The sequence below is a fragment of the Corvus hawaiiensis genome, chromosome 15 (assembly GCF_020740725.1).
Source record: "Corvus hawaiiensis isolate bCorHaw1 chromosome 15, bCorHaw1.pri.cur, whole genome shotgun sequence".
Taxonomy (NCBI): Eukaryota; Metazoa; Chordata; class Aves; order Passeriformes; family Corvidae; genus Corvus; species Corvus hawaiiensis.
Window position 1 is genome coordinate 4,902,714 of NC_063227.1, and position 140,587 is coordinate 5,043,300.

At 46.2% G+C, this 140,587-nt stretch overlaps 7 protein-coding genes across 15 annotated transcripts in view; 4 read left to right on the forward strand and 3 right to left on the reverse strand.

The window, feature by feature from the left end:
- NIPAL4 (NIPA like domain containing 4) overlaps positions 1-2,040 on the reverse strand; it is an 8,301-nt gene extending 6,261 nt beyond the window's left edge. For both annotated transcript variants that reach the window (XM_048319975.1, XM_048319974.1), the window contains exons 1-2: positions 1,934-2,040; positions 1-157 (exon numbers count right to left, since the gene is read on the reverse strand). The exon at positions 1-157 is cut by the window's left edge and continues 92 nt beyond it. In XM_048319975.1, coding sequence (XP_048175932.1) covers positions 1-157; positions 1,934-1,970 — 194 coding nt within the window. In that variant the 5' untranslated portion in view covers positions 1,971-2,040. The remainder of the gene's footprint in view (positions 158-1,933) is intronic.
- A 4,829-nt stretch (positions 2,041-6,869) lies between these two features.
- CYFIP2 (cytoplasmic FMR1 interacting protein 2) lies at positions 6,870-56,884 on the reverse strand. 4 transcript variants are annotated; one of them, XM_048319558.1, is made up of 31 exons: positions 56,707-56,884; positions 50,101-50,241; positions 48,000-48,089; positions 47,843-47,920; positions 46,617-46,718; positions 45,750-45,931; positions 45,342-45,438; positions 44,604-44,732; positions 43,157-43,261; positions 40,149-40,237; positions 37,180-37,297; positions 36,213-36,332; positions 35,747-35,872; positions 34,701-34,867; positions 34,271-34,418; positions 33,795-33,948; positions 33,106-33,262; positions 32,272-32,368; positions 31,659-31,735; positions 30,694-30,802; positions 30,267-30,386; positions 29,417-29,616; positions 28,852-28,939; positions 21,856-21,999; positions 20,914-21,004; positions 20,128-20,258; positions 16,996-17,068; positions 16,387-16,481; positions 12,225-12,463; positions 11,585-11,732; positions 6,870-11,022 (listed from the first exon to the last, which is right to left on the reverse strand). In XM_048319558.1, the coding sequence occupies exons 2-31, from the start codon at positions 50,215-50,217 to the stop codon at positions 10,855-10,857; spliced, it is 3,759 nt and encodes a 1,252-aa protein (XP_048175515.1). In that variant the 5' UTR covers positions 50,218-50,241; positions 56,707-56,884; the 3' UTR covers positions 6,870-10,854. The 4 variants fall into 4 exon arrangements, with proteins under 4 accessions (XP_048175515.1, XP_048175512.1, XP_048175514.1 ...); XM_048319555.1 differs by having other exon boundaries at positions 40,149-40,240; positions 56,707-56,883; XM_048319557.1 differs by lacking the exon at positions 56,707-56,884 and adding an exon at positions 56,144-56,222 and having other exon boundaries at positions 40,149-40,240.
- On the forward strand, positions 26,165-28,819 carry FNDC9 (fibronectin type III domain containing 9). Its single transcript, XM_048319560.1, has 2 exons — positions 26,165-26,304; positions 27,350-28,819. Exon 2 carries the CDS (start codon positions 27,357-27,359, stop codon positions 28,017-28,019), a length of 663 nt encoding a protein of 220 aa, XP_048175517.1. The 5' UTR covers positions 26,165-26,304; positions 27,350-27,356; the 3' UTR covers positions 28,020-28,819.
- Positions 56,885-59,740: 2,856 nt separating the features above from the next.
- ITK (IL2 inducible T cell kinase) lies at positions 59,741-85,246 on the reverse strand. The gene is made up of 17 exons (XM_048320241.1): positions 84,939-85,246; positions 74,317-74,421; positions 73,914-73,995; positions 72,150-72,278; positions 71,467-71,507; positions 70,966-71,117; positions 70,453-70,518; positions 70,223-70,277; positions 67,959-68,038; positions 67,180-67,316; positions 66,431-66,505; positions 65,568-65,739; positions 64,682-64,898; positions 63,889-63,953; positions 63,683-63,801; positions 62,380-62,537; positions 59,741-61,864 (listed from the first exon to the last, which is right to left on the reverse strand). Exons 1-17 carry the CDS (start codon positions 85,107-85,109, stop codon positions 61,793-61,795), a joined length of 1,896 nt encoding a protein of 631 aa, XP_048176198.1. The 5' UTR covers positions 85,110-85,246; the 3' UTR covers positions 59,741-61,792.
- An 8,475-nt stretch (positions 85,247-93,721) lies between these two features.
- Positions 93,722-95,635, forward strand: MED7 (mediator complex subunit 7). Of its 2 annotated transcripts, none has more exons than XM_048320173.1 (2): positions 93,722-93,771; positions 94,664-95,635. In XM_048320173.1, exon 2 carries the CDS (start codon positions 94,682-94,684, stop codon positions 95,372-95,374), a length of 693 nt encoding a protein of 230 aa, XP_048176130.1. In that variant the 5' UTR covers positions 93,722-93,771; positions 94,664-94,681; the 3' UTR covers positions 95,375-95,635. The 2 variants fall into 2 exon arrangements, with proteins under 2 accessions (XP_048176130.1, XP_048176131.1); XM_048320174.1 differs by lacking the exon at positions 93,722-93,771 and adding an exon at positions 93,774-93,806.
- Positions 95,636-96,948: 1,313 nt separating this feature from the next.
- Positions 96,949-103,632, forward strand: LOC125333879 (hepatitis A virus cellular receptor 1 homolog). Of its 2 annotated transcripts, XM_048320171.1 has the most exons (8): positions 96,954-97,350; positions 98,836-99,180; positions 99,750-99,800; positions 101,720-101,799; positions 102,053-102,109; positions 102,538-102,652; positions 102,954-102,993; positions 103,387-103,632. In XM_048320171.1, exons 1-8 carry the CDS (start codon positions 97,302-97,304, stop codon positions 103,478-103,480), a joined length of 831 nt encoding a protein of 276 aa, XP_048176128.1. In that variant the 5' UTR covers positions 96,954-97,301; the 3' UTR covers positions 103,481-103,632. The 2 variants fall into 2 exon arrangements, with proteins under 2 accessions (XP_048176129.1, XP_048176128.1); XM_048320172.1 differs by lacking the exon at positions 99,750-99,800 and having other exon boundaries at positions 96,949-97,350.
- Positions 103,633-107,818: 4,186 nt separating this feature from the next.
- LOC125333877 (T-cell immunoglobulin and mucin domain-containing protein 4-like) lies at positions 107,819-118,576 on the forward strand. Of its 3 annotated transcripts, none has more exons than XM_048320169.1 (8): positions 107,819-107,956; positions 111,017-111,361; positions 112,487-112,837; positions 113,470-113,550; positions 115,937-115,992; positions 116,606-116,687; positions 117,157-117,187; positions 117,875-118,576. In XM_048320169.1, the coding sequence occupies exons 1-8, from the start codon at positions 107,908-107,910 to the stop codon at positions 117,876-117,878; spliced, it is 999 nt and encodes a 332-aa protein (XP_048176126.1). In that variant the 5' UTR covers positions 107,819-107,907; the 3' UTR covers positions 117,879-118,576. The 3 variants fall into 3 exon arrangements, with proteins under 3 accessions (XP_048176126.1, XP_048176124.1, XP_048176127.1); XM_048320167.1 differs by having other exon boundaries at positions 117,946-118,576; XM_048320170.1 differs by having other exon boundaries at positions 107,880-107,956; positions 111,088-111,361; positions 117,946-118,576.
- The last annotated feature ends 22,011 nt before the right edge of the window (positions 118,577-140,587 follow it).

A 140,587-nucleotide genomic window follows, 5' to 3' on the forward strand; every position in this document is an offset into this window, starting at 1 on the left:
AAGCCCAGGCCAATGTAGAATCCATAATTATTTTCCAGCCGAGTTATCCAGGAACTATCTGAAGTCCCATTGTCCTGGACAGAGTCAGCTGGGACAGCACTGCTGATCACTTGGCACACAACCCGGTGGGAAAGGCACGAAAGGGTGATCAGAGACCCTGTGAAACCACCGTGGAGATAAAACAGCAAATTACTGACATGACTGTCAACAGTGTCCCTATTCCCTTAGGCTCATTCAGGTGTCCCGCTGCACAGCCACCCGTGCTGTCACCCTAGCAGCAATACCCAAAGATCTCCAAAGCTCAGGACACCTCTTTACCCACATGTGGAAATGGCAGGGTTTTGTCTGACAAATTCGTGGCCTGCAGTTCAAGCACCTCTTTGACATTGAATGTGTCTACATACTGGGCTGGAAGGCCACAAGGACCTCTAAAAAATAATTTGAATTTCCAAATATATATATACCAGGGTATCTCCACCAAACTGCAGTGTTATGGGGTTGAACTAGGCCTTATCAACACTTAACCCTGTTGATCCAAAGGCTTTGGTGCTTTCCAGACAACTAATCCTCACACCTGCCAGCTCATCTGCAGTTGTAACTTTGGGTTTAATGTGGAGCAATGCCAACACTTTGTAACTGTCCATCTGTTCCTGCTCTGTGTGTTGAGCTGTGTCATAAAACTACAACAGATTTGTCTCGGACAATACATTTCCTCTACTGTTTCAAGGTTTTGTTCTACCTGTTTGCAGAGTGCCTGAGTGCTCCTAAAGCAAAGCCAGCCCTGCCTGAGAGCAGGCACAGCGTTCTGCTGTTAACACCAACAGCGCTGCAGCCCTGTGGCTCTGGCCAAGGTGTGTGGCTGTGTGGGGGTGGGAAAATTGCTGAGCTTCTTCCTCCCCTGACACTCCTACCACACCCAGAACATCTTTCTATCTGCAATCCTTACTCCAAGTGTAGTAAAGACGGTGTGACTGTGGCCATGGGGAACAGAGCAGCCAGGTGGAGTACAAAAGTCTCATTGTAAAGGACTTCAATTTTTTGCCTGAACTCACATAGGAATTATAGAGCAAGTATTTGTGTCTCTGCAGGCAGGAGTATGGAATGGCTAAACTGCTCCCAGCAGTGCCAGGAGCCTGGGCATGGGCCCCATATTCTTCCTGAACTAGGAGCCTGATTTAGATCTTCTGCAGCTGCAATCTCTGGTCCTGGCACACACAGCTGAGGTTTTGGATCTGGACTGGCTATAAACGTTTTTCTAAAGGAAAAAATACCAGTGACTTTCTAGATGAAATTCCAAGGGTTCCCTAATAACTTTTTTTTTTTCCCCTACTAGGAAAACATTCTTGATCGCGGAAATATTTCCTGGGGAATAAGGGGGGAACTTGCCTCCTCGGCTGGGTGAAAATCTCCACAAGGTACTACCGGGCACAAGGATCAGGCAGAGTGATGGGGTGATTACCAAGTGGATTAAGTAATCCTTAAAGGAAAAAACCCAACTCCTGGCTTCTCTGTGCGCTCTGAGGCTGGCAGAGCGTGGTGCCGGCTGCTCGCAGCGCAGGCTGCGTGCCTCAAGCCTCCATTCCTATAGAGACCTCAAAAAAAGGAGAAGAAACCCCAAAGCCAGGAAAAAGCCCAAAGCAGAGTAGTGACAGAGGACAGCCCCAAAGCCGGGGGGGATAAGGCCGAGGGGTGCGGCGGGCTCAGCCCCGCCGTCGGAGCCGGAGCGGCCGCCCCGTCCCGGAGCTGTCCCGGTCCTGTCCCGGCCCGGTCCCGGCGCTCGCGGGGCAGCTGGGCCGGGCCGGGCCGGGCCGGGCCGAGCCGAGCCGAGCCGAGCCGGGCCGAGCCGAGCCGAGCCGGGCCGGGCCGGGCCCAGCCGAGCGGGGCCGAGCCGAGCCGAGCCGGGCCCAGCCGGGCCGAGCTAAGCTGCACCCACCGTTGCTGCAGCTGCTGTTCGTCTCCAGCGGATCCATTGCCTTCGCTCTCCGGCCGCTCAGCGCATCCCGGGCCGAGGGCAGGGCCGGGCACACCTGAGCCCGCCCCGCTCCTCCCCCGGGCCGGCCCCTCGCTGGCCTGGGAGCGCTGGTAATGCCCGGGTGAGCCTTGCACGGTCCCCTGGGCCAGCCCCGCACCCCCAGCCCTTGGTGCCATCCCCGTTCCCGGTCGGTGCGGCGGCATCTCCGGGGCGTTCTGTCCCTCCGCACAGAGCCGGGACGGGGCTCCTGCCGCAGGGGTTTCTCCTCTGGAGGGTGCTTTCCTTGTTGCAGAGGCTGGAGAAGGCGCTGGGGCAGCAGGAGGGTGGCTCGGAGGTGTGTGAGCCCAGGTGCGGGGTGGGGGAGCCTGGTGCACGCTGCAAAGCCTTCGCACGTGGGCCGAGTGTGGTGGGACGGAAATTAAAAGTGAACAGGAGAAATATTAGTGGCAGTGGCAGGTTAATGGTTGGACTCGATGGGCTTAGAGGTCTTTTCCAACCTAAAAGTTTTGGGCTGCTCAATATATGAAGGATATGAAGTTGTTAGGGAATATCCAAAAGAGGGCTACGAAGATTGTGAAGGGTCTGGAGGAGAAGCCGTGTGAAGAGCGACGTGAGGTCACTTGGTTTGCTCGGACTCGAGAAGAGGAATCTTCTTCAACTCCCCCTCCCAGGGCAGGCGAAACCTCCATTGCTGATACTGCTGTGTGAACGTTTTGGAGTGTGTGGCACATCAGTTTTGCCTGCATCCCCAATCTCTGCTGACCTCCCTTGTTTTGTCTTCACCCCCACCCTCCTCTGCCGACCTCCCTTCCTGCATTTGTGCTCAGTAGCTGTGTGTATCCAGAAACCTATTATAATAGAAAAGTCCTTTCGTTGCCATTAGCCAGGTTCTGCTGTAGGTCAACAGAGATAAGTAAAACCAATACTGAAACAAGAGCTTTGCTTCAGCAAGCCCACATTTATAGGTAGAAAGGGTCCCTGTCATAAGGCAATATATAGATACAAGATTTGCAGGATCTGAACATATCTGAAAAATTGCTTTGTTTTTTTTCCCCCCCATAAAATGAATTGCCTGTTACTACAGAGACTGCCCTTAGGCTATCAGGCTGCAGCATTGCTAACACCTCATGGCTCCTTCACTCAATGCCTGCTCCTATCTCTGAGCAACTGTTTTCTCCAGTAAATGTAATGCTCAAGTGCTTCGTGAGTCATTTGATTTTAATCAAGTCTGTTCATCCATCACAGTCCTGCGGGTCACTGGCTGGGAGAGACTGTGCCAGTTAAATCCCACGTCCTCCCCTTTATCACAGGGCACTTGATAATCAATCCAAATCATATAGCAGCAAGTTTTGAAGTAGGAAATGAAACATGTGCTAATTTATCAGTGTTCTGGGAGCAACTTCTGCTGCTGTTGTTTATTATGCAACCAAAAGGGACAAGACCCTGGGCAAGATTATAATGGTGGGATCTGGCCTCTGTTTAGTAAATTTACTGGTTATGAGCTACTCATGCAATGTGTGACTACAGGGCTGGTTGCAGAAACCGATGTGATGGTGGAGTGGGACAAGTATTTGCTGTGTTTGCAGTGCTGACTGCCTGTGCTGGTGGGGGGAATTTGTGTCCCCTGTCCCTTCACAGGCTGCTCTGCCTGTTCACTCTGGTGCTTGGGGCACTGTGGGGCTCTCCCCTTTGCTGGACCCTTACCAACACCCTGAGGTCTTGCTCATAGCTGAGGAGGCCTAATTGGGGTGTGGTTATTGGCAGTTAAACTGTGTCCGAAATAATTTCCAAGCTTTTTCACTAGTGTTGTTGACATCTGTGCTCAATGTGCGCAGAGAGGTGTGAAGGAGGCAGCAATTTTTTGTGGAAGAGATCTGAGGTTAAAATAATCGTTTTGGTCATGGTGCAGCCTCGTGCATTACTGCCACAGCATGGTGCAGGCAAAAGAAAAAGGCACTTTGGGCCACAGCTTTACCTTCCCCTGTCAGCTTGATTTCCTAAAGGAAAAGGCTAATGTGACCATGTACAGGTGTGTTTATGTACTCTTTTTCATCCCCAAAGATAAATTTGAGTCTGTGGGCCACTTCTGCCAGATTTGACAAGGGGTGAGACCTCCAAAAGAAGCCAGTCTAAGTCCTGGGAAGAGAGGCATGACAGGGAAAATGTCCCCAAAAGGAGGGGACACTGCAGTGTGAGCTGGCTCTATCAGACACTGGGGAAGGAGCGTGCCTGGGTGACACCACTGTGGGAAAAGCTTCAGTCAGATCTTGCAATCAGCCATGGACACAAGTGTGTCACGTATTCCCTTCTCTCTGGCACAGGGACTGCTGGAGGTGCAGTCTATAAAATAACGAAGTCACAGGAGTTGCATTTGATGGATTTAGCAAGGCCATGTCTGGCAATGTGGGAGTTAAGAGCCAGGTGGGATAGGCACAGAGCCTTCTGTGCTTAGTCAAGGGCAAGTTGAGACTGATAGCAATAAAGCAGGGATGCAGCCACTGCCTCTTTTATTGCTTCATATCCTCATTTTAACGGGAAGGCTGTAATTAAGGGAATTTAGCTCCAAGCTATGACCTCACGGGTTGATACACACATCAGATGCTGCCTTAAAAATAACTCACCAGAAATCAGGGAGTCTTCCTTCGAAGCTCATCTTTTAACAATGCAGTTCCTCCTGAAATACTGGTTTCCAGGCCAAAACCTTGACTGGAATCCAGGGGATAGAAACAAGGCAGCTTTGCATGCAAAGAACCTCTCTAGCAACATCAAAAGGCTGTTCTTTGCCCTGCTCTTGTCTGCTCATCTTTTCTGTTCTGGAAAAAATGATGGAGAACTATTGAGTATCAATTGTCCTCTGTTAAAAATAATGGTGGAAGTATCCTGCTAACAGGTGATGGAAACTTTTGCCCTTGGATGTCTGCTAGGCGTGGTTTCTGTGGAAACTTTCTGGACACCTTTGTAATATTCTCCTCTGGCTTTGTATAGTTTTAGGGCTCCAAGGAGGTCTTTGCTGCTTCAAAGAGAGGGTGAATCCTTTTTCTGGCAATGATTTGATAGGGTGAGGGTTAAGGGAATTGCCTGGTGTTGGATGATTGCAGCACTACATGAAAGGAAGCCCAAAGCTTCAAAGATTGAACTTTGTTGAGCAGACAGCTTTTAACTCAGGCCTGTCTCAGGGTAACCGTGTCTGCAGTGGCAGAGGCTGTCATTTGGTGCTCCCACAGTTTAGGCAACACCAACAGGGACAGCTCCCAAGCCTGTCACACCCATGGTGGGTTCCAACCCTTGCAGTCCTGCCCTCCCATGCCAGTGCACACACCTGTGGGTCTGTGCCGAGCTGCTGAGTGATCCAGGGGCACGAGACCATAGAACACATCCTGGCTCCTTTCTCCCAGGGTTGCTAAATACTTTATCGAGGTCACTGTGGCCCCACAAAGCCACATGTTGGCAGAGCAGGAGTGGTGGGCTGGTGATGGACAGCAGTGGGTGAAGTGACACGTAATCAGCAGATCGTTTGTTTGCAGACTTCTTATCTGGAGGCGTTTGCATCAGAACTCTAAATCAAGCAAAGCTACATGTGAAAGGCACTCCTGACTTACAGAGGGGGTCACAGAAAGGGTAATTTTGTTAAGCTTTTGAAAGAATAAAACAACCATTAATGAACTGTTCTCTGTATTGGTGAAGTGACTTTCATCTGGAGATATAAACGTATTTAGGAGCATTAGAAGAAAGATAGGGGCCTGTATCTTTGATTCTGCTCCCTTAGGGTTGGTTGGTCAAAATAAGACACTCAAAGCAAGAATTGCTTCTGGCTCCAGGTGAGACCATGTGAGCTCTCAGCACTTCTTAGGGCTGGTGTGGGAACTGCGGGGTCCATGACGCAGCAGCTAGAATTAGTTAAAAAAAAAAAAAAAAAAGAAAGGAGGAAGAAAAAAAAAGGAGAAATCTAAATGGGAGAAAGGCTAAAACCCAAACAACCTGCCCAGTATCAGTGGCTGAGGCAGGAAGAAAGCCCTGCTCTCCTCTCTGCCATTCCCTGTAGCAGAACCATGTTGAAATCAGTAAACATTGGGCAACTTTCAACCACCAGGCAAACAGTCCAGCACAGCAGGATGTCACCCCCAGAGCTGCAGCACAGCCTCAGAGCACGTTGGAAAGATCAAGAGAGCTGCCTGGTCATGGTGTAAAGTTCATTTCCAATTTTATGTAAAGGGTCATTGCATTTCTATTCCTCTTAAGCTAGGAAGCTGTTCCCATAAGGAAACCTTGGGAAGAAGCTATGAAAGGGAACACCAGTTACAGTGTTTGGTCTGGAGCTGATGAGCACAGGAGTCCATCTCCCATAGATCCATGTCAGTTGTTTCTCCCTAATTCCTCAGCTCCCAGAAGATCTTTTCCCCTTGGTTCCCACTGCTCCTTCTGCAGCCAACAACCACTGCTGCTCCTTGGATGCTTTCAACACAAAACTAAGAACGGTTTCAAATGGAAATTTGGGAAAATAATAGCAAGGAGAATCTCCTGGAATAAAAAAGGCCCCTGTGGAGTTGACAAGGCTGCAGTAATGAGAGGAAATTAGTTCCTCAGTTTAGCTTTGGGTAAGAGCCTGTCAAAATCTATAAAAAATGATTATATGATTTTCAATTCCCTGACCCTCTTGCACTAAAACAAGTCTTAAAATGAAAAATGTGTTGTGTTAGAAAGTTTTTCCCAAAAATCATTAACTTTTTGATTGGAAAATATGTCTGTTTTGGTGTTGGCCACAGAGCCTTTTTCTTTTTTTCCTTTGGTTTTTACAAAAGCTCGACATTTTAATCAACTTAGCTTTTTTTTTGGTGCCAGGTACTACTGAAACCTCTCCCCAGGTAATAGTTACCACAGTGATGATGACACCACAAGGTAAATTCTGCTCATTTCATGAATGAGCCCAATTTTTATTTCTCTTCATCACAAAAGTCATCCCACATTTGTTGTATACACACTGTTGGTTGCTGTGTTACGGGACATATCACCAGGTATCAGATGCTTTACTCTTGCAGAAACACTTCTAATGGAGATGGAAGCTTCTGTTGGCTGAATTTTAGAACAACAGCAAAAAATAATAATACAAAACCAAAATATCATCTTCAGCTGCATAGCAAATATGGATCAAAAATTTAACACTGTATCAGATCACAAGCGTAAATATACCTCACCATAAATAAAATTCATTGTACAAAATAACTCAAGCAGCTTTTCATACAAATATGGTACATTTGACAACAGTTTTTGAGAATATTTTCTTGGTTTTTTACACCTTCAATTCTTTTCTCTTTCGTTCTCCAATATACATGAACCTACTGGACTGGAGTAATGCAGGAGGAAAAGGACTAATGTTGTTCAATGCTACTAAGTGCTGTCAGAGTTTAAATGGAAAACCACTGAAGTGCTGAATTTGAACTAGTTTGCTTCCCCTTTCCATTGTAGCACTGAAAGTCAAGTGCAGCATCATCCCAGAAAAGCATGTGCACTGCCAACAGCCACGTTTTATACCGGCAAAGCCGGAGGGAACATTAAAATAACCCAGTCTGACTTCATTCAGAACACAGGCCATCCTTTCTCCCCGCTGTAATTCCTGTATGGAGCCAACAACTTGTCTTTGGAGTAGACATTCCAAGTGGTGGCTGGTGACTGCTGGGGAGTTTGCAGACTACTTCAGCATAAGCAGGAAAATACAGGTAAAAAGCAAGTCCATTGTCAGTGGACCTGGGAGTATTCAGACAGGGGTCAACATTTCCCTAGGAAAAGAACATTAGAAGTCTGCAGATCATAAAAGACTGAAAAATATAGACTGAAGCACATCTGCAAGGAACACTCCCAAACTTGGCAGAAAGTCTGCAGGTGTGGGGAATATGCCTGACCCCCTGGCAATCTGTTACTATTTAGCCCTACTCTTACAAATGTGCTCCCTATTTCCATTAACAATTATGACATTTAAAAAAGCACGGGAGGAAAAAAAATCCATTTTCATGGAGTTGTTTAAAGACCTAAGCCTGGACCTTTCTCATACACAGACAAGGAGGGTGAGAAAACTGAAGCTAAGGAGTATCTGAATCCTTGAGATAATCGAAGGACAGTAACATCAAATCTCAGAAATTCAGACTGTGATTATTACTAACTGGCATCTCGTGTGACTTGAGCAGCAAGGCAGAAGACCTGCATACACTCTACAGTCAAAACAGTTTACATTTTGTTCATGCACTTTGACATTTTGCTCAAAACATTTAATCCCTTGGAATCTGGAGGGGTTTTACATTTTTGCTAGCAAATCCGAGGGCAACAATAGATTTCAACTACCTGTTCTTTCAAGTACAGCCTGTACAACAACTTTCCAGTGCAACTGTGTTTTGCAGGGTTTCAGGGAATTGTGGCAAAACTACAGGAAAAGAATGCAAAGAGATTTACAGGTTTAGGTGAAGTATCTGATGACTCATTCCAGGCCCAAACTGATGAAACCAGGGATTTAAATTCACCTTACTTTATCCCATTTTGTCTAGGTAGCTGAGACTGGGCCATGTGGTAGAGTTCATCCTTTTGTAGCAACTTCTTGTTCATGCTGGTTTCCAAGAAGACTCCAGCATTCCATAGCTTGTCAGATGTACTAGGACATTTAATTTGTGCTGTGCCTAGAGGTGGCTCTGAAAGCCAGACAGGGACTTGTGCTAACTTTTCAGCAAGACTTTCATACCAAAATAACAAGCACTTGCTATTTAGGTAAGGAAAAATAGGATCTTGGTTGGATCTATCTTCCTTGCATCTTGTTTTCCACAAAAAATAAAGTGCTTGATTCTTCTCTTCCTTTTAAAAATAGATATCTTTAGATACCCTCACTCCAGTAGTGTAGAAGTGTTGGAACATGATGGAATACCAGAACTGACATCCTTAATGGAAGAGTAAATAGAGAGCAAGCCTCAGATGCTCTTCTTCTGCTCTTCCTCACGACACAGAGGAAAGAACTTGCCGTGTTGGGCTGGGTCCTTCCCTGCCACTCCAAGATTTCAGCCAGACTTCCTGAGATTTCATTTTACTTTCAGATTACTGTGCTGCACAATTTCCTCCCTGCAGCTGAAAATGTCTGTCTCAGTAATTAAAGGAAACTCAAGGTGTGAAAATGTCCAGCACTTGTCACATGTGGGGTATTTATTGATTATCAAGGGAGTAGGTGATGAGAGCCTGGGAGCACAAATTCATGTCACCCGTCAAGATCTCCTCTTGCCAGCATTAGTTTGCTGGCTGTTGTTTCCTAAGACAAAAACACCAGCTGGGACATTTCTACTAATAAATTACATGTTTCCTCTGAGAGAATAAATGCCCAGGCTCTGGCTTTTTAACATCTGTAACAGCATGCAATTTACAAGGCATGATGAAAGGCATGAAACAAATACGTATTATCACATCTGGACTCAGCAATTATCTGCTGTGGCCAGGCTAAAGCTGAGGAAACACTGCCAGTGGTGAGGCTGGCATCATTTTCTCTTGGAGCACGTGATTCGATCTCCTTTCACATCAAGCACAAGCTTTTGTATCACTCCAATGACAGTACTGAGGGGAAGCAGGTTAGACCAGGAGTTATGAAATCCTCCTTGAAGTTCCACCTCAATTTGTTCTCACTATCCAGGGATCTTAGATTAGCTGAGTGGGAAAAGGAAACAGACTCCAGTGTTCTCTCTGAGCAGCTTTGAATTTGGAAAATTCTGGGTATTTTTTAAAGCTTATCCTGTATTTCACCTTTTCTAACCAACCACGTAATTTCTGACTGATGGGATGTTTCCTAAGCCCTGCTGGTAGTCACCATTCTCTGGAGAAAGGTATTTGGTCGCTGTGCCACCAGGAGTCTGTCTAAACCAAGGGAAAATCACATCCCAGAACACACAATGATTACATACCCTGGCTCTCATCCTTGGCTGAAGAACAAAGATCCTGTGTGTTCAAGGTAACTACACCTGCATCCTGTCAGCACCAGTGATTATTTCCACCCAAATTAGTATGTTTGAGAGCACATTCACATGAATGCAGCCTCTTCTGTAGTCCACAGGAAATCTGGTTTAGTCCATGGAAGATGTATCTTCAGGGGAGAACCTCTGCATTAAAATAAGTGGATGTCCCAATAGCATGGAAAAAGCCAGGCAGTTTTCTCTTTCCCCAGCTCTCTGAAGTGCTGAGGAGTTATCTGGTGACTGCATCACTGCTGTTCTCAAGCCCACATGCCAAAGCTCCCCCTACAACTGCTGGAAAGGCCAAGGACACAGCAGGGAGCACAAAGCTCACCCCAGCCTGGGCCAGGCAGCCATCCACGACCAGCCTGGCAGGGCTCCTCTGCGCCCAGCACTCGGTCCTCAGGGCACTGCCATGGGTAACATCCTGCCTTCATCCCTTCTTCCCCTCAAAGAGTGGATCAGGAACTTGTCTTCAGCCCCTCCTGCTCTGTGGCTGGTGGCACATGTCACGGGGGTGTTGACTTGTCCCACTGCTTCTGCAGTGGGAGCGGGTTCCTGGTGCCGTGGGAGCATGGAACTCTCCCACCTGAGGCTGCAGTATGGCTTCAGAGTGATGTGTGGACTGGGTGAATCACAGGGAAAACCGGACCACTTCATGGAAGAAAAGCACATTTTGCCTGCCCACCCCCACCCCCCCTCAAGTCCGAAAGCTACGAGTAAAACCGATCACAGGGATGGTACAGAGGAACATGCACTCAAACGGGGCTGAGGGGAAGATGTGTCCTCGTGTGGAGAGGCAGACCCAGCCTCACTTCCTTGTCAGGCCTCACACCATCAAGTTTACCCCTCCCAGCTGGTTTGGGTTCAGTCCCTGCTCCCTTCCCAACCCATGCGGGGTCCGTGTCCACACTAGCAGGTGGTGGCCAGCGACTGGTGGATGGGGGGCTGGAAGCAGCGCACGTGCTCCACCGTGGAACTGTCTGTTTCCACCGACTTCATGTACTTGTTCAGGATGGCAAAAATCTCGTTGTTCAGGATCTGATACTTCCTGATCCTGTCGGCCATCTTCTTCAAGGGCTGGAGAGATGGTGAGGGAGAGAAACAGAACATGAAAGGTCTTATGTCATCTGAGCAGCTAGGAAGCAGCAGAACCTGTGCCCTGCTGCTGGAAAGCTCTGCTAAGGCAAAGCAGCTCTAACACATGTTCCTGTTCCACTTAGCACCTTGCAGGGACCGGTGACTCGCTTCATTATTGGGTTTGATGAGTCAAGACAGAGCATTAACAAGATCAGTGAGTGGTCCTAAGTTAACTGTTCCTAAGTCTAGGCTCCCAACTGCTTATTGATAAAGCCACCGAAACCACAGGATGGTTGCTGGAAATACCAGCTCCTCAGGTCCAGCTTCCCAACCCCAGGAAGAAGGGAAAAGCTTTGGGAGAAAAAAGATTTGATTTTCAAGGCAATTAAAACCTTGGCCTGTCTGCTGAGACTGCAGATGGAAACCTTACAGCAAGGGCGTCCAGTAAGAATAAGATTAACACCAGGCTTTGTTGTAATTGATGAGTTTGGACAAAGCAGGATAGAAAACAGAAAGAAGTGTGCTGAGTTTGGGTCCTTTGGGACCCCACCCTTCAACTTACCACGTTTTTTATGATTTCATCCTTCCCATCCTGCCTCTGCACCTTCAGCAGGTGGTAGCAGAAGTCAAAGAGGTCAAAGCGCCGTTGCTGTCCAAGGAGAACAATGATAGAGCAACCTGCCCAGTTCAGACCATCTCCAAAGCACTGCCTGGAGGGAGGAACAGGGTGATGGGTGGGGAGACACGACAGGATACAGTTAGGCAAGAGAAGTACCATGACACCAGGAACTTTCTTTGGTGAATTCCTAGGGAAAACGGGTTCAGTCCTGCTCCTAGAAAGTGAGTGTACACCTAGAGAAAATGAACTCAGAAGGAGATGTGCATAATTACACCCAGGCCAGGCTGTGCAGGGTGAATCACAGGGTAAGACGGATGAGGACCTACTGCTGGGTTGTTGGTCCATCTACCCATCTCCTGCCTGTCACCTTGGGCACGTCCCTTTACCTTGCTCTTTTCTCCAGCTGTTCCAATACAAAGCTGAACATCTTTTTGCATCCATGCACAACAAAGTCCTTTCACCAAACACCCACATTCCCCTCTACCTCCACAGTGGCTCTCACAGCAGCTGACGGCACTCTGGGGGCTGGCCAGCCCCGTCCACCCATGAGCTGCAGTGACAGGAGCTGTCTGGGGACACTCACTCTGCCGTGAACTCGTTGGTGCCCACGGGGATGCAGTACACGAACTGCATGGCGCTCCAGAGCCGGTGGAACTCCACGCACTCGTCCACGTGCATGACCCCGTTGGTGGGGGGCGGCCCGCGCCAGATGGGGTCCTGCAGGTAGCTCCGGATCCGTGTCAGGATCACCTCGAACATGGAGAGCCCGCAGCACAGCCGCTCCTTGGTCAGCAGGTCCCCCTCCCGGGCGATGGCTATTTGCTGAGGAGAGGGACAACCAGAGGGACACAAGTGAGGATGTGACCCAGACCCGCTGGATTTAACGCTGCCTGGTCTCTCTCCGGCTCCTTCACCTCCAAGCTTACCTCTGATGGCTGCTCCCATGGCGCTTCCCACCAGAGAATACTCATCCCTCAAGCAGGAGACTTAATATTGTGCTCCACTGTATTTCACCGACCTCAGTATCTTTTGGAGTAACCACGTACATCAGAACACCAGAGCTGAAGGCAAAGCTCTGACCAGAAATACTGATCCTTAATTCTGCTAGCATGCTGTTCTGCTCTGTTAGTGCTACTCAGCATTTCATTTCCTGATTTTCATTTCATGATTCATTTAATGGGTTTTGTCTCATGATTTCTGCAGATTATGAAGATAAAACAGGAGAGAACAGGGACATTTTGCTTCCCAGGACATTGCCAGCATCTCTTCAAAATGCAGATAGCCTATGGCTTTCTTGATTTCTTTTGTAGTTAGGGTTAAAAAGCTCTGAGGAAGATGAGAAGCACTGCTAACTTGACACTGGAAAACCTGTAGTTTATAAGAAAGCCAAATAATTTTTTCCCACATGTGGAAGCTTTACAGGTGTGGATAATTTCTGTGACACCCCCGCTCAGATTTAGATATACCATTCTGGAATAGCTCCACTGGATGAAGTTATTTTGGTTTTTACACTAGAGGAAAACTAAAAGAGAATTAATTTCATTTCAGCCTTATTGCTCCCCAAGAGAAAAAAAAAGGGGATTTAAAATAAGCAAGTAGGGCCTTCCCCCAAGCTCACTGAGTGGTGCAAGTGTGGGGGTCTCTCACTGCCCTATCCTCTCAGCTGCCCCATTTCCTGCTGTTCCAGTAGCAGGACTGACTTCTCTTTGCAGTGCTGCCAAAAATAACTTGGGAAATGGGAGCTGAGTGCTGTCAGAGTTGTGCCCATGGCTGTGGGAGGCTCTGGCTCTTTGTGCTCACCTCAGCAGAGGAGTGGCTGCACAGGCAGAGCCTTTACCCCTCCCACCTCTCTGGAACAGCCACACAGAACAAGCATTACATTGACTGAGACCCTGCCTGTCCCAGAGGACTTCCTGGAGCTTTAAGCAGTTTTTTAAGCATTTGCTCCATTTCCAGATGTCCCTGCAATGCCTATAAAAATGTTATCCAAGTCAGTCACGATGGGGACTCAGAGCAGCTGGGACAAAGGGCAGGCACATGTCCTGGCCAGACATTAAGAACATGAATTTTGCTCAGTTTAGCTGGGTCATCTTCATTCCACTCTGAAAAATGCATGAATGTGCCTGCACATCCCCGTCCCTGATTTTCAATTTATGCTGGCAGTAACCTCAAGCATTTTTAGTTTGGTTGCTCTTGAAATTAGAAGCATTTCAATTCTTGCTTGTGTCACAGTTTCAAGGATGGTCTGGGGACCTCAGCTCAATTAGTGTTCAACTAATAGCAAATATCAAGGGAAAGCTGTAATGATGTGCAGAGGCCACACTGGCTCTGGGATCCCTCGATGTGTTAAAAGCAGGAATGGTATCACTGGTTCCACGGCACACACTGCATGTGTTTGCTTGGCAAGTAAAGGTTTATTTTATCCAGCTTTTTAGCTAAAGGCTGTGTACTGTCCCTCTCCTCACCTGCTCCAAGCTCTTATGGGCACAGATCTGCACACACTGCTCTATCATGGCAAAATGAGGGCACAGCAGAAGCAGAGCCATTTCAAATATAAATTAGGTGTTAGCATTAGTGTTTGCTAAAATATAGTGAAAAAAGGGATACTTTTGAGAACAAACTTCTCCAGTGATCTTAGTACACGATTTCTGAAGAAATCTTAATTTAGAAGGGGATGCATCCGGCTTTCAGTGTAGGCTGTGCCACTCAGTTATGCACATTCACAGACAGAATTTGGTTCCAAAATTCATCACAGTAAGACCAGTCTTTGATACAGGACTACCATCCTAGGGTAGATATCTTAACATGGGCAAAGCAGCTGGGGAGCTGTTGGTCTTGTGGCCAGAGCTGCCTCACAGTCTTGGGTCCCACTGATTTCTAAGATCAGGAGAGGAAGGATGCTCTCAAGGTGAATTGTGAAAGGATGCCACTGTGCTGGCTCAATTATTCCTTCTGTCTTCAGAAGCAAAGGCTCTGATTATTTCCAGTGAAGAAACCAGACTGACCAAGCACTTTTGAAAACCCCTTACTAAATACCTTTATGGTCAGCATTAAATGGGAGAGGATTCCTTTAACGAACCACTTTGACCCCCCTGGTTCTTTATGAATGATCCACCAAACAGCTGCTTCTGGATTTCCAATGCAAAGTAATTATTTACAACAATCATTGGCAGTTTTCGTGCCACTGCACAAATCCAGATTTGATTTTCCAGATTTTGAACCTCTTGTACAGCCTGTTTACTGGTGAACTTGCCAGAACCCTACCCAAAAGCTGCAAAAATCAATAGATCCCCACTAACTCTGGCTCAGCCCCTTCACAGCATGGAATTCTGTAACATGCATGGGGCCACCTTTTGGGAGAGGCATCGAACTTCTGCTTAGATTCTGGACAATTGTTACAAGGCATTTATGCATTCTGCAGGAAAAAACCCTGTATGGCCTGTGTCCAAAACTGCATTTCCAAAATGCATGTCCAAAACTGCATAAAAGGAGCAAGCTTAGAAGCTATGGAGGCACCTATAGAAAGCAATTCTTGTGTTCATTTACATTTGAGCTAAAAAAAAAAAAAAAATCTGGTACCCAACTGTACCTGTGTGATGAATATGGGAACAGTTTACAGAAAAATAACTTTTTAGTGGGACATGAAATACCTTTTGTTTTCATCACCATTATAACTACAGCAGAGATAAGCAACGAGTGGACTCTAATAGCAGAATTCAATGATGATTTTGCATGGAAAGAAGGAGAGATAGAAAGACCAACACAAAGACACAAAAACACAGAGGTGAATTCTTTTTCTCGAGTGTCTCCTTTAAAAGGAAGTGTCTACAGAGTAAGACAAAGTCCTCAGTTATCCAGCCAATTTCTCTGTTTCAGATGATTTCCAATGATGCAAAGTTCAAAATGTCCTTGATCCATGAGAAAAAAATACAAGAAAAAATATCAACCACTTTCTGCCTGCCACAGTTCTGTCACCTCCTACACCAGCTGAGTGTTTGTTCCATTCCCTCATCAGTACATTACAGGAAAAGGGTGTTGATTCATTTGATACTTTGAAAGATTTTTATCCCATCAACCCCAACAAATGGGCACTTGAAGTTTGATTATTACTATCAATGGAGCTCAGATTTTGCCCATTACACTGATCAGTCTATGGAGATATTTTTAACAGTACTGAGTTTCTGCACAAGAGATTTTTCCCAAGCTGAGACCCACATCAAGAAGACACTTAAATGGAGCCGTAATTTTAAGCATGTGCTGAAGCTCTAAGCATGTGCTAAGAGGGAAACCATTCTCAGATGTATTCCTTGACAGGGATGAGCTTAAACGGACCACACTGCAGTCCTAAAATGGGATCCCCAAAAGTGATGGCAATTGATTGTTAGGACAGCCCTGCAAAGTTTCCCCTCAAGCCACTCCAGCAATTCTCCATCTTTTTAAAGTGGAGAAGAAGAGGTTTTTGGAGTTGTTCTGATTCAGAACTGGCTTCTAGCACACTTGCCTTACAGCTCCCTGCCAGCTCTCCTGACTGGAGGCAGCAACACATCTCTGGACCCACTCACAGATTTCCCTTCAGAGTGTTTGCTCGGGCAAGGATTCAGATTTGCTCGTCCAATTGATGTTTTGGGGGAAAAGAAATCAATCAATCAAAAGAAAAAATAAGGATCACTTTTCCCAAGGCCAAACAGGCCACGTGGGGACTGCTACGAGTTTCCAACAGCCATCCCTTCCAATGCAATCCTTACCTGCGGAGTGCCCAGCCTCTCTATTAGGGGAACCAGGTGAAGTGGGGCATACTTGGCTTCGAGACGCTTCATGCGCACCTCCAAGCGTTCTCCTTCTGTCAAGCGAGCAGCAAACAGTGAAATGAGAGGAGGAAGTGGAGACCCGCAACTTTCCGCCGAGTTTGCTCAGAGCTGCCCCCCAGCAACCATCCAAGGAGACTGTGGGATCAGGGAGCCAAACCGACAGCAATGAGGGGCCAGTGATGCGGAGAAGGGAGGGATGGGCGAGTGCAGTCTCAGCAGCAGCTTTATCACACATGTCCAAAAGCATGTCCCTGTTACCGAGCACTCCTGGTGAGATGGACATTTCATGCTGTCATTCTCCAAAGAGGCTGTGAAATGGCTCCCAAACCTTAAGGGAACCCCCAAACTGACTGAGGTTTTAGGCCATAACTAGGCTACAGGAAATGCACCCTTGGCTTTTGTTTGCACCTGACGTTTGGCTGTATGCACTTATCTATTTGGAGGGGGAAGCAGGGTCAGAGCTAATCCTCAGCAGAGATGGGAGAGAAAACAGCCTCTGGGCAGAGACCTCTGAGTCTGCCCACTGCTTCCCTCTCAGCTTCTTACCTTTGATGTAGACCCTGGGCAAAATATTTTGGAAGGGAGCAGCATGCAGCAAATCACAAACTTCTTCCTGGGACTGAGGCAGGAAGAAAGAAAGATAAAGTAAGTTAAAAAATACCTATGGGGGAGAGTGAATGGCTCAGGGGCCTGGGCAACACTACAACAGTTCATGCCTACAGCACCTATTCAGATCCAACCCAGCTCAGTAGTAACTCCAGTGGTTTGAACCTAAATGATCTGAAACTGGGAGAAGTACTTCAGCTTCAGTCAGGAAGTTTCCCTAACTCAAGTAAGTTACTTCCTGCCTGTACAAGGCCAGACCTTTATACTGATCTTCTGTCTTACTAGCCCTGAAGGTAAAAGGGGATAAAGAATATGGAAGTTTCCATTTCATCTTACCCTGAATGAATTCCTGCAGCCTGTTCTTTAAGAGAGTGCCCAGGTGGAAATTACCCTTTGGCTTAGTTATTTTAGGAAGTGTATATGAAAAATATACTGACATGTGGCTCTTCTGCAAATAGGTACATCACAACTGGTCTGAAATTATTTGGTTGTTGGTGTGGTGTTCTCAGCCAGGGCTATCAGAATCCCAGTGGTGCAGGCACCAGGAAGAATAAAACAGAAGTCCAGAGAGGAATAACACCATGAGATGCCACCTGAGGGGATGCATGCCAATGCACTTGAGAAAAAAATAATCCCAAACACAGATGCACAAGGAGGAGAAACCTAGAAATAGGCAGGTGGAGACTGAGGAGCGATGGCTGACAGTACATTGTATACGAGTCTGCAATGGGAAACAGCAGCGAGGAAACCAAAGCTGTTCAACACAGAGGCATCGTGTCACGACAAGGCATCAGCCTGCTCCTATAAAAGCCTACTCCTAGGACATGCTTTCAGTTCTGAGCTCACTGGAGGGATGTAGACACACTCGAAAGCAGATCATGACAGCGCAGCAGAAGGTACCCGGGGGCCGGATGGAATGACTCGGCTGGGCCTGTTTGGGATGCAGGGGTGGACACCCCCCTTCCAGCCAGCAGGACAGTGGAGCATGGAGCTGCAGGAGGCTGCACTGGCGCATGGATGCTGGGATGAGAGCAAGTTTGTGGGAGTGCAGTTTGTGACACAGTGCTGGAGGGACAGGAACAGTCTGGGGCCCCTCCATGGGCACAGAGGTGCTGATGCTAACGGAGTGGGCCTGTCACCTTGGTCATTTCGTTTGCAAAACAGTGTTCATTCCTAGGTGAATGTTCTTCCATGGCTGTTTCCCTCTAATAAAGTATTTTCAGCCATTTGCAGCCCACGTTCACCTTGTATCTGTCCCAAAATTAGTCATGTTATTAACAGATCTCTTCCCCAAGGCCCGTTAACTGAGAGCACAAATTCTGCTTAGAAATTTCACCCCAAGCAACCCCTCATTCCTCAAACTTAAACAATAAAAAGGGGGTAAGGTGCAGCAGACTGAACATCTGCATCAGAGCCATTTTTGCCAGCAAATACCACCAGCCTTACATCACTCACACAGCTCTGAAGGTAACTGCAGTATAAAAGCAATTCCTCCTGCTGCACAAGAGCTCCATTAGAGGGAAAATCTTATTCTGTGATGGCTCTGTGCATCTGACATCCTCCAGCAAGTGGGAACCAGTGCCCACTGCATGCAAAATGGCTTTGTATTCTGAGTCTATTGCTGAGGGGAAAAACAGGGCATCAGAGAGGGAGAGACTTTGTAGGCAGATGTGGACTTTGACCGGTAGCTTTCCTTAAGGGATCTTTATTTTCTGCTATTCTAAAATGCCAGTGCACTGCTGATGTACAGTTCCTGGGACTGAAGGAACATTTCTGCATTGAAATGATGGATTTCTCAAGAAACCACCATGTCCCTTGAGGGTCCCTTTAAAGATGTGACAGCAAAGGCAAATGCAGTACATCCAGCAGAAAACCCAACACTGAGAACAGCAGAGAGCAGTGAAAAAGCCACAAAAAGAAACAGAAACTGTCAGAATAGAGTTGGCAACTCTGGTCATTCTATAAATTTCTATAAAAGCCAAGCTGCTGGGTGATACACATCTCTTGTTTACTTCATCTTATGCAACCACTGCTCATTGAATGTGTTCGATACACTGTACCAAGAATTAGAAGTCTCTAGACTGGAGTTAAAATGCAAAGGCAAGGGCAGAAATATCCGTTTCGAGGACATGCAGAGACTTTTACTTTTGTCTGTGCTCTGTGGCCAGACAAAACTTGGAATCTTTGAACTTTCTTATGGCTTTGCTCTGAACAGAACTTCTGGTTTTGCTTGGAAATCCTGTCTTATGCTAGGGAAGTAATTTCAAAATATTTCTGGAAACACTGAAACAACCCTGCCCAAACCATCATGACACAGTATGCACACTTAATGTACAATTGTGTTGTTGAGCACTCCTCAGTTGGCTCTGGGGCAAATTATGAGATAAATTCATTGCTAGCTGAATTTATGTGAAAAACTGGAAGCTAAGAAGATGAGTGGCACTCAGCCACAGCCTTTGCCCCACACCAGAAAGGGCACCACATGAGCTGAGAGCTGAGAGACTTGTGCACTTGTCAAACTCCTGTGCAGGGGGCAACACCAAGTTGTTACTCCAGCCAGATTTTCAGTGAAGATGTCATAGGACATTTATCATCAGCAGATTTCCTTCCTGTTGGGATTGCTTTATCCATTTCTCCATTACAATCAATCAGGTTGTTTCCATTGCACTGGCACCCCAAAAGAGCAGAGGGATCAAATCTGTTTCTCACTGTACAGATATGTATATAAAGAAAGTACTGATGCCTGCCCCAGAGAGCTTACAATCTAGAAATTAACTCCAGTTGGTTTTATTTCTAAGCAGGACAAACAAGGGGCAGCTTTGGGTCCAAGAATGAAATCTGGATCTTCCAGTATTCAGATTCAGCCATCCCAGAGGCCTGACAAAGTGCCAACGCACACCATCCCCATGGACATGCCCAGAGACTCCAATAACACAGCCCCAGAGAGACCCTGAGAACATGAGAAGCTGGAAAGTAACATTTCCCAAACTCCTCTGCTGGAGAACCCACTTCCACTTCTACTCTTGAGCTGGAAATTTCAGGTACGATGTTGGTGTGGGGGTTTTGCCTTACCAAAGCCTGCTCGATAAGGAGGCAGAAGAGAATGGCATTGCCCACTTCTCTGAGGCTCTGGAACACGTCGGTCTTCAGCTCTGCATACTCAATGATGTCCTTCAGCTGATGGTGGAAAAACTCCAGGATTCCTTAAAAGAGAAGGAAGGACAGTCAGAAAGAGACTGGAATCACTTCCAATTACCGTGGATAAGAAGACAATCAGTGTCTGGTATTTCCTTAACCACAAACTGCAGCTGCTCAATGGGCTGTACACAGAGACTGGCATTGGGAAGAACTAACATGTCTTATCCTGCTTTCAGTAAGCCTTGGGAAACAGGGAGTAAGTCATATAAATTCCCTGGATTTCCTCATCAGAAGAGGAAAGAGGTTCCAGACTGTGATGGATGACTTAGTGCTGGCTCAGGTACAGCAGCCAGACTTTCTGACTGCAGCCATGCTGCAAAAAATCTCTTCACCAGCTAAGTAGAGCATTTAAAAAATACCAGTGAACTCACAAAAGCTTACAGAATCCTGAAGACATAAGAGAGGCTATCAGAAGACAATCCCTTATCAGCCATCTATGTGTTCAAAAGGAAATTTCCAACAGGAGATTTCCTGGAGAGTTTTCCTATACATGTTCCAGTGTCAATAGCAAAGCAGATGGAGGTGTCCCAGCAAACCTGGCTGCAACTGGCACTGGCAGGACAGGTGCCCAGCCTGGATTAACCATGAGTGTGGGCCTGAGTAAATGCTGCACCAACGCGTGGCTGATCTCCTGCTCAAGGATCCATCTGCAGCACCCACCTGGAGAGCCATATTCATGTCTTGGCAAGCGGCAGATCTTGGGCATTACTTCAATCAGAGTCTTCACATACTGCAGGATGGTGCCTTGGAGCTGTTGGAGACACAGGGAGTTTAAACTGGAATGCCAGGTCTCCTGGCACTGGTTTTGAAAGAGGCTGGTTGTGGATGGGTCCACATCTGACAGCACAGGATGAAACTTCAGCTGGAGTCCGGGAAGAACTTGCTTAATTTGGATTTCACTCAAATATAAAATTCAGCCCAAGTGTATGGAGTCAGAGTGCTTTTACAGCTTCCTCCCAAAGAATAAATCACAGCTGCATGGATTTTCGACTTCAATATACAGCTTGCTGTGTTTGCATTGTTTGCAGCTGAAATCCAAAACAAGGCTCACTCTTAGCTGCAGCTGGACTTGTGCTTCTAACCCAAAAAGCATTTCACCAGAGCTGCCAAAGCAGTCACTCCCTAGCACAGGAAATCTCCTTCCACCTGAGGAATGATCACTGGATACTCAGGAGTTTAATACAGAATTTACGTTCATGTAGAAGAAGTTTCTGCAGATCTGGTATTTTGGACGTACATGGATTAGAGCAGAGCACATTGCTTAGTTTAAAGCCCCTGCTGCCATTTGGAGTTACACACTTGCACCCTGTAGATACATTACATGAGATAATGCACTAAATCCTATTTAATCAACCATAAAATCTTTGTCCTTGTGCTGAATGCTGTCTGATCCTGCTGGAAACACTCCATCATCCCACAGGAATCAGTGGGATTCCTCATCAGTGAAAATCAGCCCATGGCTCCAAGTGTTCCAGCGTGGATCAAGGCACACGAGGGTGCCCTGATGAGAACACCCCGATCCCAAAGCCCACACTGACTGCCCTGCCTGTACCTATCCAGGCTCTGGAGTTTCTCCATCACCAGGGTCAGGCTCAGAATTACCAGGCTCTTGACGATCTTCAGCAGCTCTTCCATGACCACGGCGATGCCTTGGTAGCCCAGGAGCCGACAGATGGTCTTGAAATGAGGAGGCCCCACGAAATTGCGGTAGGAGCTGTAGATGTGGCTGTAGGCAATGTTGAGGGGCTGGGAAATTGGAACAGTGACAGTCAGACAGGGCCATCGACCAGACCTGCAATTCTCTTATCACAGTATTATGTTACATCACTTAAAAAAATTTTTGAGGAGGAGGAGGAGAAAAAATAATACCAATGGCAATTCCCACTTCTGCTTCTTGAGGAGAGGAGATTGCTTTTCTCCCTATGTAGTCAGATATATTCTAACTCTCAACACTGTCATGTCACAAGGTTTTATTATCCTCCTATGTAGCAACACCACTTTCATTTCCAGGTTAATTTACTCTCCCATATACTCCCAATCAAGTATTTCAGTTCAGTGGTCCTTTGCCTCTTCAAAACCAAATTGTTCTCTACTAAAATGAAAAGCTTTATATACATTTAAGCAGACAGATTTTTTTTCCCCCTATGGGCACTTGCTTTAAATGAGGCTTATTAGGAAAAGCAGGAACTGCAGCAACTGAGTTTAAGGGCAGATGGAAAAGACACAGAAAAGATCCTTTTTGCATCCTGCAAAGCTTTACATCAGCCTCTACTTCACAGACATCCCATGGGTCTGTGACAAAGGGTAAGAATCTGACACTGGTCTAGGGAGAATAGTGCCCAGGACATTGCCCCCAGAATTTCTTAGCAGCAGAGAACAGAAAGTGATTTCCAGGAATGTACTCTATCAATGTCATCTTGGAAACATGAAAATTGCTGCAACGTTTCATCACTGGAACATTTACAGGATCCATTTGGTGTGAGGCAAAGACAAGTAGGGGGAATTAATTCACTTGTATGTTCTGCAGAGAAAAAGTACTGAGAATCAGATTTAACTGAGACACCACATGCTCAGAGAGGGCTCTGCAAGGGAAGTGTTGGCATCACAACTCAGCCCAGCAGACGGGCTGCACTCTCCCTCCATGACATCTCCAGCTGCAGCCTCAGTGAGCAGCAAAAAAACCACCCTGGAAAAGATCCTGGCATGTAGTGCCCCTTCCAGCAAAACACAGATTAACCCTGGGCTCATGCTTACCAAAAGGTAAACAAAGATAAGGAAACAAATTAGGCTGAATTCCAAACGCCTCCCTGTGGATATTGCAGACTCCACTCTAGAGGGATCCCCCTTCCTGCCAATAATGGAGCCAAGGGATGGAGGCACTGAGGAGGTTTGGGTGGAAGGGAGCAAGGGCTGGAGCAGCAGAAAGGGCAAAATGTTGTCTTTGCTCCACCACTGCTGCAATACCCCCAGGTGGAGGCTCCAGTCATCCTCCACTTCTGACTCACTCCACAAGATTTACTGAGCTACTAATGGGTTACAAAGTCATTTGCTAAAAATCGGAAAGTATTTTCTTTTGCTCTCAGCTATAGAATTTCACCAATGTACTGACCATGCTTTCACACACTTGTCAGTTACTTTAACCAATTAATTGTCCCTCATCTTGTCACAGCCCCACAGATCTGGTGCAGCAGATTGTAATTCCTAAGTGCTCTTTGAACTAGCAGAAATAAGGCACAGCTACAAAGTCCCCTATTTTCTGTGAAATGTTATTTCGCCTCCTGTTCCTGGTAGGTGAAAATAGCCCTGTAATACTATTAAGTACAGAAAGACTGCTGTGGAGGCTCATTTACAATGAGCAACTTTCTCTCTGATCAAAATTTAAAAAAAAAAAAAAAAATATCCCTGAGTATGTGTCAAGAGTTAAGAATTATTGAATTATTTAGGCAGACAGAAGCCTACTTTCAAAGCTCCTTGGATACCAACTCTTAAGAGAATTGAGCACCTTGCTTAGGCTTCTGTCTGCATCCTCAGATAACCAAGTCTTTAAAAGTCGGGTGGAGACGGACCCACGGCCACTGGTTATGCACCCTGATACATTTGAAAAACCACAATGTGTTGTTTTGAAAAGTGTGTCTGTTTAAACACCAGTAACTCCCAGCCTGGACCATTTGCCAAATGGCCAACAGGACCATCCCAGAGGGAAGCCAGTGCTTCAGGGCCCCAGTCCAGCCATACTCCCACAGCTTTTGTTGCTTTAACTTTTGCAAGGCACTGTCCCAGCCCCAGCTGTCCCCAGAAAGTGAGGGCTGCAAGGGTGATCCAAGTGGCCCAGAGATGGCTCCTTGCACCTTCCTTCCACACCTCCCTGTAGGCTCCTTTACCCTGTTATTTCCCCAGGCGTAGCACACTGGGACTCATCCTGGCTTGGGGGAATAAAAAAATCCTTAGTTCAGTGGGCTCATGAGTCCACATTCATTTCTGGAGACCTCTTTGCTACTCCATGGCCAGGGAACTTCTGTCTGTGCATGTCCCTTGGTCCCTGAGATGGGCTACCATCACTGGTACCAGCTGTGGTGCAACTGGTCAGGTTTTTCTCCCAACAAGGCTGATATCTGGCTATGCAGGCAGCCAGCAGCTGGTGCTGCTGCACAGCCCCCACCTCACAGCACTCCCTCGCTCCTCAGAGGGATAATGGGGCTGGAGAGCAGCTCCCAACCAGCTTCTCCCTCGAGTGGGGGGTCTCAGCAATTAGCCTGATGGGGAGAAGACACATTTTAGGATGTGCATTGGCTGTGGATGAGCAGGATGATTCACCCCAGCCTGTCTGCAGGATGAGGTAGGTTCATGGAGCTCTCTGCAGAGCCACACAGCGCACCAACAGCAGGCTTGCGTCTAATAATAATGCTCTGCCAGCAATTAAAAATATAACTCCATTTAAGGGTGAGATACACAGCTTGGGGTAAAGACTGTAGGATGTAAAAAATGACACCAGTGGGTATTTTAAGACAAAGCAGCTGAAGGCACAAGCTGGCTGCATAGCACAGCACAGCTCACTCCCCCACGCTGGGCGGCCGCTTCTGACCCCTCAGGGAACCAAAGCAAAAGCCTGACCCTGACCCTTCCTGGGAGCAGCAGCTGCTGGAGACACTGGGGAGGTTTGCCTCCCCTTTGGTTTGGGGCCAAATGGGCAGGTTTTGGGGATGGGAGGCTGGGTTTTGCAGCATGGGGCAGAGCTCCCAGTGTCCTACAGAGCTCACCCTGCACCCAGGTCTCAGGGACAGCCGTCTGTAATTGTGAGCATGTGGGGAAGGTCCCAGCGTTGCTTTAGGAGCTCAGGAGGTTACCAGGGATGCTCTGGAGAGGATTTAGCAACAAACAAAGCAAATCAAACCCTAGTTCTATTTCCATGTCTTTGACCTTGTTGTTGGCCATCACTTAGACCTGTCTGAGCTCACCTGAGGAAAGGCAGGGAGAGTTTTATCTGATAAAATTCAACACAGAGAGATAATAGGTAGCACTGACTGTAACAGAATTCCCTTGGAAAAACGAAGAGCTAATGAAAGAGGAATATACTCAGAGACAAAAAAAGGACTTGCACACAGCCCAAGACAAGTCAGGGCTCCCAGCCAACCTAATTTCAGTGCAACAGCTGAGAGTGTCTTAGAAAGTGGAATGAGTAACTCCAGACTCAGCATCAACATTTCTGGGAAAGTTCCTCTCGAGCACATTTTGGCTTTAGAGAGCAGCAAGTCACTTGTTCAGAGCCTCTCCTTACCAGGCCCATCCATCCCCTCCTGGCCACAGGCTCGAGCTGCTCCCCTGAGCACCACAGGCACTGGCTTTGCCTCTCCCTCCTGCCCTCTCACCAGACTGAAAGGGGACATCCCCAAGCTGTCTGTAAGTCAGGGGCATTCAAAGAAGAGCTGGTCTTAATCCCATGTAGTTCAGCAGGAGGTCTAGGTCTTTGAAAACCCAATTCCTACTCCTGTCACACGGTTTAGAAAATATTAAAAGGCTACTGGAAATTGCTGCACCACCAGGGATCAAAATGTACTGCTTACAGCTTCCACTTAAATCAGTAGTTTAAGTGTGCAAGAAATCACAGAATTAATGACAAAGTCCCTGAGTCAACGTGTACCACAGGCCAGTATCCAGATTTCATAGCATGTGCCAGCGTGTCTGTAACCCCAGACCCTGCTAGGGCTCCGTTCTGGTCTTGCTGGGGGACTGTGGATACAGGAAAAAAATAAAACCCAAATAAGCCACCAAAGAAACCTGCCTGGCTTGTTTTTTCTGCCTTGGAGACACAGACTTCTCCCAGGCAGAAGCTTTTAGGGGCAACATTCCCAAATCACTCGAAGATGCCTGCCCATCCTTTCCTATTGGTTGCCATGGTGAGAGATGACGGAGCCCGAGCCGGGTATAAACGAGGGAGAGCGCGGGGAAGGGATTTAGCAGAGGCAGGAGGGAGGTGAGTGCTGGCAAGGCACTGCCTGTGGCCACTCCGTCACCAGAGCCACCGCGACGGGGCCACCGCGGACCTGGCGGGAGGTAAGTGCTGGCTCTGGGAGGGCTCAGCCATGCGCACGAGCAGCCTCGTGTAAGAGCAGATAAGCAGTCATTAAGGTGAGCTTACTCTTGAGTGAATTAAAGGGAAGTTAGTTATTGTTAGAGAGAGAGGAAAAAGGGAAAAATAAGCCAGCTCGACTGAACGGAGGTGCTGCTCTGAGCACTCGGCTGGCTGGGAGAGAGAACCCTGCAGCGAGGCTCAGAGAGCACTTTGGGGATCTGAAGGAGTGATGTGCTCAAGTAATTTGTGGCTGTTGCTAAACAGCCACACAGCTCAGGAAGTACCAAAAAACTACTGGACATTGCACCATCAGGGATCAAATCTACTGCTCACTGGCTTTGGCTTAAATCAGTTTAAATTTGTTAGCAGGGCAGTGCCATTTTTCTGTCTTTGTTCTTATTATTCATATATTTGTGTTTCCCTAAAGGCACTGATTTTATATTTCACCAACCTACAGATTTGACATTTAAGATCCTGATATTGCAATGTGAGATGCTGCAGGAACAGAAAGAGTTTATACTCTATTAAGCAAGGAAGGTACAGAAAATGCAGCAACAACTTAAAACAGTGAATTAACCATTATGGAGCTTTCTAAATGGCATTTAGACGTAAAATCAAAATATTTATTGATTGGCAGCTTCACAAGGCAAGCTGGAGCTAGCTTAATGATCACTTTATGTTAATCAAACTTGCAGTATCCTTTCTATGTTGTGGGAAACAAAAAGCTAAGAAAGCTTCTGATACAGACAACCAGTCAGAGAGATTTTATAAAAAATATAACTGGAGCAAAATTATACCCTGTGCTCCAACTGGATATTTTTGTTATGAAGCAGAGTGATACAGGAGATCTGGGCAAAAGCAAGATTTGTCTTCTGTAATTCTAGCATGTAACCTAAGTGAGCCAGGATAGTCTTCAGCCCAACCTAAGGGAGAGTAAAAGTCAGTGGAAAGACTTCACCGTTGTCAGTGGCCTTTGAGCCTTGACACGAATCAGAAAACTGAGCCTCTCCCTGCATCTGGTTTCAGGGGCACGATGAACATCGAAGTGCACAACATCACTTACACCAGTGCCACCGTGTCCTGGGCCATGAGCAGCCCCTGCCCAGAGAACTACTACCACGTCATGTACCGCCCCAACTGGAACAGCGTCTTTGCCGGTTACCTGCGGCAGAACTTCCACCGCGAGGAGCGAGTTCCGCACCCCCTCAGCTCCCTGGTGCTCCACCGCCTCACGCCGTCCACCATCTACGTCCTGTGCATCACATGCAAGAACTCCTACCCCTCCAGCAACCACTGCACCACCTTCCACACGCTGGACAAAATCCCCCTGGTTTTCGGCGGCTCCAAGCACGAACCCACCACGTCCATGTGGATGGTGAGCAGCCTCCTGCTCCTCTGCTTCCTCGCCCTCCTGGCCTACGGCTGCCTGCAGTTCTGGTCTGAGCGGTGCCACCGGGCTGCCAGGCTGAAGCATCCCCACACCAGCCCTGAAGAAGTGGTTGAACGAAGCAGCTCACCAGAAGAGCCACTGAGGGATGGACTGACAGAGGAGCTCCTGGAAGTGCCCATGACCACTGTGCTAATGAGGAGCTCCAGTTTCATGAAGGAGAGCCCGTGTAACTCCCCTCACTACTTTTTTTCCTATAAAAACAGCGATGATAAAAGGGCCATCTTGCCACAGCATGGCCTTCAGTGAGAGCAAAAGAAAACAAAACCTTTCTTAGAGGTTTGGTTTGTCCTGCTCTTTCCCAGTTCTTGCCAAGAGGACTGTCTGTGTGTCCATGGCAGCTGTCTGTCCTAGGGTAAAACATGAGGCATAGACGTTGGTCACAGGGAGAAAGATTTTTGTCAAGTGACAAAAATATTCTCATTTGCTGAGGATTTTTAAAAAAGAAACCAAGTCAGCTCTCTGGGAACAGCCAGACTTGGCAGACTGTAGTGTCATTAGCTCATGTGCATCAGTGCTGTAGGTTCACTTCACAGTCATCAATCAATGTGCACAAGAAATAAACTCCGCTCACGTAGTTTCACACTTGAGTGCCCCTCCACTAGCATTACACCCCAAGCCCTCATAACATCTGTATAAACAGTCATTGCAGCCTGAGAAAAGAGCTTTTTGTCAGTATTAAGCAGTGCACACATAAGTATTTTACTAATTCCCATTTTGAACAAAAAATGGGATTCCTGAAGTGGTACCTTCCTTGGGGAGCATCACTGCATCAGAGCACCAACTTGCTCACTTCGCTGTGCATTTAGATGGATGTAATTCAGTCTCAGTGCCAACACCAAGCACAGAGCAGTGCTGACATCCCTTAACATGGACATTTTATGGAGAAGAATTTGGAAAAGAAACAGCAACACCACACTGAAACTGCTTCTTGCATGGCCTTTTGGCTGCACACAGCAATGTGATCCCGCACATTCGCACCCACCGCTCCGTTAATGAACCAGTCCTGGCATTTCTTTCTTTTCCTAAATAAATACTTCCAACATCCACTCCTGCTGGCTGTTGTGGCTCATTTACTGACCTTGGACCCGTAGAGGTAATAGGGCTGGACGTTGGCTGGCTTGTCCCGCTGGGGCTCCTGTGTGAATGGGATGGCTGTCCTCACAAACCTGCGGCGAGCATGGGAGATGGGGGGAAAAGTGGTCAGAGCCTGGTTAACTGAGCACACATAGGGTACAGTCTGGGATGACCTGCAGCTGCAGGCTAGTTAGAATTCATCATCTGAGCTACATCAACTGGAATGCAAAATCCTGCCACAATCTGCTGGTGGTGTAAAACCCACCAAAAGTGAGGTTTCTTCTCATTTTTGGCAGGCAAGAAAGCAGTATCTGAGCAGCTACCAGAGCTCTGCTGCTGAGTAAACCAACCCTCAGCCACTTGCAGTCACTATCTAACTGCTACATGAAATTTGTTACTAACATTTTCAAGACCAAGGGGAGATTGTGGGTTTCAACTTCATTTTAAGAGTAACTTGCATCCCACAGGGAGGACAAACATTACCACGATGCATGCCAATTTTATGTGGCAGGTTTGACATTCTGGAAACAAAAGCAGCGTCTCCAGGTGGCCTTGCTTTCCCTCCTCACCTGTTGGTGGATCCGTTGTAGCAGTAGTTGGGCAGGAAGTCAAAGTTGAGCTCCCAGAAGACGTGGAGGGTGATGCGCCCATAGGGCGCGGACACGTTGTGGTTGGCCTCGCGGAACATGGCATCGAAGCTGTCCAGAGTCATGTGCTTGCACAGCAGCCTGTGAGTCAGGCGATTGATTTCCAAGAGCCACTCCAGCTCCTGTGGCACATAAAGCAGTAGAAAATGCAACGTATTACAACAGAAGCAGCTGATTTAATTGCCAGGGGGATGGTTTTATATCCACACGCACACAGAACTGAAGACATCAGTTTAACTCAGTGGTCAAGGCCAATTGCACTTCCACTCAAGGGGGTCCTGGTCCAGTACTTTGTGAACCTGTAGGAAGCAAAATTAATTTGTTCCCCACTGAGCACTGGCTGGCTTTCACCTCAGAATCCTCCCAAGGTGGAAACTGGTAATTTTACACTACTTGACTCTGATGCTCCTGTAACGTATCAACGGCAGCAAATCCTGTATGCACACAAACAATGTCACAGCCACCTTCATCCAACAGGGAATTAAAGTCTAGATTTCCTTCTCCCAGTTTACAGGACTCTCTTATATGAGCTCTGCAAACTCTAACTGCTGGCTGTCAACTTATGATTTACACAGATACTTAATGGCCTGATAATAATGCAATTAAAGCTGCATAAGCAGAAATAGTAAAGACTCAGCACCAAAAAGGAAGATACATACATGACTGGCTGAAACCTACTGCAAGGGGACTCATAACAAAAGACAGTTGACTGTGTAGCCACAGCAGTGTATTATTCTCCGTGCTCATACTCAGAGTCAATAAAAGTTCTTACCACGATGGATGTCAAGTCCTCGCTCTCGAAGCGGCTGATGGCCTGGTCTAACGATTTGTACATGGCTGCAGAGATGCGCTGGGTAATGAGCCTGTTCAGGTCAATTGATCTGCCCAGCAACTGGCAAAAGAAGAGATTTGCACGTTATATACTGATGGGGAAAAGGTATTTTATTTTTTAGTCAACACACAAATTAAAACCAAACCTCCAAGTCTGCTTAAAGGTGAAAGCAGTGGTGCAAACACCTCGTTTGAGTTCAGATTACTTAAGAAGGAACGAGAGAAATGTGGGGAATAACTCGTTTTTGTGTCAGAAACAGATTCAACCCTTCTCAGTCCAGAGCCCATCTCAACTAGGATGCCCACCACCACCAGAAGGGTAACAGACCAGGAGTGATGAGTACTGGAGCCTGCTGCTTGCACTGTACCTGGACGTGCCTCTGCTTGAGCAGTGTTTCGTAGCGGTTGGACGGCGGGTATGGAATGATCACCCCGTAATTCTTACATTCAGCCCGGAAACGTTTGTCCAGTAAAACACTGAAAAAGGGAAGCAGTGTCAGGAAAATAGAAACATACACTATCGTCTTCTCTATGCCTCTTCCCAGAGTTGTTTTTGTCCTTCTTTTAATCTTGGCTCTGAATGCCAAAAAATTTCTGCACGCTAAATCACAGAGCAGCGGTTGTTATCTAGGGACTGCCATGCTTGTTTTTTATGGTTAAAACATTCAAAAAAAATAAAAGATGTGCTGAAGGATATCAGTGCCAGGTACTGGCTGGTTCCCCTGGTGTGCTCCCTCCTTGAAGATCTGCTGTGGGAACATTTGGTTGGTGATGGTGATTGTCCTCCTTCTCTAAGGCCAAATGTGACCTAGAAATAAAACCTGCACATGGAAGACTTGATTCACCTTTGAGGCCACGAGAAGGAGACTCTCATTAGAATTCATCCATGTTCTTTAAATTGGTAAGGAGGAAATGCCACAAAGGTTCTATCTCCCCAAAGGGAGAACAAGTCCTGCTGCTTTAGTAGGGTGAGGACAAGTGCATATTCCTGTTTTGTAGAGATGGGAGGCTTCCAGTCCTTTGCCTGGTACACAAACAGAAGTCAAGCAAGGACATGTCTGTAATAAGCCCAGTTTGCTTTTCTGCTGCTCTCACAAACTGGACTCTGACAGCTACTCAGGATGCCAATTATAATTTTTTCACTTTTAACTATGTCTCCTTAATTAATTTTCCCCATCTACACCGGTCTGACATGGACAGCCAGCTCTGGGGGACAGGGATGATCTATGCTTTGTTTGCTTGCAGCAGCTGCTCCCTGAGGGAAACCTTTTGGTTAACAGCAATTTGGATGCAGCGATATCATCAGTCACCATCAGCAGTCAGGTTCTCCTACCTGCCAGCCATTGCTTTATAATAGGCAAAGATCTGATCTGCCAGCTTGTATACAAATTGATCAAAGCACAAATTCACCTGGGGGAGAAAAAACAAGACTTGGTAAGGGTGTCACCAGCAGGGAACAGCTCCTTCCTACGCATGCAAGATCAATACAAACCAGTGCAGGTCTCTCATTTAATACAAGCATATATTAAAGGTCACACTATCTAAAACCCACACTGCAGTTCTCACAGTGCTAAAGGTAAGCAGAAAACTGCAGTTACATGTCTGGCTTTGTAGTTTCTGCATGCTCTTACAGGTCCTGGTCCCCCACCCTCAATCATCCTTCCCTCTCAGGGAATTTCTTGTTTTCCTCTGATGTCTCAAACCCTCTGCTCGAGACTTTTCCATGTCCCCAGTATTTGACAGCCTTTGCCTTCCATGGTTCCCTATGGGTACAGCTAAGCTGAAGCCCCTAATCAGGAGAATCTGAAAGGTCTCTGGAAATGCTGATTTTTTGGAAACTTTTCAGTCTGATGCAATATTTCTTTCAGGAGGTGCCTATAATGAACTGCTGGGTCAAACAGGGCAGTGTGACCCCAGTGAGCTTTATAAAGATGAAGAGAACTTACTTCAGCTTCAATTTCATCATACAGGAACTGCTTTTTGAACTTGGTCAAAGCATAGTATGCACTGTCATTGTAGAGGTCCAGGGGGTACAGCACATACCTGAGGGCAAGAACACAGACCGCATCTAAAATTAACTTTGGAGCTTATCACCATAAACTGCAGCCAGTGCATGTGCCCTGCTTGGTGCAAACAAAAGGCTTTTCTCTGACTTCATGCCTATCACTGCCACTCCCTGCAGCCCCTCAAATAGTCCCTCTTGTTCCTTGGGTTCTGCACAAAGCAGCTACAATCGACCTGGAAGTGAGCTAATTATGAGTTGTTCAGTCAACATTTCCTTCTTTTCTGCCCTTAATAATTCTTTCACCCTGCCCTCACTTCAGAGAGTGCTCTGACAATGGCCATAACAACTGAAAATCAAGTTTTCCTAATGAGGAAGACATTATGAAGATGATTACATCTGCATAACAGCAATTCCTCTCATCATTTATCAGACATATAAACAAAAGGTGTTGAGGTAGCTTAGCCTGGGCCCTCCCCCTTTGGTGACACATCTGTCCCAGTGCTGTGTGCAGGTGACAGTGCCACTATGTCCTGCCCACGTCCCAACAGTTGCCAGCTGCTGTTTATGACACATAAATAAGTGCCAGTGCCAGGAAGTCGCCCCTGTGTCTGCTAATGAGGTGTTCACACAGTACCATTCATGTGACAGCAGATCAAGGAACATCTATTTACCTCCCACGTCAAAGAGACTGCTCAGCACCAGCCTACCCTTCTTCCTGAACAAAATCCCAAACCTCAGCACGTGCACAGTGCCAACGGAGCCCCTCAGCTCTTACTCCATCATGGAGGGTTCTTTGGTTTCCAAAATATGGTCCGTGAGGATCCAGGGCATGGACATCTCGATGGGGAACTGGATGCGGCGGCCCATGGTCAGCTCCAAGAAGAATTCCCGGAACCAGAGCTGGGACAGGTCGCAGCACTGCTGCAGAGCTTCTGGAATGCAGAGGAGATCCATGTTATCCCTACATTACTCCCCTGGGGATGGCAGTGAGGGCATGGCACAGGAGGCAGCTGCTGCAGCCTTGCTTTTGGGTATGGAACATTTTTCTAAGATGTCTCTGGTTTTAAACACAGACCGTGTCCACGCTGCCTGAGCACTTGGTAATGCAAGAAGAAGGAAGGGATCACCCCTTTTGCTCTAGAGGGCCAGGGAGAACACTTGAAATGGGTCAGAGTTATTCTGGAAGACTTTTTCTGTGGCCAGTGGCTCAGTTTGTCTGGGACAGAAAGGAAAGTCCAGTCCTAGAAAATAAACTACCACCTGCAGCTATTTGCTCTTGCTGACTTGGTCCTGTTCACGTAATGACTACTACACAGAAGCATGCCCAAACCAGGCAGAAGTAGAGTGTTTGGGAAAAATCAAGGAAAATCTTCTGCATAGGTCACTGAGGAGCAAAGCTGATCTGCCTTTGCCTTTCTGAGCATGCAAGAGCTTGGTTCAAGCCTCCCCCTGCCATCATCTCACCACTGATGTTGAGAAGGTGGGTGAAGAAGAAGGACTGCTTGTGGAACTCCTCAATGGCCAAGACTATCGGCCCATCCAAGCTGCTCCTCAGAGTCTTCTTCGAGCCACTCTTGTCTGCTATGAGGGACTCCAGCATGGTCCGCACCATGTAAAGCTTTGGAAGAAAGGTGACACGCAGTTACCACTCTCCAGACACCATCACACACAGCCTTGGTGTTCTGCAACAAAAACCAGCACTTCTCCCAGGTGGCGACCACTCTGCACACATAAGCCACTGTCCTTCAGAGTTAAACCCTTAAAATGGGAGGCTTTGGGAATCATACAACAAATTAGGCACCAAAGCAACATTTAGCACACAACAGCGTGAAGACTTTGTGGAACAGACCACAGAAACTGCTGCTAATCCACAGGGTGGGAGACCCCTACATGGCTCTGTGACCATTAATTCCCCACACAGGAGACAGACATCCTCATACCTGTGTGCTTGATGGTCCTACTGCTCGTCGTGGGACTTTAATATCAAATCCGCCTTTGGGATCCTTCTCACCTCTCAGGCAAGGATCATTTGGAGGCTCTCGACCTCCCTCCCAGTCACAGATTGTCTTCCGAATTGCCTGAAGGACACTGGAGTGGCGGGGAGAGGGAAAGCAGTGCTTAAGCTTGATTTTACTTCAAGAGGAAAATACTAATGGCTGTGCACATATGGGAGGACAGGCACCTGAGGTGGGATCATACACAGCTGTTATTGGTGGGATGATGCCCAAAAGTTACCTCTGGAGGAGCTGCTGGACAAGGACTGCTGGCTGCTTGTGTGCTGGAGCATACACGGGGCCACATGCTTGTATACTAGAAAGTTTAACACTAACAAATATATGGGTTTTGCACTGGATTCAGGGACAGACTGACCTGATCAGAACATTCTTCTTCTTCCTGACAGCCTGTCGGAGAGGCTCCCTCAGGGTCACCTGGGCAAAGTCCTGCAGGGCCGCGTAGATGGTGTTGCGGATGGCCTGGTTGAAGACACTCTCCATCCGCCCCATCAGCACTTGCAGGCCTTTGATCATGGCAATCACCTGAAGCAGAAATTAAACCCAGATGTATTTGCTGTTTTTCCATTGTGTGAAGAGCTGTATGAATCCAGCATTAAGAGAATTTGGGACCGAATTAATTCTACTCAAGTAACATAGGCCCAGTGATTAGGCAGCTAACTTTTGGGTGTTAGCTGCTTTACAGATCACAAAATGCTAAGCAAAGCATTTATAACATCAGTTTCTTGCAAATGGCCCCTGTTCCTTGCTTCCACTCCTGATCTCTTGATCTTTAACACCACACAATCCCAGGAAACTGCACATGCTCCAAGTGTGGGTACAGCTTGAACAGCCCCGCATCCACACCAGGGCAGAGCCTTCCCTTCCAACAGCACAGTGGAGGAAGCCATAAGGCAGTATCCAAACCAACCTGGATTGTGTAAGGCAGGAGGAAGGTGAAGGCCTCCCAGAGCCAGGCTCAGAGGGCTGTTCCCACTGTTTACAGACAGCCAGGCTGAGAGTTGATGTGTCCTGGGCACTGGATGAGGATCTCTTGTGTTTGCACAGCTCCTGAACGCAGTTGCTGCTCTTGCTCCAGATCACACTGCTCTGCAAGCCCACTGTTCTGGCCTTGTGTGACAAGGTTTTGGTAGCAGGGGCTACAGGGGTGACTTTCGTGAGAAGCTGCTGGAAGCTTCCCGCATGTCCGACAGACCCAATGTCAGCTGGCTCCAAGACCAACCCACTCTGGCCAAGGGCAATTTAAAGGCCAAATTAAGGGATGTGGGAGCCCTTAATCCCTTAACATAGGTCACAGGGATGAGGAACCAGTGGGATGCCCTTCCATCCTCTTCCCCTGGCCTGAGGAACATGGACAGGAAACCAGCACGGACTGGCTCTGACTCTTGTGCAGGTGGCACCTACTTCCACAAAGGCAAACTTCTCCTCACTGGTGTAGTTGTACCGGGTGGCTCTCTCATACTCTTCAGCTGTTCCTGGGCAATCCTTGTTACAGAATTTATCTGTGGGATGCACCAGCTTCCAAGAGTACTAGAAGATGGAAAGAGACAATGTCAACATTTCAACGAGCAAGAAGACAGGCTAGAAAGACTGAATAAGGTCATATGCCAGGAAAACATTCCCTGGATTTCACTACAGGTTGACATTCCTGGCTTTATTATCACTGAGTGAATACTGGTTTTCTTTATTTGGGAGGCTGCTAGTCATACCAGGCTTTTGACATCCAAACACTTGTGCTGAGATGTGGTCGAAACTTTGCAAATTAAGAATTTCCATCATTATCTGAATTATAGTTTTAGTTGCTCCAGACCCAGACTCATCCCAAACTGCTTTCAGTGATGCAGGGATGCACTCCCAGGGATGCACTCACCACTTCCATGACGTGGGCACTCCACTTGGACAGCAGCTGCAGCCCCCGTAAAGCCAGGTCAAAGAGCTCCCTGTACTCCTCATCCGACTTCTGGCTGTCCAGACCTGAGCCAGTGACCACCTGCAAGACACCACATCATGTCAGGGCTACAATCAACAACTTGCTGCAGGGACTTCACTCAGTCAACAGATTCCTCTCCCAAATCCCACCTGAAATGAATTGCTGACCTTATGACCAAGCTAGAATTGAGTAAAGCATACACTGTCCCTCAGGAAAAGGCAAGGCTCTTTTTACACAGGCAGGCAAATTATTTCCTACCAAAAAATGAGTCTGACCTGTCACCTCAGAGCAAATAACTGACTGTTTTTATTCTACTTTCCTATTCATTTTTGATGGTCTAATACTACTGAAATCCTTGAGAGTCCTTTACTGATTAGAAGTTCAAATAAGCTCTTGCAAATGCCAAAAAAGAAGCGCCTGAGAATGCTACGATTTGTTAAACTGACACTGATGAATGAGGATCACACATGCGCAAAAACCAGTCCCAATGCCATCAGAGAGGGCACTGGAATTCAGTAATGAGAAGAACAGAGACGCCTTCATGAACTTTCCTCAAAGCCCTGACTGATAGGCCTGTGTAATTGAAAAGCCCTGTTTGCAAGTCATTGGTGTTCTGACATTTGGCTGGTAACAAACATTTAGTTGCCAGTTTTTTTCTGCTTATTTTAACGAAGCTGTGGTCAAGGAGCAGAAGCTGTTGCAGTAGATCTCCTGGTGCACATGATTTTGTACCTGCAGGAGCCTTACATAACTTGGTTTTTTATTGCTGCAGCAAGAGTGGTTTGTTCCACCCATGTCCTTCAGCACTCCTCACTACATCTGTGGCAGACCATGGTCCTGCCACACGGTTCTCCCCCACGCTTGTCCATCTCAGGAGCCTGCTTGCAGGGAGTGCAGCTGTACCCACCTCGCTGTTGCTGTAGCGGGCGAGCTCCGAGATGAAGCGGATGTGGTCGTCTCGGATCTGCACCATCTGCTCACAGATGTTGTACTGGGGGCTGATGCTGCTCTGAGTGCACGTCCACCTGGGCAAAAGAGCAACGGTGTCAAGGACAGGACACAGCTTCCACTCAAGAGACCCCAGGGACAGCTGCTCTCCTCATTTGAACGTGCTCCAGGCATGCCACCCTCAGGGCAAATGTCAGCTGTGTCGTCTCTCTGGTGTGTGGGGTCTTCCAGAGGTGGTCTCACACAGCCTGATGGGGACACTTGCCTCACCTTTCAGCCTGAGTGTGTCTGCTCCATCCACCCTGAAGGCTGCTCTCCATGTGGGCTCACCTACCCCAAGGGCAGAGATGGCTGTCTCCCAGGCCACCATGGGACAAGCTTTTAGGGAAGGATGAACTTCAAAGACCTGCATCGTTTGCATCCTTTCGGCTAAGCCTAAGGATAATCATCCCCTTAGAGGTCTTCCCTCCAGATCTGGGTCGTGCTGCCTTCTCCTGCAATGAAAAACTGCACAGAAACAGCCCTCCCATTGTTTTTGGTTCTGGCTCATGCTACCAGCTCAGTGAACAACCCTGAGTACAAATGATGAGCAGAATATGATTAACTGAGCTAGATTTTCATTTGCATTGATCCATATGTACCACATGACAGAGTAATGTCATCCTAAAAAAAGGCAGCACTCCCCTTCCAAAGGCACAGTTGTATGAAGGAATGGGACAAATCAGGTCTATTTAACTTAATATCTCATTTTTATCCTGTAATGTATTAGCCCCAGATACAGAACCAGAATGGCTCCACCAAAACATTTTGTGCCCGCAAACATCTGTCAGTGAGAGTCTCATGTCTTAGTCTGTCATCACAATGTAAAAGATTATACTTTTTTTTCCCCTAAGTAACTGTCCATCTTATGATAGTCATGCTCTCCACTTTAGACTGGCCATACAAAAGAAAGGTGAGACACCTGCCCCTGACATGGACATAGACAGACAGACATAGCCCTACACTTAACTGCAGTTTTTGCCAGTATTTGTGGTGGTAGAAGGTCCTGGAAATGCTGGGCCACGCCATTCCTTGTGAAATCCATCCTCCCCCAGTCCCACTGTTCGGCTCTTACCCGTTTCCATGCGCTCCCCACCGGACAATCGGCAGGTCAGCAGGAATGGCCAGGGCTGCCCCAGCCCTCCCTGCCACACACAACCTACTCCACAGTGCAGAAACAAAGCGCCATGCAGGAAAAACACCAATTAATTCCACTTGCACGGAGACAAGGAAGGAGAGAAAGTGACAAAAACAGTATTAGTAAGAAATGGGGATTACATGGAACCACCTTGGCAGAGTTAGAGCTGGGAGTCCCATGCAATCTGCTGGGAAAGCAAGTGAGTGAGGAAGAAACACTGGTTAGTACAGTACGGCACACAGACCTGGTGAGACAGATTTCAAGACAGACATTAAAATTGTGCACAGGTAAAACAGCCCATGAGCTACCTTGGTTTTGAGATGAGAAAATGAGGAATGCTGCTGCCACGTTTTGTTGAAATGTGCTTTCTGAATGATTTGGGATTAAAAGGTGCAAATCTTCAGACAGTTCTACTCTTTCAAATCAAGTTTTCAAAAATATTGTTTAAATTTAAATGATGTGGAATCATATTTTTTTCTCTTCTTTTTTCTTCCCCCTCAATTTTAATTGAAAACTTTTTGCTCAGGAAGCTTTGCCACGTTGTTTTCAAATCTCTCCTGAACAATTAACGGGCACTTTTCAACCAGTTTTTGGGAGGGCAGGGGCAGAGGGCTGCTCCTGGCAGGCAGAGAAGCTGGACCCTCTGGGGTGGAAGGGGACGAGTGAACAGAAGCGATGACACTGCAGGATAATTCCTGTCCTGCTGAAGAGCCAGCCCGGCCTGGCTGCTCCTCACAGACACCAGAGAAAAAACCTGATTTCCACCCAGTACAGTCCCACAGGGGGAAGGCCACTGCCTGGTGAAAGCCTGGCTGCCACTGGCCACTGCAGCCAGACACAGCTCAGACAGGCTTTGCTCACGTGTGGTTGCAAACCTTATTCCAAGGATATCCAAACCCAACACCGATTCTGCTGGCAATGACTGAGAGTGACGCAAAGCTACGAACACAAGTGGGGCCTCTCACGTGCCTGCTGTGACTGGGACAACGTCTGTGGGTTCATCTGATGGCAGCAGCAAACTGCCACCAGCCCAGGCTGCTCCTGAGCTCCCCACTTCTGCTCTTCTCTCACAATAGCCACAATCACAGAATCATTAAGGTTGGAAAAGACCTCTAAGATCATGGAGTCCAACCTCTGACTGATCACCACCCTGTCAACTAAACCAGAGCACCGAGTGCCACATCTAGTCGTTAGCGCCACAGTCAGCCGTTTGCAGTTCATTAATTTCCAGAGCATCTGAGCCTCTGGTTCAATCCTCATTCCTGCTGTCCTTCTTCAGGAACCCTGCCTGAGCTAGAGGAGACACCCTGGCTACTGCAGAGATCCACTGACTGCCGTGTTCATGCTCTGGAGGATTTTGTCCTTGGGGTGCAAACTGTGGATTAAAATCTCCCCAGAGCAGGGACACGCTGCTCACACTCACACAGCTCGCAAGCACTCGGCGCTGCCCCAATCCATGCACCAGCCACCTTTCCTTCCTCCCACCTCGCTGCCAGCCCCCTCCCAGCCCTGCCTGCTCCCAGGGGATGGTTACACGGAGCTTGGGAGCTGGCTGCACCCCCAGGGCCGGGGAGGACATCTTCCCATGCAGGGACAGGGAGGTACACACGGGCACACAGAGCTGGCACGCCGGACTCACGCCTCACGGGGACACACACACGTGCACAGGCCTCGCACACGCCACGGGGCTGCAGCTCCCACGGCCCTCAGGACACACACAGAAGCCAAGAGACATTATGGCAGGCACTCACTTGGATTTGTTCTCCTCATAGTGAGCACTGGTCTTAATGTATCTGGCCAGTTCTATCTGCATATCGCCGAATAAAGGAACCACCTGCAGCTGCTGGAAAAGAAAACAAAAGATGGTTGAAACATGGCAGAGAGAGAGAGAGCAACAGAGAGCGAGAGCAAGAGAGAGAGAGAGAGAGAGAGAGAGAGTGCCTGGCCCCAGTGCAACACAAGGGACTGCAAAAAGGCATCCTGCACCTCTGAAGCTTTGGGAAGTGTCAGGCTGTTTGAAACAAAGTGCAAACCTGGACCCAGGGTCATTTCACACCTAGGAAGTGACAGAAAGTGATCACAAAGCTTTCTGCGGGAGGAAATCACCCCCTGTGAGTGCTCTGGAGCCCTGGGCTCGCTGATACCAGGCTGGTTATGGCCAGAATGGTTCAGTGCTGTAACCAGCCAGAGGAAAGGCTCTTTTTACAACAAAAAGAGAGAAGTGTATTCCTGAGCAGGCCTTACTGTCTCCCAGCCTAATCCTCCAAGAGAACAGAGGGATGAAAAGCCAGCATGTTGATATTCTGGACACCCAGGAAGGTGTCAGCTTTCCCCAGGGATTCAGCACCATGGTTGTTTGTGATGTGTCTTAGAACTTCTCCATAAAGAGGAAGACACAGGCAATGTAACAGGGCTCTGCTTGCCCTTTACATCTCAGGAGGTTTTGGATGGGAAATAAATTCCAAGTGCTCTGAAGATACCTCAAGCTCAGACAGGTCCCTCCTTCACTAAACTTCCACCTGCAAACAACACCCAACCAAGGGCTACTGACAGCTCATCAGTAAAATATGAAGCTTCAACTTCACCCAGCTACAAAAGCCTTGCCCCAAAATTCAGGGAAGATGATGGCAAATTCCCTGTCCTATTATCACACACTTCTCGAGCTGAGTTGTGCACAGGATGTGTAATGCTGTCATCAGGGATTCCCACTGGCACTTCCATAAAAGGTTTAAATGAAGGGGTAGTTCATTTTCACCACTCAAATTCCTGGGCAATCCACTAGAAATTTAATCAGAAGGCAATAAGCAGATGTAGTAAAGGAGTAGCTGGTCTTTCCTTATTGAGATCTGATAGTTTGGAGTGGTACTTAACTGATTAAGTGAGACCATGGCAGATGCTGGAGAAGTGCAAATGGAAATAAAGCTGGAAAGGAGAAAGTTATTCCATGCAATGGAAGGTATTTTACCTCATTCTCTGATGGCCCACAGCACTTGGAAATGAACAGCAAATCTGTCTGAATGCACCAAGATGACCAAACTCTACAGATTATACTGAAGGCCTGATTTAGAGATTTAGTTGAATTAGCAAAGCTGAATCATGGGAAACCCAGAAGACTCTGAAGAACGACATGATAAATCACCTTTGCAGAGCAGTCTCCCCAGTGATGGGAGGGTTTTTAAACACCTCATCATCGGCCTATCCATAAGATTATGGTGTCTGTGGCCCCCTGCTCTCAGGGCTGTCTCCAGGAAATGGTGCAAATTTGGGTAAATAAGTCCCCACCGCTCAGCAGAGGATGCAGCAGCTGGCACACCCACCTTCCATGAAACCTGGGCTCACCTATTCCCTCCCCTGCACAAACCCAGCACATCACCCATAAACCAAACCTCGTGGCAATAAGCAAGGGGACACCCTCTACCCAACACCACAACCAACCTCTGCTTCCAGGCTCCTCACCCCACCTCTGCATGAAGCATCAGGGAGAATCCACTGTGCTGCAAGAGTGATGGGGAAGGAGCCCTGTGTGCCCTCCCAAATCATCACCTTCTCATTTTCCCTGATGTGGAGCAAATGCTGGTAACAGAAACCAATCTTTTCATCTCTGGAGAAAGATTAATAAAGGACTCAGGAAGGACTGCTCAAGCTCACTAGGTCTCAAAGAAAACTAATTGCTCCATCTGGAAAATTCTTCTGCTGTCCTCTTGCTATGCTATTATTCTTTGCTGCCAACACATTTGTCTTCTGCCAGATCCCACCATGCCTCCTACAGCTGACCTGCTCCAAACTCAAAATGCCTCCTTGACCCAGTCTGTGCCCAGAAGCAGTGGAAAGGAGGCACTGCCTTCCCTGAGGTGCTGTGTGGGCTCTCAGCCCTCCTCTCCACCAACAGGGTTATCCCAAACCTTTCTTGTGCTGAGTGGTCCCAGGGCAATGCAGCCTGGCCTCCAGCTGTGGATCAGACCCTGGCCAGATGTGCTTCAGCAGAGGGAGGTTGTGCAGCTGCTTCCCACCCTGCCACTGGGAGCATCCAGGTTTCATGGGCCTTTCCCCAAAACCCACATCTCAGACAAGACAAAAACGGTTCATCAAACCACAGAGTGACCCTTTGAAGATCTCCCTGAGCACCTCCAAGTCCCAGCTGACACAAACTCTCCCACAGCTTGTTCTGTGCTACAGGGAGCACAGTTTATACACGAAATAAAACTGCCAGATCACACACTGGCTCGCCAGCTGCGTCCTCTGTCCCTCAGCTCAGCAGCTTGCAGAGGGCAAGAGAAGCAGAACCATCACCTACACAGACCTCAGCAAACCAGCCAGGTTTGCTGGTGGTCTGAAACCACAGAGACTGCAAACCTGCCTCCAGAATGTGTAAAAGAGAGAGAAGCAGTCAGTCTGGCACAACCTTCCCTCATCCATGAAACAGCCTCCCCATCCTCTGCCCCTTGGCAGGAAGCAGCCAGAGCTGCAGCTCCCACTGGCTGCCCAGCTCCAGTGCCATGGGAGCAGAGCCAGTCCCAGCACTGCTCCCCATCCACAGCCCTGCTGGCACTGAGGGCTGGCATCATTCACCTCACCCGTGCTGCAGCTCTGTGCCAGCGCCTGGTCACAGCAATTCCATTCCTCAGTCTTTGGCCCAGGGTTTTTTGGATCTGGAAATGATTCCTGTGGTTTGTTTGTTGCTAGCAGCATGTGCAATGGTACAGGTCACTAATCCACTGGTCTGCAATAAACACCAGCCTCACCCAGACAGGTCACTGACCTTGAAGAATTTGTCTATTTTGCTAAGGTTGATTCTCTTCTTGGCATCCAACTTGTAAATGTTGCTGACATTCCCATCCATGAGATACAGGCCAAACCCCATCACCTGGAGAAGATGGAAAGGGAAGGTTTCATTAGCATGAAGGCAGCAGCACGAGTCAAAGACAGTTCTCCATCACTCAGCATGAGGAAAGACCATTTCAGGTTCCTGTTGCCACCTGACACCCATGAGGAAATGTTAAAAATGTGCCTGTGTCTGCCAGGATGCACATGCTAGGCAGAGGACACACGATGGACTGCGTCCATTGTCTGTGCAAAAACACAGGATGCTTCCTTTGCTTATTTGTTCCTCCTCTCTCCACATAACAATAACCCAAAAGCCTTCTCCACCCGAAGGCAAAAGTTTACTCCTGGAGAAGAATTTGAAATATTCTCCTGGATTGATTTCCCCACCCCCTGAATTCAGTACAAATCATTAGAGAGAGACAACCTACCCACATTACCCTTCAAAGAACCTGAGCTGACTCACACCACTGTAATGAAGTTTTTATGGTAATAGTGACTGCAATCATTGCCAATAACTGACTGACAGCAAGGACAAATACACCAAACAAACAGATATTTTAGCATGTTCATCTCGAGGACTCTTTCCAGTCAGAAAAACAAACCTGGGAGCATCTGCCTTCTGCAGGGAATTATTGCTAGGAATGGGCATCAAGAAGAAAATTCTGGGTTACAAAGTTGGTGGTGATTTTACAATGTCCTCTGCAGTTACACAAGTCAAGCCCATGATCCTGAACTTCCATGCACAACAGAAAAACCCGTTTGAGCCTTGGAGGATGTAGGGCACCCACAAGTGATCTCATCTACCACGGGCTTAGTCCCAGGCAGGCAGAGCTGCTGGCAGCACTGGGAAAGATTGTGGGGAAACAGAGAGATGGAGATGAGGAAGAGGAAAGGGAGAGAGGAAAGAAGATTTTTATATGGGAATAAGGGAGAAGGCCAGAAAGGACAGTAGAGAAATGGTGGGAGAAGGTCCAAGTTAGGGCAGGCACAGAAGCAGCTCATGGCACTGCCTGGCAAAGCTGCCCTGTCAGAGCACTGGGATGGAACATCCCCGACTCAGGGCCATGTCCAGCCTGTTCAGCTACAGAAAGAGGTCAGTGGGAGGACTGAGGTACCACAGCAGAGGACACAAAGCACCAGGGATCAGAAAGGGAACAGGAAAAGGAGGAAGCAAAGCAGCTTTGCTGCTGCCTGCAGAGCACTCACAGCAACTCATGTGAGCCGAGGACACTGGCTCTGCAGAGAAAGGATGCATGTAAACCCAAAGGAGTAAAAAATAAGGAACTTGAAGAGAAATGTTGTCCTAGGAGTGAATTTCATTTTACTAAAGCGACAGTGAAACCATGCAAGCACCCAGCCCCACAAGCATGGCCCAACCTCACCTTTAAGAGCATGTGCTTCTCACTGGGGGTGAGATACATCTTGTTTTCATAGTAATCCACACAGATGTTGACAATATCAGCCAGCAACTCCTCGTACCCAGGGATAACCTCTAGTTGTTGGTGCAGACACTGAAACACAACAGAAGCCACATTATCCATATGGGCAGAGGAACAGCAGAAAACAGGGCGGAAACATTTGAAGGAGTAAGAGAAGAACAGTAAGAGGTTCCTTCAAACCTCATTTGTCTGCTTTTTTTAGTTTACCAGCAGAAGACTCAGCTCATGGCACCATCTGGAAGAAACGACCTTCGTCTGCAGGACAACTCCCTTTCAGGTTGATCACAACACCCAAATATCAGACAAAGAGATGTCATGGTGCAATATTTTAACTAGGTAGCAGAAGCTATGGAGCCTGTGGAGTGTGGAAGGCCACAGGGGCTGAGCTGCAGCCCCATGCAGCTTCAGGGGATGGAGTTCTGGCAGAACCTCCCCCTCCCAGAGCTCTTCTTACATCTTTTGGACTTTCATCTTTGTCTTGACATAGAGACCTTCAAAGCCATCCAGGATGACACGAGACATTGCTAGAATTACACAGCCTGACCAAAAGACCACCAGAGTCAGTGGCAAAGACCCAACAGCTGCTGCCACAGCCTGGTCTGAAGTGCTGTCAGCCTCAGCAAGGTCACTGCTTCTCTCTGCTGATGGAAAGGTCCAGTGGCTCAGAGAAAAGGGACCTGCCTGAGTGATGCGGTTGTGGTTTGCCAGGAACATGGAGAGGTTCTGGGACTCCTGGATGGACTGGGGGTCTGCCATCTTCCGCAGGAACTGGGCAGCTCTGGAAGGGACAAATCCAACATCACCAAGGGTCACTCAGCCAGTGTGAGACTGTCACCACCCACCTTCCCTGTCTGACCTGCAGCTGCAATGCCCCAGACTCAGACCCTTCTACGTAACAACTCTATTTCCAATAGGGAACTGCAACACAACACAGCTCAGAGATTTGCCTGAACTCGCAAAGAGAGCCTGGGACAGCACGGAAACCCCATCTCCAGCCTCCTGATGTCCACCTGCCCTACTGCTGGGCAGACCAGGAGCTCCCCTGCAGACCAGTCCTGTCCCCATTCCCGCCTCTTCATCCCCTCTCACCTTTTGTAAGCAGAATGATCATTTTTGACGCTGCACTTCATGTTCTTCAGCTCATCCAGGACGGCAAACATGTTGATGAACTTGCCCAGAGTGAGGAGATAGGCCTCAGACACAAAGTCCTTCCTCCTCTCAGCGTGGCACAGGCGCTTCACCTCGCTGCAGAACCGCTCGATGGCCTTGCGCTGCAGGGCAGGGGCACAGGGTCATGCACCCCCATGGGAACCCCCTCCACCCACCACCTTTAGAAAATGTGGGTTTTGGCTGGGAATGAAGGATCCAAGGTCCCTCTTGGCTGTCACATGAAACAGAAGTTATAAATCACTGCTGACAAACACCCTCAGCGCCTGAGGGGAGAAGGGCGCTTGAACACTCCCCAGCTGCACCTGCCCCGACCGTGGGGTGTTCTGCCACATCAGGCTGCATCTTTAAGGTGGGACTTAAAGACCTCACAGGATATAAAACCTAAAAATGTTTGTGAAACTCAGATGCAGCTGGTTATAACGCAGGCAGTGATGGGGGGCCCACAGCAGCTCTGTGGTTGCCACATGGCAATGGATAATCAGCTCTTCACATCAGCCAACATCCCCGAAAAACAGGAGCCTCTGACACCCTTAGCTCCAAAGAGTGGTGGCTCTGGGTCTCCATGAACTTGAAGGGCTGAGGTGTGCTCTTTCCCAACTTGTATAGAAGATTTTGGGGCCAAGCAAGGGACACCCAGATTTTCCTTCACATGGGTCTCAGGTTTCTGCTCAGGTGGCTACAAGGCTACTGGGGGCTGTCCTGGCAGGCAAGGATAGCACAGTCCTGCTTAGGATGTTAACACCAAAGTAAGTAAGATTATTTTTGCCTCTCTCCTTGACCACTTACCTGAAAATACATGAACTTCATAAGCTTGGTGACTTCTGGCTCCAGGACTTCCACTGTTTTCTCATAAATCTCCACTCGGTTTGGCTGTTCGTTACATTTCACCTGCATTGCGAAGAAAATCATCCGTGTCAGCATCAGCTTCTAACCCAGCTGTGGGTCACTGTGGCACCATCTTCTTGTTTCAAAGGAGTCCTGTCCCCACCCAAGGACAACAGAGGGACCTGAGGAGGAGCTGGTTCTCAAACCAATAGGTGAAAGCAAAAGGGGCTATTTCAGATCTGAAATTGTCTCCATGCATTCTGAAAAGGCACAATCCTAACTCTGAGGGACAGAAGTCTCCTAATGCGTTTGTCTGGCACAGAACCCAAGCAATGTGGAGTCTGGACTTGCTGCACGATGTGGGAATGTTGTAGCATGAAATTATCTGAGACTTTGTGTTGCAAGACACACAAGGCACCAGGTTCCAGCTCTGCTGCAGCCTCGCTGGGATTATTTTGGTTCTGTTGAGGATCCATTAAAAATCACTGGGCTTGTCTGTGGCTGACAGCAATGAACTGAGTCACTGTCGCTGGAATCCTGGGAAGCTAAATTTAAGGACTTACGCAGTTGTCATCCATCTCACTTCCAGAACAGTTACTCGGAGTCATTATCAAACTTACAGGGAAAACACCAGCTGCCCAGGGCATCCTGCTGTCCTCCTCTGGTTTTGTCTGCAGCTGTTGCTCCCACAAAGCTGTGATGGGGCTGACAGCTCTGGTGCACGTTCAGTAACCCAGCAGCTGATTCTCAAGGCACAGAGGGACATGTCAGCCAGCCTGACATGGGGGATGATGCCAAAGTAGCCTTGCCCTCTCTGCAGTGGGCAATCTAATGTCCCTGCCCTGGTGATCCACACTGCAGTCAGACAGTACCACAGAATCACAGAATATTCTGAGCTGGAAGGGACCCACACAGATCATCAAACTCCTGGCCCTGCCCAGGACAGCCCTGAGAATCCCACCAGGCATCGACGGCCATGAGGATGCAGTCGGGGTAGGGAGGAGTTGTGCACATTCAGGTGTAGGCTCTGGTCTTCACCTGTGAAGCCACAGTCTCTGATGTAGCAGGGAGCTGCACCTGACCAAGCAGGGAGATTGGGGGTCCTGTGCTCGGCCCCATCCACGTGGCCCATGGCAAAGCACAGGGGTCACTGCAAGAGCAGCCCTGCCTGGGAAGGGCTTGAGTACCTGAGGGATGGCTCGTGAGCAGCTCCTCCACGTGTAGAGCATCACAGCGTACTCATGGCCTTCCTCCAGCATCTCATTCTGAAAGACAGAGGGGTGTTGCTGGCACAGGGCAGGCACTGGAGGCTCAGCACCCTGGGGACAGCGCCAGGGGACTCACCATGCTGGAGTGCACCGTGGCCTGCTCGATGTACCTGGCAATGCCCGTCACAAAGGCGTTCCTGTCTTCAAAGTTTGTGTCAAAATTAGCCTGTGGGCAAAACGGAGAGATGGGGATTAAAACACAGCTGGTTGTTTGCTCACCTGGTACAGCCTAACATGGGATGTGTTGGCAAAAAGCAGAATTAGTAGGGCTCCTGGAGCATGGGAGGAACTTGTGAACTATTTGAGGTGCTGCACCTCTAGGTCTGAAGTAGTTTCACACATACACACCCTGAGATGCTTTGGAATCACACATGTTCATCCTGCAGGGCATACGTGTGGAAATACGGCAGTCAACACTGACAAATCCTTGTAAAATGAAGCCAAACTTTGCTGCAGCCACACCAGAGAGAAAAGCTACAGCAATTATTCTAAGGATTTTAGCTTGGTTACTCAAAGACAGATGCAGCCCTATGAATTTCTGTTTGAGCCCTGGCTGCTGGGGGAAGACCACATCCTGTCAGCAGGAAGTGCGAAGGATAAACACAGAGAAAGGGCAGGGAATGAGTTGTCTGGAAAACATAAATATGAAAGTCAGCCCTCATCCAGGTGCTATTATCAGTGCTACTGCTGCTCTTGCAAGCACAAACAGTTGTTGGGACAAACATTTGTCCTGGAAGCTGTGATACAGCTTTGGGCTGGGACAGGGGAGCAAGAAACTGCAGAGGCAAGTGGGGGATGGAAAAGCAGCTCCCCTGGCTCTCTGGAGTGCCCTTCACATGCTCTGCACTCAGTAATTTCCTCTGCCAAGGCTGGCTGGTGGTATCTGCTGCAGGGCAGGGCAGACAGAGGTCCCAAGCACCCAGGGCTGCTCCTTGTGATGACAGCAGCACTGCAGCGACCACACTCACCTCAATACCTCATTTCCTGAGTAGGAAAGCTGGGAGCACAGACCTGTGGCCACAGGGCTACTCTTCTCAGTGCCTCCAGGACATCACATGCGACCAGTGTGACAACACAAGCTGAGACTGAAAGTGTATTTCTCGATAGCAGGGGAGAGGGCTACACACAAACTGAATATGATGAGGAAACAAGCTGGGCCAACACCTCCAGATCCAGCTTAGAGGAGGTTTTTAGGCCCAGCTGTGTGCATACACTCATGGCCCTGAAAGGAGGCTGTGCCATAAGGCTGGACCCTGAGACCCTCATGAGACACAAGCCAGCAAAGGCTCAAACTTTATTGAAAGAAGAGATAAGCAAATAATTACATGAAGATTTTTCAGGGAGAGCTGAAATTTGAACAGCCCAGAATGACCTTTGGGTCTGATAACCCGTAGAGATACCAAGGCTCTGGAATGAGCCCGGGGTCTGACCTGCTGAAAGAGATACTGTAATTCCAGAGCCCTGCATACAAGGCACAACAATCACGGTGCTGGTGTATTTATACACTGCCACGGGTGAGCCAGGAACTCAGGAGCGGCAGGATGGAGAAAGGAACCCCCTGTTATATTTAACCCTGGGTGTGTGCTATAGGGCAGGGTGTGGTGGCCAAGCAGCCGAGGCATCCCACTGTGGAACCAAAAGCAGGAGCCAAGCCGTGCCCTGGGCCCCTGCCAAGCTTTGCTTGGTCCGTGCAGCTGCAGCTAAATCTGAGTTGTTCAGGGCAGAGAAGTGGTTCTAGCAGCTGCCCTCCCTCGCATGCCAGCAGTTCCAGCTGTGCTAGAGGCACAGGCCAGCCAAAGTCAGGCAGGACTTTGAGCCTGCCCTGCTCAGTTCGATGCACGCACGATCACGAAAAGGAAGCACAGAAATATGTGCACAAATAAACATCACTGAGAACTTTCTGCTGCTATCACAAATCTTATCTCCTGCTTCCTACCCATTCATGCACTCTGGTCTTAATTTTTGCTCGGCCTTAAAAGTCTCTTTCACCAGTATCTGGTGCCTTCCTTTTAAAGTCCTTGGGAAGAGATTTGTGGCTAGATCTGTTCTGAGCACTTCCTTCAATACACTGAACCCCGGATGTTTTTGGCTGGTTCTCACAGCACCGTGTGGCTCTGTGCTTTGCATGAGCCACTGGAACAACCCTCCCTACCCTCTGCCTTGGGGAGCTGAAGTACCTGGTACATGATGGAGGAGGGAGGAGGTTCGATGCATGGCTGCTGGTCTGGCAGGGGCAGCTCCTCCAGCAGGTCCACGTTGGACAAGGCATCCTCGAGCGTGACGTGAGTTGTCATGGCTGCAGATGTTCAGTTCCCGTGCTAAACCCAAAGCAAAAGAGAGGGTGATAGACAGACAAGACAACCAGCCAGCAGGCAGGAGACTGAGTGGGAAAAGACAAAACCAGAGACATGACTGGCTGGCATTGCAGGGGACAAAAACCCAGTTTATCTATTTTCCTTTTCTTGTGCATTAAACCTACGTCTCTCTCTCCTTCTGCAATTCAACAGCAGAGCAGGAATGCAGAATAAGAGAAACGCAACTACCCACCCAGGCACTTCTCTCTTAACTCTATGCAAAACTCTCTCAGACAGAACAGCTGGGTGCTGCAGAGCAGCTTTAGCAGCCCCGGGTGAAAGCGTGTGCTCCGAAATGCAAAGCGGTGCTATCAAGAATATCTCCTGAAGCAGCATGATTAGAGAAGTATGACGGATGCTGACACTCACATGCTCTCCTTCTCACACACATGAACAGTGCTGGAAACTGTAAACAACCAACTGCATTAATTCCCAGAGGTGAACTGGAAAGGCTCGAGTGCTGTGCAGGCAAAGTTGTGGCACTGCAAGCAGCAAAAACGAAGTTGCTGTTCAATTTCCCTACTTTTACCACTGACGTGGCCTCCCCTGCCCAGTCCCAGCTCACCCTGGAGCTGCCAACTGTGCCAGCTGCACACAAAATAAAATCAAAGGGAAACATTTCTGAAAGCTCCCTGGCACTTTCCCCAGGCAGGCGCCCAGTGGGAACCACAGGACAAACCTGTGTCCCCATCTCCCCTGCCACTCACCTTGACTGTGAGTGCACAGGCACGGGGGGACAGTGCTGTCACCCAGGCTGAGCCCTTGTGTAACCACAGCCACAGGGCTTCCCCAGTTAATGCCTAATCCTGTGCAAGAGCTGCAGCTGACCTAGAGCCTGTGTCTCCCAGAAAAACACCCTGCTGCACTTAGACATTTGCAGAGAGAGAATTCTTTAAATATTGACACACCATTCAATTAGAAAATCACCCCCCCAGTGCTGCTTGGCTCACTCAGAGCCTGTCTAGTTTGAAATGTGAGCCTTTGAGTTTCATCGCTCTGATCTGCAGGACAGTAGAGCTCCCTAAATCAAAGTTCCCATCCAGATACTCACACATTTCAGTAAAACACCCTGCAAGCCAGCGAAGCTCTTTGCCTGCCTCATTACAGAGCATGTTTTCCAATCCTTTAATCATCTCTTTGGCTTTTCTCTAAGCTTTTGCAACTTTTTTGCCAGACATGGTAGCAGGCAGGACACAAGGCAGTGTCTGCACAAGCACCAAATACAGCAGCAGCATAAACCTCCCTCCTTGAGCACAACCACAGCAGTTCCTTTGGTCACAACAGCACCTCTATAGGACCCCATACTCAGCTAATTATCTGCTACTAATCCCTCAGGTTCTTGTTTTTTACCTCAGTTGAGTCACTGCTTCCAAGAAAATAAGCTTGCTTTCCATTTCCAGCACTGGGAGCACGAAGTATAATGGCTTTGGGACATCCATGGATAGACACACAGGCACCCAGCAAGGGCCACAGCTAAGGGGGATGCACAGTGTGCAGTCCTGGGCTGGCTTCACCTTGGGTGATGAGAGGGAAGGAGTCTGCAGCTGTGCCCCATCATCACAGGCTGCAGGAATACCTATGAGCCTGACAAAACCCATTCCACCTCCACAATTGCCTCCCCAAGGCACCAGGCAGCTGAGAAACAGGTTTGGTTGTACCTGCAGCCGAAGCATCATTAAATGAGTGCCTGGAAAAAAACCCAAAATCTCAAGCAGCTTTTCCCCTCCACTCTCAAATATCTGTTTCCTTCTTCACTCTTCTTCAGTAACATGGTTTCCTGTTACAAACTGCAGCAACTGTCAAACCCAGACATTACACATCTGCAGCTTCCTCCCTGCCTGCCTGGGCTCCCTGGGCTGCTCTGCTTGCCCAGCCCCTCAGATGCACACAGAACTCCACCACCATCCTCCAGCCCCCCAGGACTCACCACTGGCATCCCAGAACAACACTCTGTCTACTCACTCAGGCTTCATTACATACTTCAGGCTCGAGAAGGCAAAACTTTCCATCCATGGCTTTGAGGGCTGTGGCTGTTTATTTGGGCTCACTCCCCATGTTTCTGTAAGTCAAATTCTAAGGCCATTTGTGCAAGGAGTTGGTAGTTTGCTGTAACCAAAGGCACTCCCCCAACAACCCTGTGACACCCAAAGAGCTCATGTGTCAACTCAAGGGGCAAAATTATTGCTGTTGTTTGGGCCACCCCAGGAAACAGAGTCCCAAATACAGCATCAGGGCTCTGCTGTGCCAGGCAGTGCACACACCTGCGAGGCTAAGGCAGTCCCTGCCCTAAAAATCTTGCACTCAGAGGCAGAGAGGCAGCATGTAGAAATATGTGAAAAGAAAGCATCAAGTAACTGCATGAGAGGTGCAACTGGCTGCCAGCCCACACTATGCTTTGCCATGGCTGAGCACTGCAAGGATCCAGATGCAGCTGGAAAAACTACAGACTTCAGGTTTAACACACAAGTTTCTACTCTACCTCTCATCACCCAGTTTCTACTCTACCCTTTCTTAAGACCAACCAGGAACCCAACAGCAGCTACAGGGAACGGCGTGGTCAGCCAGGACTTCCCCTGGACCTTGTGTCCGCAGCACATTGCCACAGACAGCAGCCTCACAGACAGAGTGTGTGACAGAGGGGCCACTGGTCCAGGGCCAGCAGCCCTGGATCATCACCCCAGATCATCCAGAGAGGAGCAGCCTCGAGTGATCTGACATCTGCCAGTGCCATGGCCCCTGGGCTGCCCCTTGGGGTGGTTGTAGGGCTGGCGGGGGCCCTGCCCTTGGGTGGGGTCCCCTGACAATGGTGAGCATCCAGCAGTTAGAGGGGCTGTGACTTAGACACAGGCTCGGGAAGGCTCTGAAGGCATCAGTGATTGCTCTGCCCAGTCCCTGGGGCACTGCACTGTGTCTCCCCACCACAGTGGCTGCCTGGGAGAGCTGGCAGGTGAAGCCCTACTCCCCCAGACCCATGCTGCCCTCCCTCACCTTCCTGCAGAAAGGTTCTTACACAGACATGCTGGGGCTGTCCTGTAAATCCAGCTTCATCCCCTCTGTCCAGCAACAAGGGGGGCAGCTGTGAGGTAATTTGGCAGCTGCCAAGCAGCTCCAGCTCAGGGAAGTTGAGGATCCCTTGGGACACTCATCAAAAAGCCTCCACTGCCATCCACCACCTGGGTTTTGGGGTAGGCTGGCCGTGCTGGGAAGAGGAGACTCAGCCCATGGTGGTGGTCTGGTGACAGTGACATGTGGCCGTGGGGCTGGGCTCCACGCAGGGAGCAGCACAGCAGCCTGCCCAGGAACGGGGCTTTTCTCTGTCCTAGCACAGGCACAGTGGGGTGAGGCTTCCCCTGCATATCCTCCTCTCTGGACTCACAGGCTGCCAGGAGCCACCTCCATATCCTGCTCCTGCTCAGAGAAGCCAAAGTTCCTCCGGTCCTACATGTTTTGTACGAACTGAAGGTGAGCCTGGCAGAAACCAACCCCACCCCAGTGAAACCCGAGGCAGGGATGCTGCCACGGGGCTGATTATCCCTTCTGCTCATGAGCATCGGTGCTAATGGGTGCAGTGTTGCCCACACTTTCTGCTAATTTGCTACAGAAACTTCCTGTCCCCTTTCCCACACCTCAGTTGCAAACCCTCTGGCCATCTCATGCACCTTCTAAAGCCAAATGATCACACAGAGGACCTGGGGCTTCAGACACTGCAGGGAGCTAGCCAGGCAGGGCCCCACCACCCCGAGATGGAAAGGAAGAGTTCCCAACATAGTGACTTTTGTGGCAGCAGCCTGGGGACCAGATTTCACAGACAGCATAGGAAGGCTCTGAGGAGTGAGGATGGACATCCCAGATGCCTAACCTTGTAGGGCATGTCCTACCTTCCCCACCAAAATGCTTGCCCAGAAGTATTGGTGGAGTATCATTCCCTTTGAAGGGAGAAGCACAAAGGCAACTTTACTGTTCAAGCAGCTTGGGGAAATAAAGACTTTCAAAAGCAGGGCCATAAGGAATATGCTGCATGCACGTGTGCTCAGCTCCCAAGCTGCACAGCTCAGAGCTCTGGGGAAGTGGCAGGGGCTGTTTCAGATTTTCAGCTTGCCTGCTCCTCCAGCAGACGCTCACACTGGTGCTGCAGTAGGTACCAAGAACAGGAAAGGAGGCAAGAAAAAATGGGAATTGCCCAGACAGAGTCCAAGCCTTGTAAGCCTGGGGTGAGAAGAGCAGCAAAAAGACTTTTGCTGGGGAGGTGGCAATGTAGAGAAGGAGGACAAACCTGCTGACCCCCTGAGGATCTGAGATTCTTCTCCAGCTCTGATTCCCAGCCCCTGGGTAACCTGGGAAAGTCACTGAATTTAGTTTTTACCCCTGTGATAATGCTTCTCTCTCTCCAAAAATAGCATCTAACCAGTAGGCAGGCACTATCCTGGCCCAACAAGTACACAGCAGAGCAAAGTGTCAGTTGCATAAAAGCAGAGTGTTTCTGGTACCCACTGCCTGACAGCAACAGGAGGATAAAGGAGCCTGGCCACCAACATATATTTAGTAAAAAATGCCTTCATAGTGTAAAAGTTTAGTTTGACTCCTGCCTAAAATGCACTGAAGAATTACTTTTAACTGCAACCACCACCACAGTCAGGAGGTTCTTTGCAGAGTGAGTGAGGATGGGCTTCTGCCCTACACAGATGCAGATGTTAATAACCATGAAATTACCCTTCCCATTAAAAAAGGAAGCCAAACTGCATGACTCCTGAAGCTGTTTTTCTCCATCTCCACTCTACATTTTCTGCCATCCCATTAGGGCTGAGTTCCAAGCATTTGCACCGTACTTGTCTCTCAGCAACACAACCATTCTAGTATTTATTTCTTTTAGAATAACTAAATCATATATTTTTTTTTTCTGGTGCCAAAGAAAGCGGGTCAAGGAAGGAGACAGGTATATGAAACTACATTTTCAATGGAGTTGAGAAATTTAGAGCAAGTTTACAAGCAACCCACTGTTGAGAGTTAAAGCACTTATTGGGAAACCAAATTACAGAGGCCAGCATTGTTAATAGTTGACTAATTACCGATCTTCCAAACCCAACCTTCCCATTTTTCATGCAAAGATGATAACTGTTTGTTAATAAAACTGAATTCAGCAAAAATGAATTCAGCATACCCTGCTTTGCTCAAGAGACTGGTCAGAAAATGGAAGATTTTTCCATATTCCTCAGGCTTCATTAATAACAATTAACTGTACAGAGAAATGGAGAAAAGAATTTTCCTTTGCAGGGAATTAGCACAGAATTACATGGCTGTGACACCAGAACACTGGGCTAGTCACCCATCTCTGTGACTAACCCCAGACAACTGTCATCGTGCAAAACATGAGGGTGATTTTTCTTTCGGTATCTCAGGGCAGGAGGGTGCAGAGGCTTTAGCGACTCCGCCTAATTCTTTGAGACCTTTGTGATCCAAAGCCCCCGGGCAGGAACCCCCCGTGGGAAGCAGCAGATGGCAAAGGGGGTCACGCTCTGCTGCTGGCAGTGTCCCCTGACAGCACACAAACCCTGCACCCTGCCCCCTTCTCCAAAACAGCCCTGGGCACGCAGCGACCGTGGACGGTGTGCTTCTTCTCCTCCTCCTCCTCGTTCTTTCCCGGTCCTTCCAACCCACGGAAATTTCCTGCGGAATCCATCCACTGCCTCCCTCCCCCTCCGCGCGGTGGGATGCGGCTGGCACGCGGCATTCCCAGCGGCATCGGGGGCAAAGTTGAGCACAAAGGAGCGCCACGCACGGGGACCGGCGCCTCGGGGCGGGGGAGGTTCCGCCGGCTCCGACCCACGCCACAGCCCGAACCTGCGGCCGCCGCTCCAGCCCATCGTACCCAGCGCTGCCTCTGACTCCGTCGCTGCCTCCATCCCCCTCACCGCCCTGGAACACCATATTTCCACGCCACGGGTGCTCCGGGAGCCGGCCGGAGCCCCCGCCAGGGCCGCCCCCCGCCGCTCCTCCATCATCAGCATCCCCTCCGCGCCCCGTTCTCCAGCACCGCCGCCACCCCGGCTCGGGCTTGCGCTGCCGCGGCGGGGCCTGCAGCGCCCGCGGGCCCGGGGCTCGGCCCCTTCCCCCGTGCTGGGGGCGCGGAGCCGGGATGCGGGGCGGGGGGAGGACAAGGGGGATTTGCGCTATTTTTTCCCCGGCGCTGTGCGGCGGCTGCGGGCAGGCTGAGCCGCAGGTAGCTCGGGGGATTGTGGGATACAGCCCGCACATCCCGGCCCGCCGGGCCGCCCTCCGCCCCGGCACCTGCCCCGCTCAGCCCGCCCGGCGCTCCGCGGAGATGGGGCTCGGCGGCGGGCACAGCCCGGAGGAGGGAAGGAAGGAGGGGATGGAGCCGCGCAGCCCCCGCGCAGCCCCCGCACAGCCCCGCGCCCACCCCCGCCCGCTCACCTGCGCTCCGCGGGTGCGATGCTCGGCGCCGCGGGATGCTCCGCGGGATGCTCCGCGGGATGCTCCGCGCCGCCCGCACAAAGAGCAGGAAATGGCTGCAGCAAGTGCACTTCCGCGGCTCTCCGCCGGCCCCTCCGCGCGGCGCGGCGGCGGGGGGAGCCCCGGCCCCCGCCGCGGGAAGGGGCTGGAGCGGCGCGGGCGGCTCCTCCCCCAGCGGCGCGGGGGATGCGCGGCGGGGCCGGGGCTGCTCCCGCAGCTCGGCGGGGCCGGGGGCCGCAGCTCTGCCCCCGCTCGGGGCCGGGGGCCGCTTTCCCCCCGCAGCGGGGAGCTCCGGGCTGGCGGCAGCGCGGCGCCGGCGGCTCCCGGCGGGGTGGGGAAGGCCGCCGGCACCCCCCGGGCACGGAGGGGAGAGAGCCGGGGGCGGCTGCAGCAGCCCCGCGGAAGCCTGATGCTGGCAGAGTGGGTTTGGGTCCCTGAGAAGGCAGGACCGGCTGGGATTCTCCATCTCGCTGCTGCTGGGCTCGCTGGGTCGCGGGTGTTCAGCCCCTCGGCCCCTCGGAGGAGCATTGTTAGGCGTCACCTACCATCTTAACAATCGCCCTGGTGGCAGAATTCATACACGTATAGAAAACATACAGAGCCTTGGATGACTGAGCATGTTGGGCATCAAAACCAGAAGGCAGCACCTTTGCTCAGAGCTCCAATCCTCTTCTGAGTCAGCACCGCATCCAAAAGGTCTTCCTTTTGGCATTTTTGGCATCTGTTTTTCTTTCAGGGACAAGTTTCCGGTCCTTCTGCTCATACTTCTGTTTAAAGCTCTTACACAGCTCTTCAGATGTACTGTGAAATCCAAACTCACAGCTTTCAGAGGGACATTGCCTCATGGTGACTGATGTAAACCCTGTATGGAGCTGTCATGTTTGTTGAAAGACACTGGTAAATACCCAAGGATTGACGAAAGTCTAGACACAGGTCTAGATGTATTTCCTTGGTGGCCCTGGCAGTGTCCCTTTGCTGACCATGAGCTTACACCAACACCAGGTTGCTCCCTGGCATCTCCTGGATTAGAGTGACTCCTCCAGTTCTTTAGTGACTTCTGCTGTTGTCTATTAAAGTGTGGGGCTGAGTTTGCTCCCTGTGGGTGTCTGTTGGCTCTGCAGGGAAGCTTGCACATCAGGTTCCCACTGCAGTTCTGCTGTTGTAATTGGAATGGATGCCATGGGCTCAAGTCACGGGTCTGCAAACTAGAAAAGGAGCAGAACAGTTTCAGGAACTAGGTTTGTTTTAAAGGACAGGACCATGCCTGAAAAAATGTATCAATAAATCTCTGGGCGTAGACCCCTTTCCCTGGATAGCATTTCTTCTTTGGGGGTTGGACTAGGTGACCTTTAAAGGTCGCTTCCAACGCAAACTGTTCTGTGATTCTGTGATATCTACGACTCTTACCTCACCTTTGACTGGAATACTTTGTTTGTAGCCATCATTCCTCTTTTTGCTATTTAATACTCATCAGAAAAATTCGGTAAGTGAGCATTGTTACTGCAGACACTAAGGATTTAACAGCTAATATCGTTCTGAGGCCATGGGTGAAACAAGGTTAGTTCAAGAAAACTGGCAGCAAAGACTGCTGTGGCAATTTTTTTATTTTTTGCACAGTTGAATCTGGTCCCATTATCAGCCAGGCTCAGGGTGATGGGAATGCCATGAATATTATGATACTATTTTAATTTTCTGCTCCGTGTTGTCTTAGCTGGTAGAAGGATAGAATGAGCTTCCCTGCATTTGTCCTGCAGATCTCTCTGCAGGCTGGGGAGAATGTCAGTGAAGGGCAGCCCCCCATGCAGCTACAGCAGCAGTGTGTGCATCAGTGTGTGGAGGGGAGAGACAACGTGATGGTGGGGTGAGCTGAACACAAGAATACACATGAATTTGCGGTGGCTGCCAAGTGAGCTTTAGCAGAGCCATTCACCTGAATCCTGCTGTGCTGACAAGCGTTCAGAGAGGTACAATGCCAAACATCTCATTCACTAAAAAGTATTTCAGGTAATTCTAGATTTTTTTCAGGCCTGATTTTAAGGTAACTGTGCACTGGAACAACACCCACTTCCCCAGGGGGACTGACCCATGCCCAGAAAAGAGCTTTTCATGGCTAACATTGCCGCACCCTGGTCTCCACTGAGAAGCATCAGCTGCTCTTTCTAGATGAGGTTGCTGCTTGACTGCCTTTTGCTAGCAGGGGCTGCAGCCTGGCCGTGCCTGTGCCTGGCCATGGCAGCAGCAGCTTGGGGACACGCTGGGACACAGCTCTGGGCCTGGGCTCCAGCCAAGTGTGCAGAGCCGTGCACCCACCTCGGATAACCAGCGGGGAAAAGGAGGGACAAGCACAACCTCCCACCCTGGTGAGACACAGCCAAGCGAAGGGGCAGCAGCTTAAACCTTCAGCACGTTGGAAATGCTTTCTAAGGAGGCAGGGAAGGGGTATTCAGAGAAAGGTTACTCACTCTGCAGTGGGAGACTGAAATTCTCACCTCTGCTTTGTGGGGAACGTATCTGGTCAAGCCACAGGAAGGGCACCCACCTAAACTTGCCTTAGACACTGCTGTGGTGGGAGAACGCTTTGTTAGAGTGCATTGATACCATGCAGTTATCCCACTCTGGCACTGCCCTTTTGAGTGAACTGCCCTGTAAATTATCATGGGGAAACACCCTTGGGGAGCACTCAAATATTAACACCCCCAATTTTATGAAGATTCAGAGAATTTAAAGCCACCATAATGGATATTTAGATCTAAAAATCTGGTGTCTATGTAATAAATTACTCGATTTGCACAGATTCTGAATGCTTCCTACCCCCATAAACCCAGCACATAATGTAAGCCCAGAACACAACCAAAGTTCTGGGGAACAGAGATATTTCAGAAAGCCAGAAGATGCCTGCTTGCATCTTGGTGGAGGAGATTTGGAGGAAGAGCAAGCTGTATAAGTGCATGAGGATGGTTTTTGCAGTTTTGCTCACATATAATGAAAGTCACAGTTGGGACTCAGCAATTTTATTGTTTGTAAAAGTCTGTATTGTGTGCATAGAAAGACTGCAAAATAAAACTGAAAAGAAACCATTACAATAATGTTTTGTGCAACCCACTCTAGCTAATAAATATTACGCTTATCCAAATATAAATATAACCCAGAAATGTCACCTAGCAGAGCAATATTGCTGCTCCTTAATAGCAATGTCCTCCTGCTCAGCAGACCCCTGGTTCCTTCAAGGATGGTGGGGCCAATGAGCCAGAAGTTGAACTTTGTGAGCCTGCAGCACCCCTGTCACAGTGTGGGAAGATGTATGAGGCAGGAACTGATACCTTGCCCATATCCATATGCCTGAAAAGATATTCTAGCTCCTAAAAGCTACCCCAGAACAAGGAGTCTGAAAAATACCAAAAATTAAGCCTCCATCTATGAAGAAATAGTTTGACACATGATATGTGAGATCATGGGATTACATTATTTCCTTGTTCCATTTTTGTTGGCAAACATATTTGAACCTGACTTCTGTAATGACAGGAGGTTGCTGCTGAAAGTTTGCACTTCAGAGTTTTTGTAAGGTGCTGTCGTGTAAGGTTTCCTCGTGTTCTCACCTGCCCAAACAGAGAAGCATCAAAAATACACATTGCATATCTGCACATATAATCTGTGAGCCCTCCTGACTTCCCTAGTGATTGTTAATGCTTAGCAAAAGTTCCTGATCTTATTTACAAATTCTGCAGGACACCAACACCCACACATTTGGGTTTGAAGTCAGTTATGTCAAAACAATGTCTCTGTCTTGCAGTGAAACTACAGATTTCAATTGAAATACCAGGAGATGGATTTTGTTTATACCTTCTGCTGTCACCACATGATGTGGAACTCCTTGAGGAGGAAGAACCCAGGCACTCCATTCACACTGGACTTTTTTTTTTGGTCAGTCCCTTTGTTCACAGAAGAGATGGAAAAGTCTTTACTTGTGATGATTCAGTTACTTTTTAAAGTATGAGAAAATTCTTCTCATAATCACTGGTGCACTGAGCACATACTCTGCATGTTTTCTCCTCATGGCTCCCTCCTGAGCCCTCTGGCCCCTTCCTTCCAAACACACCAGGAGCGGATTCCCGTACCTTTCACAGGTAATCAGATCCTGGGACTCTGTCTTGTCCTGGACTGGGAACACATAACACTCTGCACTGCTCAGTCCTCCATACTTTGTTCAAAGAAATTGGGTGGAGGTCACACATTAATCTTCTGATGTAGAAAGACTGAAGAAAAAAATCAATATAAACATTCAGCTTTGACTTCCCCCCTCCAAGAATGTCTTCATTTGCATCAGAGTCCCATTTTCCCACTCACTGTACAATGCAATTTGAGAGAATTTCAAGACTCTTCAGCACATTGCTTTTTCTCTTCCTCCCTTACAGACTCCCAGCACACACAGACACCTCTTCCATTTACCAGGCATCCAAATCCTGTTCCTATTATGCCACAGCTGCAGGGAAAATCATGCAAAGGGAAAACAAAAGCACCTTGAAATACCAGCATCAGAAATGCAGGCGCTGGATCCAGCCTGCTTCGGTGTCTCCCAGGCTTATTCCTGTTCAGAGCTTTCAGGTCCAGCCCACTCTGAATTAGAGAGCCAGGGAAATGTCTAAACATTCCTCCTCAGTTAAAGACAGCTTTTTATTTTTTCCCCTTCAGGGAAGGCCTTCATTTGGGGGTTCCCAGAAATGTTGGATCTCTTAATTTTGAGGCTGTCTTTTCAGGAGAAACACCCTTGCTGGACTGTGTGGTTCAGGACTCCATGCTCAATAGTCATTTCTGGTTTCAAGATGCAAACCACACTCTTGGCCAAACCAAAGCTTGTGTCTGTCTAGGCTCTGGAAGACCTGGGGATATCTTGTCTGTCTGGAAGTACCAGCCTCTGTCCTCTCCTTCTCCCCAGGCATATGGCAAGTGTTTATGGTGAGAGGATTCCTGTTAATGCTTTGTGTGGGGAAAATCCAGCCTTTGCTCTTCTCAGGACTCTCTCAGCTGTGCTGAGCACACAGTGTCACAATTACACATCAAACTCAGAGATTTCACTCAGCTGAAACAGCAGAAGAGAAAAGGATGGCCGCTCGTCTTTTGCCTGAGCAAGGGAGAGAAGAGAGAGGAAGAACATTAATGTCAGCTGGAGAGGAATGGCAAGGTTAGCAAGGAAACCCTTGGGAAGAAACTGAGAATTAACACAAATACGATCTATCACCATAGAAAAAACGCCAGTGGAAGAACCAGCTTCCTTCTGTGCAATGTTTCTTTTCTATTACCAGTGAATTTGGCTTGGTGGACACTAAGTACCTTGTAATGGCTTGGCTGTCATTGTTACCACCGTTAGAACTCAGCCCCACAGATCCACAGCTTTCTTAGGAAGGAAACTGCTGAATTAAGTTGAATTAAGTGCACTACATGGGCTTCTCAGTGAAGTCAAATAAAAGGCAGAAAGCCCAGAGTTTGCTTGCTAGTGCAGATGAAAGCTACAGTGCTTCACCTCCAGGATTTTATCTTGTGTTAGCATGTGGAGCGTACACATCTCTCTCCTCCTTAAAGCCAAGGGGAAGGGAGTTCTTGTCTTTGGGAAATAGGGCTCTCCACTACAATACTCACCATCCTCCAGCAGTGGCTCATCACCTCATAAATCGCCTTGGAGGCCAGCTTGGGTTTGTAGAGCCGAAATCCTGCGTTGATTTCTTCCACCACTTCTGCATTGGTGCGATTCTCATAGGGGATTTTACCTTCACTGAAGACCTCCCACATCAGCACTCCTAAAGCAAATGGATGGGGAAAAAAATCACAAAGAGGCAAATAAAATCCTCAGCAGGCCCAGGGCCACCTTCCACCTTCTCTTTTCTGCAGTTCAGTATTGGTGCCAGTTACTTGGAAAAGCATTTTCACTTGGATTCTCAGTAGACATCTGAAAAACCAGGCCCTAACACAGCTGTACAATTCGAGGATGTCAGCCAGGCTCTCTGGTGCTCTCTGAAGCATCTCCCTGGTGAGTTTGTGAAGGGCTTGAGCACCCAGCTCCTGCTGTGCTGCTCGTAGCCCACCTCAGGAGTGCACAGCTTCAGCCACAGCAGAAGCCAGCAAAGGGCAAGGGAAACACAGAATTCACAGGCACAGAGTAGCAAAGGCTATAATCCTGCATTATTTACTGCTGGCCCCAGGGCTGAGTGGCACCCCATTGACTGTGAGCTGTGCACAGCACACTGCCCCATTCACTGTGTGGGCTGGAGAGGGGCCAGGCCCATGAGTGTGCCAGATCCACAGCCAGGGGACAGCCTTTGTTATGGCTTGGGGGGAAAAACACACAGCGGTGCTCTTATCTGTGAGGGTCCAGAAGGGAGACCAAAGAACAATGCATTGGGGAGCAGGAAACGAGGTGAGAAGTGCGAGCAGTGAAATAACATTTTCAGATCAGCATAAAGCAAATGGAGTCAGCAGAGCAAATTTGGAAGGGCAGAGGGTTTGAGTGAGGCATCAGTGCCCCGGGACTGACACGCAGAGAGATGGAATGCCTAAATGTCTTCCCTCTCTCCCTCCCTCTCTCCCCTTCTCCCCTTCTCCTCTCCTCTCCTCCCCTCCCCTTCTCCTCCCCTTCTCCTCCCCTTCTCCTCCCCTTCCCCTCCCCTTCTCCTCCTCTTCCCCTTCCCTCCCCTTCTCCTCTCCTTCTCCTCTCCTCTCCTCTCCTCTCCTCTCCTCTCCTCTCCTCTCCTCTCCTCTCCTTTAGCTTTTCTTTAATTTCTTTCACTTAAATGATTTTGGCTTGCTTTTCTAAGCCATTATTCAGGCAAAACACCCTTGGAGTCTGGAGGATGCAGTGTTAAGGAGAGTTTACTTGAGGACTGAGCCCCTGTTTTTCTGAGCTGGGGTTTGTTGGGTCTTCTCCATTTTGACAAGAGTTTCTTACCGAATGACCAAACGTCAGATTTGGTGCTATAGTTGCTGTAGGAGAAAACCTCTGGGGCAGACCACTTGACTGGAAACTTGGTACCCGTAGAGCTGGTGTACTGATCATCCAGGACAATCCTGGGAGAGGAAAAGAAGGGGGAATGCTGAGTCACCCCCATCCTGTGAGAACCCTGCAGGGACCGTGCGCAGCCTCGGCGGCTTTACCTCGACATGCCGAAGTCGGACACTTTGACCACGTGGGATTCCCCCACCAGGCAGTTCCTGGCAGCCTGCAAGAAAACAAGGTGGAAAGGCAGCAGGTCAGAGCTAAAACACTCTCACAACCTCTCAGGGGCTTTTATCCTGGCAGGGCAGATAATGCTTAAAAAAGGAGCATCAAAGTGACATTGTGCCTTACAAAGAGGACAGAATCCTGAGCTTCTCATGCTTTCTGGACATTTTGCAGCATGATCCTATTGCCAGAAAAGCTGTTCAACTGTCAGTCTGACTTGCAGGCCCTTGTTGCCCAGAAAGGGCAGAGCAAGACCCTAAAATATCCACAGCTACTCACAGTCATTGCATGCCTAGTGAAACTGCAGCAGTGACTGATGGAGCATTCCTGAAAACCACTCAATTAAAAGTATTTTATCATCAAAGCATGTTTATACGTGACTTGTGCTAGAACAGGTCTTTTTGTCATCTTCACTGATTTTAGACATGAAGAGTGGTCAGTACTGTGGCTCTTGAGGAGCAAAAGAATACACTCAGGAAAAAAGACAAAATTTCTAGGCTTGTTTCTTCTCTCCCAAACACAATTAAGGGGAATAGATTGATCAGTGCTCCAGGGCTTTTTTTTTTTTCTCGAAAGTATTTGTGCTGTTTTTGCAATAAGGGCAGATACAGGATCCCCTATAAACTGACAGGCAGGAGGAGTGTGGAAGCTGAAATTAAGGAAGGAAGAAAGCAGAGGAAAAAGCCCATCTGGAGCAGAGAAAAAGCCCACGTGGGACCAACATACCAGGTCTCTGTGGATGACAGAGTTTTGTTCCAGATAAGCCATTCCTTCACACACATCCAGGCACATCCCCAGCAGGGTTTCCTTGGAGAAGCTGCCCCGCTGGCTCCTGAGGTAGTCGGACAAGCAGCCGTTCTCCATGAACTCGAACACCAGGCAGATGGGAGCATCCTCAAAGCACACACCATAAAGCTGGACTAGCTTGGGGTGAGACAGCTTCCTGTGGGATAGGGAGGGAAGGTGGGAAAGAAATAGGCTCAGTGCCTGCTATCTTCACAGCAAGTGTGTTAGATATAGCTACTTATGCCACAGTGCTGCATCCTGCTCGCTGCAAAGGCCACCTTTGCAGATGTGTAGACCAAGGACTAAGTGTCATCCCATTTTAATGGTCATGGCCACCAAAAGATTTTTCTCCATGGAAAATCATCCAATCAAACAAAAATAAAATCAATTTCTGTCTGTCTTGACAGGAGGCAAATGCAAAAAAAATGCAAACAAAGTCAATAAAACAAAAGACATATTCAGTTGTGCAAAGCAAAACATTTTACAGGTAAGGCTTTTCAATAAAATTACCCTTAAGTTTTACATTATTTTTTCTGAGAAAAACCACTTTACTCTCCAAAAGGCACCATCAATTATCCTTGCATTCCTGAAGAGCAGAGATCTGGAAGACCACTCCAGACATTGGTAGACTTGGAAGCACAGTAATTCACCTACACTTTGAATTGCCTTCCTTTGTAGCCACCAGAGTTCACCAGTCTCTCCATTTACTGCTTAGATACATAGCAGATAGTCCAAGTTTGAATTCCCTAGTCATATTCCTGACTTTGATCCAGTGTTATGAATCGCACAAAAAGGGTGTGATTGCCTTGGTGAATCTACCACTTACATCAAGACTTTGGCTTCCTCGATGAAATCCTCCTCTGACATTGCTCCTTCACGGATGGTCTTTATGGCTACTTTGGTCTTGTCCAGCAAGTAGCCCAGGTAGACCACCCCAAACTGACCACTGCCAATCTCCTGCACACGGGTGAGCTCAGAGGCATTAATGACCAGTTTTCCTGTTGATTGCAAGGGAGAAAGAGTAGGGATCAAGCAGTAGAATGCCAAACAAAAAGCTTTTGTGGATTAAACACTGAGGCAGGATTCCAAGTGAGACTTTCTGGCTCTCCTTCAAATTGCCTGTCTGACATTTGGTAGCTCATTTGACTAGACCCTGCTGCAGGTCATGTTCAAGGGTAGGAACAACAACATCCCCTTTCTCCCCACTTTGTCCTGCCTATCCAGTTCTTCAGGGAGGATTGTTTCTACCATGCATATGTGCAGTACCCAGCACAACATGGAGTTGGATTTTCTTTGAAGTCTCCAAGAATTACAGTAAAAATGATACCGGCAAATTATTATTGACAACGATATTCAAATGAAGGCATCTTTCAGGAGGGACTCGGCTTTCACCAAATTATTCTACACTCCCATTTCCATCCCCTTTGTTCAACATTCATTTTAGTATTTAATGTTGACTTCACTGAGCCCCTGGGGCTCTCATCACCTCCCTCAAAGCACTGCACAATCAGTTCAGTCATTTATCAACAGCCATGACAAAGATGGCAATCTGGTGAACAGTGCAGTGACCTGAACGAAGCTATTTATTGTGGCTGTAATCACATGAATATTCATCAGTATCCATGGGGATGTGCGGGATCACCCAGCTAACCAGCCAGGAGTGGGATTCCCATGTAGAGAGAACCTTACCATAGCTGAGCCCTGCGGTGATCGGGGCCTTTCTCCTCCAAGAAGAGACCGCGTATCGCAGCCGCGTCACGAGACCTGGGGACACAGGGACAGGAGGGTTCCCATTACTGCCACAGCCATGGGGAGCGGGGCTGCCACCACCCCAGAGGGCAGCTTGGACTCTGGAAGCAGATTTATTGCACTGAGTTCTCAGCTCCACTTGAGGGCAGCTGAACCTCTGTGCAGGCTCTGGTTTCCTGCCGGTGAGAAGGAAGTCCAATTCTGAGCACTTTCAGCTTATTTCCCGTTTTCACATCCAGAGCTTTGAGTCTCTATTAACTCTGTTGAATTTCCAAATGGTACTTTGTATTCATAGGGTATTTTTGAAGCTCAGTGTTTCCCTTTGTACTCCTGGACTGTGGGGATGGGAGTCACCATGTCTGGCTATGGATCCTGGCCATGTCCTTGACTTTGTGTCAAATCAAGGCCCAGGGATAGATCACCTCAAGAAGGACCTGGCAGTGGTGATATCCCCCCAGGGCTCTCTATAATATGTCACTATGACATCTGTGGTCAGCCTTAGAAGGACAACCAGAGTGAGGATGTAATGCTGGAAGCTGGACTGAAATGGTCATTTCAGAATAAGTGGGAGAAAAGGTGATGCCATTTAACACTTCATTGTAAGGACAGAGGGCTTGGGAGCCTTCCTCAATTCAAAACAGTCACCTGGCAAACCAGCAACTTCTCTGTTCAGCATCAGCTTCACTGACCTGCTGCGTTGTGCTGGTGGTAGTTGATGAGGTCGGGGATGGAGTCAAACACGTGCTTTTCTGCCAAGTAGTATCGCTTGGGAAAGTCGGTTGTCTCATTGATGTGATAATGCTTTATAACAGGATTGTTGTCCGTGCTGAAAAAGAGGAGGTTTTCTTTGAGAGAAAATAGCTTGCAGCAAAAAGACAGGGATCTGGGGTATAAACAGAAACAAGTGAGCAAAGGGGAGAACCTTCCCCCAGAATGAACGGGGGAGGAGCAAGGAGTGAGCTGCAGTTGCTAATGAAGTCTGTGTACTTGCATGTCCTCCCTCTCACTCGCAGATGGTCTCATCTCGAGAGAAAGGCTGAGGTTTCCTGATAAGAGAAGGTTGAGTACTAAGTTTGTCTGCCTCTTCTTTGTGAAACACGACTTTCTGCCCCATCACTGAAACCCTTTCACTTGCCTTGCTCTACCCACCTCTGATGAGTCCAGCACACAGCCCTTGTTGATCCTACTGACACTTCAGGGGACAGTGCCATCAGAATGACAACCCCAGTGATGTCCAAGGGACTATTTATAGGCACATATTTAGATGCAGGGAGAAGTGGAGCCTTTAATACACTTTGGGACTGGCAGCTGACTCTTCTGCCTTTTTTGGAAGTGTTTTCCCTCTATCATTTTCATGAGCCTTCTGCTCTCTCGTTTTAATGCCAAAACAACTATACAGAGATTACACACTCATAGAAGCCATTTCATTGATGTAATTGATGTGAAAAGCTGCTGAGCTCAGCTGTACCTTAATGCTTTGGTGAAAACAGAGACTGTGTACATGCCAGGCTGCCTCGAATCTCTCACCATGAAGGCCCCTTCCCTACCCTGGAACAGGAGCAAAGGAGAGAAAACTGGTTAGAGACATAATGGAAAAAAAAAAAAAGAAGCAGGCTGGGGGCAAAGCTGTGCTTATTTCAGCCCTATCATGAGGATGTGCTAAACATATAGGAAAAAAAAGAGCCATCACCCCACTGACAGAGCTTGGTGTGTTCCATGCACAGCTCTGGTGGCTGGCCAGGGCCTGCGGGTCTCTCTTGGGTGGTTTGTGCTTTCAGCTCAGCTTCCTCTCGGAGCTCTCAGAGGAAATGAGACTTAGGCTCCCGTGCTGAGTACGTGTGGGTGTGGGTGTGCCTCTCTGTCCCTCCAAGTCTCTCCTCTGGAAATTCTGAATCCATTGACTGCCCTCAGCCCTATCTGACAGAACACATGTTCAATGAAACGTGTGGCCAAATGGAAAGGCAAACCCCTCTGAGTGCTCCCCATGGAGTGAGCAGCCACAGAACAAATCACAGCTTATCCAACACCAGAGAATCCATATGGGAGTGTAGGAACAATAATTTACCCATGTACCACAAATTGGAAAACCCTGGACATGATCCTGCCCTTTCATAGGCACACCAGGCATCCAGTATCTAAACATAAATGGGTAAGAAAGCAGTCCTCCTGCACTCTGGCACTCACAAAACCTTTCTTTTTTAACTTTTCACTGTAATTGTCTTCTACTCGTCTGAATGCTAAAATGCTTCACAGGGCATGATCCCACTGGCCCAGATGGATCAGATGGCAAAGGAGAATTAACATCACAGTTTGGCTGGAATGTGCTGTACTGACCTATATATTGGTAATAAACCCCACATTTTTTCTTCTGTTTGCAGAAAAAGAAGCTTTTCATCCGGCATCCCAAGTGCCTGACTTTTTTCATCCCCTCCTCCTTTGCTTTACACTGTAGGTTTCCTCCATTTTATGTCTCCTACCCACCCACAACACTCCATGCAGAGCTAATCCACCAAGTGCACCCTGCCTGGGCCTCTTTCCCTAGAGGTTTGATCAGCTCCAGGTGAACACAGAGGCTGAGCTGCTCCTGCATCCCCTGGATATGAGCTGCTGGCTCTCAGTGTGCAGCTCTGCCCAGGTGGGATCAGCCTGCTGAGCTGTGAACTTCCCAGGTTTGGCTCTTCAGTGTCTGCACAACATCTGCTGCATCTGCACCACACAATATCTGGCACAGGGAAGCTCTAAAAAAGCTCTCTCTGCTGCTGTAGAAGCATTTGATTATGCACAGTGAGGGCTTTAGGACTGGAGGTGGGCAAATTTTGGAGGCAGCATCCTGCCCAAGTTATATTAAGCTCGATTCTTGCCCGTCTGTTCTCACTTCTGACCAAGGCTGGCCAAAGATCACTCACAAACCTGGTCAGATTTCTGGGGGGAGCTGTGAGGTTTGCAAGGCTTTGAACCAGAAGTCTCTGCAGCCACATGGGGGTAGTTACCACAGAAGAGTTGTACTGGTAGGACCGAAAGAAAAAATAAGACCACTAAACCATGTGGGGACATGTCCTGTAGTAGTTTATACAAGAATTTTTAAAACCATACAAAAATGCTCTTATTTCCATAAAATGCTACTGTTGCAAGAAGGAACACTTTATTTGTGTTTATTAACAGGGCCACCTGTTAATGTAAGAGCTGATTTAAAAATTAGGGTTGTGTTTGTGTGGAAAATTTGAACAAGAAGCTTATTCTTTGTATTTTCAGTACAGTCTTCACTGGAAAACTCTGGCTCAACTGCAAAATTAAAGATGTGTGCTTACATGCACACACACACACAAAATTAAAAATACAAAACCCACAGCCATACTTTTGGCTTTCACCCAAAGTACTTCAGCACAAGATTGGTTAGATTTTCAGAGAACTACTGGCATGCACAGGCCTCCTGCAGAGACAGAAAAGATGAGCTAAAATCACAGTTTCCAGCTGGCACAGTGGTCTGAAGCAGTGTTTTCCAGCAGCCCCAGTCACTGGGTGTGTTTGGATGGCACAGCTCCATCCATGCTCAGCTAACAGTGCAGATAAGGGGGGTGTGCTGGTGGTCCTTTATCTCACATCACACACTAAGGACACAAACACAGCAGGGACCCAGGGTTCATCTCTTTTACACAAAGCAGCCCTCGCAGGCTTCATTTGTCATTAATTAATTATTGTTTCCCATCCACCCCATGCATAACACTGGTTTACCTCATCCCTGAGCAGTGTTTCTGCTTTGCTTCTGCTGATGTTCTTATTGTACCACCTGAAAACATCAAAAGACTCCGAGTCAGCATTTCTAGGCCAGGAAAGTTTCTGCTGAAAAGCTTCTGAATGGAGCATCCCCAGGGTGGAATGTGAAGTAGGGTGGGGGCATTTGAGACTTGTAGCCTCAAATCCAGGGCACTCAGAGGTACAAGAAAAACACAGGCACAACTTACTCATACATTTGCAGATTCTCGGGTGATTTTTCCACCAGGTAGCTGCTGGGCACGTAGCCCTCATGCCTGTTGAGAGGCAAGACAAGTGTGAGTGTGCTGACAGACAGGATTTTCTCTGCATCTGTAGGAGTCAGCCTTGAAAGCTTTGCCTGCTCATTGCATGATAAAAATGCTGGTGGTTATGTATTGAGTAGGGTTACTGGAGAAGAAAACAACTGATTGCGCCTCTAAAATTGCAGAGTTTCACAATTTTCCCCCCTATGTATCACTGCAAATATCACTCTGAACTAAGGACTGTTTATTGTTGTAAAATTAACTTTCAGATCCTTTTTTCCAGCTGCCTGAAGCAACAGCAAAGGGAAGAAAGTTACCCTAAATAACCTTCCATCACTTTTTCCTTGTGAATCAGAGGATGCTTCACGAAAGTTAAACAAGAGGCCAGCATGTATGTTAATGGAAGAACAAACTGGAATTAGAAGGGATTTGTACATAGGCTGTTGAAAGGGGACTTACCCATTCTTATCTTGAATCAGCCACCAATGTTCCTCAGAGCTGTCAATCACATAATATTCCTCGTTGTATTGTAACGTCAGCTCCTGCGGGTTCTGGGCTTCATAGTCATATATGGCCATGACCACGGCTTCCTTTGGGTCTAGCAACAATTTCTGCACAAATTAGGCAAAAGGCTTATTATATTCATATTCATATTCATAAAAAGCAATGGCATGCTCTCTAAAGTGGTATTTTCCTGGCAGCACTGGTGTCCCCTGGGCTCAAAGGCCCCAAAGCACGCCAGAGCATCCAGTGGGGTGTGGTGGCAGCATGAGCATCTTTGGCACTTTCAAACAATGGATTTCATATAAAAAATTTCAATTGCACAGAAAACACGCAGGGAATGTTATCACAGGTGAAATTCTAGGTCACTGCACTGTGGTGAACATTAATAAGGACATACTCCCCACTGGTAGTTAATCACTCAGGGCAGGACACTAAGGACAGCCTCACTGCACTCACCCAGTTATCTTCAGGAGTGGGAGGAAGAGGCTTCTTTGAGGCTGAAAAGAAATCAAGAAAGATAATTTGAATTAGGTGAGGGCAAAACTAAGGGAGAAGCCACCAATGTAATGAATTGATAGAGGTGATACAAACTCTCTGAACAGGGAGCTTTGGACTTTGAGACCAAGAAGTGCCAACTACACAGTGAATCTCAGCAGGGCTTGGAAATTGGGGTACAGATTACTTGAGGAATCAGGGTGAAAACCACAAGGTAGATGTTTCTTTGGTGAAGAATGATTGACCACTTGTGTTCATTTTCAGGAGACAAAGTAAAGATTATGCTTGGCCATTGAAACCATAGAGGAAATATGGTTTGGTCAAAATAGGACAAACACAGTTGAACACATTTATCTCAAGAAAATTGTGGCTTATTGACTGACCACAGCTGATCAAGTTCTTAGTTCTCCATCTCATCCCAAAACCAGCACCAAGCATCACACAGAGGAAAATGTGAATTCAAGAAAAGAGAATGCCACATACAGTAAAAGATAAGCCAGAACACCTCAAGAAGCCAGGAACATGTCTCTTTATGGAAATGTAGCATCATAATTTTTCATGTTCTGTACAAGAGAGATTAAATCCTTTACTTTTGCTAGGAATAAATATTTTCGAGGTCAGGATGGTCTTAACAAGTCCCTTACCATTTTTGGTGGGGTCATACACCACACAGCCAGCTGCCATCTTCTCTGTCTGAGCACAGCATCTCCACTTGCCATCTAACCAAAAATCTGGATGACACTTTAAAGCCAAACTGTTGTTGTATCTTGTTTCTGGAAAACATTAGGGGAAGAAAAAGAAGGGGGAAAATTAATTTATTTGCATCCACATTAGTTCTAAAAGTCATCTAGAACTAAATGGAAATAGTCTGCTCTTTAAAGAAGCTTCTTGTTATTTTCAAATGAAGCTTTGGTGAACATTATCAACCTCCTCCATTAATGTTTTCCTTTCTCCCAAAAGGATTGAATGCCACCAGTGATGTGGAGTAATAGACTTCCTGCTGGTGACAGCCCCTCTGCTGTGGTAGAACAGAATCCTACTCTCTTTAAAATGATGAAACACCAAAACCAGAGAAGGAGGGTCACATAAAAAGAAATAAAACCCAGCAGGCCATATACTGATTATTCCCAGGACACTTGCTGGTTTGTCTTGGTGTCCAGAAGAAGCTGTACAAGCTGGCATTCACCAGCACCAAACATTTTTTGCACATTTAAATACCAGTCTTGAATGTCTGTGTGAGCGATTGCAGTCCTTCTTTTTGAAGCTCAGGCTCTCTATCTGTAATAAAAATTTCCCTGAAAGAACAAAAACAATTCTGCAGGACTATTCAAGACTATTCAAATTGTCCAAGGGAGGGGACAGTCTCCAACTGTTGAATGAGAAGAGGTAATAAAGTAGAAGCTTGGAGTAGGGGAATAACTGATTGCAAGAGTCAGTGCATGAACTTCACAATATCTCCATCAGGCACAATGTTTTCAGAGGGAACAATAGGGCAGCAGTGCTGTAAAACAGAAAAAAGCTATGACAGAAGCCTGGTGCAGTTTTTATGTAACTAATTGACACCTTCCTCACGTCAAGCACTCTGCTTGTCTCTGCCCCCAGTGTTGGTTACTGCAGCTCCGTCCGAGTGAACCACAGCACAATGCTGGAGGTGAACAGGAAATGAAAGCTACCCGCAAAAATGTTCCCTAATATTCATGGTTCTCTAAAAAGGTTGTCACCTAACCAAAAAAGTCTATTAATAAGAGCTGAAAATTCTTTTGTGTAGAAAAGGTTATTTAAAAAAATTAGCCATAGGAAAATCCTTGTCTATTCCTGAATAAGAAACCTCAAATTACAGTAACTTATTAAGAGTTTATTCTAGAAAGACACAAATCATAGCAAGATCCCAGAATGGGTCAGGCTGGCAGGGACCACAGTGGGTCACCTATTCCAGCCTCCCTGCTCAAGCAGGGTAGTCCCAGAGCACATGGCTCAGGACTGTGTCCAGATGGTTCTGGAATGTCCCCAGGGAGGAAGATCTCACACCCTCTCTGGGCAATCCATGCTCAGTCACTGCACAGGGAAGTTTTTCCTCATGTTCAGGTGGAACTTCCTGGGCATCATTTCTGCCCATTGCCTCTTGTCCCAATGCTTGGCACCACCAAGCAGAGCCTGGTCCATCCTCTGAAACCTCCCTGCAGACACTGGCAGACATTAAGGCACCCAAATAAACCATTCCACGTCCAAATTTCTGCTGAAAACACACCCACCAGATTTACAAGCAATTCGATTTTATAACCCACTACCACTTGCCTGCTGAGAAGGGAGACACTGACTCCTCGTGCACATTTTCTCTGCATTGTTTGTGAGAAAACTGGTCAGACATAAGCACCTCCCACAATTAGGTGGGCACAGGGGTTTTTTACCTTCCTTCAGCGTGAGGACCCATCTCTGCCGGCTCTCGCGGTTGGGGGCAAACACGTAGAGGATGTAGCTGTCATGGACAATCTGGAGAGGGGGACAAAGAAAGGAGCCAGCCATGAGAAGCAGTCCCAGATACACTGCTCACAAGGGAGGCACCAGAGGTAAAGAGGCAGCAGCCCTCTTACCAGCAAGTTATGTGCCAAATGATGATGTGGGGAAGTGGAGTAGCAGGGACTGTTCAGAAGCATCTCTTAACCTCACTGACTTTTGCTTATTTAAATTGGAGTAGTAGCTCTGATAAAGAACCCAGTGTTGGGTTCATTAACAACTGCACAGTGAAGGAAATGTTATTGAAATACAAAATGAAGTGATACCTCTCTTAGTATGGTCAACAGACAGACTCACCTGGAAAGGGTATTTGTACTGACAGGGAATGATGATGTCACTTTTCACAATTTCCACACATTTAATCCTGGAAAGTTCCACAGAACCCTTCAAAGTCCTTTTTTTCTAAAAGACAGAGAAAAGCACTTGGTTGATGCTAATGATCGTGGATTAAGTGAATAATTAGACCAGACTGTCGTGTCTGTGGGAGATTTAGTTTTAATGGAGCAGAAGCAAATTAACTGATTATGTAAGACATTTAAAAGTATAAAGAATAATTCTTATATATAGCACCTCTATATGGATTCACATACGCATACATATGTTTCAAATCAGCACATGGATTCCTAGAGAACCAGTCAAAACCTTTGGTTGAAGTTCAGCTTTTACTTTTTTTTATTCCAGCAAAATGAAATCCCTTTTTAACCAAAAAGAACTGCTTTCATTAAATGTTCAGTTTACTAACACCCCTGTTTCATATTGAAAAGATATAAACCAATAAATATTTTATTTTAAAAAGTTTGGGCACCAAGAATTTCAAAACTAGTCATTTCATCCAAAATGGACATTTTTACTGCATCTGTTTTCCAAAAAAACTACAACATTTCTCTGTTTTTGTTTTGTCTGGCTTTTCAGCTAGGAAAAAACAACAGGGAATTTTGAAATAAATATTATCCTCAAGAACTTGCCAACAAAGCTGTTTCTCTGGCATCCTCTGCTGCACTTCTGTTCACGGTATACCAGGTACACAAATAGCAGTATGGGCAGTGGGGAAAAAGAACAGACATTCAAGTATCCCAGCTTCCTTGGGTGTACCCTAATCCCTGTGGGATCCTCATCATATGGCTGCATGGCCAGTGGCACTCAGCTTTTGCAAGAGAGAGGTGAGGGCAGCTGGTGAAACTGGAGCTGAGGCTCAGCCTCTGGTGCTTCTGCAGGATCCACTACAGACGAGTTTGCTCTTCAGAGCGAGCTGGTTTCCTGTTTTGATTCATTTTCAGTAGGGATTAAACACTAGCTGTCCCCCAGCTCAGCTTTGGAACAGCATGACGGAAATCAGTGAGATTTAACAACACCAAAACACTGCAAAGCTTCTGTTTTCCAAACACTGTCAGTAGGAGAGAGCCTGAACTTCAGCTGCTGTGTTGTACCTGCCACAGGTTATCACTCAGAGACACAGCAAGACCTTGGCCACTTTCTGACCCTCCCTTGGACCCCAACTCTTTGTGTCTTACACCCTCCAGCTCCCTCTTGCCCCTTGTTCCCTCTGTCACCACCACCCTGCAGCTCTGCCCCGCTGGCAGCAGCCGTCCCCACCGCTGTGCCAACCCCACTGCTGCTCCTCTGCCACCTTGCAGAGTTAAACTCAGCATAAACCAGGGCAGCAGCTGACACCTCTGCAGATGGAGGGAGGTTTGCCACAGAGCACTGTCAGACAGCCTCAAAAAAGAGAGGCCCCAAGACTCCTCAAGCCTCATTCTTGCATGACTGGCTGGGTATTTTGCCTTTGTATAATTGGAGTTGAGGCAAAAGAGGGAAATTATTACAGTGTGGTCTCACACTGCTCTTGCTGGCCTTTGCTGGTGCGTTTGGGGTTTGTATTTGTATTTGCTTGCAGTTTAACCAGTGTCTCTGGATTTACTGCCAGGACTGTCTCAAGTAGACAACATCTGCCTGTGTAGTTCTATGGGGTGTGGGATTCTTCTAAATCAATAAACCCAAGGCTTTAAAGCACCCCTAAATTTAAATACCAATTAACTCTCAAGAGTGCTGGCAAGCCTTAGAAGGCCTTACTGCACCCCATTTTCACCATCTATTTCCTTTCATTCTTATCTATTCACTTCTTTCTTTCAGACTTGGCTTCCTCTGTCTCTTCTGCAAAACCTCCTCTATCATTTGTTCTACCCCTGGGACTTCTACCCTTTTGATGAGACACAAAGCCATTTATATCCTATAAAAACCTTCAATTTTGCTAGCGCTGAACCCTCCTTCATCTCATTCCTTTGAAGTCCCGGGGTTTACCCGCATGCATTCTTCCCCTGAGGCTTCAGCAAGCGATGCTGTGCCAGGCACAGGCTCTGCTCTTTCCCTGCAGACTGGTTTTCTGGAGTCTGCTGAAAGACAGGGTCCAGCCTTCTCAAGGAGCTTTGTGCAGTTGTCCTGCAGCTCTCATGACCCACTGTGTTCCTTTTAATCACACAATTCAGCAACGGAAGCTCCTCATAATCTCATGTTGCAGCACAACATCGGGGTGTGTCTCACAGCCGGAGCATTGCCCAGCAGATCCTCAGCAGATGGGACCCTGCTGATAGAAAGCAATTACAGTCCTCTAGCAGGACAAACAACTGGAATTGCCACTCACAAACCAGAAATTACCCAGAAACTGGGCTGGAAACTAAACATATCCCTGGTTTTGTGATGTTTGACTGCACTTTAATCCAACAAAAGCAACAGGGCCATTTGGAAGGGAGGGGAGAGGAAAAGCCTCTTAAAAATGGACTCTAAAAAACCTCAGAGACTTGTTCCTAAAAGGGCGAGACAAAACATGCTGACAGATCTCTATTTGTTGTTTTCAGTCTGCCCAGAATATAACTGGGTAGATGTTTTAGCTGCTTGGTCAGTAAATGCATCAGTGGTCTTACTGTGTGCCATGTGAGGAAAGAACCAGGGCAGGCTGCTGTCCCATGAGGAGAAGCATATGTGCTGCAGATCAGCCCATCCTGCTTGCTTTCTTTTGGTCCATTATTTGCAATATATCTGTTCTGGGAACCACTCTGAAAGGAGCCAGGTGCATCACAAGCCAAATGCATTGATGTCTTCATCTTTGGGACTCCACCTCCTCTTGTCTCACAGCTCCAGCAGCTCTTTCATTGACTAATCCTTTGGTTTGTCTCTCCTGCATAAACCAGATGACTCTGGTGGTCCCTGATTGTTTTAGATGCTGGGACAACTGACCATGGGACAAGGGACACAGCCCTACCCTGCAACACAAGGAGGCATCTCCCTGTGCCTGCTCAAGGAATGACCTGCCTGGACTCTACCGTGTGCTAAAACCAACCACCAGCACTGCTGCTCACCCAAAAAATGAATTACTTTCCTCCAGCTCAGGTCTGGGGCAGGGGGAGGGATGTGGAGCTCATGGTGAGAGGGCAGGGAGCCATCAGTGGCCCCTGCCAATGACACAGGTCACTGAATCACACTTCCAGACCATGGCTCTGCACCCTCAGGCTTCACAAAGTTCTGAGATCTCGTGAGATCTGGGGCTGAAAAGCTCTGCACTGTTTGGGCTTGGTGGGTGCTTACAGGTTTTGCTGAGCCCCACTGTGTTAATCAAAGGTGTAGCCACCACTGCTGGGAGCAGGGGGAAGGGAGAGGGGCCAAATGCTGGGGAGAGGAGAGGCAGGGGGGGCCTATCTCAAGGAGCAGAGGAGGACACCAAAGGCAGCATTTTCTGGCAGGAAGGCAGCACCCTGTGCCTCATGAAGCTGCCTTGGTTCAAGTTGCATTACAACTTTTATCTTTTCTTTTGTTCTGGTGAGCGGAAAACCAAGCCATTAAGATTCATGTGGCCCCAATCTCCTCAGCAGCAGTCCCTACCGAGGGCTGTCCACGCTGCAGCTTGGCTTTCCTTGCCCAGAGGTGTTTGTGTTCACCTTCTGCCTCCCTGCACCTCACTCCCTGTGCCTCCCTTCCTGTGCAGTGCTGGCAATGCCTCCTTCGTAGGAGGGTAGGGGAAAGCTGATTTATAGCTGGGGTGGAGCAAGGTAGGAGATTCCAGTCCTCAGCAGGCTCGACCACAAGAACATTTCCATCAATGAAAGCATTTAATGACCTTCTCTGTACCAGCAGGGTTTTTTTTTTTGGTAAGAATCTGAGCCAAACTTCATTCCCTGTTTTCACTGATTGCCTTGAATAAAAAGAGCAATTCTTAATTGGTGATTTAGTAGATGAAGGATCTTTGCTTTGACCCTGTGTCACCTGTTCCCTGTCCCTCTGCTCTAGTTGGGCTTGGTGTTCAGCCTGGACAGAGGCAGCAGCCGATTTTGAGGGTTGTGAAAGGTGGAACTCCCCATGGCAGAGAGCTCAACTGCCTTGGTGAGCTTCAGCCTTTTAAACGAGTGACATGCTCCTGACCTCTCAAGGACTTTTCTTCAGACCTTGCTGAGCTTCTGAAAGAATTTGGAAAGGAATTTCTTGATGTAGAAATAGTAACGAGAAGCTTATGAGATATCACTGGAACAAGATGGAATTATTTTTAATGGTAGATCTCCTGCTAAAGTATTTTTCCACCAACCAAAAGACTTGAGCTTGAACTTGAGCTTGAACCTCCTTGAACACTGTGTGGACACAATTACTTTCTATCTCTTATCATATTCCTTATCTGTGGAATGTGGAAGGACATCAAGGACTGTTGGATGCTGGATTCATAGCAACTTTGCCTGGACGCTATCTTCGATCGGTATTTAGGGCATTTTCTCATTAGGAACACTGATAGTTTCAGGGTTTATGGGAAATAAAACTGTAACCAATTTTTAAATGAAATCTGAAAACTAAATTGAGCAAATTGATTTTCAAAAGAAAGTTGTAAGGGATTTTGCATTTTCTATCATGCTAACTGTTCTAAAGGAAAATTGGAGAATCCCATTGCTAATAATGGGATTTTCTGTAGAATTCTGGCTGTTGTGTTTTAATACCTCCAATGTATTTTGTTATATTTGATATTCAAATCCCTAAATGTGTCTGCTTGTCTTACCTGTCCATCGTGACCATTTTGTCCTTCAACTTGAACTAAAAGAATAACTAATTTTTTTTTTTACTGCTGTTTTCACATCTAAAGAACATGAAGGTGTTTTAGGGGTGGGCACACCCTGGATGCAGAGTGTACAGAATTGTGTTAAATAACAAAACCATCTGCAACTGGTGCTTAAGATGCCTCCATTCAACTATTTACTATCCTTACACAGTCCTACAGACCCAATCCAGCCTTGTTTTTCCACCAAATCCAATTCCAAAGTTCACTTTGGCTCAGGTCTTGTGAGAGATGGTTATCAGAGTGCACAGCCCTAGTATCAGCACAAGGGGTTGGACAAGAAAATCAATGCCATCATCAAGAAACAGAAGGGGGGAAAAAAAGGAAGATTCTTGGCTTTCAAATGAGCTTTCTAATATGATGGAAATAAGTCTTTTATGTTACATAAAAGCACATGGAACAGCTCCTGAATACCATATTAGTTTCTTCAAAGCTATTCTTGACTCCAGCAAAGACTGAGAGCAGTGGATTGCAGTGAATGAAGGATTCAGTGAAAGAAAAGAAGCTAAATTAAATCAACTATATGACAACACTTTTTAATGAAAAAAAAAAATTTAAGCTTTAATGCCAAAATTAAAATTCAGCCAGAAAGGATGAAAGAGTATAAAGCAACAGGCAGGCATTACAATAAAATAAGTTACAATGTTGATTACAATATAAAGCAAAGTCAAAGGCACTGGGAGCAAAAGATGGCCACAACAGAGAAGTCTAATAAAAGGTAACTATTAGAAAACCTCATATTTATAGTTGTATATTCAAATTAGGAGGCATTCCTTCCCTCTTAAAGATATAAAAGAAAACATGGGTTGAAGATTTTGCTACACCCTCCTCAATGTTCTCTAACAGAAGCAAGATTTGAGCTTTGTAATTTAAACAAAATGGAAGTATCAGACATCTGCTGCGGAAACATTGCTCAGAAGGAATTTTAAAAAATTTTCTTCAAAAACTGAAGGCTAATAAATAGATAGAAAAGGACCTAGTAGGAGCAGAACTGGGCAAGTAGAAAATCATTATAATCATATTCTGGAAGATAACATTATTTATTCCAGGAAAAAGGAGCTATTTTTATTTCCCCACTTTACCACACGCTTGTGTAGTTAGAAAGGCCACAGACACCAGAGAACCTGCATTTCGCTCAAGGCAATCCTGTCTAGACAATATCACCACCCTGAATCAGGATGCTGCTGCAGGAGTCGTGAATGAGAATGGCAGTAGATGGGAACTTTGCAAATATCCACACAAACATTGGATAAGATCATCGGAATAGGCTGCCGGAAGATGTGGAATCTCTGTCCTTGGCTTGGAAGCAGTGGCCAGTCAATGTTACAGCCAACTTGTTCTGGTGTTGGTGGCAGTCCTGCTCTGAGTGTTGATCTTATCCTGGCAAGAAGTCTGACTAAAGGAATTTAAGAAGTGCTCTCCAACCAGCATTACCATGATTCTGCGATTTCACAATAGAAAGGAGGCTCATTGTGACAAGCAATATCAACTTCATCCTCCCTCAACTCCAGTGATACAATTTGGATTATTAAAAATTCATGTTAAGTTTTCAGAGATTTACTAGACATTAAGGCACAGGTTTGTACTTTTCCTCCATCTTATTTAGGGTTGCATTGATTTTATTACATAAAAATTCATTGAAATGGGTGATGCAGGCAGATGCCAAGCCTGACTTCTTTGTGGGTGATACGTGTATTATTAATAAATTAGTTGGAGATATGCACCAGAAAACAAATGGTATTGCATATTCTGGCAAGCAAACAGTACTAGTTAATAAATACATGACAAGTTATGAAGAATGGCATATCTAGTCAGATGTATTTCTTTGGAAGGTAATCTTTAAAACCATAACTAAATTCCCTTTAGGTGAGGACTGCAGCTTCATGACTGCTAAGGTATTCAGAAGACACAAAGCAATGAGAAATGGTATGAATGGCCACCCTAACTAACAAGAATACCAGAATGGAGATCTTCAGAAGAAAAGTTTTAGTCTGTTTGCATTGGAATCTTGGGGAGAAAACCAAGTCTTTCCATGGCAGGATGGACAAGTCGGATTCTGTGTAAGAATAATCAAGGTGAAAAGGACTGGCCTGAGGAGCAAAGCACTGCTTTTGTTCCCGTGGGTAGCTGGACTGCTGCAAGCAACCCAACGTGTAGATAATGCTACAGAGCAGCTGGAGCATTTCTGGGATGCTGATAAAAGTCTTTTCAGCCAAGTTTATTCATTTGTTCTCATGTAGCAAGAGACTGAAAGCAGATTTCAAGTCATGCTAAGTGCCATCTTTGCCATCTTTATATGTGAGTATCAAAGATCTGAATGAAAGAGCCCAGGACAAGGCTGGCTCATTCTATGTGACCTCCTGGGCATCTGACCAGTGTAGGAAGAATTGTGCTGATGTAAATGAAAAGAGAACTTGGCCTTTTCTGGGTGAGCATTTCATTGCTGCCTGTATAAGCTGGACTAATAATAGCCCACAAGTGCATGAAGATATAAAATTTCAAAATATTTATGTGCCTGAGGGATTTACCAAGAACCATAAGCTGTTGGGTGAAGGAGATAGAGATAACTCAGCAGTTCAAATACTTTTGCTGAGTCTAAGTAAGGACATTTGAAACTCTGTCCCAGACATCTCCCCAAAAGGATTCACTTCTCTGCTGCTTTTGCAGTGCAGCAGGTGTACCCTGAGAGTATCACAGTGTCCGTGTTTTCCATTATTGTGGAGAGGATCAAACTCATTGAAATAGTTAAAATTATTACTCCCATGAGCTTGTTTACTCACATGTACCATAGCTACAAAGTCAGACCCTGAAACAAATAATTTTTGCCTGTGGAATTGATTTGCATGTTATAATAAAGGCACTTCTGATGTCTTTTAGCCGAGACGGGGGCTGAATATCAGCTGTGCCTGTTATCAGGGCTTTGCTTTATGTTAAGACAGCCCTGCATTGTGCACTGCATAATGAATTCCAGAAAACACAGCTTCTTATTGTTGTCAGTTATTGGGGGCTCATTCTCCTAATGAGACATGTAAATGTCTTTCATTAACATTAAGGGCGACTGTGTGCTTGGCCCCTGAGGAGAACAGTGCTCTCTGTCAGCTGTGGCAGAAAGATGAAAATTACAATGAAAATGCCATTACAGTTATTGCAAAAAATCTGCCTTTAAGATGTCAATTGTCTGGACAGCTTTGGGTACCATTTGCAGAATTATCCCTGTACCCTCTTGGCCTGCTTATTTCCTTGTTTTGGACTGATACAATAAATTCTTAAATGTCTTTTTATACCCATGATTTAAAAATACAGAGGCTTAACACTTAAGTGTGTACTTTACTTTAAGTCATCCAACTGAAATCAGTGGGACTTCTCAAACTTTCAAGCAGTTCAGTAGTTGTTTTACCTGACTTTATGCCTGGGCTGTTGTTACTGACTGACCAAGGACTGGAGAGGTGAGTACTGTACATCACGAAACTCTTGAGTACAGGAATCCACCAGACAGGTTTGTAAGGGGTTCTTGAAGAAACTCATTGAAAACTCTTAGAGAAAACATCCCCAGAGATTTTCCTTAAAAAATACATGCTTTAAAAGCCCAGACATTTTCTGGGCCTGTCCATCTGTCAGTCCATATAACACCTGTGGATGCTCCCCATCCCTGCAGCCAGCTGGCAGAGAACAGCGATGTCCCTAAACCTCCAGAGCAGGGCCACATGCAAACTGCAATGGTGACAGCCTGTGCTGACCCCTGCCAGCTCCAGAAATGACCTGAGAGAGTCCCTGTGGAGCAGAGCCAAGCCTGTGCCAGGGACTGCACCAGAGAACGAGCACCACAGATCATCGATTTCAACACCTGCACATGGTCCCTGGTCCTCGTGCTCTCCTGGGAATGGCACAGCCCATGTGCTGGGCAGGGATGGTTGGAATCCTCCCTCCACGGGCTGTGAACTCAGGTGCTGTGGCTTCCCTCCATTCTGAGCACAAAACAAGATGGTTCTTGCACGGGCTGCCCTACTCTTTCCTCTCCAGAACAGCAATGACCTGACCATGCAGAGGTCTCACCAGGATGCTCTAATTTTGATTACCGAAGAGGCTAATGATTGATTGGCTCTGGGAGTATTTCACAGGACAAATTCTTTTCTCTCTACTTTGTGTGAAATTCTTTTCATGTAACAATCTGATTTTGACAGTTTGCATGAGAAAAAATCAGCATTTCATGAAGAATCAGCCCTGTGATCACAAATGTACCCACACCCCCTCAAATGTGCACAAGGTTCTAAAGTTGCACATGTGTTTACCTACACGTCCACACATATATAATATGTGCATGTTTAAAATATATAATATATACGATTAAGTGGATAATACACCAAACCCTCATCTCACCTAAATGACCTTTTGGAAGACTAGGTGGGAAATTTTCCAAAAACACAGTGTGTGAAGTCTATGCCCCACTGAAAGGCACTGAGTCAAATTTTCCAAACTATTTCAGTCACTAAAAATGCTGACAAGACACCTACTGCAAAAGTATCTAGGCAGAGTGTATGTTGAGTTAATCTCAAGTCCACCAACTCAGAAAGCACCAAGAAAATCTGGTTGTGAAGATTTCTCTAAACACCTACAGCAAAATCATTTAGATGCTTTTCAGAATTCAACCCTGAATAATTGAGTGGAACAGTTAAAATGGAATTTAAAATCTTCATACAATGGCATTTGAAAAATAGTTTGGAGAACAGACAAAGAGAGTCTCAAACCATATACAGTCACAGTATCCAGCAATGAACAGTGCCCTGTTTAAAATGGAGGTGAGAAAAACATGGACTATAAAACAAAAGCAAGAAAAACATTTCATTGGGCATATTTGAGAGGACTAACACACAGCTAAAAATTACTGGTAACCTTCAAAGCTGGTTTATAACCCCAAATAGGTTGTGATAAAATACGATGGCACATCATACTTTTCTTGTTGGGTTCTGTTTCTACTTAATTTTCTGCAACTGAGCAAGATCAGATGGTCTGAAGTTGCGAGTGCAGGATCCAAGGCAGCACAGTCCCAGTTCTGCTCTGCCTACAGGAACAGCGCCTAAACATAATGGATTAACAGCACATTCAGTGACTGTTGGAAAACAAGCAAGATTATTTACGACCGTAACGAGGCTCAGCAAACATCCAGCTAAATAGAAGGAAGTAATTCTCACTTCACTAGAGCAATAAACACAATGGGGTGCACAGATTGACTTCTAATTTTCTTCATATTTAGCAAATCAGCAAAATGCAAACTTAGGGAAACAAAGCCTGCCCTGAGCCTGGTTCTCATCATCACAGCCCATCTGAAGCTAGCTCCAAAGACTACATGTTACATGTGGCAGCTGAATTTATTTTAAAATGGAAGACGGATCTCGTACCAGCCATCAGCCTGATGCCCTGAAGAAAAGAATGAGAGTGAAGATCTGGGGATTACTTTTTCACAGATAGAATCAGGGTACACTTGTGACCTTCACAATAAGCCTCTCCAGGTCACCCACTGTGAAGCGCCACGCACAGGATCACAGCTCTTACACACACTGGTTATAACAGCCCGTGCCAAATTCCTACAACAAAACTAGATCCTTCCTATAAATTGGCAAAGTAGTCTTATTCCTCCATTCACACCAAATGCCCACTGATCAGAAGCTCTAAATGACCCATTTGACCTATTTTCAGTGCATGGTGCTGTTGAAAGGACCAGAAAAGTTAACAAAATTTAACATAGATTACCCCTCCAACCATTAGCATCCTTCCCTCCCTTTAAGAAATTTCATCCTTCCTTCCATTACTCTGAGAGAGAAAAGGACTGACATACCCCGTGGCGATGTTCGTAGTAAGCCAGCTTGGATTTGGTCAAGACAAAGAAGCGCACTTTAAAGTTGGAGGGTGAAGTTCTTCTCTTCTGCTGGGATTTCTTGATCAGCAGTTCCTCCAGGAGCACACAGTTATTCATGGCTGAGCCAAGAATGTTTGTCTCCCAGGACATGGGAAGTCTATGCTGTGTGCCCCGTCAAAGAAAGAAACACGAGAAAGAAGAGAAGACAGTTAATTAAAAAAAAAAAGTGTTCAAGAGGCGGTGTAGGTGCTTTGAGATTTATCTTCCCATCTACAGCAAAGCTTCCTTTCTGCCAGACCATAACCACATCCTCTCTGAAGTCATAAAACGAACAGCACATGTTGAAATATACGCTAAGGTAAATGTTGTGGAAAAAAATAACACTTGAGGGACGTGCAGTAGATGTGAATCAATGATTAAGGATTAATTAAAGGGGCATGGCATGATTAAGCATCTCTCTCCTACTCGCTCATCTGGTAAATACAGTTAGAAATGCACGCGCCCAACATGGACGTGCAGGATGAGTGTCCCTGCTGTCCTCCTAGAAGTAGGTCATGCATCCATATTTCTTTAGTGAAGGAATGATGCCTTTCCATTTAGAGTATTTAACACAGGGATTTCATACAATGGATTTTGAGGGGGTTCCCCATGTAATGATTTAGTTGACAAGGTGGTGTTCAGGTGAAGGTTGGACTTGATGGTTCTGGAGGTCTTTTCCAGCCTTAATGATTCTGTGATAACATGAAAATTCCTACCATATAAGCAAAGGAATGATATCCACAATATACTTGTATCAGGAATGATAAATATTTGCAGCTGGTAGATATTTAAACTGACAGTTACAATAACCGACAATTAATTAATTATCAATGGTTACTTTTACTTAGGGACTACTGACTGCTTCAGGTGCATCTGATGAGGCTGTGGCTGGATGCTGCAGGAGGCACAGGCACAACATGCCCTCTGTGGATGCCATCAAGACCAGTGTCATCAGCAGTGAAATGGGCACAAACACCCAACCAAGCACATCTGGTTTCCTCAGGCCTCCAGAGCACCATTCAGGGCAGTCAGCACCAGGCTAATTATAGAATTATAAAAAAATTATTATGTATCTAATGCAGTAGTACAACAGTACTGTTCTACTTTAAAACAAATGTAATTCATTTTTCTCTGCTCTTTAATTTTTAATATTTTGTGTATTTTTTGTATTATTGATGTATGATTGTATTGCTGATAGTATTGGGGCTTGGAGAGATGGAGTCTGGTGGAACGTGGGTAAACAGCAAGATAAAAGAAGTATTTTCATTAGTTTGATATTTCTGAAAATAATTCCAGTGATGAAAAATCATTTATTGGTGCAGAGTTTAATGTAGCATTAGGGTATAAGGAGGCAGCTCCCTACTGCTGATGTATTTTTAGACTGTTTGCAAGCTCAAAAGAAGATGCTAGATTTATTTTAAATACAGTTCACGAGGAAAAAAATACCAGAACAAATATCAGAATTGCAAAAAAGTGAAGATTTGGATTTGTTTTAGGGCAGTTCACAGACTGAGGTGGGAACCATAGAATATACTGTTTATCCCTCCCCAAAAAAAAGTGGCATATCCCTTCCTTGCTTTATATTTTTTAGGCAGTAGGCTCAAGGGATCATTTAATGTTCCTTGCCAATTTTGTTCAATGCTAATTAAGAGCCTGCATTTGCCATAAAACTACAATTTAAATATAGCACTTAATGAACAGATTTGTAGAGACTTTGTTGAAGGCAATGCAGAACCATAGGACAGAAACAAGGACAAACTGAAGCTGTTTGCGCAGCTGATGCCTATAAAAAATAAAAAAAATTAAAAAAAAAAAAAAAAAATAGTTGTCTTGCTGAAGACAAGATGCAGCAGGTATTGAAACATTTGTCATGCTGAAGTCCAGAAAACCTCTGCTTCGTTCTCGGCAGAGTGACTGAGTGCCAAGAAACCCTTGTGGTGAGATGACACAAGTGTGTGATCTCCTAAAAAAGCATCACTGCTGTCAAGGGGGATTTCATACCTATTTGTAGCCTAGGATCAATGCTCAGGCCAAATTTTCCAATTCTTCTACAAGCCAGTCTGCCTCATGCAGTAGACGTGTACCAAATATGCAGAGTTTGATATGAGTTTTCTAGAATTGAGCCTTGTGTGAGCAGCAGCTATTTGGATAAATTCCAGACCCTGCACCTCTAAAATATAGGACCACCTTTGTGTGCTCATAAATTTCTTTATGCTTGAGAATTTGCTGGTTTAAATTATGCTCAGAGATAATTTTTTGGTAATAAATAAAAAAAAATGTGCAGTAGGATGCCCTGATAAACTTACAGATTTCACTGTGCTTGTAACACTGAATTATCCCCAAAAAGATTTGGACCTTGATCAACAAGTATTTCACTTGATTTGTGTCAGTACAGATGAGTTTATAATGACAGTTTTTAGTGGCATTGCATTTTTAGCTAGTAACACATATTTAGTACTATGACTCCTTCTAGTCTCTTCTTCACACTAACTGTAGTTAGTGTGCAGTTAGCCTTATCAGAAAACTGAACATAAATAGAAATACAAGGGTGTGGCATTGCAGCTCTACAGAAGAAGCAAGAAGCAGAGGACAGCAGAGAGTTGAGAAGCCAACATGGAGACGTCTGAGGGGAGTGATGCTGCTGGAAATGGAGGATGTGGGAGGAGAGGAGATTAACCAAGGTGGTGAGTAGTGGGGGGAGAGCTAAGAAATTCTTTGAACATAGTGACTGGCAGCTTGATTTGTTCATGAGATAAGAGATGAGTTCTCAGAGGGACACAGAGAAGGGAGCAATTTGATCAAATACACAGATAGGGGGCTTGGCAACTGCACTTCATTTAGTGCAAATATGGCATGATGTGGCACCATGTCTGACAGGAAGGGGCTGTGAGGGACCAGATATAAGGTAAAAGAGAGAAACAAGGAGAAACTGAGAATATAGATTTGACACAACACATGCAGGAAGACGCACAAGAAAATAAGAAAATAATTGCAAGAAAATAATCATAGATTTTGTCTCAGAGTGTTAGAACTAGGAGGACTTAGCAGGAGGGATCAGCCACTCTGAGTTTTACATGGTTTAAAGTGAAGGTGGGCCAGCTAAGAGAGTAAACAGGGAAAAAATATGAATGACCCTGAGGCAGGAAACAAGTCAACACAGCCAGATTTGGTTAAACATGGGATTTGATACAAACACAGATTTCATATAAACACAGATTTGAAATAAACACGGGTGTTGGTTTCAGTGAAAGCTGCTAACTAGTTCTGGTTTGCAATATCTTTGTCAGCTGATAACTCTGCTGAACGGGGGAGGAATGTAGGGGCTGCCATATTTTTGTATCCAATCTTGCCACAGATGTACCCCCTCATTTTTCTTTTTTCACTTTAATTCCAAACCCTATGTGTAGCAAGCACACAAATACTTGAGTGTAGCAAGCCAAAACCAGAAGCGAATGCTAAGTCTAAAGAATGTATAGCCAGGTTGACATGGATAAACAAAAACCATATGGTTTAAGAATTGTATTTATATTTAATTGTCCATTTAGGAGAGAGCAACCTGTTTAAGTGTATTTGAACTTCAAAGATCATTATTTACTGACCAATTTTTAAATAACATTCTTAGTTCCTTTCATGACATAAATAATTTGTCATTATCCATCTGGGTGAATAAGGGTTATAACCCTTTTAAAGAAGGCCTCAGGCACTGAAGTGCTTCAGGACCCTTCTACAGCAGAGTAGGATATATAACTAGATATAGATAGATAGATAGATAGATAAAAATGCACCACTTGCCTAGGACCAAGTGGCTGCAGAGCTGGAATATGTGAGGATATCTGCAGAGCTCTACACACAAATTACAAAGCCTTCCTGAAAAGGCTCCTCAGGAGGGCTGGAATATCCCATTCACACAAGTACCTCATTTCTGGAACCTGACCTTGTAGGATGGTAGAGTTCCACACTGAATGCTCCTTTCAAGAATTTTGGCAGCACTTTATATTGCACGGTACAGAAATTCTATATCCTTAGAAGAAAAGAATTAAATATAACTGTCCTGAATATCTTAAAACCACTGTAAGACTAAACTTCAAGATGAGGGGTGATGAATTTTTTAGGTATACTACATCTTCTCTGCTTCAGTGCTTTTATAAACCTTGCTACCATGTATCCTTTGACACTTTTCTGTCCATACACAGGAAAATCTGAAATACTTGAAATTATTAAGATTGAAGTTTGAACTGCTGTGTGCTCTAAATACTCTTCTGTGCTGGGCAAGTTGAGGTTGCAGATAAAGTTCTTATCAACTGTGGCCTCAATGGACTCCCTTTTTTCTTTCAATCACCTTTGTTCTTTCCTTGCTACCTCCTGCAAACTGCTCCATTTCTGTTTAAAAAAAAAGTTATTTTATGGATTGGATTTTTTTCATAGGGGTTTTACCCAGATTATGCAGTTCTCACTTTGATTACTGAAGACTGTGAAAATCTCCCCACCCGCACATCCTGCTCTGATACTGAGGTTTATATCCTGAAGGCGGCAGAGAAATTTATAAAGTTAAATATAGATAATTTTTGTTGCTGTAAAAAAACCAGTCCGTAAGGCGGAAACTCTCTCTCCACTCTCATAAATTGACCTATATCCTTCTATCATGTGCAATATTTGGGTCAGGTTTACTGCCTGGGTGCCAGCTCTTCTTTTACACCAGCTGCTCAATATGATGATTATTACTCAACTTCCAAGCTTCCATAATTCAACCCATTTTGCTACTTAGCTTAAAGTGTGAGAAACTCTTATTTAGGTTACTCAGCTGTCTTGCTTCTTCGGCAGTTCATTACCACACCAATAAACATGGCTCCAGTAGACCCAAAGCACAAGACAGAAAGCTGCAGAAAGAGGGAAGAATTAGCCTGGTCTTTATGAGCCAGATGCATCCAGCTCTCCTCGAGGTCTTACAACTGCACCTTTGAATCTGTTCACACTGCTCCCAGTGACCCAGGGAGTTGCTCTTGTAGAAGCAGAGCAAGATTCTCCTGTGAACTGCTTGGGAGCCCTGGGAAAGTAGATGCCTTGTTCTGAGCATCTGCTGGGAGGATGTAGTGAATTATCCATCATTTGAATGCCTGAAGTGAATAACTCCCAGGGTTGGCAGTAACACAGAGAACATGTTTTATCCTGAAGAACTTGCACGGGGTTAGGACATGCTCTTCTGTGATGAAGGGACAATTAAGCCTTTCCTCAGCTGTTCTCACTTAGGCGAAAATCCAGAAAGGAAAACCGCGTTTCACGGGGGTCATACCCAAACTGGGAATTTGTTCCAGCTTCTTTTATTAGTGCCTGGCTATTGTGGTTCCTGTTTCTGTCTCCCTCTGAAGACAAAGGTGGGACTTGCACTGCTGGCAAAACATGCTGCAGATCCCACGGTTTTCCCTGGCGATATGACATGTTTGCCATACCCAGGTCACTGATGGCTGGACAGGAATTGCTTCTTCCTGCCATGCAGATGCATTTTCTTTTGAGACATGTTCAAATAAGCACTTACCACAGGCACATGAGCAAGAAAACACCCAGCATTAATGTCTGGCTTAAAAATCAGGTCGGGGGGCTGCTTCCAGAAACAACAGTACAACTACGAACATAGGAAAGAGTGCTGGCGGATTCTATCAAAATACGCCTGGATTTTGAGCCCCATCAGTTTACTAATAATAGTGAGATACCTGTTTTATTGCTAAATAACCATGAAAGCTCTCTTCTGATCTTTGAATCTGTTTGAACCTTGTAACAGGCTGTAGAGCAAGAAACAGTTCAGCTGTCATTGCACTGCACTGCATGTTGGTGTGCCCCAGTTTTCACATGATGGGAACATTAAACTCCTTTCCTACATTAGCAGGTGTGCCAATAGGCTGCAGCTGATATTTTAGTCCAAGGAGTCAGGAAGAAAAGGCTGCACAGCTCTGCACTGCAAATTCATTAACTCCCAAAGCCACAGCGGGAGACAGGGAGATGGGAATTAACCACAGCAGATGGAGACATAAAGCTTGGTTAAGTCTCCTTCACCCCCAACAGACTCCTTTTCTCTCACCCTCCTCCCTGGTATATCCTGCAACAAAGCTTGTAACCAAAAAAGGAAATTCCTGAGCTCATTGCTTAACCAGGCTGTAAGGTATAACCATAACCTACACCCAACAAGAGACTGGAACTGAGTTTGACTTTGGGGCTGTTTTTCAGTCAACGTGAGAAAAGCACACACATTTATTTAATTATTTATTGTTTAGAGTGCAGTAGCAGCAAAAAAATGAAAGAAATCTGTTGTAGCACAGAAGAGAGCAGTGCTGTTCTAAGAGCATGCTTGAAAACGGGGTTTATATTTACTGTGCTTGTACAATGTTTGGATTCCAGTTCTGCTAAAATAACAGCATACTGCAATGGCACACACTGTACACACTGCTGCTGAATTAACAGAACTGGAGTGCCTGCTACTGAAACATGCCAATTTGCATAAAATTAGTTATGAAGAAAATGAAAATAAACTTAACCAAAGCTGTAAATTAAGATATTGAGTCTTCGAGGCAGAGAATGTCATGGTACTGCTTCACCATCTGCTGAGGGGTGTCCAAGTTCATTCCTACAAGTTGGAGATGATGTAGGAATTGTACTGTATTATCAGTGGTAGACTTGTACTGGATAGTGTCCTTATTTCAGAAAAGAGCTGGAATGGAGCAGAAAGTAAACTGTAGAGTGCTACACTTGACACTCATCATCATTCTTAATTTCTCGTTTAGAACCACTGTAAGAAGTGTCAACAGCTCCCCGTGGGCTGGAAAGTGTCGTCCATGGGTCTTCTGAGAACCAGCCACACCACCAAGAACAAGACTGAAACATGCTTTTCTTATTTCATTAGCTGACATTATATCCCCTCTGTCTTGGCCACTGTCATACAGAAAATGAGTCAAGAATATCACAGAGATCAAGTAAAAATCCAAGTGCTTGGCTCTCACTGCCTGCTCCTGTTTGAAGTCACAGCATTTTACATCCTTGCTGCATGGCTCACTGAGTGCAGGGCACTAGAGAATCAAGCTCAGCTCCTGTAAAAAGAATGTGAAAGCAAAGTCTGGAAAGCCCAGTAAAACCAAAGGTTTGTTGGTACCTCCTACTACACGGGTTATCTCATTTCTGGAGGCGATGGCTTTTATTCCTTGCCCGTCTTTCCGAGTATGATGTAACAAGATGATTCGAGACAAGATAAGAGCTTTCTGCCACGGAAACGAGGAGAACCATTCCCCTCCCCATCTCCCCAGCCTCCTCCTTTCCTTCTGCCTATGCACTCTCCTCTCTCAAAAAGCTTGCCCTGATGCTCACAGGGTACACACCACAGTTCAGAAAAGCTGAAAACTTAACCCAGAAAAACTGCAGTAATGTTTTCTGTGGGGTTTGGGGCTGCATCAGTTTGCTTTGCAATCCAATGCCCGACGGTGATGGTACAAGCAGTGACAAGAAAGGACTGCACGGCCAGTGCAGGGGCTGGAGGAGCAGCGAGGGAAGAAAGGAGAGAGGGATGAGGAAGAAGGAATAAAGGTGAAGGAATGAGACCTCCTTTTCTAAAGCAGAAACGTCTTAGTTACAGCATGGAGCTGCATCCTTGTCCGAAGTCAATAAATTGCTTACAAATGAAAACAGATCAGCCTATTTTATAGGCAGGCTTGTATGCACTGTAGATTGTAAAGTGTAGCTTAGTTTGGAATATATAAATATTCAAGTCATTGTAAATTGTAAAGTGTAGCTTAGTTTGGAATATATAAATGTTCAGATATTCCGTAAAATGTGAGCCGTGCATCTTTTCAAGGTTTCTAGTCAAATAAATGTTAACTATTCTGGATGTTCTTTGCATCTTTTTAGAAATAACTAACAGGATGCAAAGCAAGTATCATTCAGTTGGAACTTTTTTGGGGCAGTGATCGATCTGGAAGAGTGAATCGGTAAATGACGCTGCGTGTGTGGCGATGGGTCCCGGTCACACCAAGGCCATTGCTGCCATCTGCTGAGGGAGAGAGAACAGCACAGAAACGGCCAACAATCCTTCCCTGCTGGCCATTCCAGGGAGAAAACCCTGCACAAGCGATGCCAGCAAGCCCAGCTCCACCTGATCCACGGAAAAACTTAAACTCGCGACGTTAACTTCAATTCCTCCTAGAAGAGAACTGAAACAAAAGCAACGGAACCCAACCGTTTGGCCACACTATGGTCAGATTTAGTGTATTCGGCTGCAAGAAGGCTGCAAACACTTCCCGGGAGACCTCAGAACTCTTTTCCAACCTAATTGATTCTGTTATTCTGTGATTTCTGTGATTTCTGTGATTCTGTGTCTCCCAGCAGCGGGGCCACCCTGACCCAGCCCCAGCCCCGTCCACCCCCGAGAGACGCCAAGCGGGTCTCTCCCGCCCCGGCAGGTCCTGCCGCCTCAGCAGCGGCTTCTGGAGGGAGCCCCGCACCCTGAGGGGGCCACAGAGCCCTGAGGGGGCCACAGAACCCTGAGGGGGCCACAGAGCCCTGAGGGGGCCCAGCGGCCGCGGGACAGCCCAGCCCCGGCCGGCCCGTGCCCGCCATGCCCGGAACGCCGCGCCTGGCCCCGCCCCCGCGCGAGCTGACTGGAGCAGCGCCTGACTGCTGTGCGCGGGAACCAATCAGAGTGCGGCACCGCGGGGCCGCGAGCCAATGGGGAGCGAGGGGCGGGGGCAGCCGGGCGGAAGCGGCGGCGGCGGCGCTGAGGGAGCGCGGCTGGCAGGTGAGGGTGGGAGGGCCAGTGAAGCTTCTGAGAGGGTCCGTGTCCTCCGTCGGGTCGTGGTTTCGGCTTTTGTCTCTTCAGTACTGGCGTGGCGAGTCCCGCTGCGGGGTTTGGGCCTCCGCAGAGCCCGGTCCGGCGTAGGGCAGAGCGGCGGCGGGTGTGGGCCCGGCTCGGTTCCTCTTGTGGGGTGCGAGTGAGGACGGGAGGCCGCAGGAGGAGCTGCTGAGGTCACTTGGTCTGGTCAGCCGGGAGAAGAGCAGACTGAGGGGGGACCTCACCGCGGGCTGCAGCTTCCCCCCGAAGGGCAGCGCCCATCTCTGCCCTCTGTGCCAGTGACAGGACCTGAGGGAACGGCTGGAGCTGTGCCGGGGGGGTTAGGTGGGTATTAGGAAAAGGCTTTTCCCCCAGAGGGTGGTCGGGCACTAAACAGGTTCCCCTGGGTCTCTTTGGTCATATAGCCCCAAGCCTGAAAGAGTTCAAGACGCCTTTGGGCAACGCTCTCAGGCACAGGGGGGGATTGTTGGGGTGCCGTGTGCAGGGCCAGGAGTTGATCCTCGTGTGTCCCTTCCAGCTCGGGATAGTCTGTGATTCTGTGGGGTTTGCCCTCTAGGCCCCAGCTAAGGAAGGGGGGGTCTCCCTTCTCCCTTTGGCTGCCGAGTTTACAGACTGGTCTTTCATATTTAGGAAATTAAGTGTTCTGTGTGCTTCTGGTGCAGTTAATCCTTAATGAAAAAGTAATAGATTTGCCAGGAGTTTTCTGTATTCAGCACATGGATTTGTCTCTTCTGGCTCATTTTCTCACAGCCACCTCCCATATTTTGTCTTTGTTTATGTTTATATTATAACCTTGTGACACAAATTGTTAACGCCAGTTTCTTGGGTCATTCCTTAGGCATTTCATCTGGCAAGAATGGGTGAGCCTCAGCAAGTGAGTGCCCTTCCTCCGCCTCCCATGCAATATATAAAAGAATATACTGATGAAAATATCCATAAAGGCCTGGCTCCAAAGCCACCTCCGCCTGTGAAGGACAGCTACATGATGTTTGGGAATCAGTTCCAGTGTGATGATCTGATCATTCGGCCCCTGGAGAGCCAGGGCATTGAACGGCTGCATCCTATGCAGTTTGATCACAAGAAGGAGTTAAGGAAACTTAACATGTCTATCCTGGTCAACTTTTTGGACCTCTTGGATATCTTGATAAGGAGTCCAGGGAGTATAAAGCGAGAGGAGAAACTGGAAGACTTGAAACTGCTTTTTGTCCACGTCCATCACCTTATAAATGAGTATCGCCCTCACCAAGCCAGGGAGACACTGAGGGTCATGATGGAGGTGCAGAAGCGCCAGCGCCTGGAGACCGCGGAGCGATTCCAGAAGCACCTGGAGCGAGTCGTGGAGATGATCCAGAACTGCCTGGCTTCCCTGCCTGATGATCTGCCTCATGCAGAGGGGGGACTGAGAGTGCAAGTGGAACCCATGGATACTGATGATGGCAGCAACTGCATTGGACAGAGCGAAAAGCAGAGGGAGTGTTCTGGAGGCAAGAGAGATCAGGTTTTGGACAAAGATGCAGCCATGTGCAGCATTATTGACGAAATGACATGAAGAGAACACCTTGTTTTGTTAATGTACCACAGTGAGAGGCAGAAGGGGTTCTGAGGCTACATGTTGTATTTTGTTTTGCTGTTGTATAAGCAGACAAAGCTTTCGTTGTACACCTGTTGGAGGCTGTGAGTGACTGGGCAGATGAAAATGTTTAATGTTTTGTGACCTGTGTTTTTTTTGTAGAAACGAAAAAGTATAATTTTTGTTAAATGTATCATGTGAGGTGGTAGGCACAGATTAAAGTTGGTTTTTCCTGTTGTACTTTCTTTTGTCACTTCCTGCTTGTTTTCAGTATGCCATTTCATAATTCTGTATGCTCTGAGTCAAGAAAAAATACCTACAGAAATGGTGTTTGTTTCTTGTACAAACAACACACAGGAACTTGGAAAACAGGCACACAGAAACTCAAATTACATCAAGGCATTTCCTATGGTCTGTGTTTGAGGTGAAATCTAAAGCAGGTGGGTTAACTGTAGTTCTGTAACTCTCATATTCTTCTACTGTGTGACCAGAATGGCTTTCCTGGGATCCTGGCCAGCTGCCTTTCCTGTTCTTGCAGAGCAGTTTCAGGATCCTGCTGGTAATTAGCAGAATTGTTCCTCTAGCAGCTCTCTGCAGTTTCCTCTTTCCTCAGAAACCGCAGGAGCAGAGAGGAAGCCTTTTCTTAAGGAGTTCTGCTTCCAGCTGCTGCATGTGAAAATCACCCTTCATCCCTCTTTCTATCCATTCTTACCTACAGGTGTGTTGCTAATTATCTCTCAGCTATGTTAATCCCTTGGTTTTCCTAATTTTCACTTCAGAAAACGTGTTGGTATGGTGCCTCTGTTCTCCTATAAGGTAGCCATTCAAGGCAAGGTTCCAGTTCTACCATCTTCCACTTAAATTCATAATTCATAATATAACTCCTTAGTACTTAATTGCATCTGTATATTCATAAATAACTCCTTAGTACTTAATTGCATCTGTATAAAACACTGTGGGGTAGATTAGATGCTTCAGCAAAGAACATTTCTTGGCCCTTGATCACAGGTGCAGTTCTAGTCCAAACAATACAAAAAGACCAGCTATCCTTGAGGAGAGTGTGATGATCCAGGCACAGGGAGAGGGTCCAGGCACAGGGAGAGGGTCCAGGGAACAGCGTTTCTCAAAAGCTGTATTTCAGCATTTGGTCAGAGTGAGCCTTGAGTTTGGGATGACATGGTTTCCACACTACTTTTTCAAGTCTCCTCTGTATTCTGGATGTTTTACTTTGTATTGCAAAGGCCCAGGTGCGTATGGAATTTTTAAAAGTCAGATGAGAAAAGACAGCCACTCCATTAGGCTCAGCTGTGTAACAGTTTTCCAATACTACCAGGTTACCTCTGCCGAAGAAAATTTGCCAGAAGGTGCACTGAGTTGCTTCTAAGTATTAGAACCAGAAACTTACAATTAGAAGCTTGAGTAGCTCATCCTAGAAATCTGTTATTTAGCCAAGCCCTTTCCACTTGCCACAGTCTGCCACATACTATGTAATCTTTAATCCAGATGCTACCCACTCTGGCAAAGGCAGGTATGGGCAGCAATCTGGGGCTGTGGATTGCTGATACCTGTGTCAGCCCAGTGCTGCTGTCAAGTTTCACTTACTGTCACCAAACAGATCTGAAAAAAACGAGAAGCAGATTTGTGTGGTGCTGTGAAGTGTTGTCATCTCTCAGTCAAAGCCCTGCCGGCAGGAGCTCAGTGCGCTCGTACTCTGCCCCAGCAGCACTTGGCTGTGCTGCAGGACACAGCCCAACCTCAGGCAAAACAGCCCAGATTGGATTGAGAGGCACCCGCAACTGTGCCTGGAGATGATGTGCTAAGAAGGAAACACAGAAGTTCACAAAGAAGATTATTTTTCTTGAATGAGAAGGGCGAACGGGAGCGTTGTTTGTCGTCTTCAGCCACAATGTTGTCTTACCTCTCCCTGAACTGGGTTCTTCTGGTGCTGTTTACAGGTAACCAAAGGGGCATAAACAACTGGATGGAGGTGGGTGGAGGTAACATGCATCCGTGATTCTGAGGGTAGCAAAGAGAAATTTTAATTTGCAACAGGAAGAGAGGCCACATCACAGAAGCTGCAGTTCTCTATGTTAAAATAGAACTTTATCACGGTGGCTCAATAGAGTTCTAATGGCCTCATCTCCTTTGGAAAACAGAAGCATGCTGAGAGTATGATGGTTTTAAAAATGCTCCTTCTTGGGCTGGCTGCTCATTTTGCTTTTTTAGTGGGCTTTTTTAGATAATGATGATTTGAGCAGAGAACTTTCAATTGTTTTAGAGAAGGTGTAAAAGAACGACATTTCACTTTGGCAGGCTTTGTGAAGATGAATGCTTAGGTAGACAATGAAAAGATCAGCTGTGGCTTCTGGTGGTTTTTAACCAATATGAAATTTTATTGGGACAAATTGATAATTTTTCCTTTCTTTTTTTTTTATTCTGAGGACGTAGTCCTCCTAGATTAAGAGCAACAGCCATGAAAACAACAGGTTGGGAAGTGGTACTAATAAAGACAGATAGACATTAAAAATTTGGTGCTAAGATAAATTCAGTAGAAAGAAAATGGATATTACAGATAATTTTTGTAGTTCTTTATTAAGCCTTTTATGACGAGTTTCAGTTTTAACTTCCTTTTCATATTAAATAAGAAACATTGGTTTCAGAAAATTGTTTCCAGTGTGTTATTGTGGCAAAATCTCTGCATGCAGGTTTATTTTTAAATATAATAGGTTAGGAAAATATCTGAGCTGGACTGGGCAAAACAGCTTTTTCACGGTGATGAATGGGCTACTGGGAGTTAGGGCTCACTGTCTTGACCTGCGTAGTGTGACACAGCCTTCTGGAAATGTGACAAACTTGTGGGGAAGCAAACAAGTTACAAACTGCGTAAGAATTAGAGAATAAGGTAGTGGAAGAAAAAAGAGAGTATTTATAATATTTCTAAGAAAAGCCCTGAAAAATTTCTTCTGATAAGGGTGGGCAAAACCTGCCTTTAGGCAAGAGAAAGGAATTCATTCAGCAGTGATCATTCTGATGAAACCTGCAGTTTAGTTCATTGAAAGGGGGGAAGAGTTTCCCACTGTGGTTTTGAGGAAAGTCCGTGTCTTACCGTTCACACGTGTGTGGCTTGGGTTAAATGTACATGAAGGAAAAAGTGAAGAGCCAACAGACTGCACCTGGCTCAAGAGACGCCACAGAGTTCTTTACTTCATTGCCTGCCTGCAGAGGCTGCAGAAAATGTTCTTTCTCTGAACATGTCCCCGGCCTGATCATTACCCCTCACTGCATCACTCCTGCTGGGACACGTCTATTTGTGCAAAATCTGATCCAGCAATGCCTGGTGTTCTTTGAGAGATGGGAGGTTTCAGGACATGCAAGGTGCACAAGAAACTTCCACTTGTGTGTCCTGTGCTGAACAATCATGTTTGTCTTTTTGTCCACAGGCCCCACAGTATCGGAATTAGTTGTGGTAGGAGAGGTTGGTCAGGACGTCACTGTGCCCTGCCACTACAGTGTCCGGGATGGAAATGGCATCACATCCATGTGCTGGGGTCGGGACAGGTGCCCCAATTCCAAATGTTCCCGGCCCATTATCTGGACAGATGGCTGGAGGGTGACAGAGCAGCACAGCAGCAGGTACCAGTTGAAAGGGAACCTGCACAGGGGGGACGTGTCCCTGACGATCGAGGACGCCAGGGAAGCAGACTCAGGGATTTACTGCTGCCGTGTGGAGGTCCCAGGGTGGTTCAACGATCAACTGATTAATCACAAGGTTGTGATAATGAAAGGTGAGTGCAGAGGAGTGCTCTTGTGTGAGTACCATTGTGGTAGATCTGCTCTTGGGTCTGGACTTCAAAGCTTGTGGTGCAAATGATTTCTGCAATCATCCATAAGACTGATCTTGAGGACCTTGCACATCTGCCGTTAGTGCTGCCTCAATTAAGCTGTCTTTGGCAATGTTGTCATCCCACTGCAGACACTGCAATTAAAAAAGGACATGATGTTTTCATGGAGCATTCCTAGAGACACTGAAGAATTTAAAAGAAAGGGCAGCATAAAGTATTCATCCAAAGCTTTATTGCTGCACCTTTTTCATAGACAGCTGTGTTTGATTTTCCTTGCTTGATTCTAGATTAAAGCCCAGGGAGACAAAATTGATATAGAGAAGCTTTTTATCAATTCTTCCTTTGATTTTTAGTTTTTCCCTTGCTTGTGATGTTATATAGAACGAGTGGCTGAAAAGTGTACTTGTGCTTTGCTAGCAAACTTTTATTATGGAAACACTGTCTCTTTCTCACTACATAAATACCCAATAAGGTTAATGATGTGTTGATTTTGTTTTATTTTTTAACATCAGCAAGGATCTCTACTGCAAGTCCTCACACTTACACCTCTGAACAGACCTCAGGTAACTTTTTTCCAAGTGTTAACCTCATTGCAAATGGGGAATCTTAGGAAGGAAACAAAATGATGATAGAAATGTCTTGGCTAAAATTTATTAAACATTACCAGAGACCAGATCAGAACTTGGATTTAAATTCTGCTTGATATTATACAGAGTACAATAGAAGGAACATGAATATGTGGGAGGAAGCTGCTTCCAGGTGTGATGTTTAAGTAGATGTTTTAGTGGTGCTGCAAGGTTTGCTTTTATTTGACTGTTCTTTTGGTTTGTTGGGGTTTTTTGTGGTATAAAATCTCACCTCATCTTCTAGAAATTCATCCCATGAATGGTAAAACACAACTCTTTAGGAGTTTGGTGTACCCACTATTTAATCAGAATTGTTTTATTGGGCTAGCTTAAAAGAGCATCTAATTAAGGCTCCTGCCTCCAGTAGCAGCCAGCAGCAGATGATTAAGGAGGATGGTAGAAAAATGACATTAATTTTGTGATACAGTGCCAAAGTATTCTTCCACCCTGGTGTGTGTCTCAGAGGCTGCCCACGGCCTCTGTGCACATTTAATAATGTGAGGTCCCTCATTGCAGTGGCAGAGACAGTGCTCAGCTGTTACTCACTTGTTTTCTACATTCCCCTCACAAAAGGATAAACTTCTATCACGTACCCACTCAGCTGCATCTTTTTCAGGTGGAAAAAGACAACTTTAATTTCCACTGCACAAGAGAAACCATGTAGTGTAGCAATGGCTTGTTCTCTGGGTTCTGGAAGAAAAAAAAATCAGGGATGCTATTTGTATTTCTCCCTCTGTCTTGGATGTTTCCAGCTAAGGAACTCCAAATTAGTGTTACAACAGCTGCATTTCCTTTTTGGAAGAAGAAGTGAAAACTTTCTCAGACAGTTTCTATTCTAGTTGCAAATAACATAGATTCCATTCTTAGAACTCAGGGGTTTTCTTATCCCCGTGACCTCTTCCTTAGCTGATGGTGGAACAGTGTTTGAAGTTTTCAGAATCCAAGTTAGTGTGTGCATGTTCACACTGCAGGAGATTGGAAAAGGCAGGTGGCCTTGTGCCTCTGATGTAGAAATACTCCAGAATCTCCAATGGAAGCTGATGATCCTATCCTCCTCAAAACTTCTGGGATAAGGGCAACAATTTAAAACACAAAAACAACCAGTTGGGGTTGGCACAGAGTGAACAGGAGATTTTGTTTTCAGGAGGTTTTTATATCATCTGACAACATGTGGAGAAACTGAGACTGATGATGGAGAAGACAACAATTTGTTAACTTAAGTATGGCAAATAGCTGTGCTCAGGGAAACTACCTCAGAATGTGCTGCAGGTTCTTATGCATTAATAATATATATATATATCCCATTTTGTTCAGTGTGTTTTACTGTATAGCTGCCTGGGACTTTAAAGGTATGCTTTCTGTGATTCTGCATCACGTGCTGCTTCCAGGCCCTGAGCTAATGTTCATCAGTTTTCACCTGAGTTTGCTTTATGCATCATTTTTTGCTTCAAGGCCAGGTTGGATGGGGCATTGAGAAACCTGGTCCAGCAGAAGGTGTCCCTGCCCATGGCAGGGGGTTGGAATGGGATGGACTTTAAGATCCCTTTTAACCCAATCTGTTTAATGATTCTATGGCCACTGCTTCTTGGCTCCAGAACCAACTGGTAACTCCTTCCCAGTGATAGCAGCAAGAGCCAAGTATTTCTTGGAAGGAGTCCAAAGCTCTGAAAAGGGTGGAAGAAACTTCAATATCAGAGTTTTGCGCTGCCCTCTGAAGGCACCAACCTCTTATGATATGCAGAGCCCAGACTGCTGACAGACACAGTTCAGGGTCCCAAGTCAGCAGTACAAATTCTTCTCTGTCAAGACAGAAGAGTTCTCTGTGCAAGTGATGTGTTTGTCTTGCCTTTGCTCAGCTCCTGGCAGCACCAGTGAACCCTCCTTTACTGTCACGAGGACCTGGCCATCGGTTTCTGCTTCAGAAGCTCCTCAGAATGTAAGCATCAACCTTGCTGTAGCACACCTAGAGTGGCTGGACTTGAGAGGCTACTGGGTCATCCCTCCAGGTCACTCCCACTGGTTTTGTCTAATTGCAACAGATCCTTGGTTTGTAGTCTGTGTTTTTAGTGGTTATAAAGAGTGCTTATGTGCTCATTATTAGAGAGGGGAGAAAAAACCCTGCTTAGCACGCATAAAGTACTTCCTTCTAGAGGAGGAAGGGCTTTAGCAATATGTGTATTTCCTTTCAGGCCTCTGCTCCCTGCTCAGGCACCTCAGACTGCTTGGATGTGACTGCAAACCTGCAGGTATGGCAGGATGTGGGGAAGAGTGGAACCTGGGCCACCTGAGAGCACAGGGGTGCCCTGCACTCCCTGTGCACTGGGGGCCAAACAGGCAGCTCTGTGTGTCCTGCTGAGTCCTGCAGCACAGGTGGGAGGGTGTGACATCATGAGATATCTTACTCATTAAAAAAATTCACCAAATATTATTAAACCTGAATAAATGAGATTTGTCCTAACTTCAGGTCTTCTGAAAATCTCAAAGACTGAGTTTAACAGCAGGGTTCACACAATTGTTGCAGATTCTGCTTGAAGCTGGGCCTGTTTCTCAAGTTAGGCTTTTGGTCTCAGGTGTACTTTTCCTGCAGAGTTGCAAAACACACCAAAGGCCTTTGGGTACTGCATGGGCTTCTTGCTGTCAGTTCCACTAATGCTCCTTGGCTTGTGTTTGACAGAACACGTCTGTATCACTTCCCAGTCAGCAGCATCCAGAGCATGGGCTGTACATTGGGATTGGCTCATGTGCAGCACTTCTGCTCATCCTGATTTTGGCTCTGTTCCTCACTAAACGTAAGTACTTTTCATAGGCAGTTACTCAAGGATTGCTCAGGTTTGTCCAGTCACAGCTGTGGCTGATGCCACCTCTCCCACTTCAGGGCAGGGAGCTGAGGTCCCTGGAGGCCACTGCTGTGGCTGCTCACAATGGGAATTTCCTATCCTGAGAACATTTGAAATTCCCTTATTTAGTTTCTTACACTTGAATTTATCTTCGAACCCACTACTTTGCTTGCTTCTAATTGTTTAAACAAAATTATTTGTTTTAATTATTCTTTTTCATTCTTTCTTTACTTTCATTCTGGATGGTCCTTAGAATATTTTTACAACACGAAGAAGATGGGTGGCTCTGCAGGGTAAGTTTTCTGTTCCTGCTTTTGCTAATAGGACAAGTGAGGTTGCAGAAGAAAAATGTCAGTGTGCTGACCATTCCACTACATACTTTGGCTTTCTTTTTTAACCTCAAGTTAATAGAAAACATTATAAAAGGAAATTAATAAGATAAATTCAGTAGAAAGCTGCTACTTTTCATTACTTAATAAGCAAAAATGTCACTGTCAGTTCATAGCATCAGGGACTTTGCTAACCACAGGTGTGAATTTTCTCATAAATGGAGAGATGACTCATTATCAGTCATGATCATGTGTTTATGCATATTTTACGTTTTCTAGTGAGCTGGTTGATCTGTTCCTCTGTGGTTTTATTGTCTGTTTTTAGTTTAACACCATGGTTTTTACTCTTTTGTGCAGCTTTGTTGCATTTTGGAGGCCACAAGGCATGAGGAGCCATAATGTCCTGGAAGATGAGAATCATGCAGAGGAAAATGTTTATATCGTGCACTAAGGACTGGATGCATGGCTGCCTTTGTCATTGCTGGGACATTAAATAGTTGGCAAAATGTTGGCTGCTCCCTCTGCTCAGCAGCTGAACGTGACTGCACTACTGAAGCATTATTCACATCCTAATAATAAAACAAATAAAAGCTACACTTTTAATTAAAATCTTTATCAGCCTGTTCCAGAAACAGAAACCGAAACTGGCATCGGTGGAACTTTCCATTTCCTAAGGAAAGTTACGATTATATTTATTATCTGCTTCAAATTCTCGCTTCCTTTTTGGAAAAACAAGAGGATGTGCCTGAAGGGCACAATTGTATTCACTGTGGATTCTATCTGCCACCTTCCACAGAGTCTGTGCCATCGGAGGGCACAGACTCAGAGCTGTGTGACAAAGATGTCACATGGCCAGTCTCAGTAGTATTAGTAATTTAATACACAGTTGTATTTTCATTGAAATCAGGTATGGCCTGTCCTGGTAACAGCTCAGTAATACAATATTCTGATTCCTGTCCACCTGGAATTAAATCTGGAGGAGCTATGGCTGCTCACCCCTGAGGGGATATTCTTGAAGCCTACAGCATCAGTACTTCAATAGACAGAACACTCACAGCTTGTGTGCAGAGAATTATGACTAAATGTGAGTTTTTTGGCCAAGTACATCACTATTTTTCTGTGGCTTTCTCCTCAGGCACATCTTTACCCTGAGAAGCCCTTGGGTGAAAGGTCTCACTTCTAGGTCTCTGAAAAAACTGAACAGCTCCCCTCCCCCGCCCCCCCCCAACACGCACTTTGTGAAGTTAATTAAATTCTTTCCTTAGCTTGCAGAGAAATCATGGACATTGCACAAAATATTGGCTGGGAGTTGGCCCTGCCTTCACATATCTCTAGATATCAAACAGCTCTTAACTCCTACGAATGTTGAATGTGTTTGATGGATTTTAACCTCATAAACAGGAGGTATCTGGGGCCAAATGCCTTTCCTCCATTGTTCCTCAGTTAGTGATGTGCCTCAGCTTTTATTCCCTGCAAAACAAAATTTTGATTTACTTTAAATAAATAAATGGAGTCAGCCCTGTCAGTATGAATTGCTGAGCAAGAAACACAACACACCCAAATCATCTTTAAGTGGAAGAATAATTGTCCCCAGTTGTTTTTAAGAACACATTTTAAACAGAGGTTGGGAACTTCCTGAAAGAGCAGAAAAGCAGCACTGGCAGGAGAGACACCAAATCTTACCAATTATTGGTCAAATCATTTAGCCCTGAAGCTCATCCCAAGGAGCAGTGTGGAATTACCCAAAACAGACACTGACACCAGAGGGAAAACTCTCTGATGCATCACAAAGTTTCTAACATGGAGTTAATTTTAAACTCCAAAATGATTTCAACAATGCAGTGAGGCATAAAGGCACAATAATAAAATCAGTAGGTATTTATGTTAACAGCTGAGGCACTTGAGGCCACGGTCTGCTTGTGCTTTAAGGGGAGTGGGGTCAGTGGAGAAGTTCCACCAGCCTTGTCCCAGCTGGTGGAGATGGGAGGGCTTGGGGTGGCTGGGGAGGGCGGGGGTTTCCTCAGGAGTCCCACAGGGTCTGGCTCAGGTGGGGTCTTGCAGGTGAGTGTTCTTGCACAGACTCACAAAGGAGGGAAAGGCTCATCCTGCTGAGGAAGGAAGAAATGGAAAGCAAACTTGGACAGGTGACCCTGGGGTGTTTTGTATTTTTACTCCTGTGTTCTCCTGGATCTCTCTGTTGTAGCAGGCTGAAAAGGTTGAAAACGTAGGGATGAATTAATGGCTGACTGAAGAGTGGGAGCACAGATATTGGGTGATCACTGATCTTAGGGCCAGGAAAAGTGATGGACAAAACCAGCTCTGCCGTTTTTTATCTTCACATCATGTGTAGCTTTGTGCAAGAAGGTGCTGAGACCAGAAAGGACCTGCTGGTGTCAGACTGTATTTTTGCTCTTGACTATTAACAACAATTACTAACCCCAAATCTCTGCCCCTGCTGCAGACACTGCTTTCCTTCTGCCTGGCTGAGCCTGTTGCTGCTGCAAGTTCCTGCCCCTGACAGGAGCCAGAGGAAGTCTGATCTGGTCTCTGAACTTGGTCTCGGAAAACATCTTCAGCAATTTCTGCTTTCCGCAATTTTACGTAATCAGTCTCTGCTGGGGTCAGAGTTAGATGTGTGGGGTTTCCAAAATCATCTGATTTCAACTGCTTATGCTCTTATGGAGTTTGTGGTCCATCCTTAAGACTCTGGATCATAAAAGATGCTTGTCCGTAAGGATTTTTTAAATTAATATTACAGACTGATTCAGACTAATTCTTACATCAGGAAGTTTTTCATGTAAAATAAAGTTCCAGAACATCTGATAACCAAAATCTTGAATCAACCCAAATCTTTCTGCTCTGCAATTACTTGGTAAACAGACTTTGCAAAGTTGTTTGGAGCAAGAACTTTGCCTTGGACGTGCAGTGTGATACACATCCACAAAGGCAGAGCTCCCTGGGCTTTTTGACTATCTCCACTTATGTCAGTGGATTTTGGAACAGGCATTTCAAAATGAGCCCTAGAGACAAGCAGGTGGCACTTGGAACCCATTCACCCCTCAGGAGGTCGTCTGGCAGCACGTTGAGCCGATGAGGCTGATGAGCTGAAAACTGTCTTTTTTGAGACAACTCTGCCTTTTCTGCCTGCAAGAAGCCACTAGATAGCAGTACAGAAGCAGAAAGCAACTCGTGTTTGTGGTTCTTCCCTGTACCTTTGGATTTTGGATGGCCTTTTTCAATGCACTCTGCTGCTGTTGGCCCAGCCCTGCTATAGGAACAAAGCTGATAGGATGCTGTGTTCATCCTGTGCCTTTCCTGGTTGCCTGTGACATACTGCCTAGTTCTGTCTGGACAAGCTTCATGGGAATTTTTAGCTGAATAAAGACGCAAATTTGTGTCCCAGGTGAGAGTGAGCTTCTCCCTGCACTGGCATCAGCTGAGCATCAGCTCACAGCCACTGCTGGGTGGTGAGTAATGGGAGAAATTTTGATCATTGCAGGGAAAAAGTCTCCAGGATATTGGATGCCTCAGGTTTCATTAGTCCTGTTCACAGAGCAGCTGGGGCTGTGTGTAAATGGCGTTGTATGAACTGTATCTGGTAGAATATAGCAAATTAGGTTTTTTACTGATTGCCTTTGCTGCTAAAATTTTATTTGCTTTTTTCAATGCCAGCAAGTAGAAGGGTGATATTTTCATGAGCTTGACTATCATGGTAAGCCCAAAATCTCATTACTAAAAGTGTAATGCCTGGTTAAAAGCCCATCATTTTATCATTTGAACTTGGAATTGCACTCCAGTTTGCACTGTGCTACATTTATTTGCACAGAATTTTGTCAGTCTGCAATACTTCATTCCTGACCTTACTGCCCTGAATTACTTTTGCTTTATTACTCAGCTGTTCCAGAGAAGAACTTCCAAAGAACTTATTTGTCAATTGGTCAGAAAGAAATAAAACAGTCAGAAGGAGTGAAATATATTTCTTGAAGATGATGTTGCATTTCTTTGGGAAGGATGTGGTTTTGGCAACAAAACATTTCCAGCTACTTCCTCCAAGGCTGTTATTTGCAAACAGAAAATATGAAGCTGGGAAAAGAGAAGGGTCTTCAAGCAGAAGGCAGAAGCAGAGGAAATGAAGGATTAAACAAATATAAGTGAAGACAAAGTCTGAGGGGAGATTATACCTAATATTTAGGGGTGTAAAAGCACAGAATGTGTTCTTGCCACTCAGCAGCCTGGAACAGAACTGGGCCTTAAGAGTACCAGGGAATGGCAAAGCAAATAGAATATTGAAATTTCTGGTGGTAGCACCATGCTGAGTGTCTTGGAAGAGGAACGGAGAATTGGACAGCCTGTTCCAGGGCTTACTGCCCTCTGGCTAAATACTTCCCAATGTCCAGTGTAAACCTCCCCTGGTGAGCTTGGAATCATGCCCATGTGTCCCATTAGTGGACAGCAGGGAGAAGACATCAGCACTTCCCTGTCCACGTCCCCTCCTCAGGAAGCTGCAGAGAGCTGTGAGCTCCCCTCAGCCTCCTTTTCTCCAGTCCTGGAGGCCACAGCCCCTCATTCACTCCAGCCCTGCCACCTGCTCAGTTGGCCTCGTCTGGGCACATTCAAGTACCTGAATGTCCTTCTTAAATTGTGTGGCCCAGAACTGCACACAGTGCTCCAGCTGGGGCTGCACCAGCGCTGAACGCAGCAGGAGATCCCCTCTTTGGCCAGTGCCTGTCCGGAAGCGTAGGAAAGAAACGCTTGCAGTATATAAAATCTGGAAATGGAGAAATGAGACTTCAGTGGCACTCACTCAGCGCCTCTGGAAGGGAAAAGATCTGGTTTTCCCTCCTTCTACTCGCTGCCCCGGTGTCTCCGTCAGCCAGAATGTCCCGTTTTGTGCTGTTTCACTGGATTATAATACAAATCTTTATAGGTGAGTCTTTACCCACTTTTTGTGTGTTTGCTCAGAAAACTAACATTTTTTAAATTGAAAACCAGCAACGCTTGTTTTGTGAAAATGAAACAGTGAAGAAGATCATGATTGTATATAGAACTTCAAAAATTGTCTTAATTTACTGAGTTAATACTCCTTGAGGTTTGTGGTTTTTTTCACTTTTTAAAAATGTATGCAGTTTCCTCTGTGTTAGTTCCCTTGTTTTCTTCCTTTGCAGAGCTCCTGGATAATGAGAATGGCTTTTTGTTACCTGTTCTTTAACGCAGCTCAGTGCTGGGAGTGTGTTATCTTGAGGTTCAGTAGCCAGTTAAATGCCTCTTTTCTGTTTATCAGTCATATCCTCTGCAATCTCATCAGTAAAGAAGCCTCAGTAAGGAAAAAAATAAAAAGGATTGATAGGGCAAAGATTCCAAATACCTTCTGCAAAGTAGGAAAATTATTCCAGGAACAGATCAAGGGAAAAAAAAAATTTAAACATCTGTTTTGGCTGGAGGGTGAATGTTTTTATCCATCTAATGACCAGCCTGTGGGAGAGAAGACAACTACAAGAGCAACTATTGGAGTTACTGCTTAGTGCTGACTGCCCCCGAGGGTGGGTCCAAGGGAGACTACACAAATATGAGTATACCTGAATGATCTGGCTGATTACGAATACCCCTTTCTGTTGGGGATGGTATGTTAAACACCTGGGCTCCATTTCTCTCTCACTGAAGAAGGACTGGAAGTGGCAAACCTCACAGACTTCAGTGGGACCAACCAGGCAGAGCCTTGGGTCCAATCTGGATGCCTGGAAGGTCAGGGCCATGGAGAAGGGCAGGGTTCCCCTCACAGTAAGAGTAGGGTGTCACAATGCAACAGTCTCAGGAAGCCCTTAATTTAAAAGCCATGTTCATTCCCTTCTATTTACTATTTCGAAAATGTGTCTGTAGAAGAGGCTGCACCTGGGAAGTAAGTTTTTTAATCCTTGCAGAGGTTCATGCTGTTGAATCCAGGCTGCTGCAGTATTGAAGCTCTCCTCACCAGCCTGCAGTGCAGGCAGATGTTGGCAACATTAGCGTCACAGAAATTAAAAGGGGATTTGAAATTGCAAAACCTGTAACTTTCTAGCAGGAGTACTAGAGGGAAACTGCACTGAAGACACTCTGATGCCTTGTGTCTTTCCTCTTCTTTTAAATTATTTACTTATTTATTTACTAAGTTCAGGGCTCTGCTTCTTTCAAAGACAAGAGCAGGCAAATTTTCATTTGTTAAAGGGTTGCTTAACAAGGCTGCTTTTGTGCTGTGCAGAACCAGGCTGAAGTAAGATCAGAAGATGAGCCCATTTCTCCTCAAGAAGCAGTGATGTGAATTCTAGCAACAGTTTTTGTTGGTTTTGCACATATCTTTGTTGGGGTGACTTGAAAATATGTGTTAACCTGCTCATGACTAACTCCTTGCTCCCACAGAACTACTTTAAAGGTCACCTGCATGTCTTGTTCTGTCTTCACAGACAGAGGCTCTTTTCTCTGTTTGTTTTGCTGTTTCAAGGCAAGCCCTTTCCAAGGGCTAAAGCCACCATCTCTCAAAGCCTTATCCTGTATTCAGGAATTCAGTTTCTGGCATATCTTGCCTTCCTTTCACTGCAGAAGCTCCTGCCATTCAGGCAATATTGCCTGTTGTTTTGTCTGCCTCTATTCTTTCAGCATTTGGAGCTGTGGAAACCTGAATGGGTTGGCTTCTCTTGCCAGTGGGATAAGCAATAATGAATCTGAAATGTCATCCCAATAACAAGTCATGAGGCAGCCTGCTGCAGACTAAAGCCTCACCTAGGGAATAGTCCATTAAAGGGAAAACAAAAGAGACATGGACACAGTTGGAAGAATCTGTTTGCTATCTGGGAGTCATGCCAAAAAGGAAAGGCATTCAAACAGCTGGCAAAATAGAAATGTTTGGCAGAGCAGGGCCAAAGCTGGGGATAATAGCAGCAGCAGCATGTCCTCTTTGAGGTAAGCAAGCTGGCCATGAGACATCAGATCTGCAGGGCGAGGACAGGTCTGGTTGCTCCCCAGGTCCCTCAGTTCCTGCTCCACAGTATGGAAATGATAACATGGGGACAAAAGATAGGTAGGAGGACTCACACAGACCAGGTGAATGTAAACCAGGAAAGATTTGTTCCTGTTTGGGAACTTTTCTTGTATAGTGCCTTTCATGAAGAACAAATCCTTTAAGGCAATCTGGGAAATCCATAGACAGTTAAGAGGGAATAATATGTAGCAAAGATTCAGACCAGATGCCAATGTGGGTGTTGGCTGTAAACACCAACTAAAGCTGGTCATTAAGAGTAAGAGGACAAGGAAAGTGTGTATATGCTCTTTTTAACATCAGTATAACACTAAAAACTAAAGCTTCTGTGTAGACAGAGTTCCTCAAGGTAAGTGGGATTAGCTGGCAGGGCTTGCTCAGTGCACTTTCTGAGAACAGCTTCCCATAGACAGATCCCACCGCTCTGCCAGCTTAATTAGGCCCTAATTTCACACATGAATAGGTATTTTGGACCCTGCTTTTGAGACTGTCAATGAAAGGCAACTGTGACAGCATTTCCTTTTCAAAGGAGGTGATGGTGGACCGAGAAAACCAGATGGCTTTCACAACAGGTTTCTGAACAACTTTCAAACAGCATCCTAGGAGAGGAGATGGGATGGGGGCAGAGTTCTCAAATTCCATTTGCAGAGGCCCAGTCTGTGCTCGAGCTGCCAGTGACAGACCCCAGCTTTGCTCACCATGTCTGATGTATTTTATGAGCCTCCCTCCAGCAGCTGGCCAGGACCAGAGCAAGGAGCCCTGCAGCAGCAAGCAAAGCCTGAGAGCTCCTGGCTGTTGCCTGTAGTGCCTCAGGCCACGAGCTGCCACAGGCTCCTGGAGAAGTCTTGTGGGATCAGCAGCTGTGGCCTGCCTGCAGGCTGGAGTGTTTCTTCACACATTGTTCATTCATTGTGTCGTGTAGTAAGAGTCACCATCAGAGACTGACAGTGCTCGCCTCTCCTTGTTCTCCCCTGACAGCACACACGGTGTCTGAAAACGTGGTTAAAGGAATAATAGGACAAGCTGTGACATTGCCTTGCTCCTACCAGGTGATGCGGCGTGAGGACATCACCGACATGTGCTGGGGTAGAGGCCCCTGCCCGAGCTCAAAGTGCAGGAACAAAATTTTGCACACCACTGGCACTAAGGTGACATTCAAAGTATCTCAGAGGTACAACCTCCACGGCTCTCTTTACGTTGGAGATGTGTCCCTCACGATCGGGACGGCGCAGGCGGAGGATGCGGGAATATACTGCTGCCGCGTGGAGATCCCCGGCTTGTTCAACGACATCAAGCGGAACATACGGCTGGAGGTGGCCAGAGGTGGGTCTGGGACCTTGGGGACACAGCCAGCAGGGAGAAAGCACTCCCTGGGTAGTGAGAATTGGGGCCTATGTGTGCTTTGTTTGTTTGTTTTGGCCAAAAGTGGTTTTTTTTTTCTCAAATGACATTTTTCAAGGGAGATCTGCAACCGGTTGCCAATTTGAGTCACATTCAATGTGCAGTTTAGATTTTAAAAAAACCCTAAATTTTACCCCTTTTTTGCCTTTCAAATGAATATTTCACTTCTCATTGTGTAGCTATGCTTGACTTTTTAAAAGAGGATGGAATTAAAAAGGGATTTGTAATTTGAAGAGCCCTCGGAATGAAATTCAGTTTTTCATTTGGGGTTCACCCCAGCACTGAAGAGACTTTTGTGTCATTCATGTCATAAGGAGACCCACTAGGATGACCCACCCTTAAGGGTGCTTCCTTCCCCTTAAGGGTGGGTCCTCAACACCCACATATTTGGAAATTTTGCCTCAGAGTCTTGAAGGGCTTCTTCCCCTTCCTATTATTTTTCTGAGCTGCAGGATCAAGCAAGATCTTGCACAGATAAAAAAGGAGATGATACCCACCCTCCACAAAGCAGAAAGACAATGTTTTTACTGGCTTTACAGAGTGCAGTTGGTGTACACAGCACATTTGTTTGTCTGTTCTAAGCAATACAACAGGAGAGAGGGTGAAAAACACTGCAATTGCTTGGTTGCCCCTGAGGTTGAGGGCAAAAGTCCCAGTTGCAAAGATTAACAAGGAGCTTGTAGCTGAAAAACCGAGCTGTTTTATTTATTGTATTTCTAAGAGCCCATTGAAAAGCAAAATAATGAAGTTTGCAAGCTTTAGGGTTCTACCATGCAAAGTTCTGGCACTTCCATTTCTACAAAGGGTCAAGGAGGGGGTGTTTGAGACCAGTAAAAGAAAAGCAAATCTATAAATCTGTGAATTTCTCTGAGTGGTTGTGCTTTCAGCTAATTAAAATAGCTTTCTGAATAGTGGCTCTCCCACCTTCATTCTCAGTATTTTAGCAGCCAGATAATTTTTATTCATTTCTGTGTTGGCTTCTCTCTGAGTTGGTTGTGAATGCTCTGACCCGGCTTTTCCCTTGGCTGGGTTTTTTTTTCCATACAGCCCCTCCAGTGACCACAACCACCACCATGGGCCAAGCTCCGGTTTCTGCCGAACATTTTGCAGAAACAACTTTTGCTCCTCAAACAACCTCTGATCTCCAGCCAACATCAGAGACTGCAGTCCTGCTGACAACCAGCACCTCTGCACCAGCAACCACAGCCACTGAGTCTCCAGCAGTAACTACATGGGAGATCTCTGCTCCCCCAACAATTGCTGTGACAGAAGATTTTATTTTTCCAGTAACTACGGTGGAAACCAGTGCTCCCCCAGATTTTCCAACTACTTCCCAAGCAGCTGATGTGACGACTGAAGACGACATGTTGTGCTTCACGCTCCCTGGAAGTACAGAGGGTAACCCGCACCGATCCTTTCCTTCTTCTGTGTAGCAGAGGTGGTCTGTGATAGCCTGACTGGCATCACAGAGGCTCTCCAAATACTTTTATTTGTATCTGGGAAGTCTTCTCCCTGATGCCTATAGGTGTGTTTCAGGGGGTATAAGCAGACACAGGTCAGATGTTGTAGGTGGTGCAAAACTGGGGTGAACAGCTAAGGCAGCAGAGGGTCAGGCTTCCTTCAGAGGAGCTTTAACATGGAGGAATAATGTGACAGAAACCTCGTGAAGTAGAAATAAATGGGAAGTCCAGCACCTCAGCTGGAGTAAGAGAGAGTCACTTAACTGTGCACCCATTTTTTTCTTGATTTGGGAAAGCATTGAAATGGTTTGGTGAAAAGGTTAGGTTAGAGTATGTTCTGCTTGAGAAATAGTGAGAATTCAACATGTGTTTAAAATTGAGTATTTACATTCTCATCTCATATGAAAGCTGCTGGTGTTATTAGTGATCAGAGTGACCTGTTACCAAACCATTTGTAGGCTGCTATTTTATGCACATTACTGACTTCATTTCCATAGATTGATGTCTGCACAAATTTGAATGCCATGTGGAGACCCTCCTCATTAGTGATCACTTTCTACTTTGTTTCAGTGACTACTGAATTCCCAGTTACATTTCCAACTGCAGAGGAAGCTACCACCTCTGTCATGATGGAAGAGGATTCAGTCATGGGTGAGTAGGATAATGCTGTAAGGGCAGAAATTGGCTTGTTCAGAGAAATTAAAAAGTTGGTGTAAACAAAACTATTGAGTATTCTTAAGAGTGTTCCAAACATGTACTGATAGTTATTCGTTGCATCTGGCAGTAAGAAGTGTCAGAAATGGTTAGAAATCAGGATGTAAGAACAGCTGAGAAAAACATGGTTTATACCTCCAAAGGAAGTTGATTTTGAATCATTCATGACTGTCAGGTATCTCGGGTCTGAGAGAAGTTAAAAATCAAACCTTTCAATATTGCTGAATTCTCAGATAGCTGATTTGTCATCACTGTGAGTTCATTGAGATTTCCATTTTTAATCCTTCTCTAGTGTTGCGCCCTCAACAAAGAACTTAGTGCTAAAATTCAAGGACGACGTATTGTATTTGGCCTCTTAGTTTCTATAAGTGCCAGGAATCTCTTAATTTTTAAACCCACAGTATTTAGATTTTTACAGGTCTTCTTTTGCTAGACCTAAAGACTTACAGCAGAAAGAGTGTTCCTTAATGCCCCTGGAGAGGGCTCACAGAAGAGGCTAAACTGGTCTCTTGAGGATTTGTGAGGTTTTTTCACTCCTACCTCACTTGTCACCCTTCTGATAGAGGACTAGATAATGCCTGTATTTTGTCATAGGAAATATGAAGTTTTACAAAGGGTCTTGCCTCTGGGATTCTTGGGGCAACTTGAGTTGTGACAGTGAGCTGGAAAGAGGCACCACAAAAGCAGATGTACCCTGTTGATGTGAGTCACTCCCACCCGTGCAAAACCTTGTGTCAAACTACCACAAGATGTGAAAATGCTGCAGCACAATTGGCTGCTCCCTGGTGAGAGCCATAAGCCAAGTCCAGTTCTTGACTCAGTCTCCTTTCACTCTGTGAAATAATGCACTAAATGGACCCGGCTCAGGTTTACTGTAAGGTAAGGGAAAGCTGATTTGTCGCTGAACATTATCCTGATGTTAGAACAGCAGGAGAGAAACCCAGGGCTGAGAGCCCTCCATCTCCAAGCACAATTTTTGGCAGATGGGTTGGGTTACCTGGGGTGGATGGCTCCTGCTGCCCAGGCTCTGATTTAATTTCTCTTCTCTCTTCACTTGTTTTCCCCCAGCTACAACCCTGCCAGCATCAGCCACATTTGAGACTCCAAAAAGACCTTTGCTCTTTCAAGTATCAAAATGAGCAGCAATAGTTGGTGCCGTCAGCCAGGCTGCACATGTTGCCATAAAATTTAACTTTGACTTGTGGGACCTGCATTGTCACTGTTACATCTGCATTTCTTGTGGAAGTACAGATCTACGAGAGAGTGGAGTGTCATAGAACAGGCATATGACAAAATGCAGTGTTCACACATCCCTGGGATTTTTGGCACTTCTTAGGGTTTTCTTACCTGTATTTGTTTAGCTGTAGTGCTTATTAGTCATAACCTCTTTTCTACCCCTGTGCAAATTTCTACTTACACTGAGCTACCATGGCCTGTCCATGTCTTTGATACAAAGTACAAGCACGTGGGATGTGGAGACTCATCAACACAGCTCTCACAGGGGACTGGAACTGAGATATTTGGGGCAGATTAGGTTAATAACGGGATAACATACTCTGAAAAGTTAAAAAAAAAGAAGAAAAATAGCAATTTTTTTCTAATGGGATTATATATTGGAGAGATTATTTATACAAGTATGTAGTGACAGGGCAAGGGGGAATGGCTTCAAACTGACAGAAGGTAGATTTAAATTGGATATTAGGGAAGAAATCTTCTCTATGAGAGTGGCACAGGGTGCCCAGAGAAGCTGTGGCTGCCCCATCCCTGGAAGGGTCCAAGGCCAGGTTGGATGGCACTTGGAGCAACCCGGGATAGTGAAGGTGTCCCTGGGGTTGGAACTGGATGATCTTTAAGGTCCTTTCCAACCGAAACCATTGTATGATTCTATGATTTGTGACCACCTGATGACCCCCATCACTCTGTGACATTCTGGGTGCCTCATGCACACACAGTTTCCTTTGTCTGGCCACAGTCAAACTGAGGCAGTTTCTCACTTACACCTTGTTTACTACCTCTGCTGTCTATGCCACCTTGTCACGTTACACAAGTGACAACTCCTTCACAGCAGACAAGTTTCTATCATCTCATTTCACAGGCTGCCCCTGGGAAGCCTCCTCTTTCTTGATGAAGGCTGACACTTCCCACAGCTTCCTCAGTACCATTTGTGGTGAAAACTGATTGTTCTCTTTGGGTTGTAAGGTGCTTTTGCCCTTCTCATACCCTGAGAGTTCATTCCTCCTTGACTGAAGCAGTGACAGCCTCTGCAGCCCTCACTCCTTCAGGTGACTGTGCCAGTAATAATTTCAATCTCTTTCATTTTCAGAGGTTTCAGCAAATTCAGATGGCAATGTTGAGAAACATGAAGATAGAGCACATAAGGTAAAACTTCCTGTGAGTTTCAAGAGTGTCTGAGTAGAAATCAGGACAGCAGGACCTTCTAGTGATTTTCAGTGTATTCATACTAAAGGGACAGCTTTTGCAAACACTGGCTTGAACTTTTGTTTAGAAGCTCAGGAACCACCTGCTCCTCTTTTCACTGGATAGAGCCAAAGCCTGAGCATTCCATCTGGCTTGGACACTTCAGAAAAAAACTCATCCCCTGGCATCCCTGTGAGAGAGGGGAGGTAGCATCCTTGAGGTGTGACCAGACAAAAGGCAAGTTAGGAGGGTGTTATTCTTCCCTAAGAGAAGGATGAGGGTGACTGAGCTCCTACTTCTGCTTTGAACACCTTATTGAGAAGTTCACGTTAAGTGGGATGAATCTGGTTTCAATATTTCAGAATAAAGTTTATTAAACACTGAACAGGTAATTCATGTTGTTTATCATGATCAACTTGATGTGTCTTTTCAGCACTTTGTACAGGCAAGCTCAGAACAGCATTGCAGACTGCAGCCCAGTGCTCTGAGCCACCAGTACAGCCCCTCCTGTGCAAACAGCTCTGAAGCAAACCTGCTCCTAAAGCCCTTTCATTTTCTCTCTTCTCCCTTCCAGTTTCCCAGCAGTGCCATTCTCATTGCCTGTGTCATAGCAGGGTCCATCCTTTTGGTATTGATGATCTCGTTGGTTGTGAAACGTAAGTATAATAATAGAATAAGCTAAATTATTCTAATGCTGGCCTGATGCACGTGTCCTCCTGTGTCCCTGCTTATTCTGGGAACTCTGCCACAGCCCTGGTGCCAGTGCTCTGTTCATTTTATGGGAGTAGCTGTCCTTACTCCAGGACTGTGGCACCATGAGGGCACCAGGGAGGATGAGGAGGTGGGGAGCAGGAGGAAGCTTGTGCAAAGAACCTGTTCACTCACTTGTTGCAGGTCTGGCTCATCCTGTTGGCTCTCTCTTTATACTTAAGTGGCCCCATAGTTTTCTGGCATTGCTCCCAAAACACACTGGTGTAACTGAAATCAGGATGGGATCCTTTCTTTCCTGCTTAGCCCACAGAAATTTCACAGCTTGCTACCATTGCTTCTGAGCTCATTTGACAGATATATTAGAATTATAGATTTTGTTTTGCCATTGTAACATTAATATTGTTTTGCTTCCAGGTAAACATGCAAAGAAGTTTATAATAAAAAGGTAATCCATTTTGTAATTTCCTATTAAAAGTTCCAGTGTAATTTTTCTTAGAGACAGGAAGGTATTGGCCACTGATTGTAATGGGTGCAGTACTGGCTTGTGGTGCTGATTACCAAAGTTGTAATAGGAGGAAGTTTCAGGTAACTTCACTCCAGAAATTCAATTGTGGTTCCTGGGTGCTGCTTCTGTGCAGGAATGAACAGGAATCCAGGGCACTGGAGAAATTAGGCAACTGTCACTGCAGTGTAGTGACTCCAGCTTAAGGAAGAGCCTCATTTGCTTTAATTTTTGATTGAGTACCAGCACGTGATACCTTGTGTACGTGTAACTGATAAGTTACTGGCTTATCTTGAAAAAACATATTTTCTGTGCACAAACCACAGGGGAGTCCAGTGAAGTATCACCCCTTTTCCAAAGACCAATAATTTTTCAGTGGTAGCTGGTCCCTCACTGCTTACCCCACCTGGGAGACAGGGATTGGGGGCCAAGGAGAGTCTCTTTTCTGAATCCCATGGTGGTTACCCTAGAGCTGCCATTACAAGGTCTGAGCAACCCTTTCCTATCCATGAGAAGAATGCAAGCCAGGTAAATACCTCCCTGGTGTAAAAAGTAGGTGTTACTTCATTGCAGTCACTGGACTCTGTAGCCTCACGCTTCCATTTCCATGGGAACTTGCTGATGTTACAGATAAGAAAGGATGCTCTGAAGCAGCCAGGTCCTTCTGCCCCATCCATAGTGACCTGTGCTTCTCACTGCAGTGCTGGACCACCAGAAGAGGCTGAAAAAGTTTTCAGTGGTGCTGAAGGAGAAAACAACGTTTTTTCCCTGTGAAGAGCTCCTACATCATCTGCAGATGCCATGGGAAATAAAAAGGGCCTGTTCCATGCTGTATTGAGAGATACTTGTGAGCCCTCAAAATATCAGTGGGTGTAAAACAAAGGCCAAAGCTTCAACTATGAAAATTTAAAATCTTTGTGCAAATTTTCCCTTATCACCCTTAAAACTCATTGCATAAAGAAGCTTATTTGAGAAGGGGCTTTATGCATTATTCATAGCTGCTTCTGGCATCTGCCTTCTTACTAACACCATGTTGCACAATTTTTTCTCCTTTTTTACTAATGCTCTTTCTTGAATACAACTTGTACTGTGAGGAACAGAAGAGATCACGTGGAAGGCTGCCTATCTTCAGATTGCCATGAAGAAAGAAAAGGAATCATAAAATACAGTTTTTAATGCTTTTATGTAATCAACAGAAAAATTAAGCTGCAAGAGTTCTGTGAGTTTAAATCAAAAATGCAGATTACTTAAGGGGTACCACTACTTCCTGTGGTTCAGCATGTTTGAATAACCCTTGGAGAATATGTTAATAAACTTTGTAATTTGTCTCTGGCAATTGTATTTTTTATGCCACATCCTAAGGCATTTGAACAGGAGTTAGTTATTCCCCAGGTGTGGAAATGATTGGTGTGCTGTCTCAGCTCTCCAAAGAAGTACTGCAGCATTTCCAGAAGTGGGAAAATGCCCAGAACACCAACCTGGAGGGAAATTTCTCTTCTCTGCCCCCACAAAGCCTGGTGCCACTCATTTCTAAATCTGTTAAGGAAGAGGGATTGCCCATGGAGGCTGGGGGATCATCTATGGGATACACTGTGGAGCTTTTGTGTAATTCCCTGGGGTCCTCACCCATTCTGCTGCAGTGACTTTGGGAAAAGGTCCCAATCCATGACAAGGTTTGTTCTCTCTGCTGCCTGGAGTTCACCAATTCCAACTCTGGGCAACAACAGCTTGAAGTAAGAGCACATTGTGGCAACAGCATCGGATCAGAAGCCAACACGGTCTGGCAGCTCTGGACTTCCCCTCTGGTCATGCTCGGGACTGTGGTGAGACTTTTGAACTCTCCAGCATCCTCTCACAGGCTGTGAATTGGGGCAGGCAGGCGAGGTTCCTCTTTGAGGTCCCTCTCAGTCTTGCCTGGGTTCAGAGCCCTGCCCTGCACCTTGCTCTGGTGCTGTTGTGGGAGGCAGAGGAGAGTCCCCAGACCATGGATGTGGCCTGTGGGCTCCCAGGCTGGGTTTGCTCAGCTGAGCCCTGTGTCTGTCCCACACTCGTGACTGTGGCTGTCACCACCCCAACACAGGGCACTTGGTGAGCCCAGGGGCCTGGCATCTGTCACTTCTAGGCATGAATCCCACATAAATCTGGAAGGAATAAAAGGAAACAAAAACAAAATATCCCAAATAGTTTTGATGTACTCCTTTGAAAAACCCAAACTTTTCTTTTTGCCTTTTTTCCCCCACCCAATTAAACCTGCTAATTAAGTCAACAATATCTCCATTGCAGCTTCCAATTGGCAGAGTTGGGCCAATCCTTTTGCTCTTACTAATTAGCTCTTCACTAATGACTTCTTTACAGCAGAGCTGGCTCTCACTTGGGAAGGTTCTAGCACATTTGCTGTGGTGCTGGCCGGACTTAAAAGCCCTGCTTTTGGGGAGCTGCACAAGGGGAGAAGAGATGGGAGCCAGCAAAGTGAGTTTGATCTGATCAGGTATGTGGAAATGCAGCCCTGAGAAGCTGTAGGGAAGCTCTGAGTGTAGCTTATGCCACTGAGCATTCTTATTTATCTTTTTATCCACCCCAATTACTGAGGCAGAGGCTTGGGTTTAGAATGGCAATTGGAAGCAAGAAATTGGGGAGAGTTACGTTTAAATGAAAGTTCACTGATGTTATTTGTGAGGGCTTGGGCTGTCAGTACGTTCAGGGAAAGGTTAAAGGGAGCCTTTTAAAATGTAGCTGGAGGAAACAGAAATGCTGCTTTCCAAAAGCAACAGAAGCCCCAGAATGCAGTCCCTGGGTCGGGTGGAGAAAAACTGGATGAAAGCAGAAAGTTTTTAGAAAGAAAGGCTGTCGGAAAGGATGTCATTGGCATCTGGAAATGCTGGCCTTTATTTTTAAGACCTTCACCTCGGAAGGCAAAAAAATGTGCGTGAGTAAAGAGAAAGTGCTGTAGCCAAGAAAACCCTCTGGTAACACATTAAAGCAATACACAGGGCAAAGCAGCAAAGCCATTTGCTTTAAAACCACCCTGCATTTCCCCAAAACTCCAGTCTCTCCATCCTGGCCTCCCACCACCTCTCAAACTGCCAAGCACCACAACCTGAAATCACCCAGGTCTGAGGCCTCTCCCCAGAACTTGGAGCTGCTGGAGTTATCTCAACATTTATGGACTTGCACAGGGAGCCTGTGGCAGAGCAAAGCAGGTTCTAATTTGTTCAGAGTCCATGTCAAGCCTAAATGTTGTTATATCTGGGAAGTCTGGCTCAGCTCTGTGGAGTAAGGCAGTTAATTAATGAAAGATTTAGCTTTTGGTCCAAGTAATTTTTACTGGCCCCCAGTACTTTGTGGACAATTGTCTGTATCAAAATGACCGATTAAAGAGGGAAAAGGAGGTCTGATGTGAGGAGATAATGAGTGAACTGCCTGATTAGTATGGAGGAGGTACAGAAAAGCAATTAAAAAGGGAGAGCTGAATATTTTGGGATATGGGATTGACTAACGAGGAAACAGGAGGAAATACTGGAAAAAAAAAAAAAGGCAAGAGCTGAGTTAGGAATACAAATCCTTTAAAGAGAAACCAGAGGAATAAATTAAATGTCATTTTGAGATTAATAAGAGACCTCTCTTAATAGACTTTATTGGAGCTGACTGTTCTGATGGTCCCTTTCCATCTCAGCAGCACATTTCATTATGTTTCCAGGTTTGTTTCTTAGCCTTAATACGCTTTTCCAGGCATTTTTTAAGGTTAATATAAATAAATCTCTCGGTTTCAAAGGTGAAATGTAATTGGGGCTTAAGAAAGAGCAAGCAGAAGGGAAGAATGTGGCTGAGTACATTGGAAATTAGAAATAAGAATAAATAGAATCATGGGACTTGGGGAAAGAACAGAGATAACTGCACAGTGTGAGATGAATGCATGAAAAAGTGGAAAATTTTAGCCTGGTATAAGAGGAAATGGGATGTGCTGCCATAGACATGACAGCAGATGGCAAAATTGAGCTGCAGAGACTGAGCAGAGAAACATCTGGAGAGATGAGAAGAGGCTGTAAAGGTGATGCAGATTTGCTGACACCAAGCAGAATCAATGCAGCCTCCTCCAGTGAGGACAGAGGTCCCAGCCAGGAGTTCAGCTCCTGGCTGGCTCCAGGGAATGCTTTCAGCACACTCGGCCTGGGCTCTGGCTCGTGTGTCCTCTAACAACAAATTTCCTGCCAGTCTTGGTAACACCCTGGTTTTCTTGTGCTCCTGGAATTGTGGTGGCCACACACTTCTTGGTTTCCTCTTCCCACTGCTGTCTAACCCCAGCTGGGAGCAGTGTGGTTTTGGTTTCTCTTGCTAATTTAAAACACAAACCCCAAGACTCAGCAGCTCCTGCAATCACGCTGTGGAAGCAGTGACCTGGGAAAGGAAGTATCAGCCCTAAACCATCCCACAGCTCATCTCAGCATCCGCTCCCTCCTGCCATCAAGCAGAACAGGGGTTTTGGCAAGGAACCCTCCAAAAGATCACTTTGAGGACTGTTTAGAAACTTAGTGGAGCACTGGGATTAGGGTGCGGCTTCCCACAGAGGACCTTCATCTCCTCACCCTGTAATGTAGAATCACAGAATCAATGAGGTTGGAAAAGACCTCCAAGACCATCGAGTCCAACCCATGACTGATCCCCACCTTGTCACCCAGACCAGAGCACTGATCACCTCTGGGGATGGGGATTCCACCACCTCCCTGGGCAGCCCCTTCCAGTGCCTGACAGTGCTTCCAGTGAAGAAATTCTTCCTGATGTCCAACCTGAACTTTCCTTGACTCACCTTGAGGTCATTTCTTCTCGTCCTATTGCTGGTTTCTTGGGAGCAGAGCCTGACCCCCACCTGGCCACAACCTCCTTTCAGGGAGTTGCAGAGAGCAAGAAGGTCCCTCCTGAGTCTCCTTTCCTCCAGGCTAAACACCCTCAGCTCCCTCAGCCTCTCATGACAGGACTTCTTTTCTAACCTCAGCTAGAGAGCTCCAGTAGTGTGAAACTGAGACAGGAAAACCATGAGGACATGGGGAAGAGAGAGGCAAATTAGAGTGTGCAAATACCAATGGACAGATTGGGGAGGAAGGTGCTGGGAAATAATCTCTGGTAAAAGTTCATTGCCTTTAGTCTTCCAAGCACTGACCCTTCTCCAAGGGGAAGGGAAATCTACCACTTCCCAAAATATCTCTTTATAATTTTTTTTTTTTTAGAAGAAAAGAAGCTGAATGTTCTCTGGCTATTTCAAAATGCAGCTTCTTAATTTTAAGTATCTAGAAAAAAAATAAAATTTTATGGGGGTGTGTTTTGGGGTTTGCTTGGTGGGTTTTTTTTCTAATACCTAGGAAAAGAGGTGTATGGTAGGTAATGCAAACCAGGGAATAAATCCTGTCTGTAGTTATGTTTTCTAAAACAAACTATACTAAGGCCTGACTCTCTTCTCTCATGTACATGTCCTGTAGTTCTACTGATGTTAGTGAACATTGAATCCTGGAAGGTAACCCTTTTTCATGCTTAAATCTACATCTAATGAAGATTCATGGCTTCAAAGGTGCTCTCAAGCACCAGAGCCGGTGTCATCCTTAACTAAGCCATCCAGTAGTTAATAAACATCACACAATCATCTGCATATTTAATGCAGGGCAGAGAATTTTATGGAGAAATCTCTAGCTTTTAATCCAGTGATGAATCATTTATGGGATTTTGGATTATTCACTTTGTGCTGAATTAAGTTGTCTCTTTTCACCAAGTGAGCCCCCGGACGTGGGCTGCGTCACTGGCCAGGCTGCAGTGATGGATGGTGCTGGCATGAATTATTTATTGGCCATTTTAGATCACTTGCCCAGCAGTGAACTAAGCCTGTTAATTTTAAATCTGTTCGTCCCCATTCCTAAGTGCACAAAAAGGTTTTCATGTCCATGAAATTCATCTCTTTTCCTTCCTCCCCCTCCTTCCGGTGCAGAGGTGAATTACCCATGAGGTTTGAGTTGGGTTAGTTTGGGATGCAAACTGGCCCTTAAGGGGGTGCAGTGTCCTGACATGGGGGACTGTTTGTCCAAGCTGGGTTTGGCTCTTCAGCTCTCACTTGTGTCCTTTAAAAGCTGTGGAATGGAAATGATTGTGATTCCTTGTCATACAATCCTTTTTAGTCCACAGCAGCAGTGCAGAGAGGATCAATGGACCCAGTTAGGGTGAGCAGGGAAACTCCTGTAGGCTGTAATGATCAAGCACTGATTTTTTTTTTTTTAATTATTTTAAATTTTATTTCTCCCTGCAAGTCTCAGACAGTGCTGGGGCAGAGCTTTTTCCCAGGGCTTTCCTGTGAGCTTTGCTTCAAGGACAAGGGACATTCAGTCTCTCAATGGAGCAGAGAGTCGATGCTGCTTTTGAATTCTGCTTGGTGTTTTATGCCCTTGGTCCATTATCTAATGGGGAATATGATGAGGTAATTACGGAAATACACAAATTGCAACCTCATGAATACCAAAGAAATTCGTGATGATCTATGCTAAAAGAATGCATAAAAATGCAAATCATTTGTAAATGGGGAGCAGTAAATCTTGTTAGTATTAATAACATAGAGCATTTAATTGCATCAGGTCTTGATGAATTCTAACCAAAGCTGTCTGAAGAGATGGTTTTAGGACTCTTACCCTGTGAACTGTGTACCACGAGGTCAAGGGGAGCTGCAACTTGGATCCACTTGGTGGATCCACCTCTGGCTCCCTCTATAAGCACTGCTTGGCTGGTTCTTCTGTGGGCTAACAAAAGGATGGGGATTTATCTTCAGGCTTCTCTCTGTTTTCTTGGCATTGCATCTCATTTTGGTTTGTGGGAGGTGCTCCCAGCAGCATTCTGGGGAGGAAAGGGAGAAGAAATTCCATCTTTGTTCAGATTTTTGCCATTTTTTGTGCTGCTGTTGTGATACATCTGGCAAGGTGTAAAGGGGATTTTGTTAGGAGTCTGCTGGGTGAAGATTCTATCTGGAAACATGCTCACAAGCTTTCCCAAGTCATAACAAACTCTTTTGTTCCTTAAACTTTCCCAGGCTTGTCAGTGGCTGGGTATTTGGTGAAGTTCCTATTTATCAGCTCTTCTTTCTCTTTAGTTCATTCATTCCCTGTCTATAGCTGAGTTATTCTGCCCTAATCAAAAGTACTGGATGGCACTTCCATACATAAACCCTGCAGCTTCATAAAACCTGATGAAGGAAAGAGGAATATTCCAAGAGAAAACAAGAAAAGGTCATGATTTACTGCTACAAAACAGCTCCCTGGATCTTATTATCTTTGCTGTGTAGAAGCCTGGAGATCTAGATTGGGCTTTATAATTCACATTGAAATTCAATGTATTGCATGTCTCCTGTAAAGCCACATTTTTGAATGATACTCAAACCCTATTAAACAGGTACTCATTAAACCTCAACACCTTATAAATTCTTCCTGAGTTTTGTTGACAGTACACATCAAACACAAATCCTTAAGTGCTTTTCATTTTCCTGGTAGTGGGCTATCATAATGCATCACATGACAAAATAATGTGTTTACATGACAGATTTAATGCTTGACCTGCTGCATGAAATGCTTCAGAGCACCAGAAGACAAAAATGTAACGTTATACTTCCAAGTGTCTATTAATTCTTAACTAATAATAAATTACAGTGGGATGCTGATAGAAAAGGATGAGAGAGGCACATGCACACGGGAGGAATTCATGAGGATCAGTGACATGGCAATGAATACTAAATGCAGACATCATAGCTAGAGTGAAAACACAGCTTTTCGGGGCTGGCAAGAGACTCACTGCTGCTCCACAGGTCTGGGTTTCTTCTTCTGGATCCTGAGAGCCCACACAGGCTTGTAGCAAAGGTCACATCAGATTTACTTTCACCTGTGCCTCCCTCCAAAATGGTGCCAGTTTGTCCTGTCCTGTCCTGGGAATTGGCCAGGCATGTGACCAGGACTAGAACTGAATCTAGCTCTGGGAACATGAGGGTACCCTCTGTGTCACCCTGGGGCTGAAAGGGTCACCCATTTGTCCCTCTTAACCCCTGTGAGCAGCGTGGCTTTCCATAGCCTGCTGTATTTATGGATTGTCATCCTGTGCCTGGCCTGACAGCTGAGGGGGCACCATGGGATGGCTCTGGGGACCTAACAGATCCACAGCAAGCCTCTGCATGGACATTTTGCAGGGATGAGGGGTTCACTGAGGGCCAAGGACAATCACCAGTCCTCCTGGGATGGGGACAGAGAAACAGAAATCAACCCTTGCTTACAAACTGCCTCCCACCAGCAAAAGAAAGTAACCAAGTTTCTGGTTTTTTCCAGCCAAAAGACCCTTTCCCCCCCTCCTCTCTTTGGCTCTTCCACCTGGGAACATCTCCATCCCTGCACCTCCTGTGCTGATCTGTGTAACCTGCCCATGGCACAGGGCATGTGGCTCCCACCCTCATCCTGCACAACCCAGCCACTCCAGCAACTCCAAATCAGACCCCAAGGTTGCTTTGCTCCCACATGAATGAGCTGTTGTGCTTAAAGCAATGATTTCATGCTTTGTTTTGAGCATCACTTCCTACTCACTCTCAAAGCAGAGCACAGACAAGTCTCAAGCCATTCTGTGCAAAATTGGTTTTTTTTTTCTTTTGTAAACCTCTATGTACACCATTTTTACTTTTGTTGTTCGTTGCTTTCACCAAAAATGGTTGATAATTCTGGAGTTTCTTTATGAGGAATTGTCCCTCAACAGGTCTCATTTCTCCACAGTGCCAGCTCCTTCCCTCCATGCATCTCTACTGTAATTCACAGCATCGTTGACTTCCAGCCCCAGCAGAAAACTGCCAGAATTTGGAATTTCAAGAGTGATATTCAGCCACTTCACAAGTTTAGAGTATGAGGGCAGCTGTGTCCATTAATCTTTTAAAAGAACCCAAATCTCTGGTTTTTATTGCAAGTGGGAGCTAGGAAGGAATTGGTATGTGGGAAAACAATGCTGTAATGATGACATACAATCAAAGGGAGGGTAATAAACCTGCTATTCCTCTGTACTTACTGGGGGAGTTGGCTGGGGAGCAGGAGCTGAGGCTTGTTTTAACTACAGACAGCTCTCTCTTTTCAGTTTTTATAGCTTTCTCAATCACTTTGCTCATCTGCTGCTGGAGGCTTTTATTTGCTGATAAGGGCTGTTAAGCAGTTGGAAAGTCAGACCAATGAAGTTATATAAAATGCAGAAAAAGGGTTTGTGCCAGGTTAGAGCCAAGATGCTGGAGGAGGGAGGGAGATGGGAGGGCTCCAGCCCCTCCTCTTGGCAAGGGAAATGTCTGAGAAGGGGACAAATTACAGTAAAACAGGAAGAGATGTAGTTTGCTGCACTTTGTCCCTCTTTGTGGAGGGGACATATATACATATTTAAGTATATATATACACATAATTGTATTTTTCCCTGTTCCTTGTGCTGATGGGACAATGGGTTCCTCTTTCTTAGCCTTTTTTCTCTTTTTCTGAGAAATTTCTGAAGCCTCATTTAACAGGAAAATGAATAATTAATGTTGATATGCAATGGGAGGAGGGCTGAGGTTGCTTTGCCCCAGTCCAGTGGTATGAAGCAGCATCTTTTAGTGAGGAAATGGCCAGTGAAAAACCAGGAAGTCTTGGAGGCACATTAAAGGCTACTTCCCAAGTGACTTTGTAGTACACTTCCTTATCTGGAAGAAATCAATGATGGAAATGGAAAAATGACCAGATTTTAACACTGCACTTTTTCTTTGAACAGTCCTGAGAGCTGTCTCTCTGCAAGCCTGGATGCAGGGAATAGTGTTGTGTGAACCTGGCATTTTCAGTTTGGGTTTGAAAGTTTATTCTGTATAGGGTTGTTTTTGTTGCTGTTTCGTTTGGTTGTTTTTTTTTTTGTGGAGGGAACAGTGATTCTGGGACTGCTTTGTTCTGCTTTCTCAGCCATTATTTATTTGTTCCTGTTTGCCCCTTTATGAGAGAATTAAAAATTAATCTGGAATGTCATGTCTGGAAGGTTGTGTACTATATATATATAAAGAAACTGATCTATTTTTTTAAATTTAAGAAAACCCAACCAACCAAACCCAATACAAAAAAACCTGTTCCTCATATCCAGCTACTGTCCTTCAGGTCTCTCTTGTAAATTGCTAACATAGTTCAGTTGACCTGTCAGCACTTTTAACAGTTCATCCAATTTTCTGCTTTTTAAAAGGTTTCTAATTTGCTTTTCTTTCATGTCTCCAGAGTGGAGGATTCTCTTTAAATCCTGTATTTCTCACCACCTCTTGGCAGCATCAATTATTGGAGTACAGCATCATCTAGTTTTCAAACAAATTCCTGGAAAAGCAGGCATACTTTTCAAATGTCATCTCCATTTTGGTCATGACCTGAAAAATGAGGAGTGTCAGGTTTTACTAAAGTGTTTCAATTCCCTTTTGCTCTTTCTTTTTGCTCTGAAGCAAATTGGAAACACTCTGTAGTCCCTTCTTGTCTCACCTCTCGCAGATTGTGTATGATAGGTAGGTAGGTAGGTGCCTTTCTGCCTCCTACTTTTAGTCTTGAGAAATTTTCATCTAACCCCAAGGAAATATGAAGTCAAAACTGATGACTCTGCCTGGAAAAAGTCCACTGAGATGTGACAGCTCCTCCTCCCCGGAGCTGATCAGCAGCGCAAACACCTTGGGAGAAATGCTGCTGACTGCAGCAAACCATTCACTTCATTTTCCTTTTCCTCCTTGGAAACAGCTTGTTCAAAGCCTTCTGCAGTCAGGAGCCTGAGAAAATAGTTTAGAAAGCTCTAGGAAAGGATTTACTCTTTGCATGAGTTGACAGTCTGCAATCTTCAGTGCAGAGCAATTAATTGAAAACCAGGGAAGGAAAGGCTGTTAAAAGGTATCATGTGAATCTTGGCTCAAGGCAGTAAAGCCCAGCTTTCAATAAAGTTTTTTTCCCTGTTTTTCTTCTTGAAAGATGTGCAAGTTCAAGGAACAGAGATCTGAGAGGGTTTGGATGGCCATAAAGCTGCTTGGTAATGATGGACCATCTGCTGCTGCAGAGCAGAGTGAGTGCAAGGTGTTCTGTGAAAGCCTGGTGGGGCTTTGACCAAATGCCTCTTGGAGCAACTGAATTCCTCTATTTCTACAAATGTACATACTCCCACGTTGCTACTGCATCTCTCTTCCCTAGCAGCCTGGATTTTGGGTCCAGCACACTGGGATATGGTCTCAGCAGAGCAGGTTGGTGCCCCTGGCTCCCGCCACCTCACCCGCAGTAGCTGCTGCACTCACTCTTGCCAGATTTACCCTTCTACTTCCTAATTCAGAAAATCGCTTTCCAAACTGTGGTCTGTTAGCTGTGTATAGCATTGGCACTGAAAGTGATCTGAATGTCACTTCAGGACAGGGTGGTATGAATCCTTTTAGAAAAAGTGTAGCCAGTGAGTCTGCCCACACACTCACTGGCATGTGCAGTGTGCTCCCTTTCCTACCCTCTGCAGGAAGGATTTGAGATCTCCTTGGCTGATGTTACATTTTCTGATGCAGATGCATTAAAAATTGATTAATTTTTTTTTTTTTAAATCAGGCTCCGCTACTTTCCTGCTGGGGCTATTTCTGTAGAACTAGATTTAAATGTCTCCTATTTCATCATAAATTGTATTGACCTGGTAAAATCCATGCTGTTTTCAGCAAAGTCTGTTCCATTTGGAAATAAGATATCAATCTCCTGACTTCAGACAGTTTTTCTAGAAAACCCTCATTTGAGGCACAAGTGGGGTCAAGGCAAGGTAAAAATTGAGATCCAAAGCTTACTGTGCTTTCTCCTCATACCAAAATCTACCACGTTAAATCCACCCAACCCCTAGAAACTTCTACTCCTTGGCACTTGCAGTTGTGGGTTAATGAAATCCACACTCTTAACAGACTCAGCTGCCATCCTGCTGCACCATCTCTGAATCCCAAGACCCAGAAATGAGGGCACAGCTGGCCCTCTCCTCCAAGGGGCTCAGGCTGTGATGTGTTCCCAGGGTGATGTCATGCCTCAGTACAGAGCTTCCCACAAAATGGAATGGCTGCAGCTTGCTTTTAAGACATTGCCAGAGCAAGGAGAGGTGCTGAGGGCAAAATCTCTTCTTTACAATGAGTTACAGTGTGTGCTCATGCATTGGAAAGCAGGAATTCATTTCTACCCTTCTCCTGAGAGAATCTAAACCCATTTTTCCCAATGGAGTGGCTGAGCCAGTGGCTGCTCTGGAGTAGGAACACTTTCCTCCATTGTCTGGAGCTAGAATATTGCAAAAACTTTAGAGCTTTGGGTTCTACTGGTGGAGGAGAGAGAGAAATGACTGCCAGAATGGAGTGGGATCCAGTGAAAGAGAGGCCTGGGCTCTGAACTCTACCACCCCATTGCTTTGCATTTTCCTTTGAACCAAATTCACAAGGTTTTGGACCAGGAACAAAGTCCTTTTCTGTGATTGTCTCAGCAAGCAGATTGTACCCAATGGATCCCCTGCCCCTTTTGCCTATTAAGAGTCTTGCAGGTGGATCATTCCTCTGCATGGTCCAGCTTTGGCTGGATCATTTCCAAGGCAGGTACTAATCCTTGTGCAGTGCCCCTCTTTCCAGGCCCTTCATTCCAGGATCTGGATACACTCCAGTAGCCAAACACCTCAGAAACTCAGGCCCAGAAACTGCCATGCCCAAATTTCAGATGCAGAAGGTACTTTCCATCCAGCCCTGAGTGTATGCACAGAGGAACAACTGAGCTACTTGATGAACTGATTAAAGATTTATAGTTCTTAGAGCACAGAGCTGTCTTTTGGGGAAAATCCTGGATCAGAAATCTATCTCTGTCCTCACTAATCCACGTATTAGTCTCTCTCATTACTTTCTATTGATTCATTTTCATTTTGTGTTGCAGCACTGGGTCACCAGTGTGTTTCTGATATTACAATACATTATTTAGCTGTCTCCTGACTCTGGTATTTGGTGGCAGCATGGTTGACTCTTCCCTGTCTATTCATTTAGTGATGGTACCTTAATTTCTTCTGTTAACAATACCAACATCCTACTGATCAATTAGCTGGTCATACTCTGATTGAATCCAAAGTTAACTCTTTTGTGCCTTCTCTTTTCTTTCCACTTTACTACCTGCAAAATGTCATCAGGAATTTTTTTTGCTCCTCTGAGTTTCCAAGTGATGCAACCCCCACCATTCATGGTGTCACCCCATGAGCAAAACAGAAAGCAGGGAGCTCTCCTGTGCTCCCACACAGCTCTAGGCTGCCATTCAGCCACTGAGGTGAAGTACACAGGACATTTAGGGAGCTTTACAGGAGAGTACCCAGACTGTCACACACCTCCAATGTAGTAGGCTCAGACTTCTGCCTATTTTCTCTCTTCATCTATTTTTGCCCAAATATTTCAATCCAGGGATTCCCCCTCCCTCAAAGGAAGGGAGGATGGGACCAGACTTTTTTCATTTGGCATTGTTGGTGTTATTTTAATACAAGTAGAAATCCTTTTTGCTTCCCAAAGCCTACCACCTCCCACAAGCTTGTCTCCGAGGATATGGGAGCAAATCAGCAAGTGACTCTTGCTGTGTAGTGAGGAACAAGTGGCTGCAGCAAACAGCAAGGCCAGTGCTGGGCTCCTGCCTGGCTGGACGCTGGGATGAGCTGGAATTGCTGGCACAGGCATGGGTGCAGATGGGTGACACGTTCCACAGCTGCCTCCTGGCACAGCCCTTGTCTTTCCCAGAGATTGGTCCCTCTGAAGAGGGGCTGCTCCACATCTCCCTGGGCATGACCCACTTGTCATGATGGGACTTTAATATTTTAAAATGTCAGAGAAAGTGTATCAGCCCCACTGGTGGAGAAACCTTTTTTCGATGTTTCCAGGCTTGTAAAAGTCATGTTGCAAGGGACTGCAGAGCACTTCTGTTTAGCTTCAAATCCACTTGCAACAGCTGGGCTGCACCATCTCCAGTGCTCAAAGCAGCTCAGCACAGCAGCCCCTCTGAGCAGGCTGCTTTCCCCACCTCAGCTGCTTCCCTTCAGGGTGTCTCTCATCCTGGCCATTCCTGAAATGCACAGCAGATGTGAGTAACAGTCCCTTCTTGGGATTTCTCATCACTTTCCTTTGCTGGACTTCCCGAGCAACAGTGACAATACCTCTAGCATCACTCTCCATCAGTTAGAAAATCCTGGGTGTTCCCTAAATTGCAGCCATTCCTCTCACTTCCTCTGGATCCACAACAAGAATAACAACAAAAGGCAGCTGGGCTGTGCTGTGTAACTCCTTCCTTGCTCAGCCAGCACAGCCTGTTTCACAAGGTTCGAGGACACAGCAGCACCTTAATTCCAGGACATCAGTGACACAACTGTGCCAATAACTGCCCCATCCCACTGCTGGAGAGAAAAACTGTTGGAGAGACATCCCAGCAGGGTTCTGGGGAGGCTTGGCTGCTGGAACTGTTACTCTGTGGCTTCCCTATGGGTGCTAATGTGAACACAGAGGTCTTGCAGGTGAACCCACTCAAGTCTTTTTAGAAGAGTAAATACCCCTATATTTTAAATTTCTTTTTTCTTTTCCACCTTATCAACCATATGAGGTTCTAACAGTGCCTCTCTTCACCCAGCACCAGCAATTCTTCCCTTGGAAAACACTCATTCCCAATACTGACTGGCTTTGACTTGTTTTTTTGTTAAACAAATCTCACCTTTAAGATGTCCCATGGATTCTTATGTTTTCTAAATCTCAAATTGTTTTGTACCTCTCTTTTCCAGCCAGTTCAATTTTTTAATCTGCTTTTAAAAAAAGCCATTGGCACCAGAGTGGAGCCAGCATCCTGGGTTTCTCTCACCAGTGGCACAATTGGAAGTAAAACTCACCTTTTTCCTTCTGCTTGGCCCTGTGTGATTGAGCTGGATGTGTCTACGCTCCATAGTTCAAGTACTTCCTGTGATAGAAAATCTATCAGGCACTAATGGAAGATGTTCCCATAGTTAATTACTCCCTTTGGTTTGTAGAAAAATAATAATTAGACAATGACTCCCCATACTTAGCTTGGATTGATCCAGTTTCAGCTTCCAGCCATTGGGTCTTGTCCTGCCCCTGTCTGACAGATTAAAGAGCTCTTCCTCAATAGAAAATCATGTGGATACTGTAGAGACCTCTTAACCTTCCCTTGGTGAAATCAAATAAACTGAAGCTCTTTTGTCTCTCTCTGCAAGGGAAGTTTTCCTGACAAGGGTCAGGCCAGGCCAGCAGGGTCCAGGTCAGAGATCACAAACCAGGAAATTTCTATGTTCTTGGCCCACTTTCTGGAACCCCAAAATAGATGTGAGAAAACTCACAAAACACTCAAAACTGTGAGAAAGGATTGGACATTTAAATATATTTCCTCTCTCCCCTCCTCATGATTCAAATTAACAGAGAACTAATGGACAAAATTAGTTTCATCTGTCTCCATGAAAACACAGGTGAACACTGAACTGTATTAAATATTACTTCCTCCTAGGAAAAGTGAGATTCCATACAAATACAGTTAATTAAAGATTGAGACCAGCCAATTACATGAATATATACAAGAATGATTTGAATATGGATGCTACAAGATTGGAGGAGGGAAGAAGGAAACCTATCCGTGCCCCTAAAAACCCGTTTGAACAGCTTAGTGCTGGATTTCATGTTTAACTTAATAAAGGCATTTACTGCTAATGAGATGATGAATGCGCTGGAAAATAGGACTAAGTGATTAAAATAGGAAATTCATTACATGTAGCTCTTGGCAGGGGTGGAAATGGGAAGGAAGTGGGCTACTGGGAGTATGTGATGGGAAGAGCTGTCCTGGCAGGTGGGCGCTCAGAGAGGTGTCCCATAGTCCTTTTCTCAGTCTCTTTGGCTTCCTGACCTGCCTTCTTTCTTCCTTCCCTCTCTTCCTGATGTTGCTGACTGTGTTGCTAACGAGCCCTGATCGTGCTGTTGCTCTCTAGGTCTGCAAATGAATATAAATGAAAAGAAGATCTCTGCCCCGTGATTTTACCAACCTGTGTGCATTTGCTTGTCCAGAAACAAGAGTGCCAGAGGCCGGGTTAATGAGAAGCTGGTCACAGGGGCAGAATCCTGTTGAATAAAAAAAGCATAATTTAGTCCTTAGATCATAGGGGATTTGGGAGATTCTTGTGTTGTGCTGGTATAGCTGGGTGAATTTCATGGGTTTAGTGACCTCCAAGCAAGGACAAAAAGTACTGCTTTCCATCTAAAGCCATTCCCTGCAAAAATAAGACACAGTTTCTGGACACAGAATGCAGGAATTGTTACAGAAACTACGTATGGGACATACATTTGCAAATTTTTCATTCATTATAAAACATTGATCAGATTAATTCAGTGTTTCCACTCGCCTCTGGAAGTGACCTTCTCCCAGGAACAGGCTGCTGGAGAATTTAATATTTAGATTGCTGCAAAAACTACCTGCAGCAAAAACTGCACCAAGGAAATGGGAACACAGGAGAGTTCTGCTGCAGCCCAGCCTCCATTGCCCTTTCCATCCAGGTTAAGGATCGTTAGGAAACAGAACCCCTCAAACCTCACCTTGGAACCGCAAAGTTGGCAATTCTGGGCATATTCCTGGGACAGCAAAGGGAGGTTTGGCTCTGCCTTTTCTTTCCTTCCGTGCTGAAGGGATGAAACTTTGCCTTTCTGGGCATAAATCACTTTTAGTCCTGGGAGCTTAGGAGGAGAACTCCTGAGGAATTTTTTGCCTTTCTTTGGGGTGTCTGTCTGGCTCTGCCAGATCACACAGTTCAGACTTTAACGCAACAGCGGCCACTAATACCTTAGAGGAGGAGAAAATAAGTTAAAGGTTGTTTTGATTTCACATGTACAGGCACAATATGTGACAGGGAAATAAAAAAAAAATCTGTGATAAGAAAGACGGAATCTTTGGGGTTGTATCGTGCAGAACAAGGGCCGTGTGTAACATGGGAAGGATGGGGAGGGGGAAAAGGAGGGACAGCAGTTCCCTGAAAATCTTTGGCCATTAGGTGACACTCTTCTGCTGCGTTTCCAACAGACACAAACTCCTTCAGTTCGGGTAAGCCAAGTGCAGCTGCTTCCTCAGTCTACAGGTTTAATTCATGTGAGAACTTCACAATAAATTTTTTGATCAAGAACCTTCCACTTCATCCAATTCCTGATTAATTTGATTCCCCACTTTAACGTGACTGAAAATGCAGGAACCAGCTCCCTTGAGCTCAGGATAAAAACAGCCAATATATTCTGCTTGATTTAAATCTCTTTAGGTAGCAATTGTGAGATAATTCGATCATCAGCTCCAGGGTGTAACCGCTGAATTTGTGCAGAGGGTGGCATTTTAGCACTGCAGAAGTTAAAGGAGTCCAAGAAAAATACATGAATAACAAGGAAAAAGAGAGGGTCCAACAGGGAGGCGTTTTGCTGATATTTCTGACTGTGCCACTCAATTATCTTATAACTTTGGTCAAAACAAGGACTCTGAAAGCAGCACAGAATAATCCCAAAGTCAGAGAGGCTAGTTTGCCATTTTCTGGAAGCAAAGTCTGTAGAAATGCATCTGTTCTAACCACTTCTCCACTGTCTTCTGCAACAAAAGACATATGTGTGCTTGGCCAACCCTCAAACCAGCAGCATTGACCCCTCAGATTGCATCCACCTTGTAATGACTCAGTTGAGAATGATGGCTTATACGGGGAAAGCAGTAGCATTCTTTTTTTTTTTTTTCAGGAGCATTTGAAAGATTTATAGCAAACTTACATCTTAGTTCTAGGGAATTAACTAGATTAGTACTAATTAAAGACTATATTTTAGATTTAAAAACCCAGTCACTATGGCCTGCAGATGTAAAACTCCTTGGTTTTTGCCCCTGACTAAGATTTTGTTTGCTGTTTCTGCAGTCAGCAAATGAAAAGCTCCAGCTTTCTGCAGTGTGCCTTGCTGGGAGGAAAATTGTCAGCATATGAAGTGAAGGAGACTGATGGGGAAGACATTATTTATTCTATTTTAATCTTTTTAATATCCCTGTATAAGGGACATGGAGCCTGCAGGGATCTCTCCACAGGTGACAGAGTGCCTCTGCCCAAGGTCACTTCTTGATGCCTCTGTTTGTTTGCTCTGGAGCCCACCCATCCTCTTGGATAATTCAGGAGCACATTCAGGCCCAGGAAGCCTCTTTAATGAATTCAGGAAGCAGCCAGGGCTCAGCACTTGGGGCTGCAGGTGGCTTCAGACCATCGGAGTGCGGGGCATGGGCTCCTCCAGTCGGGACCTAAACCATGCTGGTCTGACAGCAATTAATTCCCACTCAGTGGGGCAGGAGAGGGAATAGGCACCACCAGGAAGCTGCCAGACCCATCCCAGTGTTTCTTCTTCTTCATCCCTTCAAGATAATTATGCTTGATAAGAGGTGAGGGACAGAGATTTAATTTCTGCTGGGAGGGCACTCTGACATTTTTGCTCCTTTTTGACTTGTTTTCCCTGTCTAGGGCCAGATCCCGGCTGTTTTGCAGGATTAACTGAGCCATTGATGCTGGAGTAAAGGGCTGTTCAGTGGGAAGTCAGGGGGATCAAACTGGGCTTGGAGGAGCCAGTGCAGTTCTGTCTTTACAGGATGGGCACTGTGTCTGCTCATCAGCTGAGACCTTCCCACTCATGGTTCTCTTCATAAACACCAGGGCACAGCATTTCCCTCTCATCCCAGGTCTCTGGTGGTGTGCCAGAGGGGTTTGGGTCTCTTTCAGGCTCCCATCACAGCATCTGTACACTGCAACTCAAGAAATTCCACAAGACCCATGAACTGTCCCTCTGCAGAAGCCACCAGCTCTCATCCTCCTCCTGCCCAGCGCCTCCTCCCTGGGAGGATCCACGGGGCTGCTCCAGCCTCGCTGGGATTCATCAGCTTGCTTACAAGTTTTCAGAGCAAAATCAGCTTGGTAGATGTGCTCCACTAATCTGCAATGACTTTGGTGTTGGTTTTTCATTTCATTGACATACTTGCATTTTCTCTTTTGCAGTAGTTTAGCTTGGTATTTTTCTTTCTGTCTCCTTTTCTGCATCTGTGTGAAGTAGGCAAGGCAATTTTCTGTTTAAATTGCTTCTGGGGAAGGCACATTTAAAGCCACACAGATGCTTGAAAGGCATGTTAAAGACTTAAAGCATCATCTTAGGGACCCAGCTGTACACTCTGAGTCCTCCAGGATGTAAAAAAGGGCCATAATCTGGACGTGATCTTCTGATGCTTTCAGGAAAGGAAAGAAAATCTTTCATGCACAGTAATTTTTGATTGGCTATCGTGGAAAGGTTTCCAACCACAGGTTCATTGCAACAAGCTGAAGGAAGCTTTTGACAGCAGGTTATGCCATCAGCCATCAAATGCTGGCATATTAGATCCCTCAATAAAAGAAAAAAATGTCTTGATGTCCTCTTGGATTCCCTGTTTCTGACCTGCCCTCCCAGACAAGGGTAGCAAGCACTGCATTACTGACCTCAGTGAGTTTGTAAAACTTTCTGCCTGGCTTTTCTTCTCTGAACCTGAACTGGGCTGGTGGTTAGACAAGATTTGTGTCCTCCCTCATGAATTCCTGTTTTGCTCCCCATGTTAGGAGCATGGGCTAAGATGAGACGGTCAAACTTGGAAAATTACTTCCTGTTCAAAATGAGCTTTAAAGAGCAAGGTTGATGCCCCACAAAGCTGTATTTTTGGATTAGGGTTTGTCTGGTTGGTCAGTTGAAACAGTCAATATTTTCTATGATGCAGAATAAGTGCAGGAATGCATTTGTGTGCAGAAGCCACACCACGTTGCTGCTGAAGCTGTTGAAGTGCTTCATCTTGACATTTTCAGATTAGAAGACAGATGTTACCAGGAAGTTTATGGGATGACCTGTGTTTTTCTTTAATGAGAAATCATTAGCAAGCAAGCATCCACAGAATGTCTGAACTTAAATGAAATGGGATTTTTCTGATAGAAGATGCTTTATGGAAATTTACAGTTGTTTTTGGTCTTTTGGTTTTGTCTTTTTTGGGCAGTTAATTGACACACTCCTTCTGTGAACATGCTTTTAATGCTGCCTGTGGGATCAGATCAGAACATCTTCTTCCCACAAGACTTCCCTGTGTGCTGCTCTGTGCCACACTCCCAGGGTTTTTGCTCTATGGAGATGTTCTGTGAGAGCTGCCCATTCTTTCCCAAATGCTGCAGCAGAATTTGGGCTGGCCTGTGGATAAAAGTGAGCTGAGCCTTAGCAGCTCAGCTGGCTGTAGCCTCAGTGCCAGTGAAAGAGGAGCAGTGCAGGAGGTCTGTGAGCAGAGGCTGCAGCTGGGGGAACCCCAAGGACTGTTTGATTGTGGCTGCTTGTGGAAATCTTGTGCAACAGCACATGAGGATTCTGTCTGTGACCATGTCTTGCTGCAAAGCCTGTGGTCAGAGATGGGCTGTCTGGGACATTGGGCAACTCAGATGTTCTGCACTGTTATAATCCAGAAAAAAAAAGGGTAAAAAACCGTTATAATTATGTGTATGTAAAATCTGGTCAGGCTGGTATCTTTTCTCACTATGGCTGTGTTGTGCTTGTTCTGTGCTACCCCTGAGTGCAGAGTATAACAGGGATTGTCCCTTAATTGCCTGCTGATTGATTGAAAACATAACTAAGGTGTTACTGTGTAAGTCTGTTTCCACTAAATTAGAAGATTGACATTAGCAAATTGATATTAAACAAGATTTAAGGCAGCAGCAGCTCCAAGTGCAATCCCTGCTTGTCCTTCTGAAAGCCCTGGGCAGAAGTTACAGTCCTACAGCCCTGTATGGGAAGAACAGTGTTGGGTCTTAATCTCAGCTCTTCTGCAGTTGGGCAGTGAGAAAAGCTTGAAAAAAGCCACCTGAGACCTCAGGGGACAGTGTCAAAACCAAAAGTGATCAGTGGGGGCCCCCAGTGAGGGGGGGCTGGCACAGGAAGCATTATGGGAAGGTTTGCTCATTGTTACACTCATTTTCACTGCACTGTGTGATTATTCAGGAGTGATGCTCTTTGCAGTGCCACTGAGAGCCCATCATTCCCCACAGCTGCTGGAGGAAGGGAGGATCCAGCTGCAGGGACTGAAGCCCCTGGGACTCTGGTCACACACTGCTGTGGCCTGGGTAGGCACCATCCTAAATCCACAAGCATTGGGCTGGCTTGAGCTCACTTTGCGTTTCCTGCAAGCATCACAGTGATGCAGAAAATCATGCCTGCACGGTGGTATTTAGGGTCCCTTCCAAGCCAAACCATCATCTGCCCTCATTCAGCCAGTGGGTTTGGAAAACAGCAACACAGAGATTCCCACATTTGAAAAGCTCTGAGTTTGCTGTCTTTGCACAGGATGGTTTCCCTGAAAGTCAGATTTATATATGGACCGAATTAGAATCCCTGCTTGATACTCAACCTGCAGACCCGGATCCCTGAGGCTGCAGGAGACCTACATTTTAGTCTTTCTGCTGCAGGTGGCACTCCTGTTCCTTCTCTTTCCACTCTCCCAAATCTGAAGTGATGAGTTATTTGCTATGGTCCAAAGGGCAGCAGAAAAGCCTGACCAAATTTAACTAAACCAGAAGGGCAAAAAAAGGATTTTGAACAAAATGTGAGTGGCTTGCTTGCCCTGCCCATCCCTTCTCAATTACTGAGAGCAAATAACTTTCATGTAATGGCTATGGGAGAGAGGCGTGGAGAGAAATCAGAAAAGTCTTTTTGGCAAAAAACAGTGAGCTTCAGGCAAAAAAAAGCAAATGAATTCCACAGTGTTTGCACAAACTCGATGTGTACTTGGCTGCCTTGGGCTCCAGGACTGGCCTTGCAGCTGACCCTGGGCAGCAGCAGTCTGGCATTCCAGGCTCTGTGCTGGGGGCTCTTTCACATTTAATGTCCATCCCTTGCTCCCTGCCTTGGAGGGGCAGCTCTCCACAGTCTGGGCCAGTCCCCCAGAGTATCTGCCAGCAGCTCTGTCCAAACTTTCCTAAGTCAGGACAGAGAATTCTCCCTCTTAGCACCATGGCAGCGCTTCCTCTCCTCCAGCCTGATGTGCTGGAGGTGCAATGGAGAAGATCCCCAGGACCCATCACAGGGGTGATGTCTGTAGGGTGGTCAAGGTCAGTTTTTCCAGGCAAAATTTGGGCAGCCAGGTTTCTTCCATTTCTTAAAATCCAGGTGGAGCTTTGTTTTCCCTTGTGAGCTGTGGTGGGGTGGTGGGGGAAAGGCAGCCAGCAGCAATTAGCAGAGCAATACAATTATCAGGTAAAAGGAGAGACATGGTGGGGTCTCTTCCCACCATCCCAAATAAGCCAGAGAGGGAACACAGTGTTTGGGTCGGTTCCACCTGGCCGAAACTGTCCATGAGATCATATTTATCAAAAATAACATCAAAACTTGAAAACTGGGCTGAAGAAGCTGAGGTATTTCGAGGTTTTATCCAAGGGAACTTTGAGAGGTGACCCAGCCACAGCCTGCAAGTAACAACAGCAGGCAGAATAGTTTCCTCATCTGAGGGAAAGAATATAAGTAAATTTCAAAGGCTGTAAAGAGAAGCGACATAAATCCAGGTGGGAAATAAGGCACGTGGAACGTGTTCAGTGGCTTCCCTGGGCAATAACAGGAGGGTGCAAGCAAGATGTATTTCTTGTCTTTGTGCAGCACCAGATGCACTAATCTAAAAAGCCCATAAAAGTCTTCCTGCACTTGAGCTTGATTCCGTGCAGTACAGGAAGAGTAAACAGAGAGCAAAAGTATATGGATTGAGTTGATGGAAATTTACTTTTGACTGATTGAAACTGAGGTGACATAAAGCAGATGGAATTTTTTCTCACCACTGCTAGCTTAAGGAAATGAAGCCTTTCATGATGATCCAATTTTTTTTTTTATTAATTTTCATAGAAGGAACACAAAATATTGTGGCTGTGAAAGAGCTGAATATGAAGCAGAAATAAAATATGTACATAAACCAGGATAACTGACAGGCTTAATACATTTTCAATTTATGTGTGAATATAGACAAAATTCCCCTCTTGCATAAACCAACCCCCCACCCACAAGGTGTGACATGGGGAGCATAAAATCAAAGTGATGTGCAGCCCCTGAGCTGCAGACAGAGTGTGGAGTGGTGGCAGAGGGAAGGAGCTGCTGGGTGGGATCATCCCTCCCTCTTTCCATGCTCACCCCTGCCACAGCCATCAGACTTGCTCAGGACCTGATAGCCCCAAATCTTTGGGCTTTTTGTGCAATCTCTGATGCTCTCTTCATCAGCATCTTAGACATTCTGCTAG

Bases quoted from the DNA above. Each gene is read 5' to 3' on its own strand.
- LOC125333879 (XM_048320171.1), top strand. From the start codon at position 97,302: ATGTTGTCTTACCTCTCCCTGAACTGGGTTCTTCTGGTGCTGTTTACA. The intron at 97,351-98,835 runs GTAACCAAAGGG...TTTTGTCCACAG, and splicing joins TCTTCTGGTGCTGTTTACAG to GCCCCACAGTATCGGAATTA. The intron at 99,801-101,719 runs GTAACTTTTTTC...GCCTTTGCTCAG, and splicing joins CACCTCTGAACAGACCTCAG to CTCCTGGCAGCACCAGTGAA.
- CYFIP2 (XM_048319555.1), bottom strand. From the start codon at position 50,217: ATGACAACTCACGTCACGCTCGAGGATGCCTTGTCCAACGTGGACCTG. The intron at 32,369-33,105 runs GTAAGAGCTGAG...TCTTGCCCTCAG, and splicing joins AAAGAACCCTCCATGATGGA to GTATGTGCTGTACCCCCTGG. The intron at 29,617-30,266 runs GTAAGAACTTTT...TATGTGCCACAG, and splicing joins AGGACTTGACATCCATCGTG to GAGCTGGAGTGGCTCTTGGA.
- FNDC9 (XM_048319560.1), top strand. From the start codon at position 27,357: ATGAACATCGAAGTGCACAACATCACTTACACCAGTGCCACCGTGTCC.
- ITK (XM_048320241.1), bottom strand. From the start codon at position 85,109: ATGTCCTGGGAGACAAACATTCTTGGCTCAGCCATGAATAACTGTGTG. The intron at 70,278-70,452 runs GTAAGTTGTGCC...TGATGTTTTCAG, and splicing joins GAGAATCTGCAAATGTATGA to GTGGTACAATAAGAACATCA. The intron at 63,954-64,681 runs GTATGTTGGTCC...GTTTTCTTGCAG, and splicing joins CTGTCATCCACAGAGACCTG to GCTGCCAGGAACTGCCTGGT.
- MED7 (XM_048320173.1), top strand. From the start codon at position 94,682: ATGGGTGAGCCTCAGCAAGTGAGTGCCCTTCCTCCGCCTCCCATGCAA.
- LOC125333877 (XM_048320167.1), top strand. From the start codon at position 107,908: ATGTCCCGTTTTGTGCTGTTTCACTGGATTATAATACAAATCTTTATA. The intron at 111,362-112,486 runs GTGGGTCTGGGA...TTTTCCATACAG, and splicing joins ACGGCTGGAGGTGGCCAGAG to CCCCTCCAGTGACCACAACC. The intron at 116,688-117,156 runs GTAAGTATAATA...TTTTGCTTCCAG, and splicing joins GATCTCGTTGGTTGTGAAAC to GTAAACATGCAAAGAAGTTT.